Source organism: Mustela erminea, chromosome 18 (assembly GCF_009829155.1).
Source record: "Mustela erminea isolate mMusErm1 chromosome 18, mMusErm1.Pri, whole genome shotgun sequence".
Classification (NCBI taxonomy): Eukaryota; Metazoa; Chordata; class Mammalia; order Carnivora; family Mustelidae; genus Mustela; species Mustela erminea.
In genome coordinates, this window is record NC_045631.1 from 53,186,615 (window position 1) to 53,330,793 (window position 144,179).

Below are 144,179 nucleotides of genomic sequence, written 5' to 3' on the forward strand. Positions count from 1 at the left end.
CCAAAGTAAGGCAAGATGGCCAGCCCTTTCCGCCCTATTGATGTTTTATTTGATGTGGGCTGCCCTTGGGCTATGACCTCAGGCAAGGCAGTTATCTTCTCGTGATGGCAACTTTCTGGGAGAACTCAGCCAGGATCTATCAGCAGTCAGCATCAACTGGGGAAATTAGTTGGCCCTGAAGGTCCCAAAGGTGATACACAGCACAGTATCCACCGCAAAGACTGGCTATTTGATTCCAGCTTTGCTCGCCCTCATTCATGTCTGGTTGCCCCACATTTCAGTAGGAAAACAAATATGCTGGGGCCTGTGATCACCTTTGAGAAACCTAAGGATCTCTAAACACTTTAAAACTGGTGATTTCGCAAAGAGTTTATGCACACTTTCAATGCACAATAAGGGCAGAGTGGGAGAGTCAACATATTTTAGCACTAGGACGTCAGGTTTCATTAGAGTTAGTTGTTCCAGGAAAGCAAAGGGAAATAAAACACAGAGTAACACTAACAAAGACTCACATTACCAGTCTTTTAAATACACTGACCATACATTGGTAGTTTATACTGAAAAAAAGGAAATGTACATTTTACACATTTCAGTGAATCAACATTCTCATCCACTAAGGCCCCTCATCAATCATTTAGTGGTTAGACAACCCCACAAACAAGGAGTGCATCCAAGCTCACTTCTGGAGTTACTATAAATTTCAGGTGTTGTGAGCTAAACCTTCACAGTGAAGACTTTCACAGGGCACTCGGCAGTGTGCAGCATCAATCTACTGCTAAATGGTCTGGTTCTCAAATTTTCAACTGGGGATAATCACACTTAAGTCAAGTGTCAACAAAGGTCTTATTTAACCACAAAAAGTCAGACAGTACAATCTATGCATCAGCACTGCCTATGAGACCCAGTGTTCCCAGGGCTAGGTTTTCTGCTATTCTTACTGAAGTGAAAGGCCATTAGAAATAAACTGGCAGGGACACCCGGGTGGCTCAGTGGGTTAAGCATCTGCCTTCGGCTCAGGTCGTGATCCCCGGGTCCTGGGATTGAGTCCCGTGTCGGGTTCCCTGCTCAGGGGGGTACCTGCTTCTCCCTCTCCGTCTGTGTCTCCTGCTCATGCACACACTCTCTCTCTCCACCAAATTGAAAAACAAAAACAAAAACAACTTAAAAAAAAGTAAACTGGCAGTTGTGGGTAGGAATAGCATAAAGTCTCCAATACTTGCTTGTTCAACTTAAGCACAGGCAACACTATGAACTTTGAACATGAACCAACATTGTTGTAGTAAATGGTAAATGTTTGAAGAGCCAGAAATTCCTAGAACAAAATCTAAGTCAATATGCCCCCAGAGAGCACAAAGGTCACTTAACCTTTTTGCTTATAAGCTCACAGCGATCACAGGTATAACTGTAGGGTCTTAAATTGCCATATTCTCTTTATCCTGTCTGGGAAAGAAGGGAGGGGGATTGTCTCACAACCAGTCTTCTGGTTGGGTTTGCTCCCCAGTAAAAAGTGGTGTTCACATTCCTTTTTCCACCGTGCTAACACATTTGTTCCTAATTACTAGCCTTTTCACTCACTATTCTTTTTTTTTTTTTTTAAAGACGTTATTTATTTATTTGACAGAGAGAGATCACAAGCAGGCAGAGAGGCAGGTGCAGAGGTGGGGGGAAGCAGGCTCCCCACTGAGCAGAGCGCCCGATGTGGGGCTCAATCCCAGGACCTTGAGATCATGATCTAAGCCGAAGGCAGAGGCTTAACCCACTGAGCCACCCAGGTGCCCCTTGACTATTCTTTCTTGATCTGGTATTAGGAAATGATAAAAGAAAAGACTATGCCCCTGCTCACTGCTCTGGAGGTTTCTTCTCTTTATTACTCCTGGAATGACACAAATAACAGGAGGTATGACCAACTCTAATGGCTGCAAAGCACAGGAATTATAATTCTTATAAATAATATTTTACTACTATCTTATAAATAATATTTTTCTATACTCTAAGTGAGATATAACCAAGAAGTCACACATTTTACAGGGATCTATTCATGGGACTGAGCGTTCCTATGGAGGAAAAAAATTATTTCCGAACTCCACAATGGGTCTCTGACCACCTTTTAAAAGGTTCAGCCCCTGTGCATGTGAGTTGGTTTTCTCCCACAGTCTAGCCCCCCCATCCCATACCCTTAAAGCTCTCTGCACCCAAGTTAAAGCTATTAGGCTGGAACAAAAACCAAGAATAGTTTTCATATTCAAAACGGGATTACAGAGAAGGTCAAATACAGAAGGACAAAGATGTGTCGGCCTTTGGATTTTAAGGTCTTGAAAGCAGCTGAGGCATGCAAGGGAACCTGACATTCCAAATCTAGTGTAGGAACCCATAAAGGCATAGGAGCTTCAGGCCAAATCCCTTCAAAATCATCCCATCAGTAACTTGCAGATGCACTTTCTTATTCTTTCCAAGAAATCTGAGCTGAAGTATCCATACACATGAATGAACACATGCCTACAAATACATCTTACAGGCAAGCACATAAGAAAAAAAATATATAGGGGCGCCTGGGTGGCTCAGTAGGTTAAAGCCTCTGCCTTCGGCTCACATCATGATCTCAGGGTCCTGGGATCGAGCCTTGCGTCAGGCTCTCTGCTCAGCGGGGAGCCTGCTTCCTCCTCTCTCTCTGCCTACCTCTCTGCCTACTTGTGACCTCTGTCAAATAAATAAATAAAATATTTTAAAGAAAAATATATATACATATTTTTCTAATTACTTCATAATTTGCAAGGCATTTTCACAATGGACTTTGGACTTCACCTCTTTATGTGCACCTATCAAGCCACAGCTCTATTTCTCTGCTCACTTTCAGAAGAAAACTCACTCAGGTGCTATTTATTTGTGTTATCTCTACCTCTTTGCCTTTTGTTCTTTTCCTCAATCAACTGGAACCAAACTTATATCAATTTCACTCCACTGAAACAGCTCTTACTATGGTCAAGAAACAGTTTCATGCCTCCAAATCCAGTGGCCAAGCCTCTGCCCTCATGTTACTCTACCTCTCAAAACGTTGGTCTCTCGCTTGACTTCCCTGGCACCTGGTTTTCTTTCTATTTCCTTGACATTCTCCTTTATTCATTTCCTCTCCTTTACCTACTCCTCTTACTACTCAAACCAAATTTTCTCCTCAGTTCTTTTATTTCCTCTGTATATTCTCTCACATTAAGTGACTTTATACTGTCTTGGGTCTTAAATACCGCCTATAAGCTATGACTTCCACATTCATGTCCCCAGGATGGAACTGTATGTCCTCTGTGTAGTTAATATCAATAACTTGGATGTGCCATTCACATTCTGTAAGCTTCTTACATTAACCTGGCCCCCAATTATGATATTTGCCTCCAAATCTGCACTTTCCCCAGTCACTCCCATCAGTCATGCATCAGTAATGCACCAGTACTGCACTATCCTTCCAACTTGATTATAGCAAAGATCTGCAGATTAACCGCCATTTCTCTCTTAACTCACATCAAATCCACAAATGGGCCGTGTTTCCTTAAATTCCTCAAATTTCCCCACCACAAAACCCTCCAACCTAACTTCCACTCTCACTCCTACTAACAATCTCTTCTCCACAAAAAGCCAACCTATATTTTAAGAACATGAGTCAGGGGCACTGGGTGCCATAGCTGGTTAAGCACCTGACTCTTGATTTCGGCTCAGGTCGTGATCTCAGAATCATGAGATTGAGCCCCGCGTGGGGTTCTGCACTCAGCGTGGGGACTGCTTAGGTTTCTCTCTCCTTCTGCCCCTCCCCCTGCACTCACTATCTCTATAAAATAAGTAAATTAAAAAAAAAATCATGAACCAGACCAGCTAACTAACTCCCTGTTTGAAGGTCCTCCAAAAGTTTCCATACTACCAAGAATAAAATCCAAATGCACTATGCTGTTTACTAAGGCCATGCATGACCAGTCTTTCTTCTTTTCACTCCCCTCTGACCTTCACCCTGCAGCTGGCTTGGGTGTCTTCTGGCTCTTTCTCAAACTGGCCAATGTGCTTGTCCTGTCTCAGGACTTTGGAACTTTCTGTACATTCTGCCTGGAACATTCTCTCTAGATCTTCACAGTCTGATTCCCTCAGGAAATCAAGTGTGTGCTCAAATGGCACTTTGTCAGAGAGCCTTCCTTCCCTGATCACCTTACCTAAGTGGGCAATAACTACCAACCACCTTACTCCAGTTTATTATCATGGTACTTATTCAAAATCACCTTCTTTGTTTTTTCTAAGTCTCATTCAGGCAAAGTCCCTGTGTGTTAACATTTAATCCCACAACACAGATCGGTGCCTGGCATGGAATAGACACTCAATAAATATTTGTTGAATGAAGGAATTAGTCGCCTTCATTGATTTCTCCCTTTTAAATTGTGTACTTTCACTGGGAACAAGAATTGGGCCTTTATTTAGCCATGTTCCTTTGAAAGTCTCTATTCCAACTTACATAAAGATCTGACTCAACCTTTGAAATTATCCCTTGGTTGGACTTATTATTGGATAAGCCACCTCGTCTAACAAGCAATTGCGAGGGTCATATTGCTTTCTTCTAATCACAGAGCTATGCTATGATTCATTATGGTGGGCAACATATAGGTACCATAATAAACAGTTATGTTATTTAGAGACAAAATAGTCTCAAGAATCACTTTCTCTAGAACCCATCTGTGACTAACTCAACCACATCCTGTCTCCTGAATATGCTCTTTATGTATAATATTTTGCTATTCAACTAAAACAAAATTACTATGAACTTAGCCCCCTCTACAATCTTATATATAATTCTGAAATCCAATTTTATTCCAAAATCTAATTTTATTCCTGAAATAGTGAAGTTATCTTTTAGGTTTGTGACAAACATGCTGGTTGATAAAACATGACCTATGTAGATATAAAATGATTAATAACTTGTGCATTTTACTTAATATGAATATTCATGTTTACCTATAAAATTATTGATGTGTTTGATTATAGTCTCAGAATCCACTGAGCATGTGATGTAATATTCAGGAAATGTACCATATTACCTCTGTAAAATGTAAAATCTTCTATTTCAGCTCTCAGCCTATAGTCCAACCCAGTTTTTTTCCAAGCTGATAGCTTCAGAGTCCTCCTATCTCTCTTCCCCCACCCCTCCCCATCCTATTTTTTTCATGGGCATCTCCCTCTCAGTCCTCTGAGCGCGCCTGTGGTCTGGAAGTCTATTCCTCCAGTACCTTCTTCCTGCCCATGAAGACAAACCCCAGAGGCCCTTAGTTTTAAGAGTCTGCTACTGACTAACTGAGAGTAGCAGGTAACGCTTATACAACTGCCATTATGTGCCAAGCATGGCACTAATAACTTTTCATACACATTAGTTCATTCAATCTTTAGAACAACACTAAGCTAGGTCTTAGTACCATCATCAAGTTGCAAATCAGGAAACTGAGGCCCTGAGATGTTAAGTAAATTGCCCAAAGTTATACAGACAGCAGATCACCTGATTCTGGACCGAGTTATTTTAAAAATTATAATTAGCAAATTGTCAAAGTAAAATATTACACATTTTCATTGCAAAAATAAAGTATGAATAAATAAAAACTTGTATTTCAAGAGGGGAATGTCTTTTGCTTACACTCTCAGTTCTGAAGGGGTAAAGAGAGATCATCTCTCAATTTAATGAGTCCTCCCTGCTGTCAAGGTAAAATCCTCTGGTTTCTCCCAGCCATTCTAACAATCCTTATTTTCAACATACCGCTGTTTTGAACACTACAGAAAAAATGCAGAAAAATGCCTAGGGGCGCCTGGGTGGCTCAACTTTCGACTCAGGTCATGATCCCAGGGTACTGGAATTGAGCCTGCATCAGGCTCCTTTCTCAGCGGGGAGCCTGCTTCTCCCTCTCCCTCTGCCTGCTGCTTCCCCCGCTTGTGTGTGCACTCGCTCTTTCTCTCCCTCTCTGTCAAATAAATAAATAAAAACGTTTAAAACAAAAAAGCCTAGCTTATTATTTTTATTAAGCTTCTACTTAATAACTTAATTATTAACAACCAACAAAGATGGTTGCTCTAAAATATTTCCACTGCTTCAATTTCAAATACTTCCAGAGTCCCTACAAGGCTGATGTATGCTGATTTGTCTACCTAATACATCCCACAAACAACGGTTAGGCTGAAGTATCTTTTCCTCATTTCACAAAGGACTAAAGGAACCGGCAGCCACGCTGTCACGTTTGTGAGACACACAGCTCAGAGAGCATGGAGCCAGGCTCTGACGTGGTTTCAGAACAACGTATGCTGACTCAGGGAACACCAGTGTACCCCTCTTGTTCTTTTACTCAGCTGTGGTATTACTTTCCAAACGAGTAACATTTTCACATGGTCAAAATTCAAATAACCCAATTTCATTCCAAAATCAAATCTTCTGAAATACTAAACTATACTGCAAATTTGTGGCAAACCCATTAGTTGTTAAAACCTAAACTAAAATGGATATTCAGTTATTTACAGCTTCACCTTTTTCACTTAATGTGAATATTCATATGTTCAGTTTCAGAATTACTGAAGGGTTTGATTACAGGTAACCTCAACCTCACTCAACTCCTAGACAGTCCCTAGGCCTCAGTTTCCTTACCCAAAAGTAGTGATTCCCATTTTTTTCGGTTGTTATTCTTTTTTCCACAGGTACGTGGATTTAGAAGCAAATATGATGATGAATTTTTTACACAAATGCAGTACACTAGAAATACTACAAACACATGCATAGCTGTGACCTTTTTCCACCTAATTTATCACAGATATAATTTTATATCGATTAAAAATGGCCTGCCTAACCCAGTAGTATATTATGAATGTGTGATAATTCCTTTAGCTAGTCCCCTATTTATAAAATTTCAATTATTTCCAATATTCTGCTATTGTAAATTATATGCCAGTGTTCAGCTGTCCAGGCATATCTGTCAAATAATTACTTACAAAAGAAAAACAACCTAATAAAATGGGAAAAGGATATTAACAGACAATGTACATAAAGGAAAATAAATAGGTTTTCTTACTGATTTATAAAATATACAGATATTATTGAAAAAAATTAAACCTTTGTCTCTGACATGTTTTACATATCTAATTCCCCCAATTTATTACTTGACCTTTGACATTGTTTATAGTATTTTTATAAGAACTTATTGAAATTTTATGTAACTAGGGACATCTGGCTGGCTCAGTTGGTGGAGCATGTGATTCCTGATTTCCAGGTTTTGAGTTAGAGCCCTATAATTGGCACAGAGTCTATTTAAAAAATAAAAAATAAAAGGCCCAAACTTGTACTGCTAGGGTTGGCAAAGCTTTAAAAAAAAAAAAAAAGTAACCAAATTGTTGATGTTTTTATTTTTTTTAATTTTATGGAATTTATATGATATTTGAAAGGACTTTCCATTCTAAGATGATTGCTCTAAAATACTTCTTATTGATCTATTTACAGTAGGATTTTGACCTCTCTGCATACATATTGGGGTAAGATGCCTGGTGTGATCCATGACCTACCCCATCCCCCAGGGCTACCCCTTATTCCCAATACCATTTATTGAATAATCCTACCCCCAACAGGTTTCCTTTCTATTCTACAGTGTACACTGGAATACAGAATGATAATCAGTTAACAAAATTGCTTTTATTTTCTATTCATACTGACTCACCCAGATTTCTAGTCAGGCTGGCATACTAGTAAATTTCTAGTAAGGTTGGCAACTTTTCTATTCTGCTTTGGGTTTGGGGATTCGTATTAGGTTGCATGATAGTCAAGAGAGGCAAGGGTTTCCATGACCTCTGGTAAGCCCAGGAGAGGCTGTGTCCCTGTTTGTCTGTATTTAGGACAACTTGACATTTGAGCACAGGCCAAGTGGTTTTTCTTTCCTCCACCTTCTTGTACCTATTTTGGAATATTAAGTCTTAGAAAATAGTTAATATAGTAAAAGAAAAATATATTTTGTTAGGAAGTTATTCTTCCTTTCCACTACAGATTATTTTTTAATATTTGACTATCAGGGTCTCTATAATTAGAGTTAATAAACAGCTGTATTATATAAATCTTATTTATAAAACCAGTTGTCTTTAAATCTTTCCCTAGTCATTCTGAATTATCTAATTAAAACTTTCAGTGGACAAATTCTATCAGGAATGTACTCATTAGTTTAATAAAGTTCTTGAGTATTTTCTACGTGCAATTTGTTTTTCTATGGGCTGTGAAAGACACATAAATGAAGAAGAAAAGGTTTTGTTCCACCATTGTTTTTCCTAGCTGAGTTTAGATAGACTTGACAGAAGAGCACTTTCGTTGCAGGGACAGGAGATACCTAAAACACATAGGAGAAAGATGATAAATTTTACTATAAAAACTCAAGAAATCTCTCTGGTATGTAGAAAGGAGAAGGTAATTCCAAGTGGTAGCAGTAAAGTGTCATGGAGACAGTGACAATGGATCCATCCTTAAAACCTATTTGCACGTTTAACACGTCAGGACACATACTTGAGAACATTCCAACAAAAGTGTAACTTTCACTAAAAAAAATCATATGTGATAGTTAATTTTATGGGTCAACTTGGCTGGGATAAGGGATACCCAGATAGCTACTAAAACATTATTTCATGGAGTATCTGGGAGGGTGTTTCTGGAAGAGATCAGCATTTGATGCAGCAGACTGGGTGAAGATGATTCACCCTCAGCAGCGTGGGGTGGGCACCATCCCATTCATGGAGGACCTGAAGAGAAGAAGTAAAGGAAGGGTGAGAGATTTCTTTTTGAGCTCTCAGATATCAGAGTTTCTGACTTTGGGGCCTTCAGATTCTAAGACCAACATGAGCAGCTTTCTGGTTCTTAGTCCTTTCAACTTGAATTGAATTAAACCACTGGCTTCCCTGGTTCTCCAGCTTGCAGAAAGAAGTTTGTGGGACACTGTAGCCTCCATGACCATGTGAAATGGGAGCCAATTCTCTTAAATAATTGGCTAATTGGTAATTAATTCCCCCCACACTAATACAGCATGGAAATAAGATGATTATTCAGGCAGCAATATCAGAAGATTCTAGGCACTGAAACCAGAAAAGAGAGAGAATTCCTCCATATCCCCGACTCCATCAGCCTCAGGACTGTCCGTTTTAATTTCCTGTTTCCTTTCTTTTACCACGCTTCTTCTCCATCCTCAGGTTATTGCCTTAGCTCAGAGCTTGAACCTAAATGTGTCATTCCTAGATGACTGAAATATCTGGCGCTCGTGGTTCTTCTACCCTTGCTCTTCACAACATTCTTGTTTAACACAAATATGATCCTATTAAGACTCTAGAGAAAACCCTACAGGATAAAGTCAGAATGCATTAATATAATGACCATTATTGTGTAACCTGAGTTTCAGCCACTGCACAGTACTTAACATCCTCCAATTTTACAATGTAATACATCTTCATGTTCATACTTCCCTCAACCTGCAAATTTCCTTCTCAACTCTGTGTCTATCTAACACATTTTTATTTATCTTTTAAAATCAATACAACTTTGTTCTCTCTCTGAAATATTTTCCTGCCAAACTAACCAGAATGAATAACCACCTCCAGAATGCCACCATCTTGCCTCATTCATGAATCTATCCATGCCTCTTCTCCACGGTACTATAATATGTATTTATCTTTGTGCCTCATGATCTAGAACTAAGTACATAGTAGGTTATGACTATGACTATATTATTTCAATAATATCTGGACTATCTATCCTCTATGACCCATTTAGCAGGAGAGACACTGCTTTATGATGGGGTGAGACAGAACACATTTTTAGTGACATATATCTGCTATATCATCAGTTGGAATTTGGGGATTTATTAGTAAAAATTCAGTGAATACCAAGAACACAGAGAAAAATTCATCATAAGAATGTGGGGAAAGAGCAGTGATTATGAAAACGGAAGCATCCCCTGAGATGCTGAGATCACTTTTCTTAGTGACATTTGTGGAAGACTGGTTCTATGTACAGACACCCCAGGTATAGTCCTATTTGGCTTTCAGTGATTTGTAAAGAAAAAAAAAAAAGAAACAATGTCACTTTACCACTATTTATAAACACAGAAACATCAAGATGGTTTGCTTGAAATAAGGATATTATGAAAGATGAGACAGATGATAAGACAAGTCCTTTCTCAATGTATTTCCCTTGTGAAAGGCCATAGTATATATAAAGTCTGATAGTTTTTACAAAATTTCTACATATTAAAGGAATTATGTACAATAAAAGGCCTGCGAGTTAAAATCCTACTGTGCAGATTTTTCTTCTTTATCCATGTCACGGCTTCAATGACTTAGTCCTAAGATACCATTTTATCAAGGTAGTGGGATTAACGTCACATAACACATACCATTTTCAGAAATACTCCACAGTGGCTCAAAACTTATTTCAAGTGTCATGTATGGGGACATTTCCTGCCAACTATTCACTGTCTCCTTCTTTCCTGCTAACACATCCTGATTTTGGTCTGGATGGCAAGTACCCAAAGCCAGGCATTTTGGCCTAAGCCAGCTCTTTAATGTTACTCCTAATTTACTACTTCCCATGCAGCTGGGGTGGCCATGTGACCAGGCATGCTCAAGGAAACATAAGGGGGCTATTGGAAGGGGATTTAGGGAAAAGCTATGATGGACTAATAAATGGAGCTGAACAACTTGCCCTCTTTCCCTTCGCCTATAACTTCAGAAGTGATATTACAACCAAGAGGCAAAATGAAGATTCTGAGAATTTTTTAGAATTCATAGAGGAAAAAGACCATGTGTGGGTTTTTAGTGATTTGCTGAATCACTGGATCAGCCCGAGCTTCTTATTAAATGGGAAGAACGAAGGCACTCTTAGTGAGATATGCTGTTATTGGCAGCTGAGCACATTCTCACAGACAGTGTACTGGGTAGTTGAGAAAGAAGTTTTTCACGAGCGCCTTCCCTTTGTGATAACCCTTCAGAATGTCTGCGGGGGATAAATTAAAAATTAAGGTTCACAGATTTTTTAGATAGAGAATATGAAGAAGGAAGACTATCCCCTACCCCGTATGGCAAGACATCATACACCACAGAAATGAGACTGATTACTCATGATAGATTCAGAACAATGACCTAAATAAATAAATAAAATGAAAAAAATCCCTTCAATCATCTCTGTAAGCTCTAAAAATTCTCAGAATCTTAAAACTAAGCAGGCTGATCTTAAGGTTCCTTTTCTTTGCACAGAAACACAAAAATCTATCTATTTAACATAAAAATAGCAATGGGTATGCCTGTTTAATGTACACAGTTTATACAGAAGTAATCTTAAGACGAGAAGGTGTTGTTTCTCATTAGGAAAGTAGAGCTGTTGGCCAGTGAATGTGTTTGGTCAGCCAGCCTTCTAACCCATGATTTGAGGCAATTAGTTTTCAAGCTTCAAACTATTATCTTCCTACAAGCTTTGCCTTCAAGTTATTTTCACCTTAGAGTTTTCAAGCCCTGAACAGATATTTTGATACCTTGATAATTTGTGGTCTTGCTAAAGACTGAATTTTTGCACAGTCCCCTTGACTTGATTTGTTATTTCAAACTTCCAATTATTTCACACCTTCCTTTGAGACTTTTTCTAATTGAGCTGTATATTCCCAACTGAAATCAGAACCGGCCCAACTCCTACCTTACTCAAAATTTAGGCCTCTTTTAAAAGATTAAAATTCTACAGTCTTTTCAAATAGATATTGTTGATTTTTTTATCTTCCTAATTTCATTTTGTGAAACAAACTAGGATCTTAAAATAGCAGGAAAATACTTTCTTAATCTCCAACCCCCATTTTTACTTACATGAATTTCCCATAAATACATACTTTGGACAATATTTATAGCTTTGAAATATTTAGTGGCCATTGTAGTAATTATCTATGAACCAGCAAATGAATTTTATGATTTGTGATTATTTCATCCTTACCCCAGGAAGAAAAAGTCATTTTACTGCCATGCAGCATATGACCAAATAGCCATTCAAAACCAAATTAGTCTAAACCCAGATACCAATTGCTCATTAAAGAGAAAATAAGGAAAAGGTTAGCTGTTCTTACAAGACCAAAGCAACTAAATGTCATTCCAAGAATAAAAGGTCTTGTTTTAGTCTCTTATAGACTGAGAATAAGTGTTTTGAGTTACTGGAACTTGATGGGTGTGATTTGCCATTATTTTCCATTTCCTGAAAAATCTTTAAAAAATAAAATCACAGCTCATATGTTCCACTGCCTTTCCCTAAACGGTTAGGTGTTTAAGCTGCCTTCTAAAAACATACCTTAATTTTCATGTATATCTATATGTCCATTCATGTGGATGTCTGAAAGTGTAACTGTTTCAGTGTATGTCTACTCAATGAATCAAACCCAACGAAGAAATGTTCAGCTAAAGAAAATACAAAACAGGTTCATATCCTAAAAGGAATGGTCTTGTGAGGAATAAAATAATTGTTACATTGTATCTTCTTTAAGAATTTTCCCTCCATTTTTATCACTCCTCTTGTTCTTAAAAGAAAGTTACACCTTCCTGACCAAGAAATATTTTAGGGTTCTTAGCCTACTAGTATACTATCTAAAACACAAAAGCCCAAAGTTTAAGTAAAATAAAAGATCAAATGACCTCTAGTCATCCAAAATAGATACCAAAGTTTCAAGCACTTTTATAGATTTTCAACTTCACTTAATCTCTAGTTGTTCTTATTAAGATACAAAAGCCCAAACACTTCTGCTTTCAGATGTTTTTGTTTTCTGTAACACATAGGAGGTTAATGGTAACATTTAGAAAGGGGATAATTTCAAGAGAAGTTTGCACTCAAAAAGCAAGGGTTAGTACTCTAAAATAGGAAAAGCACAGAAAAATTAAATAGTTAACTGAAAAAAAAAATGTAATGTCACCAAATAAAAGCACTGAAGTCTAAGACCTTTTAGAGTAGTTAAAAAAAAAAGGGGGGGGGGTGCCTGGGTGGCTAACCTGGTTAAGCATCTGACTCTTGACTTCGGCTCAGATTCTGATCTCTGGGTCATGGTATAAAGTTCTGAGTTGGGCTTTAGGCTCAGCAGAGTCTGCTTGTGATTCTCTCTATCCCTCCGCCCCTCCCCCTGCTCTCATGCTCTCTCGCTCTCTAAAAATAAATAAATAAATATTTAAAAATTAAATAAATAAAAGTAGTAAAAACAAACCTATATCCTCAATAGTCATCATTTAAAAAAAAAAAAAGGATTTTATTTATTTTGACAGAGCGAGACAGTGAGAAAGAGAACACAAGCAGGGGGAGTGGGAGAAGCAGGCTTCCCCCTGAGCAGGGAGCTCGATGTGGGGCTCTCATTTCTTTAATAAGAAAGTGGTATCTGGGTTTAGACTAATTTGGTTTTGAATGGCTCTTTGGTCATATGCTGCATGGTAGTAAAATGACCTGAGCCGAAGGCAGACCCTTAATGACTGAGCCACCCAGGCACCCCAATAGACTTCATTTTTAAATACTATTTTGGAAATTTGGACCAACAAGAAATTATTGTACTTTTTCTGTCTGTGATATTACGGAAATACCAAAGGACTTGCCTGGGTGGCTCAGTCAGTTAAGCGTCCGTCTCTTGATTTCGCTCAAGTCATAATCTCAGGGTTATGAGACTAAGCCCTGCATTGGGTTCTGTGCTCAGCGGGGAATCTCCTTAGATTCTCTCTCTCTCTCCTTCCGCCCCTCTCCTGATCTCTCTCTCTTACTCCCTCTCTCAAATAAATAAATAAATCTTGAAAGAAAAAGAGAGAGGGAGGGAGGGAGGGAGGAAGAAGGAAGATAGGGAAAAGATTAAATAAAAAGGATGACTCTTCCCAGGCCAGTGATTATCACAGGTCAGTTGTGTCAAATAGAAATGAATTCCAATCACAAATGTGTGCCACATACATATTTGAAAATTTGTATTCATGTTAAAAGTAGTGGAAAAAAGAACTGTGAAATTAATTTCAATAATACATTTTATTTAACCTAATATAGCCCAAATTTTATAATTTCAACAATATCAAAATAAAAACAATTCACAACTTTTACATTATTTTTGTATATATTAAGTCTCCAAAACCTGGTACGGACTTTATCCTTCTATCTCAAATTTGGACGAGTCATATTTCAAGTGCTCAATAGCCATATGGGACAAGTAGCTACTGTATCGGATAGGACAGTTTTAGATGCTGGGAATAAAGCAGGAAAACAATAAAGACAACATCCCTGTTTTTGCGGAGTTTACCTTCTACTTCAGGGAAGATACAGAAAAGTACAAAAATAACAACCAGGATAAAAAATCACATGAGTCTGAATGCCCTGAAGAAAGTAAAAAGTCTGATGAGAGAGAAAATGCTGAGGAGTGGGAGTGCTCTGCAGATGTGACATTTAACCTGGGATCTGAGTGAGTGGGAAGCAGGCAAGCTTGAGGCAAGGCATGCTGGGCAGAACAGAGAGTTTTTACAACAAAGCTAAGGCACACAAGCTTGCAGGCTTAAGCAACAACAAAGAAAGAATGGTTAGGTGAGCTAAAGGAGCAGAGAGGGAGAACAGTGTAAGACATGATGGAGGGGTAAGCAGAGCCAGATCATGCAGGATTTAGGAGACCAGAATAAAGAGCTCAGGAAGGACCAAGGGAGGAGGAGGAACCCTGGAAGCACTGTAAGTGTTCCTTCGAACCCTGGAGGGCCATGCCCTGTAAGTGAAGGCGCTAAGAAAGAGTCTTTACAAAACCTGAAACCAAGACTTGAATAGTCTCATACCTGACTGGATAAAGGTGATCTTCCTAGATCAAATTTTCCGCTACTAGAAAATCAAATCTACTTGGGGGGAAATTAACCTAGAGTCTCTATATTCTTTAATGTAAAATGTCCAGCATTTAATCCCAAATCACCAAGAATGCCAATTAAAAAAAAAATGACCATTTAAGGAGAGAAAAAAGTATGTGTGTGTGTGTGTGTGTGTGTGTGTTTATTTATTTTTTTTTAACAGGCATTTTGATGATCCGGATTTCTGGGTTGTGAGGATTTCTGCTTTATAATAACTATGATTAATAATGTTCAAAAAATAGTAAGATAAAGAATTCACTGGAGAACTGAAATACATGAAAAATGAACCAAATTTTTCTGTAATTGTAGAGGGGGAAAAGGCAACAATAAATATACAATTTAATAGAAGGATCTAGAGTTGATGAGATAGAGCAGAATTAAAGATTAGTAAAATTGTGGGGGCGCCTTGATGGCTCAGTCAATTAGGCGTCCTATTCTTGATTTCAACTCAGGTCATTCTCAGGGTTGTGGAATCGGCCTGTATCAGGCTCTGCCTTCACCACAAAGTCTCCTTAAGATTTTTTCTCTCCCTACCCACCTCCCTTGCTCATGCTCTCTTTCTCTAAAATAAATAAATTAAATCTTTTAAAAGAATTAGTAAAATTGGGGTGCCTGGGTGGCTCAGTCGTTAAGCATCTGCCTTTGGCTCAGGTCATGATCCCAGAGTCCTGGAATCGAATCCTGCATCGGGCTCCCTGCTCGGCAGGCGCCTGCTTCTCCCTCTCCCCCTCCCTCTGCTGTATTCCCTCTCTTGCTGTGTCTCTCCTTCTGTCAAATAAATAAATAAATAAATCTTAAAAAAAAATTAGTAAAATGGAAAATGATGAGCAAAAAAAAAAAAAAAAAGCCTAGATCAAAGAACAGAGAGAAAAAGAAAATTTTATTCATATGTGTATACATAAAAAAGACATGGGAAGGCACCTGGGTAGCTCAGTTGGTTGGCATCTGACTCTTAGTTCAGCTCAAGTTGTGATCTCAGGGTCATGAAATTGAGCCCCACATTGTGCTCCATGCTTAGCACAGAGTCTCCTAGAGTTTCTCTCCCCCTCTCCTGCTGTCCCTCCCCCTCCATGCACATACTCTCTATCTCTCAAAAGCAAATAAATAAATGTGTTTGTTTGTTTTTTTAAAAGACATGGGGAATAAGGAAAAAGCTAAAAAAGTGCATGTTACTAGAGTCCCAGAAGGGGAGGAGAGAGAAATAGGAATTGGGTGTGGTTTTTAGTTGCTTAACGCTTCTCTCTATAGTCTCACATTTTTATTACTTTGGAGAAAATAAACGTAGATCATTATCTCACATCATATATAAAAATAAATCCCAGATGGATTAATGAATTTAATGTAAAAAATAAAATTACAAACTAACCAGAATAAAAGGAACAGGCAAATATTTACCTTGCTTTTCTAATCACAAATGCAAAATCTGAAACCATTCAGTAAAAACTGTTATATTTGTCTGCCATATAAATTTTTGCTTATGAAAAACACCATAACCAAAGTTCATAGGCCACAGACCATATGAGAAAACAGCTGAACCAGGTGTCTGATGGAAATATATGCAACATTTAAAATCGTATTTCACAAAAATATTTTAACTGGATGGAAAGTGCTCATAATTTGTATTTATATTTAAAATAGTTTATTGACTTTCTCTCGGAGTGAATATAGAGTAATGAGGGCTAGATTTAGTCTTTCACAAAAAAAATAGAAAAGAGAAGAAAATTAGATAAAACACATGAAACAAGGCTTTCAAACACTGGACAACTGGCATCACAGTACTGTAATCCTTGAGAAGTTGGGAATAAGCTCAGTGAATTCAGAAACATCCCAATTTACTGCTTGAAAGTGGTTTCCAAACTGCATCAGGTAGGAGGAACCCAGAAAGAGCCCATGATCTCTCCGACGGAGAGAAGAGAGAACAGAAGTCAAGGTGGCCAAAAAGGGAAAAGAGAGGTGGAAATAAAGAGCACTAGAGTTCTGCAGAGGGGTCCCTCAGAACTTTGACTGATTACTAATCTGCGCAGAGATGAGACAGAACTTCCAGAGACATGGAGAAGAAATATTGGGATGGAAGAGACCAACAATTCCCAGAGTCCACACGCGGTAGAGAAGAGTACATATTTCCTAAGCCAGAGTAGAGAGACCTCTTAATACATGAGATAAAACATCTGTTACAAAGACATTCTATTTGTTCAAAGTACAGGAAAAATCATCATGATCAGAAAAACAATATATGAAACATAAAAAGAACCCAAAGGGTACCCCTAGAGATGAAAAATGCATCTAAATTTAAAATAATTTCAACCATATTTCTTACAGCATTCTTCAATAAAAGGAACTAGGGCGGGACGCCTGGGTGGCTTAGTTGGTTGGACGACTGCCTTCGGCTCAGGTCATGATCCCAGAGTCTCGGGATCCAGTCCCGCATCGGGCTCCCAGCTCCACAGGGAGTCTGCTTCTCTCTCTGACCTTCTCGCTCATGCTTGCTCTCAAATAAATAAATAAAATCTTTAAAAAAAAAAAAAAAAAGGAACTAGGGCTCCTCGCAGAAATGGCTGATTCTATGAGTGGAACAGGAGCTACACAAAATGAGCCTGAACATCCGGTATTGCCAGGAAGTAAGGAAGCAAGAAGAAAAACAACAACACTGATGGGAATACATGAAAGGGACACAGGAGCCAACTGAAGGAATGGCTAAAGCAGGAATAATTTGAGCAACAAAATTAATTAACAGTACTTATTATAATAAATGAATATCCATGAGCCCATACTGATATAAATAAACAACTGAATAAATAAATAAATGGGGTGGGGAGAGCAGACAAATCTTCCACATGCACTAAAAATCCCAAATAATTATATAGATACTCTACCCTCAAGGAGAGGGAGCATAATTCCTCGATGCTTAAGTGTGGGCTGCACACAGCAACATCATCCTTAAAAAATACAGTATGGAAAAGGAATAAAAAAGACCAACTTCACAGTGAAGAAACCTGACAAATACTATCTCTGTAAGGCAATCAAGGTTCAACATCAACAGTGATAAATCATGTTATAGAATGTATTCTTGATATGATGTGATAAATCAACACTTTTTCTCTGTGGGCTTCCTCCCAAACACCCATAACCCCAGTGTAATCAGGAGAATAACATCAGAAAAAATTCCAATAGAGGGGACTCATACAAAATACCTAACTAATACTCCTTAAAGCCATCAAGATCATCAAAAACAAGAAAAATCTGAGAAATTGTCACAACCAAGAGGCGCCTAAGGGTACATGACAAATAAATGTAATGTGGTATCTCAGAGGGTATTATGGAACAGAAAAAAGACACTAGGAAAGAAGAGAAAAAATCCAAGTAAAGTACCGACCTTAGTTAATAAGAATGTATCAGTATTGGTTTATTACTATAACAAATGTACCACATAAATACAAAATGCTAGTTACAGAGGAAAATGGGTGTGGGGTATATGGGAACTTTCTGTATTATCCTCACAAATTTTCTGTATATCTAAAATTATTCTGAAAAAACCTAAGTCTATTTAAAATACTTAAATATTCTAAATCTATTCAAATACTTAAATTTGATTGATTTTCATTAAAAGTTAATGAAAATCAATTAAAAATGTAATGCTGATTTAAATAATTAAATTTAAAAATATTTAAATCTATTTAAACTACATTAGATAATTAGCTTAATCAATAGCTCATTAAACACTGAAGATGAAAAAAGCAAACTTGAAGTCATCCCCTCCCAAAAACAATCAAAATCAGAGAAAAAAGAGAAATAGAATTATACATGTGGAACTGGAACCCCAGGCAATTGAAAGGGTAGCAAAAAGGAGAGAGAAAAAAATATTTGAAGGACTAATGGCCAAATTTTTTCCCAAATTTGATGAAAACTCTAAACACAGAAATCCAAAAAATTTGATGAACCAATAGGACCACATAATGATACTTCATAATCAAACTGCTCAAAACCAATGGTAAGGAGAAAAATCTTTTTAAAACAACCTAGCATAGAAACACATTACATGCAGAGGAACACAGACATCTAAGAATTACCTATCACATATTTCTTCGTCAAAAACTAAGGATGCCAAGACTGCCTGGTTGGCTCAGTCGTTTGAGAGTCTGCTTTCCACTCAGGTCATGATCCCAGGGTCCTGTGATCAAGCCCCACATGAGGCTCTCCTCAAGCAGGGAGCCTGACTCTCCCTCTCCCTGCTTATCTGTCTGTCTCTCTCTTTCTCTCTCTCTCTCTCTCTCTCTCTCTCTGTGTGTGTGTTAAATAAATAAATAAAATCTTCCCAAAAATACACTAAGCATGCCAGAAGACTGTGAGGAAACATCTTTAAAATGCTGAAAGTTAAAAAAGAAAGAAAGAAAGAAAGAAAAGCCAACTTAGAATTCTATATCCGGTGAATATAACTTCCATAAACAAGGGTGGTAAAACAGCAATTACAACAGTAATAAAGAAATGAAATACTTAATCTTACAGATAACAAAATATAACTGATAAGAGAATGAAAAAACATGTAAATAAATAAAGAATTACTTCAAGATGTATAGACTCAGTGCAATCCCAATCAAAATTCTAGTAGCTTCTTTTATGGAATTTGATAAGCCTACTGTAAAATTTACAAGAAAATGCAAAGAAAGTAGAATAGCCAAAGCAGTTTGAAAAAGAAGAAAAGTAAGGGATAATTTGCATTCCTTGATTATATTTACTATAGGGTTACAGTAATCAAGACAATGTGGTACTGGCATAAAGACAGAAATGCAGAGTGATGGAATAAATAGACAATCAAGATATATCCATGAATAAATAGCCAAGTTCTTTTTTTAATATAACAATCATTGAGATATAATTCACATGCCATACAATACACACATTTAAATTGTACAATTCAATGGTATTTACTATATGCACACAATTGTATAATAATCACCACAATCAATTTTAGACATTTTCATCACTGACAAAAAAAACACCATATCCATTACAAATCATTACCCATTCACCCTCAACTTCCCAAGTCCTAGGCAACAACTAATCTACTTCCTATTTATGGATCTGCCTATTCTAGACATTTCATATAAATGGAATCATAATATGTGGCCTTTGTAAATACCTTCTTGCTCTCAGCATAGTATTTTCAAGTTTTATCCATGTTGCAGTAAGTGTGTTAGTCTAGGTTCTCTAGAGAAATAGAACCATTATGAGATATGTGAATCTAGATCTATACCTAGTTTTAGAACTAGACTTATATATAAATGTCTATATATTGTTTTGTTTCTCTCTACATATTAAGAGATTCCCTATAAGGAACTAACTTTCACAATAATGGAGGCAAATATTTGTAGTTTGCAAACTGGAGACCCAAGAAAGTCAATGGTCTGGTTTCAGTCTGAGTCTGAGAGCCTAAGAAACAGAAAAGCCAATATTCTAAGTTCCAGTCCGAGTCCAAGTCTGAGGGCAGGAGAAGACTGATAATCCCAATTCAAAAACAAGCAGAGAGTAATAATTTCTTCTTATTCAACTTTTAATTCTATTCAAGCCTTCAGTGGATTAAATGAAGCCCACGCACATTTGGGAAGGCAATATGCTGTACTCATCTACCAATTCAATGCTAATTTTATCCAGAAACACCTTCATAGCCATACCCAGAAATAGTGTTTAACCAAATATCCGAGCATTTATTTGAAACATAAAATTAACCATCACAAGTGCACTCCTTGTCAACCTAACATCTATACGTATCTCCTAAAAATCATATTTAATCTCCAAATAAAGACAATAACAAGGTCTTAATTCCTCCTAACATGATACAACTATCCTATATACAAAAGAAAGAAAGAAAGAAAGAAAGAAAGAAAGAAAGAAAGAAAGAAAGAAAGAAAGAAAGAAAGACACTAACACCCTCCACATTAAGAGGAAAAGTCTTTGAGTGATACTTACTCTTCTCTCTGAAAACTGTAACTCAAATACAATGATGTATAGTAAAAAATATTTAAATTCTATGATATAAAGTAAGTATATTTTATTATATAATAAGGGAATAAGAGAGGGAAGAAAACAAATATACTTGCTATATACATTTGTAAACATTCATAATAAAATGAGGAATATGGAATACTCATAACAAATAGTTATTTCTGTTACTGGTCACATGGTTACAGCTCATATTTATAGCTAACTTTTTCAACTACCCATTCTGTATTCCCTTTGCTTTTACTGGTTTTGTTTGTTCACTTGTTTCATGATTCTTTACATGGTGAGGGGACCTAAACTTTCAATTCCTGAATGGATTAGACTATTGCATTTTTCCATTGACCTTACTCATAGGGTGTGGTAATACCAGAAACACCCTGAGGGATCTCCTGTATTCCAGACATGCTTTTCCTTAACTCCATTATGAAGTAGTACTCCCAATTTCTCCTTGGTAATCAGGTAATCAGGATCAATCACTGCAACCACCACAGTAACTATCTTTTCGTCTGTTTATTCTTTGGCAGGAGAAACCCAAAGTGACTGAGCAGCAGTCTTAACCTTCCAGTCTAACTGAATCATTGTTGTATCTCCTGGTTGAAGCATTTCTCCCTTTGGAACTAAGACCTCTAGGCCAACAGAGCATAAGGTCATGAGAACAGGAAGCGAAGATTATCCTAGTGAGTAACTAGGGTTAAAAGTAAGGGATGCCACTCCCATTTCCAACCCTTGATTTCTAGACCCATGAATTCTGCTTAGGGAAGAAATATTACCATACACTGGATGCTGACTCAGAGCATACACAGCTTTCTAGATTCTTTCTAGAGAAGCTTATCCTAAACCTGCAAAGTTTTGCCACCTAGTTTGCCCTGTAACTGAGTCTTCAAAAGGCCATTCCACTATCTTACAAAGACAGCTGCTTCAGGATGGTGGAAACATGGTTAAGACCACAGAATACCATAAGTATAAGTTCACTGCCACACTTCTTTTGCTGTTAAGTTAGTTCCTGGATCCAAGCAAGGCTGTGAGAAATAGTATGATGATAGATAAGCCACTCTATAAGTTCACCAATGGTAGTTTTGTGAGAAGCATTGTTTGCAAGGAATTAAATGCATATTCAGAGTGTCTATTCCATTAAGAACAAAATGCTGCCTCTTCCGTGATGGAAAGAGTCCAGTGAAATCTACCCGCCACCAGAATGCTTGCTTATCACCTTTGATGTTGCCTTATCAGGGGCTCAGTACTGGTCTCTGCTACTAGCAGATTGTGCACTGGGTGGGGAGTGGGGGAAAGCAGGTGGCCATAACTAGGTTGGCCTTGATGAGTAGAAGTCCATGTTCTTGAGCCTGTAACCTCCATCCTTGCCACCATGGATGGCACCACTTTGTTCATAAGTCCATTAGGCAATGGACTTACGGCACCTCTGAAGAAAGAGGCTGACTGGTATCCACAGAAGAAGTTACACTATACATTTAATGATTAAAACACTGCTCTGATAAAATTAACCTTTCGTGAGGACTCAAATGGAACACGGGTATCTTCATATTTTTTGCTCATTCAGAGAGATTTATCCACATACCTCCTCCCAAAATTTCATTGTTGCCCGTTTTCCATTCATGTTTCTTCCAAGCCCCTGACCACCCAGCCAACCATTGGCCACAACCCATGAATCAAATTATAATTATATATATATGGCCATTTCTCCTTCTAAGCAAAGTGAATAACCAGGACCACTACCCAAAGTTCTGCCCAAGGGGAAAAATTCCTTTCACCAGGGATGTGCAGAGTCTGCTGCAGCTCTGCACTTCAGGATGGTGCCTGCATATAATGCAGGACTATGTATAAACCAGGCCTGGTTTTTTCTCTTCCTCTGTCAACGGATCATAGCTTTACTCCTTAAGAGGCAAGAAAAAAAGAGCAAACTAAAAGGTTGCAGAAGGAGGAAATAATAAAGAGTAAAGCAGAGATTAATGAAACAAATAACAGAAAATAGAAAGAATCACCAAACTAAAAGCCAGCTCTTTGAAAAGATCAACAAAATTAATTCAGTAAGAAAAAGAGAGAAGACACAAGTAACTAAAATAAAAAATGGAAGTGGAGACATTACTACCAATATCACAAAAATAAAAAGGGTTAAAATAAAAGAATACAAATAACTATGTGCCAACAAATTAGATAACTTATATGAAAGAGAAAAATTTCCAGATACACACCTACTACCAATAATGACTCAAGAACTCATTACCAAAAAACCCCCAAATAATCCAATTTAAAAATGGGCAGAGGACCTAAATAGAAAACCTGGACAGTTTCCCAAAGAAGACATAGAGATGGGTAACAGACACATGAAAAGATTCTCAACATCACTAATCTTCAGGGAAATGCAAATCAAAACCACAATGAGATATCACCTTACATCTGTCAGGTTGGCTAGAATCAAAAAGATAAAAAATAACAAGTGTTGGCAAGGATGTGGAGAAAAAGGAATTCTCATGCACTTTTGGTGGGAACGCAAACTGGTACAGCCACTGTGGAAAACAGTATAGAGGTTCTTCAAAAAATTAAAAATAGAAATACCCTATGATCCAATAATTTTGCCACTGGGTATTTACTCCCCCCAAATTTAAAAAACAAAAAACAAAAAACAAACAAACCAAAAATAAACACTGAAAACACTAATTTGAAGAGATATATGCATCCTTATGTTTACTGCAGCATTAACAATAGCCAAGATACGGAATCAGCCAAAATGTCTATCAATAAATGAATAGATAAAGATGTGCTATGTGTGTATGTTTATATGTTTATAACATATAATGTTTATATGTTTATACACACACACACACAGGAATATTATTCAGCCATTAAAAAGTATGAGATCTTGCCATTTGTGACAACACGGTGGACCTAGGGGGAGAATTAATTCAAAGAAAGAAAAATACCATATTATTTCACTTATATGTAGAATCTAAAAGACAAAACAAATGAACGAACGAAGGTAGAAATAGACCCATGAATACAGAAAACAAACTAATGACTGCCGGAGGGGCGGGTGGTAGGGAATGGGCAAAATAGGTAAAGGGGACTAGGAGACACAGGCTTCCAGTTATGAAAAAAGTAAGTCACAGGAATAAAAGTTAAATCATAGGGAACACAGTCAATGGAATTTGTAATCATGCTGCATAGTGATAGATGTAGCTATACTTTTGGTGAGCAGAGCATAATGCACTGAGTTGCATTATAGACTGTATACCTGAAACTAATGTAACATTTTGTCTCAACTATACTCAAATAAAGTAAGAAGGAGTAAGGCCAAGGGTGAGAAGGAAAAGGAGGAGGAGGAGAAAACAGATCAGTTGTTGCATGGATATAGGGATGGGGGGTTAATTGCAATGGATAAGAGAATTATTCTGGGATGACAAAAATGTTCTATATCATGATTTTGGCAGTAGTTATAAGAGTGTACATTTGACAAAACTCAATGAACCGTACAATTATATATTGATAAATTTTATGTAATTATACATCGAAAAGCCAATAAAAATAGATTTTAAAACAAAATGTGTATTTAGGACCCTCTTTTTAAAATATTTGAAAGCAAGGCACCTGGATGTCTTAGTCCATTAAGTGTCTTCCTTGGGCTCAGGTTGTGATTCCAGGGTCCTGGGTGGGACTGAGTCTCCCATTGGGCTCCCTGCTCAGTGGGGAGTCTGCTTCTCCCTTTACCTCTGCTCCAACCCCCTGCTTGTGTGCGTGCTCTCTCTCTCAAATAAATAAATGAAATCTTTATTAAAAAAATAAAATATTTGAATGCACAGAGAAATGTATGGAATGTTGGACAATGAAGCATAATATCCATGAGGTGGGTGATGAGTGACTTTTACTTTTTTTACATACCTCTTTTTACTTTATATTGTTTACAGTATCTATCCATTAGTTTTATAATCAGGAAAAAAACTATTTTAAAAATATGTAAGAGCATGATGCACTTTATATGTATTTCCATTTAAGAGTTAACATTTTAAAGTACTGGCACTTACCATGTGTAACAGATCAACTTTTGACTATGACAAATAAAGGGAGGTGTTACAATGCGCTGAGCTGACATCGGTACTTAATGCCCATTTTCACATTATATCTCATAGAAGTCTGTGTACTAGAGCTCCATTTTATATGAATACAACTGAAAAGACTCCAGAAACCTAGATCATAAATAAACATTCAAAGGCTATCTTCCAATAAAATTGTCCGGGTATGTTTAAGCAGAAGTTTGGAAACCGTTCGGTTACCACAGGACCATCTAGATTTTAAATCAAATCAAACAGTAACAAGATAGTTTTAATAAACCTAGTAAACAAACTTCGAGTGATGGAAACATGGAGAAGCAAGAGTTGGCTTGGATGTTAGTGATCAAACCCTATGTTGTCCTTCATCTCATAAAGAAAGACCTCCTGGCAGAAAAGGAAAAGACATTCTGAGAGGTATTCTCGGGAACAAACTAAATGTTAAAAATCAACACAGATGACAGTTGAAAGGACAGAGTTACGAAACTAGACTAGCTCATACAGATTTGGCATCAAATTCTGAAATTCTAGCATTTATTGTCTAGTTTTGGCATGGTAATAGGAAGCACATCTAACAGATTAAGCACTGATTACCGCAAGCACAGACACTGGCCAAAGGCCGAACAAAGGTAGAATCAAAAAGCTCATGGATGAATATAGAGTATTGATCCATAATGAATGGTTAAAGTAAATGGGTTCTAATTCCACCATACTGGACAATGATGGTCTTTGGAAAACTTCCCTAATTACTGAGGTAAACCAAACCTAAAATAGCTTCCACGTATAAATGCTCACTATATAACAAGCATTTTGTATACATTATCTTTAATCTAAATTAAATACCCCTGTTTACCTATGAGCGTGTGATGGCTGAAACAACCGGAACTCTTTACAGTAACTAGGTATTACAGCAAGGCTTAAATCTCAGGTGTTTTTAGTAAAATCCCCAGGCTCTTTCCAGTCTGATGTTTCTTCTTGCACTAAGCTGAGAAAACGAAGTCTGACTCTAGGAAGAAGAAAGTAGAAAGCACAGAGTACCGCCTCTAACTCTTGCATGTACCACATAAAACATACAGACTCCCAATTCATTCTTTAGAAAAACTCAGTCTTTTCTTTTCATGTAAAAACACTCATGATTAAGCTGACATTCAACAAAGATCCTCTCTACATAAATTTACAATGTGTGATTTCTCCTACATCCCATGTCAAGTGAAAAGATAAATATGGGTCTTAATTAAGCTAAGCTCATTATCTTTAAATTATACCAACAAATGAGGAAAAGATTATTTCATCCAGCTCATTATTCCTCTATCTATGAAACAGGAATAAGGATATCTTCTCCACAGGGTGGTAAGAATTCAGTTATAGAACTTTTTTAAAGTGCTTAGCATTAGACTGGCATGTAATAAGTACTCAGGTTATGGCAGCTATTATTAATGTCACTTTTAGCCCTGGGAGGGGCCATCAACATGACAGTCCTTTAAATAATCAATATGGGGGCACCTGGGTGGCTCAGTGGGTTAAGCCGCTGCCTTCAGCTCAGGTCATGATCTCAGGGTCCTGGGATCGAGTCCCGCATCGGGCTCTCTGCTTGGCAGGGAGCCTGCTTCCTCCTCTCTCTCTCTGCCTGCCTCTCTGCCTACTTATGATCTCGCTCTGTCAAATAAATAAATAAAATCTTTTTTTAAAAAAGGGAGGGGGCGCCTGGGTGGCTCAGTGGATTAAGGCCTCGTGTCTTCGGCTCAGGTCACGATCCCAGGGTCCTGGGATTGAGCCCTGCATCGGGCTCTCTGCTCCACAGGGAGCCTGCTTCCTCCCTCTCTCTGCTTGCCTCTCTGCCTACTTGTGATCTCTGTCTTTCAAGTAAATAAATAAAATCTTAGAAAAAAAAAAAAGAATCAATATGGAAGAAACCAGCCAAGTAACAGTTCCTGCTAGTCCTACACCTGTGATGTCGTATTTCATCTCACTGACAGCTGATTCTTGGAGTTACATCACTAGGTGTTATCTTCAACACAGTACCTTCTGATTCCAACTTCCAAGTCTTCTTTCCTTTCCCTCTGCCTTTCTTGGCTTGAAATGTACCTCCCCAAATGGGTTATACTTCACTTATGAGAAAGGAAAGTGTCAAATAACTTATGCATGAATTAATCATCTTAATTAATTTTTTCCCTGTGTGTTTGCAAAGGCGAAGATGAGGATGTAAAGTCATCCCTGCCATCACTGACCCTGTTTGCTCAGGACATCAGCAATTTGGGACACTTCTGAAGTGTGTGTGTGTGTGTGTGTGTGTCTGTGTGTGTGCACGCACGCACGTGCACGCTGAGAGAGAAAGAGAGCCAGAATTGCCTTGTTACCCTGAACATAGTTTTTCAAATCCAATGTGTGATACATTAGACCTTTTACTTTGAGTTTTTACTGGCAATGGCACTAGAACAACCTTCTGAATAGCAACTACTGCTGAATTTTAAAATCTTCCTGGCCCTGCCCTGAGCCAAATTTTAAAGGTACATCGAGTTTGGCTCATTCAATATTCAGAAACCTTATCTTTTTTACTATAAATTAATTTTACTACAACCAAACACCATCAGCATATCCAAGAACTACCATAAGGAGGTAAGATTTATGCCACTCTATGTTATTAAAAAAAAGAAAGGACACAGATAAGTCTAAAGTTCTAAAGGAAGACTTAACCAACCTCAGCCAAGTTTGATTTCATTTCCACTCCCTTCTCTCTTGAGAGATGGTTTGTTGCTTAAGAGGAATGAACTAAATAATTTTTGAAGGTTTTTAAACTAATATCCTCAATAAATAAGTTGAATATACTTAAATAATAACTCACAGAAGAAAACTCTTTAGTATTTTAATCAAGTTTTCTACTAGCCTTATCTATCCTGGTCCCACGATCCCTGCAAAGTCACTGAAGATTTCAGTCTCCATAAACACACATCCTCTTGATTTACCACTGAGATTTCAGCATAGGAATGTTTCACATACAAGAATTTCTTCAGTCTCATCAACTGGCACACACGAACTGCACATTCCAAGGGAAGAAGGTGATATTTATTTTTTCAGACCCTATTCCAGCCAACCACCATAAACTCGGTTATTCTGAAGGCTCCTTGTTTCACTTTTATTCGGAGTCTGCCAACAGGTGACTGGATACTAGAGCACATTTGTCTACTCCTTGGGGATCCTTCTAATGGGACTAAAACTTGGAACCAGGATTCCAAGTGGAAAACCGTCAGTCCAGAATCAGCAGCCCCTTCAAGTGCCTCTTCCCACATTCACGCCAGGAGGTGGTGTTCCAAGGTGGTCTTAGCATTGCATTGGCCAGCTTATTACTGGATCAGCAGGAAGCTTATTAAAAGGAAAGAAAACTCAATGAGCATCAGGTATTCTGTACTGGGCAAACTAAATTGTAATGCAGTGTCACCTAAGGTCATTTGATCCTTTGAGATTTAAATGAAATTGGCTTGAGCCCCTATTCCACATCCTGTGGGATATGCCTAGCTTTCTCCAAGATTTCCACAAAATACCAGTCTCATATTCTAATGGTCACCTAGCTTCAAATTCTTTTTTTTGCTGGACTCCTGACCTCAGTTCATTTTATTTTATCTTATCTCCTATAGGCATTTTCTTTCCTCTGCTCCAGACATGGAACTCAGTTGTTCCCCAACCCCCCCCCCACCAAAAAACATGGCATTTCTATGCAAGTTGATTTTCATGAAGGTTCTAGATGTGAGGGAGGTTACCACATATACAATTAAAAATGGTACTGGATATTGATCATCCTTATTTTTTTTAAAACTGAAGTACAGCTGGCATACTATATTTTATTAGTTTCAGGTGTACAGCATAGTGTTTCTACAATTATATACATTAAGAAATGCTCACAATGTTAAGTACAATCACCATCTGTCACTACACAAATTTACTATATTATTACTGACTAAATACCCTATGCTGTACTTTAATCCTAATGTCTTATTTATTTTGTAACTGGAAGTTTCTACCTCTTAATTCCTTTCACCTATTTCGCCCATCCCCTTACCCCTTACTCCCCTCTTGGCTACCACCAGTTTTTCCTCTGTATCTATGAGCCTGTTTCCCTTTTGTTTTCATTATTGTTGCTTGTTCCTGTAAGTCTCTTGGACAGCCTGACCTTCGGAATTTTTCGCTGGTCACATTTCGTCACTTGCTCCTTTCTGATCTTTAGCTCCTCTAGATCACCTCTGTCCTCTTTATATCTGTGTTTATTCTTATGCAAGTTTATTTTGTCTTAGTTCATTCAGGCTGCTGTAATACAAACACCCTTAGGCTGGGTGACTTAAACAACATTTATCTGTCACAATTCTGGAGGCCAGTACAATCAAGGTGTCCGCAGATCTGGTGTCTGATGAGAACCCCCTTCCTGGGTCACAGATGGCCACCTTCTTGCTATGTCCTCACATGGTGGAATGGGAAAGGAAGCTCTCTGGCATCTCTTTTATAAGGGCACTAATCTCTTTCAAGAAGGCTACACGCTCATGACCTTATCACCTCCCAAAGTCCCTACCTGCTAGTAATACCAATTAAGGGCTAGGATTTCAACATATGAATTTGAGAAGGACAAAAACATGTTCTTCTCAGAACACATCATAGTCCTCATGTCCTCACTTTCCACATTATAGTTACTTTCCCAATGAAAAAACTAGTCCTTCACTTCAGTTAAAGCCATTTGTTATAACTATTAAAATACCTTAATTCAATTTTTAAAATTCTACTACATAACAATAAAAAGAACATAAAAACCACCTGCAGTATTCAGTTGTGGGGTCCTTCATACCAAAACTTTCTCTTACAGTTACATCTCCTTCCAGCAATGCCATCCCCCTCAATTTCCTTCAAACTATAAACCAGAAATAATAGTGTCCTACAAGCATGTTTTTGATTGGTTTTGTCTTGACAAGCCCCAGAGTTTATCTGTTTTTCATTTGAACAGTTTTACAAAAAGCACATCCTCCTTTGCCACAGGTCAGGCAATTCCTTACAGAAACACAGCTGGCATGGTTCTACCACTTATCTACCGTGATTTGAGCACCTGATCCAGGATCCCTAATTTTTTTTTCCTTTTTTTTTTTTTAATTTATTTTTTCAACCACAGATCTCTGGATTCTGGATTGTGATAATCTACTCATATCTTTAGATATCTGGATTCAGTTTCATGATAATCTACCTAACAAGAGCAATGAAATTAATGCTTTCTGGGTCTGCCAAGAGCATCTCTTATTCAGCCAAACTGGCCTAATTTTACACGGCTGAGGGGGCTAACTTTGCCCCATGACATCCTGCCTCACTCCATTATCTAGCCCAGGTCTAGACTAGACTCTTATTTGCCAGCCAGCTCCCTTTCATTCGTCTCATTTTACCTTTATCTTCCTCTTCGATAGATGTCACAAATCCCAATGCCTGCATAGGCCAAGGCAGGACATAGAGGAGGGATGCTGGGCAAGTGGAGACATTAACCAGAGGGAAGTATTCCCATCTGAAAGGACTTGCATTGCACTCACCAGGAGGTGTGGGGTCCAGGGATGCCACAGGGTTCATCCCTAGGATGTTTTATTCAGTTTTATTTGAAATCACAATTTTCTTATTTGAAAATGAGCATTTTTAAAAACTGTATTAGCAAAACAAAATATGTTTCTGGGCCTAATGTTGCCCAAAGACAGCCAGCTTGAGGCTGCTGGCTCAGACTCATGAATCATAGTCCCGAGAGCATGTTTCCTGGCAGGACGGATGGTGCCTGCTGCCCCATCTACATAATCTTGTCATCTTCAGCCTCACCTAATAGTGCTACCAGGACTGGATTCTGGTCCTCCCTGCCATGCCCTCTCAAATTGGTCCACATTTGCTCAAAGCAGCTCTTCCAGTCTTTCAAGACTGGTTCCTAATTTGCTTCTTTTATTAAGCCGCTGGTTTGGGCTTTAAGAGGAGCTTTCCATAATATCACGATCTGATTTTTTTTCTCAAGAAGTCATTTGTTTCCTCTCTGAGTTTTGCACCCTGCATCTGTCCCATGTCTTTGTGCCTCAGTTACTGTTGCCCTCTTTCCTAACAGTCACAAATAAAACAGACCTTTCTCCTGGTCCCCGTTTTAAAAGAAGTTACGGGACATGTTTTTGGTTTTGGATATCTCCTTAGCTGTTCTTTTCTGATCTAACCTTTCCACAAAGTAAAATTCATTATTCCCAAATCAATACATTTCTTCGTTTTTCAAAATTCTTTCTTATTAATACTTTTCTTACTGTATGACACAAATCAATTTTTTTTAAATATTTTATTTATTTATTTGACAGGTGGAGATCACAAGCAGGCAGAGAGGCAGGCAGAGAGAGAGGAGGAAGCAGGCTCCCTGCTGAGCAGAGAGCCCGATTCGGGGCTCGAGCCCAGGACTCTGAGATCATGACCTGAGCCGAAGGCAGCAGCTTAACCCACTGAGCCACCCAGGTGCCCCACAAATTAATTTTCTCAAATTTGTTTTATTCCATCTAAAATAATAATAAAATATCTGATTCCTGGAGATAATCCTATAGTTCAATACTTTTTTTCTTTTTTAAAGATTGAATTTATTTATTTGACAGAGAGAGATCACAAGCAGGCAGAGTGAGAGAGGAGAAGCAAGCTCGCCGCTGAGCAGACAGCCTGATGCGGGGCTCCATCCCAAGACTCTGGGATCATGACCTGAGCTGAAGGCAGAGGTTTTAATCCACTGAGCCATGCAGGCGCCCCTAGTTTGATACTTTTTAAAAATTCCCTTTAACTTTAGGGCTTATAGTAATCACAGAGATGTTTCTATACTTCAAACCAAGATGATGCCATAGCCTGTATTATAAGGGTCTCTGGGCCCTCAATCCTTCTTTCACCCTTATGAGGGGCTTCCTACAAATCCACAAACAGGACCAGGCACTCAATTAAATAATCCAAGGAGAATCAGAAACCTACAGTATTTAGAAGAAGTAACTTCAGGAATCTGCAGATGAGACAATGTTATCCTTCAATCATGTTTTCCTTGATGTGAGATGAAGTTAAAAATAAGACGACACAGAGGAACAGAATTAGGAACACCTGATTTATCATTACCAATCGATAAAAGGACAAACATTCATAGAGCAAAATGCCAAACACACCCGCTCTGTATCTCTTCCGGAATTCAGCTGATTTTTGTAGCTCAGATCTAATAGTCTAATTCCATAATCAATGCTTAAAATGCAGTTACGACCATAATATTAGTTCCTGCAACACACGAGTGAAGGATGTCCATAGTGACTTCTCCAGGGTCTGCCTCTCTCAAGATGTACTTCTGCCCTTAAATGTCACTTTGAATTTCTACCCTAGGGAATCTTCCTGGTGCCATGCATAATGTTGGAGGCTTGGACAAATCTAAGACTTCTGTGTTTATCTGACAGAGAAAATAGGTACAATGATGACTAACCCAAGTAAGATTTAAAAATTAGATTTATTCAGGGTTTTCTGAAACAGAATAGATTGAAGTAGCAGGACTGACCTGATTTATACCTCTGCTTTCATTTGCAGTAAGAGAAACTGGAGAACAGGACACTCCATGCCAAGAGAAGCAACTTCCCTAGCCTGCTGACCCATGTTAGAGCAGGCAGGAGAAGAAAAAGAGAGTGGAGTGCTTTCAAAGACAAGGACCATCTCCTGTACCATTTTTTTTAACTACCTGTGGCTCTTACTACAACAGTAAGGATGCCATAGACGCAGAAAAATAATTTTTAAACTAAGTTGAGAAAAGGCAGATTATAATTCTTATAAACTCTACACTGCATCTTCCAGAAGTACAGTTTCCATAACTTTGAATGCACTCTCATAGCAGGGCCATGAGGAAGAGAGGTATTATTTACTTTTTACCCATCATCTCTTCTGGAGACACAGAAAAGACCAAGTTCATTACTAAAGGTCCAAGAACTAAGTGTCTTCAAATTCAATTTGTTCTCTCAAAATCTGCATGGTTAATTGGATTAAAAATGAATTCCCATAGTCTACGCTATTGTCTTGTTTTCCACTTGACTATTATCTCTTTTATGTCATGGATAAATCACATCTCTGATTATGCAAGGAAGAAGTTATAAAGATCACAGGAATTATTTCATACAGAAAACCACCACCATTTAAACTTGGTTATCAACAAAGAACACACACATCTTTACTAGCAATAGCAAGGAAGCATGTTAGGAATCTTCAGAGTGGAAATCCAAATCTGGTATAAAGCTTTAAATAGGTGTGTTCCTCCAACATCCCTTTCTAGCTCACAAAGAGACCTCCTTTCCTCCCAATATCAACTCCTACAGTCCCACAATCAAGCTAGAAATTGCAGGGGCATCAAAGCAAAAAGATGATTTTATGGTGACAAAATTAAGTAGAGAACAGACTTTTTTCTTTGTTCATTTTTTTGAGGGTTGGAGGTACTTCACTCTTGGCTTTAAAAAACTGAAACCTTGATTACATTTAAAATAGTTGTGTGACTTTGAGCAGGGCACTCTTCTTCCACGTGTGTCGCTGGTCTCAATCTCATCTCATCTAAAATGATGGCTTTGGACTAAATAATATCTAAGAGATGCTTCTGATCGACATTCAGGAGATAACAGCTACCAATCAGTTCTATGAGAGCACGAAGGAAAAGTCTTCCAGATAGATTCATCAAAGAAGGCTTCATAGAAGAAAACAGCATTTCTGGGACACCACAGAGAATGAGAAGACTTTAAAGAGTGGAAAAACATGCCAGACACAGGACATGATCAGTTAAAGTTACCAAAAGGACATACACTCTACTTTCCTAGAACTGCAAAGAATCCTGCATGCCTGGTTGCTGCAAAAGAACTTTTCCATAGGTCCATTCTCTTTTACAAAATAAGGAAACATATATATGAAAAATCAAAAGCAAGTAAACATCAACTTATATTTTTGTTGTAACTTTCTTTAGCTGTAATTCCTATACCATTCAATTCCCCCATTTAAAAGTCACCTCAATTTTTTAGTACATTATCAGATAACATTCAACCAATGAATTTTAGAATATATTCAATAATCCACACCCTTTAGCTATCACCCCAAATCCTATCATCCCCTTCCCCATCCCTAAGCAACTCTAATCTACTTTCTGACTTTGTAGATATGCCTATTCTCCACATGTCATATAAATGGAACCATAAACCTGGATTCTAAGTGGCTCCTTTCACTTAGTATAAAATTTTCAAAATTCACCTGGTTATATGGTATATCAATGCTTCATTCCTTCTAAGGCCATATAATATTCCATTGTATGGAAATATCACATTTTGTTTACTCATTCATCAGCTGATGGACATTTCTAAGTTTTTACTCTCTCTCTCAAATAATACATAAAATCTTTAAAAAGGGTTGGGTGATGGAGAGTGTGCCTGGGTGGCTCAGTTGGTTAAGCGGCTGCCTTCAGCTCAGGTCATGATCTTAGGGTCCTGGGGTCTAGCCCCTAATCAGGCTCCCTGCTCAGTGGCGAGCCTGCTTCTCCCTCTACCCCTCCCCTTCCTCATGCATGCTCTCTTTTCTCTCTCTCTCTCTCTTTCTCAAATAAATAAAATCTTTAAAAAAAAATAAATATCACATTTAAGTTTTTATGTGGACGTGTTTCCATTGCTCTTGAGTCTATACCTATGGGTGGAATTTCTGGGTCATGTGGTAATTCTATACTTAACTGTCAGACTATTTTCCAAAGGGGCTGCACCATTTTTCAATCCCACCAGCAGAGAATGAGAGCTCCAATTCCTGTACCTCCACACCCACACTTGTTATTATCTGTCTTGATTATAGCAATCCCAGTGGGTATGAAGTGCTATTAAGAGTTATTCATATATATTAGGTACAAGTACCATTGGATTTGTTTCCAACCAGGGAGGAAAAGTCAGATTATTAATACTGCCACATTTTAAAGAACAGAAACAAAAGTCTTCCAGTATAAGGTCATAAATATTGTACTATTTTCTGCAAAACACATTTGGATTTCTATACAGCAATCATCAAATAGTTTAAACTCTAATTTTTTCTGGATTTTCATTAAAGACATCCCCAATGGGGGCACCTGGGTGGCCCAGTTGGTTGAACATCTGCTTTAGGCTTAGGTCATGATCCCTGGGTCCTGGGATTGAGTCCTGCCGGGCTGCCATAGGGATATGGGGATCTCTGCTCAGCTGGGAGTCTGCTTCTCCCTCTCTCTCTATCCCTCCCCCGGCTGTGCTCTCTCTCTCTCTTTCTGCCAAATGAATAAATAAAATCTTAAAAAAAAAAAAAAAAGACCTCCCCAATATTGGTTGATAAGAACATAAATATGTAAGGACATGAATACAGGTGCTTCTGTCAGAGGAACTTCTGACTACCCCGGCAAGACTACTGCAGCTTTTATAAATCACGTTGTACAAATTCACATACTAGAATTACATTTCAAAATAAGCCTTGGAAGATATTTGGCTACATGCTGTAATCATTAAAATGATGTTCTATGCTATAGAAAATGTCTTAGAGATACCCTCTACATGAAGTACAACTAGATAGTTTAAATCTCATATGATTGACCAATTAGTTGCTTCCAAAGAATGAATACCACAAATCCTGAAGATATGTAAACACTGGCTCATTAGAATAAGCCATTTTCTTGTTAGGCTGTGGTCTTTTATGTGCTCAATGGTAAAATGTAATTCACTGGTCACTTTGCTATGGACACTAAAAGATTTCATTTCTAAAAATACACTCAGGCAAAAAAAAAAAAGTTTTTAGATCATAGAACTCAGAAAACATAACTTTTTCTGCGTTCAAGGTTGAACAAAAGTGCCACATGGCTCCTGCATACTTTATCTTCTGCTCTGACAATTCCAGCTGGATGCCCACTCCCATATTACCTTAAAATTCCCCTTCCTGGAGTAATGGAGGCTGAGTGGATCTGAAATAGTTGAATTCTACTCCACTGAGCTCAGGCCACAGGCCCTGCATGGAAAGACCTGGGAAACATTAGCTGGCTTCTGGTCTGGCCATAATGAAAATAAATGAGGGCTTCAATTTAAAGTCGTTACTAAAAATTTGTTCTTTCCTCCATTCTAATTCTGAGACCCACTTGCAGCTAATTAGAACGGTTCCCAGCATGATCGCCCAGCACACTGCTAGTGTAAACACCAACCATCTGAGTTTCATTACAATAAAGAAATCAAATAAACAGTGGACCAGAAAACAGTAGTTTGGGCATGGCTCATTATAGCACAATGCAGTTAACATTCCTCACTCAGGAAGGGAAAGAAGGCATCGGGCAGTGAGGCTGATGTCCAGCGCTTTCCATTCTTATTAACTGCATTAGTGGGGCTGGGGATCATTTCCTACCATTAAATTTTTCTGGAGGACGAAGAGGGAGTTTTTTGTTTTTTGGAGTTTTTTTGTTATAGTTTTTTGGGTTTTTTTTGTTTGTTTGTTTGTTTTTTGTTTTGTTTTGTTTTGTTTTTTAATGAAAAGGAAAAAGAAGTTGTCTCTGAACCTTGTTATAAACAAAGAGAAAAGGTAATTATTTGCTTTGGACTGCTCACTGCTTTTCCAGTTCCTCATTGGATACATTGTTTACAATTTAAATAAGGAAAAAGAAAAAAGAAAGGGGAATACAGTGTCCATTAATCTGCTTAAGGTTTTTATTATTTACTCTAGGTTTGACCAAATTTCTGCCAACATAGGGTGGGCATGACGGTATGATTCCTAGTATCTCCCTGCAAAGTAATAGTAAGTAAACATATAAATAAGTGAAAGAATCACTCCTGTATTTTGATATTTTACTCACCTCATTCCCACCAACGAATATTTGGAAATATTCACATAAATAAATAATCATTTTCAGGGTTCATTTACATTATTTAGCATGACCCTGGAACTATTAAAGAGAAAGCAAACAAACAAACAATAAATATTTCTTTCTCTAAAATTTAACCCTGCTCCTAAGTAACTGTAAAACACCTAAGCCATTTACTGAATTTGGTTCACAAACTCAACAAAGGTTTGAGAATACTTTGGTTATATCATATTCTGTGAAGAAAGTATGAAACAACTCCAGCACCTCCCACCATACAGTTTGTATGCCTGTGATTACGGTACAGAATTCACATCTGGCCATTGGATCAGGCCACCATTTCACTGCCCATGATAGAAGTTAGTTAGCCCCTAACGATAAGGCAGTGTCAATGAAGCTAGTGTAGAAACACCCTTTATTTCCTCTTTTAGAGAGTCTAGGTTTAGGTGTGCAAGTATCACATGGCTGGTATTTACAATTTTTTTTCATTAAAATTGTTACAGACAGATTATGATACTTGTGGGAACGTATTCACTCAGAAGGTTCCAGATGCTTTGGGCTAAGATTAAAATACCTCTAAAATAGCCTCTTTATGTTCCCACTTGGACTACTCTAAAAAGCTGTTGCATAAAAGGACCCAAACCAAGATCCTAAACCACATGAGTCAATAACTAAAGGAAAGTCACACACACAAAAAAGCAAACAGTATTCAAGCGAATCATGTTAGGAAAAAAAGAGCTAAATCAATGGAACTAAGAGCTAAAATGCATGCTCTAACCTTGAGATTCATTTTAATCTGTGGAAGGAAACAATCACTCATCTCTCAGACAAAAAAAAAAAAAAAAAAAAAGGAAGAATAAAGAAACAGGGAGGCATTTGTCTGCCCCAGCTGCTTAGTAAGGAACGTCAAGGAAAAAAGTCTCCCTTCATACAACAACTTAAAGTATTGTTTTGGAATTAATTGTCTATCTATCTACATGGTGAAAGAAAATTAAAGTTGAGGAAAATAATGTCCAGAGAAACTAAAACTAAGCACAGCAACTTTTAAATCTGAAAGCACTGTCATTTAACATTTTTTGATAATTTTCATAACCTGCTTCACCTCAGAACAATCTACTTAGGTCATCTGTCTGCTAGATGCCAAATCTATTCATTGGGTCTTGAAGTGGAATTTGTACACTCTCATGTCCACGTCTACAAAATGAGATGCTGAGATGGGATCACAGGGAAAGGGTGTCCAGCAATTAATTCTGAGAACAGGCCCTCGCCAACAGGTAATGCACAAGTCACGCTCTGAACATTAGCTGTGGTCCTTTGCTGGTCAAGATATGCTGTGACAGCACCAGCCCTGACCAACGATTTCAGGATATAATGTGCGGTGGAAGTGAGCGGGAAGCCTACCGCTTATTTAGAAGTTCCCTTCGGGGATGCCTGGATGGCTCAGTCGGTTGGGCATTTGCCTTCAGCTCATGTCATGATCCCAGGGTTCTGGGATCAGGTCCAACACTGAGTTCCATGCTCAGCGGGGAGCCTGCTTCTCTCTCTGCCTGCTGCTCCCCCTGCTTGTGCTCTCTCTTACAAATTAATTAATTTAAAAAAAATCTAGACATTCCCTCTGCATACACATCCTCTCAAGCCTGGAATAATGCTGAAAATAGTCTAATAGTTATCATGAATACCAAAAGGATGACAATCATAATACCCTCTAATTTTACTTTGCATTAGACGGTATTTTTTCTTTTAGAGCACTTTTATTATTAATTTTTTCTAACAGGATGACATCGTCCAAAGGTAGCTCACAGAACTGTGACAGAACATTAAACCAAGCAAACGAGAAAGAACTGCTTAGCTTGCTTTGTCACGCCTCTTACCAACTGCCTACAACATGTGAGGTCTTATTTTACATCATCTTTGCAACCAAGCTATGGGATCCACAACTCACACATGATGCTACTGAGAAAACAGCGACATGGGCTGGCTTGTGAGGTTTCTCAAAGCTGGTAACTGGAAGAGGCAGGATTCGAAACCAGGTTTAGCTTTACTCTAAAATCCATGATCTGCCTTCTACCTTGAGTGTATTTACTTTATTTCTGTGTATAAATTATAAACTTGGTCATAAACTAGGTTTCAGAAACAAATACACTTAACACATTTTAGAATATAAATATACTCAAAGCAAACTGTATGAGGTACAGTGACCCTCATTAGAACAGGCATTAAAGCATGCATATTCTAACAAACAAAACAGAAAAGCAGCTACACTTAATCTCAGAAAACTAAACCACTGAACTCTACAGGTAGAAATTCACTTTTTTAGGGGTGCCTGTCTGGCTAAGTTGGTAGAACATGCGATTCTTGATCTTGAGGTTGTGAGTTTGAGGCCCAGGTTAGGTATAGGGATTACTTAAAAGTAAAATCTTTAAAAAAAAAAAAAAGAAAGAAAGAAATTAATTTTTTAAATATCAGATTGTTTTTCTTCTTCCACATGGTATGTTCATGGGATGTGGATCCCACCAATGACAGGTTACACAGAAACTGAAATAATCTAAAGAAAGCATAACTCACATAAAACTTTTTTAGGGAAAACAAAGGGAATGAAGAACTGATTCCCAGATTATTCTTACTAGGAATTATTCATATGTCTTTCAGGAAGTCACTCGGAAAAACTGAAACGAAGATAACACATTATAATAAAATGTGCCTGGAAATAAGGAATTTCTTTTTTAAATCTTTGTTCTGCCACAAAGCAGTTGCCTGAGCTTTGGTATGATAAAGCACTTACACCTTCTGCCATTTTACATCTGTAATGTTAAGGGTTTGAGCTCAGATTTCCCTTCTATCTCTGATGTTCTATTAGACGATAAACCATAAAAAGAACTTCAATGTTGTCCATCGTGGTTTTAATGTAGAAGCTATTTTTCCTCTAGCAGCAGGTAAATTCTTCTGTCTCTTCACATCACAAAAGTCCCCGAAACTCAATATAATTGTCCAAAGCCCACTCAAGGAAGAAAAGTTAACAGATGCTATCAGAAGCTTACAATACCAAGTTTAGAAGAGTATGTGTGTAGGCACACATGTGTTTGGGTGTGTGCATGTGCGGAGGGGGTGAGCTGTGCACGCGTGCACATGTGTGTCCAGGAAAGGTCATAAATTTGACCTCCGGGAAGCAGCAAAGGTTCCATCCACAGAGCCTGCTGTGACAGCATCTGGAAATTCCTGGCCTGGGTCAGTGGGGAAACACTCTCTGTTTACTTTGCTTTCGTTTTATACCCATGTGGTGTTCAGCATATCAATAATATATTTCAATCTCATCATGAACCCCTTTAATGATTTACTTTTCAAACCTCCCTCTAGCCACAGGAAAACCCAATGCTTTTGTTACAAGCTGAAAGGATGACAGTCAAAACACAGACAGAAGAAAAAGCACTGAAAGGAATCTTACAACGTTCCTCCTGCTTGCCCACAGTAGCCATAGCTGAGCTTTCAGAGCCTGGGGAGAACAAGGGGAAGGCTGCTAACTTCCTGCAGTAACTTTTTCTATAAGTGACATGTGTAGAAACACATGGAGTTTTTACATGATTGGCAGTATTCACAGAAAAAATTTCTGCAAAACTGAATATGGCAATAATTAATTCTGGAACTCCTTAGAGCATTACTGACTAAAAAATTATAGACATTTTCATATATTTCATATTCTCCTGTGTAGATCATGCCAAAAGTTCATTTGATTCCATACCATTGTGAGAAATCCTCTGAACTAATAAATGGAGTATGTTACTGACGTCCTGTCCTGCTTACTGCAGCTTTGCAGGGAAAGCAGTCATTCAACTGATAAGTCACCCAGACAATTCTCAGTGACTGTCACTACTCATCCCTCCAAGTGTCCGAGTCAAAACTTACAGCATCATCTGTGTTTCATTCTCTCCATTCACCCTCTGGGTCTAGTCACTTTCCATGTCTGTCCACACTTTCACCTAGAATTTCCCATATGAGCTCGAGTCCCTCTCCCACACAGTCATCGTGGTCCCCAGGACACTATCTGTAGCCTAGATATTTCCTATGCTCCTATTTGCTCTCTTATATAGCTTTTTTCTCCACAACTGAAACAGGTTAATCACATCTGAATGCAATCTGACTGTGTCATGTACATGCTTGAGCCCTTCTTTGATCACATAGCTGCTCAATAAATATCAGATGATTTTAATGGAATAGCTAGCATTCCTGCAAAGCTGTTTGCACACAAACCAAAACATTAATAATTATCTTCATCTATATTTGAAATTAAACAAAGAAAGCAAAATGAAGCAAAGAAAGGAAGGAAAGAAACATTTATTAGCACTTATTATGTACCTTGTATCTCATATACATGATTTTATTTACCATGAAAACCTTTTGGTGTCAGCTTAAATATTCTCATCTTGCATATGAGAAAACTGAGGTACAGAGAGACTAAATTTCTTGCTTTCAAGAGTTACACAAGTAACAAATGTCAGGGCCAGAATGGCTGCCTAGTTTCAATATTTTTTTACTCTGTGCTCACCCCATATAGTAAAGGAGTTAATGCCCTCATCCTTTCTCATATCCTTTCTTAACTATCTCCCCACTCCTCTGGTACTTTCCTGCTCTCTAAATGTCTCCCCCACATTCAAAAAAGAAAAGGTGTTTGAAGCAGTCATCTCCTGCCTCCCCGTGTCCATCTCCACCAAACCACCACCTGTTCATTCCTCAAACATACACAATACAACTACACCCCATCTGTCACACAAGTGATTCCTACTCAAGTCACCAATGACTCCTGTGTCACAGAATCAGAGGATCCTTTTCAGTGGTCCTCTGTCATTAAGTCTCAAGAGCAAAGTATACCTTCACTGCTTTCTTTATATAAAACACTGTCTTAGCCCAGAATCTCCTGATTTTCTCCTTCTTCCACTCCATTTCTTAATTTCCTTATGGGCTCATCCTCTTCACCATAGCTTTTAATTCCTGGGAATTTCAGTCTGTTGTGTCCTCCCTTTGCACTCTTCCTACAAGAGATTTACTATACGATAGCACAATCCTAAGAACTTAAGAATCATTCTTAACACATCTCTTTCCCTCGTGTTGCCCCATACACATTTCATTACATGGTTCTGACAGGGATTTGAACTCCTAAACATCTTCATAATCCACTGACTTAGTTCAATGTCTATCAACTGCAAGGTATCTTATTATTGGGAAGGATGAGAGCATTAAGAAGAATAGTAGTTATATATATATATATTTTTGGCCCCTACAGAGGAGAAAAGATAGACCTGAACCAGATGCATGGTGATCCTCAACCAGTGGCTTTACAACACTTCTCAACAGATTCCTCTTAATGAAGTTCCTCCTCCAACACATTACTGAACAACTATCATACACAGTTCCCTGAATGATCTCTTTAATCACCAAGCATGGCCAAGAAATAAAGTAACATAGGGGCTCTATGGACAGAAACCTGGAGAAAGTCAGTGAGGCTATTTTTAGAAAGATCCTGTACTAGAACCTAGTTACAGGGATTCTGATGAAATTATGTTCCCCTGGGTGGTGGTAAATAAATATTTCCTGCTTAGGTTTTACCAAAGCTTGTGGAGAGTAAACTCACCTCACCCAACCTTCAAGTAAGGAGGCCCTCAGAACAACAGCCTAATGTCCAGTGCTGTGACTGCCTTCAGCATTCTTATTCTCTCATCACATGCTCCAGTGTTCCCAAAGGCAAAGAGAAGTGAAACAAGCAACGAGAAATTTGTGGCCAAATTTGTAGCCAAAATGGAAATTTTGTTGCTATAAGGCAAAGACTGGAACACGGGCTACTGCCCTTTTCCCCAACTCCAGAGCAGGCAAAGGTTCTGCCAGAGAGGTTCAGAGGGATAGCCAGTCCATAAAAACAGAGAACACTATGACTTCTCCTAAGGGAAATGATGTTACATGGCACAAACTATGGGGAAGTCCATGCCTGGGGATTCCGTAAAGCAACGGAGATGCTAGCAGTGAGCCATAAGGAGGACAGAAACAGATTTGTATTAACTGCAAGTTAAACAAAAGACCACTGGAAGTTTAACAGAGAGGAAAAGACAGTTTAGAATATTCCTCCTAGAGCTGGAGCATGCCTCAAATAGTGGCAATGTGGAAAAGATGCTTGAATGTAATTGGATCAGACTATGGAGCAATTTAAGCTTGTTGTTGAAAACAATAGAACAATCAACTAGCAATTAGTGGAAGCTAACAGCTGGGTGTGATATCAATAGAAGCAAACCAGCCAGAAACTTAATGGGGAAGTCAGGGAAAAGAACAAAGAGAGCCTGGGTAAAACCATAATCAACCCTGTTGGTCAGGAGATTATGCACATGGCCAGAGCTGCACTCCCTGAGAAGTGATATGAGAGGTTGCTCACTGTGAAGGAAACAGGCTTTCCTGAATGAGCCTAGTAATAATTATAACCATTTATAGTTGGATTTGTAATATGTACACAAGCATACTGTGTGTGATGAACAAGAGCACAAAAAAGGAGAAGAGGTTGTAGAGAACAAAGCTATAGAAGAGTAAAGTTTCTATATCTCACTGGAATTTAACGATTATAAATTTGAAGTAAATTCAGTTAAGTTGAGAATATGTGTAAGCCTTAGAGCAACCACACAGAAAATACATTTTTTAAATACTTTAGAAGTTATTACAAGAAAAAAATTATTAAAGGAATTTAAAAATTTAGTGTGAAAATATCCACTTATTGCAAAAGAAGGCAGTAAAGAAGGAACAGATGAACAAAAGCTTCTTGCTGCATACAAAAAACAAAAAGCAAAATAATAAAAGCTAATCCATCATATCTTTGATATCATTAAATGTAAATGGATTAAATAATCTAATCAAAGCAAAGATGATCATATTGGGGGAAAAAACACAATTCAACTTTATGCAGTTTATGGAAGATACACTTTAGATTCAGAGAGATAAGTAAAAGAATGAAGGGGTAAAGGTACACCATGCATCCACAACCATCAACCATAAGTGAGCAGGAGTGATATACTAATATATATTAGTGTACAAGTATCAGGCACAATTTAATTAATTTGAAAGTAAAAATATTTTTAATATAGGAAGGGACATTTTAAAATGAGAGGAAGGTCAATCTATCAGAAAGATATAACAATCATAAACATATATGTGCCTAACAAGAGAGCCTCAAAATGCATGAAACAAAAAAATGATAGAATTGAAGAGATGTAACAATTGGATAATAGCTGGAGACTTCAATACTTTTTCAAATAATGGGTAACACAACTAGGCCTAAGATCAACAACATTGTAGAAGACCTGACCAACAACATAAAGCAAATAGACCTAACAGACTTAACAGAACAGGTCACTCATTAGTAGAACGCCCATTATTTTCAAGTGTATATGGAATACTCTCCAGGATATACCGTATGTTAGGTTACCATATGTTATAAACATATGTTAAGTCGTAAGTCAAACCTCAATGAATTTAAAAGAACTGAAATCATATAAAATGTTTCCTAACTGCACAGAACTAAGTTAGAAATTAATAATAGAAGAAAATTTGGGAAATTCACACATATGTAGAAATTAAACAACAAACTAACAAATAACCGATGGGTCAAAGAAGTTACAAAAGAAATTATAAAATATACCCTGATATGAATGAGAAAAAATAAATGCAACATAATTTACAGGATGAATTTAAAGCAGTGCTGGGGAGGAAATTTACATTTGTAATATATGCTTCTGTTAAAAAAGAACAATCTCAAATCAATAACTGCATCTTTCAATTTAAGTAAAAGAAAAAAGAAGAACAATCTAAACCCAAAGTATGCAAAACAAAAGATATAATAAAGAATAGAACAGGGATAAATGTAATAAAATTAGAAAAAAATTAAGAAAATCAATAGTCCTTTAAAAAGATCAACAAGGTTGATAAAACTTTAGCTACATAAACTGAGTAAAAAGGAGAGAAGACTCAAAATACCAAAATTATAAAACATGAACAGAACACAGAGGCTATGGATGTGAGAGCAGATAATGTTCAAAGATGCAGGCAGAGAGGGAAATCTAAACAGATTGAGGATTTCATACATGAAGGTGGGGTCCAGGAAAGAGCACTGACAGTCTGAAAAACAACTTCTGGCAATTCTATAGGCTCTAGGGCAAAAAACTAAGGCAAGGATTCAAACACAGAAACTGAAGACAGAAATTCCTGTTCCAGACCCAGCACCTAAAAAAGGGCAAGGGCAGAACCAAATAAATAATCAAAAACAATTCACAAATTCTGAACCAGACAGGCCACAAATGGGACATGATGCTAATATTTCAAATATTAAGCTGGAGCTTCTTTAATCCCTAATGCAAAGGTCAGGACGCATCCTAAAAAACCTGCACAACTGACACTGGGTTAAGTTGCTTCTGCCCTTAGGATAAATCAACTTTGAATCCTGGGAAGTATATAATGCTGGACTTCTGGCCACTGTTTCTCTCTCATTCATCTTTCTTTTTAAGGAAGTCACTTCTGTGCAATGACATAAAGGACAGAACTACACACATGGATAAGTAATTTCTGCAAACAGAAATTTATATATATCCCCAACTACATATGTAATTTAATTTTTGCAGGACTAAAGATCTCTCATTCCCTCAATTTCAAACACCTAAGTTTTCTTTATATTTGAGTAAAGAATTTAAGAGGTTATAGTTTGAGATGTAAAATTTTTATCCAGAATACCATACACCACATTCTGTCTGTAGGTCAATGGTTCTCAAACAAGGCTGACTCCCAGATTTGTCAGGAAGTTTGTTTTGGTTTTAATACAGACTCCTACCCTCCTAATGAAAGCAAGCATTTTTTGAGTTCTTTCTATGTACCAGGCAAGTGTAAGTGTTATTTCTATCCTACAGATGGGAAAATTTAGGCAGGGAAACTAAATAACTCCACAGTTACCCAGCTAGTAATGGAAGAGCTGGAACCCACACCAAGGCAGTCTGGCTCCAGACACGGGCACCACACTGGCATATCCATCAATATTTTGGGGAAGGAGCCCAGAACATTGTATGTTTTTAAAAGTCCTAGATGATACTCATGCTCATCTGGACTTGGGAACCACTGTTCTGGCACATTTCTGTTTGAAATTGCACTTACAAACAGATTGTGGTTCTTCTAACATCTGTGCTAAATGTATTAAGTGTTAGGCATTTAGGGAAAACGCTGCTGTTTTAGAAGTTTTCTACATAGAGTAATAAGCATATTACTCTAATAATATAAAAGATATCAATGTGCTGGAACTATACTTCACTTCAGTGATAAAGAATACTAATAGTACTAAAAGTGATTGCTAAAACTTACTGTAAAACATTAGGCTGAGTGCTTTATATTTACTATCTCCAATTCTTGCAATATTGTCACCATTATGAAGATAACAAAATTGAGGCTGTGGAAAGGTTGAAGGTACGAAGCCCAGATTAGAAATGCCCTACATTGATTACAAAGTTGTTTTGTTTTGTTTTTTCCCCATTTAGCTTGCAGACATCCTCTTTATACATTGAGTATGACGCAGCATCTTAGAATTCTGCACCTGTAACCATTTTAACTTAGTTCCTCCTTTGGGGAAGAACTTTGCTATGGTTTTTTCTATGGCTAAAGCCAGTTCAAGGTCTATCAGGGGACTATAATTTTTTTCTGAGTCCTTTAGTTTCTTGAAAAGATAAGTGAAAATAATTCTGTTCCTTATAAGGTTGCTGGGATAGTAAAAAAGAGGATTAACACAACTGGACTCTGGAAGAAAACCAAGAAGAGATTAGTAGGATGTCCAAGCAAGGAACTAAAAAGAATGGTGGCAATGTGGTATGATAAAGTACTGATACAGCTTCTTAGGTTTTAAACTACCAGCATGTATTACTCTAGCAAACAAAAACAAAGGAAGAAACTTCCCTGAGTTAACAACTATGTGACCCTCTGGGTCATATACTTGAGGAGACTCAAGTAAAAAGAAATATATGCACTTTTAAACATAAAAAATGTTTTTACCAGCTGGTTACACTCAAGATTTCTAGTCTCAGCTCAGTCACCGACAGGTTAGCTTACCTTAGGCAACTTATTTAACCTCTCTGTGTCTCAGCCTTCCTAGCTACAGATCATTAACGCACCAAAATAGTCTCTATCCCTTCTTTCCAGGTCCAAATAAAAATGAATCATCTATATTTAAATTAGAAGTCGCAAAGGAGAAGAAAAAGGATATCACCATATACCATGTTTCTAAGAACCTTAAATCCCAGGAAATTAGGTAAATCAAGTGAAGTGAGGGAGTTATCTAAGTTTGCAGAAGCCCAGAAAGACCACCTTGACTCACACTCAAGAAACCATATATGGCACCCCCTCCATTTAGAGTGAAAGAAAAAAATAAATAAATATAAATATATATATATATATATATTATATAAGTATTTTCTATATTTTATATTTATATAAACATTATAAATTTATAAATATAAATATTTATATTTTTTATATTTATTTATCTATATCAGAATAGAAATGTTAAACTGAGATCCTCTTTAGTAGACTAATTATAGGTCTCAAAAAGATTTTTAGATATCATCAAGAAAAGAATAAAATACTTATGAGATTCCTCTGCTGAATGCCGCCTAGCTAGAAACTCAAACTTTTTAGAACTTGAAGTGGGAGTATAAATTGGTACAACCTCTTCGGAATACTGTTTACTTTTATCCACTGATGCTAAACATATGCAGAGCATATGGCCCATATATGTGTCCTGGCAACGTTCTATTCCTTGATCTGGGTGGTATTTACATGGTTGTGCTCAGTTTGAAAATCTATTAAAGTTATAACTTAAACGTTGAGCATGTTTCTATATATTTGTATAAAACTCTTTTTTAAAATCATCACCAGTCCCCCAACAATTTCCCCACAATAACTATACTTCTGCATTGTGTTTGCTGATAGATGTTTGTTGCCTACATTAATTCTGAACTATTTGGGAAGCAACTACTGGTCATTTAAAACATTAATGGTGCCTAAGGCCACTTATAAGGCAAGCAATCTTGTTTTTTCCACTCATAATATTCCACTCTATCTTGTAGCAAATCCCCCCAAGTAATTCTGATAAAGTCAATTCTGCTCCTTGCTTCTGAAACATTTGACAAAGGTAATCCTATACATTGATTTCATGTCCCCAAACACAGTGAAGAATTTTTAAATAGGCACATGCCCCAAGTTAGGTCAGTCAAAGCCAGCAAAATTTCCAAAGCCTTTGTTTGATCTCTCAGAAACTTCCTTTCTCACTACACTTACATGAGGAAAAATAAAGCTTCAGAGTGAGAAAGAACTGTCAAAAATAGGAAGTGAAGATTTCAGTCAACACCACATACAGTTAAGTGTTGAATTTGATCACAGGAGAAGTTGGACCCTTGGTAGACCTTTCTAATTATGAAAGACGACAAACTACCTTTTGTCTCAAGACCATTTGTCATAGATAGTCTCTTAAAACCAAGAGAGTCTTCCCTTTAACAATCTCCATAAACACTGTGTTTATTTTAGAAGGTGTCTCTTTCTGACAACTACTTCCACCTACTGTACAGAAAAAAGCGTAAAGATGTTGAGAATTAAGATGAAATTCCAGGAGCTTTGTTTCTGATATTCTCTTCCAAGCTGAAGAAGGGCCATAAACATCCAGGTGACCATACAATCCTCTTGGCACATGTCCCACTGCCCTGAGAGGACCCTTTTCTAAAGCCCTAGCATTCCTTCCCATTCCTTCCCCTGGCCATTACCGGAGACTAATACAGAAACGCAGCAATGCAAGACTGCCCTTACCTGCCAGATGGCAGGCCCCAAGTTTCCTGATCCAGAGGGTAAGGAGTGGTGGTAGGGGACAGAATCCATCTGGCCGCTGACGGCATGTAAAGCAGGCTAGTGGAGCACGGACCCCGCACTGGAGGAAAAGGACCCTTCACAAACCTCAGATTCAGAAATGTATCCTAAGCATCTCTTCCTTAGAGCTTAGAAACCAGCCTGCGCCTCCTTAAGTTTTCCCTAAGTTTGGAAACTTTATCATTGGCAGAGGCAGTAAATAAATTCTCCTAGATGCCGCCATGAGGGAGTTAAGAAACACCCTGGCTTTTTTTTTTTTTTTCTTTCTCTTTGGTATTAAGATAATAAAAGGCACACATTTTAAAAACTAATTTACCCTCTAAAAAATTAAAGCATTTTTACCACTGTTTGCTTTTCTAGTTTCTTTAATTTGGGTAATTGCTTAGTCAACTTTCAAAAATATATATTCTGTCTTAAAAAAACAGCCAAATATGACGGATCACCTTCATTTTCATTTCAGATTTGGCATGCTGGACCTAGATTGTGTATTCTTTCCATGGCGCCACACCAGCGTCGGATACTTAATTAATTTCCTTTCGTTTGTGCAGGCTTGCACTTAAAGGGACAGTGTCCCATTTTGATGGCTTGCTTTTGGCTGAAGTTCAAAAGTATCACTTCTTAAATCTTTTTTTTTTTCCTTCAAAACTTCCCAGAGTGCTATATAGAAAAAAAAATAAAATAAAATAAAAACACCCTAGTGTTTTTCTCCACCCTCACCCTTCTCTTTACTACCATCTCTTTTACTCATATTTATTCTTTATTTAAAGAATCTTTCCTTAAAAAGAGCAAATAAAGAAGAAAGAGAGGGGCAGAGACAGAGAAGGAAGCAATGAAAGAAAGCACAAGATGTGTGCTCCCTTATTACCCCGTCCTACCGCCTTCCACGGCCCCCCACGTCTGTCTTTGCTTTCAGAGCTGGCGCTGGGACTGCACTTCATGATGACGTCAACTGGTCAGAATCACTGGGAATGATCAAAGACTTTGTGAACATTAAGAGAATATCTTTTCACCACAAAAGAGGACCTGGCAACCTTCAGATCATATATTTCACACCATCCTTACGGTAAAACAAAATGTTCTGAAAGACAGGTGATAGCTAGGTGCATTTGGGAGTCAGTATGCGGTAGGACATTTGAGAGAAAGTAAGGAGTTGAGGGTAACTGAGTCCGGTAACACCAGAAAACATATATGCATTATGCAAGGGTTGTTTTTTGTTTTGTTTTGTTTTGTTTTCCTGTTAGAAGCTTCTTATCATTCAGCATACCAAGTTACTCTAGAATAGAATTTCCTCGTTCATATGTACCATACACCATGGCATTTAGTAGACCATATCCAGCAATTTGATAGGCTGTGTCCTGAACCAGAAGAACACTTGGGGTCCTGGGGTGGCTCAGTAGGTTAAGTGCCTGTCTTCAGCTCAGGCCATGACCCCAGAGTCCTGGGATCCCCAGCCCTTCTCCCTCTGCCCCTCACCCCCCTGCTCATGCACGCATGCTCTCTCTCGCTCTCAAATAAATAAGTAAATAACCTTTAAAAAAAGACCCAAACACACATTTTTAACAACAGATTGTTTCACAATGATTTCTTTTTCCCTGCCTAAACTCAGCTCTCTGCCCAAAAAAGAGAGGTGGGGATGAAATATTTAATCCCCAGCTTGCAGACACTAAATACATAGCATTTCCTCTGGAGAATTTAACTTTAGCCTAGTTCTGAACTTCATGTTTCTGTTCCATTGTCCCTATGGCCCAACACTGGTTGATTTGGAACATTTCTCTCTCATTCTCTCTCTCATTTATTTCCACTGTGGTAAAATACACAAGGCACAAAATTTACCAATTTACTCATTTTTAAGTGTACATTTCATTGGTATTAAGTACATTCACATTACTGTGCAACCATCACCATCATCTATCTCCAGACTTTTCATCTTCCCAAACCGAAACCATGTCTCCATCAAACATGAACTCCCCATTCCCTTCTCTCCCAGCCCCTGGCAACCACCAATCTAATTTCTGTCTCCATGAATGTGACTACTTACTCTTGGTACCTCATAAAAGAAGAGTTATAAAGCAGCTGTCCTTTTATTCCTGTCTTATTTGACTTAGCATAATGTTTTCAAGGTTTATCCATGTTGCAGTATGTGTCAGAATTTCCTTCTTTTTTAATACTAAATAATAATCTATTATCTATATAGACCACATTTTGTTTATCTATTTATCCACAGAGGCACACTTGGGTTTCTTTCACCTTTCAGCTATTGTGAATACCACTAGAAACATGGGTGTTCAAACATCTGTGCAAGTCCCTGCTATCAACTCTTCTGGAGCCACGGCCATAAGTAGACCTGCTGGATCACATGGTCCTTCTTGCTTTGATTTTTCGGAGGAGCCGCCATACTCTTCTCAGTAGCAGCCGCACCACCTTACCGTCGCACCAGCAGTGTGCAAGAGTTTGTATTTCCCCACATCCTCACCAACATGTATTATTTTTTGGACCATGACTCCGTTGCCCAGTAGTTTGCTAACTCCTGAGCAACTTCACCTTTTTCGACCCCTGAGAGCCTTTCCCCATCATTAACGAGATGGGATGTCTCAGCTGATTCTTCCTTTCCAAGCTGAACTGGAAGGTAGATACAGAAAGCAGGGAGACTTGTGACTATAACCTCCTGGGTACTAAGACTGAAACAACCTTCCATGGTCTGAAAGTAGAGGTTCAGCTTTTATAGACTTGGTGAAAATAATTCTTAACTATAATCCAGCTGTCTGTGGGCAGGAATCTAGTGAAAAGAAGTGATCAAACTTGGAAGGAATGTTAAAGTAAAGCAATTCCTTGTTGGTGGCCATAAAACAGCAGTCTCTAGTACCACCTCCTCACTCATCTTTATGGCCCCAGGCCCCTGGACAGTGGGAAACCCACACACTTAATATTTTATGTTATCCCTTGGTAGTGGCTTTACTGTCTATACTATGTAATATGTATTTTATAATATATGTACATTTAATGCCACAAATACAATGTATTTGGGGGGTTTTGCTGCATGTTTATTATATTGCTAACAAAAACCAAGTTATATACATTAGATATTATATCTATAGAACAGATAGAACCACAGCTGTTACAGCAGTACCCCAACTTGCAAAAGTGGATGATAAAAATCCAACTCCAATTTGCCTCTTCTTGTGCAGATGTCACTGTGCCTTTGAGATCTCCAGACCTTCCTATTCCTTGCTCTACCTGTAGGGTCCTCTATGAGTTGTATTTTCCAAAAAATGTTCTCACCACCCTGCTGTGATATTGACTTGTATCCCTCATGTATTTTTTCATTTTTTTGCCTCTAATCCAGGATAAAGTTGTCCAGGGTGAATTTTTCCTACCCATCTAAAAATGTATCGAAGTGACCTAACATACATATTCCGGGAAGAGAAAAAGTGTCAGGGAATAAAAAGGCCTTCAAACTGTGCCCTTTACAATTTAACGATGACCAACAGCAACCAGTATTTCAGAATGCCTTGTGACTGGTAAAAGGGAACTCAGAGGGTCCTCTATTAAAGGGAAATTGACTGTCTGATATATTGGCTAATAAAATTAGGAGGTCTCCCCATGTAGCTATGTAGCTGCACCTTAATCAAGCATGGCAAGTTAACACATCTACCAACAGAAAAGGCCGACTGACACTGCCAGCTTGATGCCCTAGTCACAAATGGACAGCAAAGTCATGAGGGGCAAACCTCTGTAGCTTAAAAGCAACCACACAGGAAAAAAAGACAACCCACAATAGCAAGAGGGACTACGGTCTTGACTACTAGTCATCCTCTAATTTATTGGCCACATATGTGCCTGTGTGTATGTAGGTTTAATCCAACAGCAAGAGATTTTTCCAATGAGAGAGAAAATGAGATGTTACCCTTTCTTATGTGCCTACTGTCATACACTGAATGTTACTTTTCAGAGTGAGTACTATGAACAGAACTGTGCTGCTTTCACTACAAACACCATATAATTTAAGCTGCCTATCACCTCCTTGAGGCGAGTATCATCCTCCCCATTTTGCAAGTAAAGAAACTGAATCAGAAAGGTTACATAACTGGTCTAAAAGTACAGAGGAAATGTAAGAACTTTCATCCATTAATTATACAGATGTAAAAACAATGCTCCACTAAACAAAAATCATGTAAACCTGGGTAAAATGATGTGTGAGCAATACCCCAAATAACATGAAGTTCCAGCTCAGGAGTTGGCAAATTATAACCCATGGACCAAATCCAGTTCACCATCTGTTTTTGTAGGCCCCACAAACTAAGAATATTTTTTATATTGTTAAATGGTTGAAAGAAAAACCAAAAGAATATTTCACAACACATAAAAATTACATGAAATTCAAATTTTTGTATCCATAAATAAAGTTTTATTGGAACATAGCCATGCTTACTCATTTGCATGGTGTCTATGGCTACATTTGCACTCCAGTGGAAGAGCTGAGTAGTTGCAACAGAGAGACCTTGTAGCTTGCAAATCCTAAAATATTTGCTGTTTGTTTTTTTACAGAAGAATTTTGCTGACCCCTGTTCTAGCTAAAAGACTCCTGTTCAAGGAAACATCTCATGTAATAAAGCCTCGACTATCATAATGACGGGTACATAACTCGGTGTTCCCAAAATTTTCACTAAAGGTACAACACTAACGGACATACCCCTAATACATGAATCTGTGACTGTGCTAAGATAAATTTGATGTCAATTATTCACTTCCCAACAGGTTTCACCAAAAGGTGTCATTTCTCAGTGATTTTCATCAGAGTATCTCAGATGAGATTTGACTTACCAAACCTGATTTCATTCACTCTTTCATAAATATACACTTGGGTAAAACGAGGTACACCTGTTTTGACAAACTCAGTGCAATACAAATCTGTCTTGAATGCCATCCAAAGGAGGTTAATTTTCAAAGGACCAGAGGGACCTCATTATAACCACTGCCCCTTCTGTCGTAGACGCCCCACAGCACAGGCTCACACAAGCAGCTTTCCAGCGAGATCCCAGCATATTCAGGCACAGTGAAGCTAGCAAATCAGGATTTGGCTTCCGTCAGCTCTCAGCCAGGAAAACAACTAGGTTCTGGGCGAAAATTATCGGCAGAGGAAATAAAATTGTCAGTAGGCCTTTTTACAGAAATAAAAGTGTACAAAGAAGGTAAGACAATGTAGACAATAAAATTTAAGATACTCAAAATACTCCACATCAAAGCCAGAAGAGACCAAAGACTATTTTAGGGACACTTCAGTGTTCCATTTGTTTAACACATAGAGTTTGATGCAAGGTATTCACATTCTAGAACAATGAGCAAAAAAAGTTTCAGTCATTAACTAATACAAGTATAAAATAAGCTCATGGACTCATGCGCCAGTACTGGGATATAAAATCAGTTCCTGGAGGGTTCCTGGAGGGTTAAGTGAGAATAAGTTTCCTTGGGAAAGAAAAATGCGTTAGATTTTCATGTGGGTTCCTGGATGAGTTTGGTTATTGTGACTCAGTAAATTAGTGTATGTTAGAATTTCCTGGGCCACCTTATTTAAAATTACAGTTTCTCCCAGCCATTCTTCCTCCCTCTCCTGCCTTATTTTTCTCCCAGACGCTCATCACCATCTAACAACCTGAATGTTATAGTTACTCATTTGCTTATAGTCTATCTCCTGCTTCTAGAATGTGAACTCCACAAGGGCAAAGATTTTCTCTGTTTTGTGTACTGAATTCTCAGTCTTATGTCTGACCCAAAGTATGTGCTCAAGAAGTATTCCCTGTAGAAATAAGTAACTTAAAGGGGGTTTCTTATCAAAACGCCAGAAGGAATCCCCTTGATCTTTCGGAACTGCCTCCGAAGATGACCACTCCTCCCTCTGTCACCCTCACCTTCCCTCAAATGGTAGGAATGCTAAGACGATCTCTAGATCTTTAAATCGTTAAGACTAATTTTGTTCTCTCCCTGGCTGCAACGTTCATTTGCTTTATGCTACCAACCAGAACCAAACCAACAACCAATGATCAAAAAGTCCAGCACCTGACGCTTCACAGGGACTTGATATATGCATGTGACTATGAATTACTAATGAATAAATAAATGAATGAAACAGATGATATGCAAATGAACCGACATGCATTGGTAACTGATCATCAACAAGAAGGTTCATTCTGCAAATTTAAATATTTAGTTTCCTTGATATTACTCTTCCCAGGTTCTCAACCCTTTCTGATCTTTAGTTTCCTCCTAAAGATTATTTTCCTTTACCTTTCCCTTAAATGAGGATATATTCTGTGGTTGCAAAATATGCTAGCATTTCACTTGTTTTTCCACATAAAGTAACACATAAAAGATGATAACATTCTTACAGCATATGGACAGGGGAATGAAAAAGCCACTTGTGGTTGTAGGTTGTTAGTCCTGGGATTCTGACACCCGAGCTCTGCTCTGTGGTCCCAAAACACCAAGTAGCAACCTCAAAGTTAAAGGAGTCAACATGTCTGTATACTTGCAACCAATCTAAGGCACACCAGGATACTGTACCACAGCAACCGGGAAAGTCTTCTACTCTAAAGTCTACTTTACTCATCTGCTTCTATACTCCCCTAGTGAATCCTACTCACTCACATTTTTAATCATCACCCAGAGACCAGTAACCCCTATTTGTATCCTCCTTCTCCAAATACCCACCTCTTTCTTAGTTCCCAGAATCCATCCAGAATCACATGTGCCAACACTGATGGGATATGTTCTAGGATTTTTCATTCTTGACTGCCTCCTCTATTTAAAGCATACTTCCTACCAGATTTCTCCCTTCTACTTGGCAAGTAAGCTAGTGATCCAAATTAGAAACCTGGGAGTCATTTTATTCACTTACCATCCTCCCTATGAGAACAATTCCCAGGCCAGCCAAGCTATTCCTCTCTCTTCAGCTGCCTTTCCTCTAGTTTAAGCCTGTTTCACCTGAACTATGCAAGCCTCCTAATGTGTCTTAGCTCCTCCAAACTACTACTGATGGGATGGAGTGGGCTGTCCTGGCTCCTGAGAGCTGTGCTCCTCTCTTCCTAACTCCGGGTTCAGTGGCTTCAAGCTAGTAGCTTAAAATCTGTCATGGTGGGAGTATTTACATCTTGGAAATTGGCAAATCTAGCGTCAAGAATTTGTTTTCAAACAGGAGGCTGTTAAACACTCACTAGCATATCATTCATTGCTTAAATCTATCTTCTACAGAGAATAATGTATTGAAAACAAAAATTGAGCCATGTCACACATTTGCTTAATCAATTCTGTGATTCCTAATTTCCCATAAGCTTTTAGATAGTCACAGGAAGGACCTCAGAGGTCTACTGTCTTCTCCTATAGTCTTATCTGTTAATACCCCCCTCCTTGACAGATGCTTTTGATAACATGGAACTGCTTGTAATCTCCCATATATGAGGCTATTCCTAACTCCATGATTTCTGTATAAACTATCCTGGAAGCTTGAATTTCTTTCCTTAGATTACCCCTTTTTTATGACTATCTCTTTACTCATACTGTACTGTATAGTTAAGATAGTAGTTTCTGCATCAAATTCTTTTCTGATCACTTCTAAGTTATGATAACTACTTATTCTCTTCTAGGCACTGAGAGCTCCCTCTTCAAATTTCTATCACTGCATTTACTGCACTCTATTGCGAGTTGGTATCTCCCTTCCTCTATCCCCAGGGAAACACCCAACAATAGGGAGTATGTATATTCATCTTTGCATCCCCAGTTCCCAAAAAGTAACTTACAGATATTTTAAGGTCAATCTATATTTACTATAAATAGGATAAATGAATGAATGAATGAATGAATACTAGATATGACTATGGTAATTTAATCCTGAATTATATTGAAGAGGAAATTCATGCATTCTAGTTTACTAATTGAGATTCCTTAATTATGTGGTGATATAAGGATCTTAGATTTTAGCCACACTCCTACTGAAGGTCCTTGCTGGAGGCTATAGTAAATATGCTCTTCTGAAGATCGTTCTTTCTTCTATATTGATCTATTTTCTATGCATCTGGCTTGACTACAGCAGATCTCCAAACAAACTGACCACTCATTTACAATTACAAAATGTGTGTGAGATTGTGTGTGTCTGGGGAGTGGAGAAAGTCAAGGAGGAGGCTTAAATAGACAGAAAGATGTTGGTAAACTTCTGGTTACCAAGGTCAACAGTATTGTTTTTCTCCTTCCTGAGAGAGAGCCAATCACTACGAGAACTCTGTTTTATTTTATTTTTTTTAAGGACTATTTTAAAATGCATTATATAATGTCTTGAACAGGTTTTCAGAATTGGTTTTCTCTTGTTATTTTTACATTAAAATACAGTGAGAATCCTGTACATTAAGTACTACTATGAGTTTTGAAAAGCAGTACTGTGGTCAGCAAAGGAGACAAAACATTTATTACTAAGAGACAACATTTCTTGAATAACTTTGTCAAAGAGGAAAGAGGAGAGCTTCCTAAGCTGTAGCTCAACCAGCAGTAGCTAAGACATTTAACAGTATTCTTTTCCTTCCTGAAAAAAAAGGCTTTTAGGAGATTATGCAGTAACAAAAAAGGCTTTCTTTTAGATACCTTTCTTTTCTATACTTTCAAAGAAAGTAGTGAACATAGTAATCCCGTGAGTATGTATTAGATATAGTTTTTTTTATTAATACGGTATTTAAATATTTGAGAGGATACTAGGACATGATTATGCAACTAAGCTCAACACAACACCATAATGAGAGGCCACTAATTAAATTTAGAATCAATAGGAGTTTGCTAATGTCAGGGAACAGTTATTGAAAGTATTCTGAGAAAGTCTGAAGAATGATCTTCTCTATACCACCCCCACAACCTCATCACCACCATCAACAGTACCAGTAACCATCTGTCTACCCACAGATATACCAAAAAGGTGACATTTTATTGCAAGCTTAACATTTTCTGAATCTGTCTTAAACCACAAAAATTATGCTGAACTCCCCAAAAGAAATGAAGTTGTTTTTACTTTTTCTTCATCTCTCTTTTTTTGCCTGACTAGTAACAGGAAGTTCTTGGAAACTTCCCAGAGAATGGCTGGTCTTGTAAGAGTCCCAAACCAATCTTGTAGGCGCCAGCGTCTTGGCACTTTTGAGGTATGGGTTTTAGAAGCACCTGCATTGCCCCTTTCAACCAAACTTCCCATCACTAAGCTCAAGAAATTCCCCTTGTTGTTATGAGCCTGATTTGGTGGAAGAGGTCATGGAAGAAGGTACAAGGCTTGCTTGCCCCAGCCAATCTTGTATATTGATCACACAAGATGTAGAAAATACCTATGAAGTATCTTCAAGTTTGCAGTCAAATTGGACCCTTACTTGAACCCTGAGGTCAAGCTATAATCTATTTCCTATTTGAAATTTATCCTCTTGACAAATAAAATGTACAGAAGGAGGAAAATTCATGGCATGGCACTTCATTATTTGTGATGAACAGATCCTTTTTTTCACCTTGGAGCTCCTCAAGAATGATTTGTAAGGCAGCTCACTTCCATTCCTGCTTCAGTCTACACCAAACAATCTTAAACCCTTGAGTCTATTCCTTCTCTTTCTCCATTCTGTGGTTAGAATTCTGAAGGAGTTGGAGACAACGCAAGAACAACAGTGATTGTTTGCAGGAATACCTCCCCTACCGCCTGGAACAAAACAAGCTCTACTTGGTATTGTTCTGGACCCGCAGTTTTTATACTGGGAAAATCACAGGATAGTGAGAGGGCACCGGGAGAAAGGAGACCCTCTGAAGTCTTTGGCGGGGGCCTCAAGAACCATAAAGATCAGCTAACTCACTGCACTAAAGGAAAGAAAGGGGTTTGGGCCAACTTGTGGTTGAGAGATTTTGTTTTGCTCTTCTTTTTCTTCTTTTTGTTAGTTTCCCTAACTGCCCAGTCCCAAAAGCAGCTAAAATCCTAAGGATGTAACTCCCCTCATTAAAAAAATGTATGAATTTCCATGAAAGTACCCAAGCACACAAAATGTATTCCTAATTCAGCTCATCAAAGTATGCAAACTCACCTTTCAATATTTTTCTGATTTAAAGCCTCCTAGCTCTTTGGAACAAAATGTTCCTAGAGAAACATATCAAATAATAGCTATAATTTTACATCAGTTTAAATTAGTAAATCAGTCAAAGGCTAATAATAGAGATTAATTACTGACAGTTTATTTTGTGCCTGAGATTGTCTGAAGTACTTTAGATGAAGTAGCTCATTGAATACCTAACAAAATCCTTTGTGTGGCAGTCATGGTGGTTGCTTTCTAAGTGATTATCCTAAGATACTCATTGTAATGCCATTCCTCTTTTCAGCATTGATTTAGGAATGGGCATATGACCAAAGCCTATCAAATAAGATATGAAAAGAAGTCTCCTGAGGTGCTTTCAGAAATGATTTTCTTATTCCTAAAAAGTATGTGCAAGAAAGAGATAATCTTTCCTTCCATATCACATCAGTACCCCAGAATGTGACATTTGGAGTTAATGCAACCCACACTGCTACCATAAGATGGACCAGTGGAGACAGAAAAAGAAAAAAGAAAAAAGAAAAAAAGAAGAAAGAAAATGGGTCCTGAGTGGCATTACTGAGCCATTGATCATACTTCCCCGGAACCAAACGCTCTTCCTAATGTCCACTTGTGTGAGATAATAGATTTCATTACTGAGTAGGCCAACATGAACTGGGGTCTCCTATCAACTTTCAGCAGAAGGCATCCCAACTAATATACAATGTGTTCGATAACATTGTCTTCTCCGTTCTACAGATGAAGAAACTGAGGCTCATAAAGGTAAAATAAGTTTCTATGTCTCCCAAGCTAGTAAATTTTGAAGAAGTGAGTTCAACTAAGCAGTCAGACTTCCAAACTCATTCTCAAGCCACCATCCCATGTTTTAAAAATATTAGAGAACAATAATGTAAAAGAAAAGCGCAGGCAGAGATTGATTCCACAGGTAAATTGGAGCAGTATCAGGAGATGATAGGGCACTCTGATCCCCTGGGGCTCTGAGGTAATTAGACTGTTTGGTGCTCTCTTCAGAGTCCTACACAACTGTTTCAACAATTCAACTCAGAAGTCAGTCACTGAACCCATCAGACACTGTTTTCCAGAGGCTTACAGCTCCCTCCTTCATAGTGAAGCAGACAGACATGCAGAGAACTGACTATTTAAAAAGGCATTATAAGATAATGGCTACAAAATTACTTTCCTTTTAGGGCACAGCAAAGAGTAATTAATTCCAACAAAAAATCAATCTCTTCAGCCATTTTCCTCTTACATAGCTCAGTCTAGTGAACAACCTCTCTCTGTGCCATTTCTCTGTCACCTAATTGAAAGGAAAATTAAGCTTTCTGACCTTTTATTTCTTCCTCATAAGCCTTGTTCCAGCCAGTCATCTCCAAGGATGAGAAAACATGGCATCCTATCAAGGCTCCTGGAGAAGGAATGGAGTGCCTTCCCTAATCAACGGATGGCTTGTCCGGTATCTCTGGCTGTGAAACTGTAAGCAGACTAGTGCTGAAAGCAATATTTATACTCCCTCATTAATCAACCATTTATTTAAACCCTTTATCCTGTACTCAAGGTCTTCCTCTATACATAGGCATATATCTTTCATAGTCATGAACATAATATTGAATTTTTATCCACGAATGTCATAGATTTGCCACTGATTGTTTACTCATAGTGCATCTGTCCCGAAAGCAGTCAGGCTGCTCACAGCTACCAGATGGTACAGACAGGGCAGAGCCCTGGCGGCAGCAGTGCGGTTGTACCCCTGACGGAGTTATGTAAGAATGACCCCTACTATAACATCATCAAACATGATAGGGCATTGTATTTTTGTGGGACAAAGTGAGGCCACGGTTAAATGACAAACTCTTGCCCACACTTTCTGTTGTATTATTTTTTATTTCTGGTTTTTTTTTTTCTGTTTTATTATTTTCTGTTAATTCTCAGTGTGCTAATGCCTTAATTGGACTCAGAAGGGGAAAATAGAGTTTTGCAGATGTTTGTTCCAAAGAAAGGTTCACATCAAATTGCTACTACAAACACCACTTACTGTCACTTTAGAAGCAACCTGCCTGAAAGAAAAGATGAGCTGGCCACATTTTAGCCCTAGACCTGAGTTTACAAGCAACTTTTCCCCAAAAATGATCATTGAGAAGAATTTCTTCCCACATTATACGTCAAAGAGCTTTTTAAAGAACTGCTCCAAGTGAGAACATTTAGAAATGCACATGCCCGCATCGTAGGAAAGCCATCAACACTCCTGCAGAGCCATATGCTTGCCCTCGAGGGACCCGAAACTATTCCATTATACCAGAAAGTCTGTGGAATGTAAATCCAGGGGCCTGAAATGCTGTATATTTTTCAAGAAGTACAAAGTGGAAGCCACTGAGTCCATGGATTCACCAAATGAATGGATTGTTTCATCTGCACAAATGAACTGTCAGAAACAATGGCCACATAACACATTTGCTCCTGTTCCCCAAAGAGGAAAAAAACCATATCCCAAATAAAGCTACGTCTTTTTATAAAACTTAAGCAAAAAAGCATGAGAAAAAGAAAGCTTGATTTATACTCTAGAATCTGGATGACTGAATTCAGAGAGCATGGGCTAGAACTATGCAGCTCATTTTTTTTTCTTAATACACATAAAGGTATCAGCTCTCTGCCTTCAGAATGCAAATGGGTTCTACATCCATGGTTATTTGAGCAAATTTACAAAAACACTGCTTGCATTATAACTAGTTTTATTTTCTTATCACTCGTTAGCTCCTTTCTCTATTTTATTTTACCCCTAATACTTTGAGACAACTTCTCCTTCTACCCTCTCTCATTAGATATGATTTTTCATTTTGAAATATTCAAGATATACAGAAAGTTATAATGAGTAATCTAAGAAACAACATTTTTGTCTTTGTTTACCATTTGAATTTTTGAATTGGTCCAAATTTCTTTTAAGAAATTATTCTAAAGTTGAATGCTTCTTGTCCAACAGTCTCCAAAATTATTACACTTCTTCCTTTTATTAATGATCTCTTCTTCCTGAGGTCACTAATGCCTAAAATTTGGAATTTATTGTTATTCCTTCATGTATATAGTACACAGTATAATATAATACTTTTAAATAGTATGGTACAGTACATACTTTTTGCAAATTGTTTCATTGGTTGTTTATGTAAAAACATTCTTGGGGGCACAGAGACAGAGAGAGATTGGGAGAGTATCTTAAGCAGGCTCCACAACCAGCTTGGAGCCCAGTGTGGGACTCAATCTCACAAACCTGAGATTATGACACTGAGATCATGATCTGAGCCAAAATCAAGAATCCAATGCTTGGGGCGCCTGAGTGGCTCAGTGGGTTAAAGCCTCTGCCTTCCGCTCAGGTCATGATCTCTGCTCAGCAGGGAGCCTGCTTCCTCCTCTCTCTCTGCCTGCCTCTCTGCCTACTTGTGATCTCTCTCTCTCTCTCTCTGTCAAATAAATAAAATCTTAAAAAAAAAAAAAAGAATCCAATGCTTAATCGAATAAGCCACCCAGGTGCCCCTTTGCAAAATATTCTTTTGAGCCTCATCAGTTTGTTACATGTAGCCCTGAGTTTTTCATTATAACTGTATAGTGCTCCTTGTTATGAATATATGACAGTTTGTCAAATTTCTGAGAGTCATTGCATTCCTTTTCCATCATTGTTTTTCTTTCTTTCGTCTACGATAACTTAGGACTTTCATGGACTGGTTGTAGTGCTTCTTCTTTGAAAGGACAGCCCTTCCATCCCAGGCAACAAGAGAATATTATCTGTACCTGTCTGCTTTGGCTAATTATTCATGTTATTGTTTCCTTTTATTTTCATACTGTATTATGAACAAGTCTTGGGCTGTTATCTTTCTTTCTAAGCACTATATATTTAGACATATAGCTTTAGGACTAACAGGAACCTTAGAAGTCATATAGTCCAACCTTCTTTTCATAAACCATGACACCAACAAGAGGAATTGAATGACTTGTCACTGGTCATATAGCTACTTAATGAACAGCCAAGGTGAGGACCCAGGTCTCCTGGATCACTCTCTCTTCTTTTTTCCTGTATACTAAACTGCAGCTCACCCACTCAACTGAACATTATTTGTGGTATATGAGTGGTTTCTCAACAGCAGATCTTACGTCCTGTTCATCAGAGCACTACAGGAATACTGAAAAAGGGCTCATGTCCTTAGGGCCATTAAACTGCAGATAAAGAGACTAAAGAGAAATGAAAACATTCCAGGCAATTAAATGAATCTAGATATAACTAAAATCCAATAGCAAAAGCAGGAATTTCTCTCTATATGTCTATGTATATATTTTTAAGATTTTATTTATTTATTTGACAGAGAGAGAGAGATCACAAGTAGACAAAGAGGCCAGCAGAGAGAGGGAGAAGCAAGCTCCCCACTGAGCAGGGAGCCTGATGCGGGGCTCGATCCCAGGACCCTGAGATCATGACCTGAGCCAAAGGCAGCGGCTTAACCCACTGAGCCACCTAGGCTCCCATGTATGTCTATGTATTCTTAACGAACCTCTGAGAATAAGTTGGAGTCATCACACCAATTTATTATAGAGTGTATCTTTGTGTATTTCTTGGGCACAAGGACATTGTCTTCCATAGCTACAAAATTATCAAAACGCATTTAAGCATTGATACAATACTAATATCTAATCCACAGTCTTTATTAAAATGTTATCTCAGGGCACCTATGTGGCTCCAACAGTTAAGCATCTGCCTTCGGCCCAGGATGTGATCCCAGGGTTCTGGGACAGAGCCCCAGGTCACATCAGGCTCCCCCTCTCAGCAGAGAGCCTGCTTCTCCCTCTGCCCCTCCTCCTGCTCCCCATGCTCTCACACTCATGCTCTCTCTCTCTCCCTCAAATAAATACAATCTTTTTAAAAATGTTATCAATGATCCCAATAATGTTCTTTATAGCTTTCTTTTCCTCTACTCCACTGTAAGATCCAACTCAGGATCATACATAAACTGTATAAAATTTTAAGAAAAATGTTTTTCTTTGAAATGTGTTTGATTTGTCCATTTACAATACAGGCTCAAAAGATGTGCAGAGAGAGATCTCTGCTCTCCACACACTTAAGCCACATGGTGGAGGACAGATGAGGTAACATCCAATTTTTAATAGATTATGACCAGGCTTGAGACAGAGATAATCACCAGATACTACACTGTGAGGTACCTTCCAGGAAGAGGTTACACTGAAGCTTAGATTTCAAGGAGTGGAAAAGAGTGCTAACAGCTTGCCTGGCCAAAGCAGCATGTGCTATAACAAGATGAATCACAGTCTATTTAGAGAACAGCAAGTAGCTCAGTGGTCTAACAGGGTCCACACAGTGTGCATGTGTGGGTATACGTGCATGGAAACACATGTATATGTGTGTGGATTTGGCAAGGTGTGGTGCTCAATGGAAATGGAACTATGTATGGGCTACATCAAAACAGACCTTGTATGTCATAATGTGAAACATGATCCTGAAAACAATGGAAAACGTTTGGGGAAATTCAAGCAGGGAGCCAATAAGATGTACTGTGATTTCCCCTAAGAGAATAGTCTGACTGCAGCCGTCGATGTGAGTATTGCATCAACAGCAGTGATAAATAAGAGTCTGAACTAGACTAATAATACTATTGAGTGAATTTAAAACATTTTAAAGAAGGAAAGTGGGTAGAACTTATAAACTGCTGGATGGGGGGGCAGAGGATGATGAATAGTGGTAAGAGGGAAGAGACTGTCCAGAAAGAGTTCTGTGAGTCTCAGGATGGGTCTGGACCCATTCTACAAAGGAAAACAGACCAAGTCTATGATTTCAGGCCACTGGAGCTTATTCTCCTAATATTCTCTCTAAACTCTTTGGAAACATGGAAAAAGTACATATTCCTGAGTCCTGCCCACACAGTTCCTTGACTCTTGCACACAAGCTTCCTTGTCTCCTGGAGGAGACTTGGTCTGGTCTTGGTCCATGCTCCCTGGGTGATCTGGCCACTTTCCTTCTTGCAACTATTTCCCCATTTCTCTTTAAGTAAGCAGCACGCCATCTTCCTTTCGTTGCTGTTTGGGTCTCATGCATCATTCTGCCACCTACTGCTGCTCAACTTTATATACCCATAAATGTTTCATATTTGGTGTTCAATATTGCTCAGGTGTTTATCCTTCCTCTTCTGCAAACCAATATGCCCTTTTTCATAAATTTGAATATACTTCTCAGCCAACAGCTTATTTAAAGATCTGTAAGTCCTTATTGAGGTTAGCAGTGAGCTCATCTATTCAAGAGGGAAGGTGCATCACTAAAGCCTTGAGGGCACAGGGCACAGGGCACAGAGATGTTCTTGACTAGATGACCTCAGCTGGTTTTGCTTCTCAATCTTCAAGTCTTCCCCAATAACATCAGCTTAGGTAAACTTATTCTCTCCTCTATATTATTGAGAAGAATATATATTCTGTCTCTAATTTCAAAACATGAGTTTACAAGTTTAAACTATGTTATAGGAGTGGAAAGGGAAAGACAAGAAGTCCAAAGAAGGGGCGCCTGGGTGGCTCAGTGGGTTAAGCCGCTGCCTTCGGCTCAGGTCATGATCTCAGGGTCCTGGGATCGAGTCCCGTATCGGGCTCTCTGCCCAGCAGGGAGCCTGCTTCCCCCTCTCTCTCTCTCTACCTGCCTCTCCATCTACTTGTGATCTCTCTCTGTCAAATAAATAAATAAAATCTTAAAAAAAAAAAAAAAAAAAAAAAAAAAAAAAAAAAAGAAGTCCAAAGAAGATGAAGTGGAGTTAAGAATACATCTTCAATCTTTTCTGCTAATATATATGCGTATTTCTTTAAATGCTGGCAGATTTCCTGCTTTCTTTCCACTTTTACTTTCCTGTAGGCTATCTTTAGATTCCTTTCTTTCTTATTCTCAACATCTCTAACACCTAGCACATCCAACTTTGATTGGTTTCTCAAAACCACTTATTTTATTTCCTACTAAATGCCTAGTTCTACTGATTATTTCAAATCATCTTGACTGTTTTCCTCAAATTCCATGCATGTATTTCTGATTTATTTGGTGTCTACTAATTTCTTCCCCTTCTGAGAAAGATAATAAAGAGAAACTGAAGTGATAGAGATGATTATCTTAAAGATCATTTTGAGAAAATGGAGGTGGTATCTTTCTCCCTGCCTTCTGTTATGAATCTGTCTTCTGAGGGGCTATCTTCCAATGCACCATTTTTAGCCTGAGAAGACGCTTAGCATCACTGAAATGCGTTTGCCGTGCCCCTTCTTTCTTCTACACCCCACTCTACTTCCACATTCCATAGCTCCTCTTAGCTTCCACTGCCCCCTCTACTACAAAATACTTTCCTCACAGTGTTCCTTGAGATCTCCCTAGATGCCTTCCTTGAGGGCAAAGCATGGTTGGTAAACCTTCATTGTGTTTGCCACTTCCTTCTCATATCTTTCCCATTTCAGTATAATAGTAGAGATAAGAATGAATAGGTCTCTACACCATTAACTAATGATTTATTGTTCTTGCCTCCTTAGTATTTCATCCCTGTTGACTGGTATGTCCTAATGTGTGTCTTAGGACGAAAACTGACTATGACTGTGACCATAATGGAGCAGCCTAAGATGCCTGGCCAGTATCCAGGATGGCGACTGATTCCTCAAGATCAAAGACAGGCTCAAATAATGAGCATGACTTTTGGCCCTGTGATTCAAGAGTTTGAGATTTATATAAAGACATATAGAAATATTCATCAAGGGTTTGTTTGTTATAATAAAGATTTAGAATAAAAGTCCAACATTAAAAGATGAATTGATTCAATAAACTGTGAAAACAAGTTCAGACTTTAGCGTGAGGAATTTGGGAAGTCATGAAATGCTAAAGCAGAGAGTATTCTGATTGAATTTCCACTTTAGAAAGAGAACCCTTTGCTAATGAAGAGAATAATCTGGAGAGAGGCAAGAATTGGAGAGTAAGTGATACTGGTAGCCTGGATTATAGTAACAGAAGAGAATATGAAGAGACATAGGTGGGAAACTAAAAAAGAAAGAACTGGAAGTACTTCATGATTGATTGAATGTGGAAGCTGGGAGAGAGCTCGCACTAGTCAGACATTAATCATACCACTTTAAGGTCTTTCTACACCTTTTTCTCTTCAGGGCCCCTCATGTGTGAACCTATGTCACTCACAATATAGCCTTAGTAAATATTATCAAACAGGAAAGTCTGTCTCCAGTGTCACCAGTCTCTTCACTGTGCCCTAGCTTCCCTCCTCCTTCATCTTCTCTGCTTTCTTCAAATTTAGACACCAGTGCTCTCTGGAGTTGGTAGAGTTTGAGAAATCAAGATCTGGAGTCAGTCAGGCTCAATTTTTAATTCACTTCTGCCATTTGCAAACCATGATACCGGGCATGCTATTTAACTCTTTAAGCCTGGTTTTCTTTTTTTTTTTTTTTTTTGTAAACTAGGATAATAGTGCCTATCCCATAGGATACAGTAAGTAAAACACATCATATATCACCTACAAGCGTGTATGGCATAGAATAAATTCTCAAAAAATAACTGTTATGAATGTAACCCCATCCAATGAAAAACAGTAACTTTAATGTCTATCTTTACACTATTTAAAGTCATACATTTTTTTCTTTCTCACTCTTGCTTCTAATGATGAAGTGATACAATCTGCCTCTGACAATTAGAAATTTGTGCCTAAGCCTAAGAGGAATTTTTTGGAAACTAGACCCATTCAATACTTTATCATTCCCTCTCCAGCAACTACCTCCTCACCTTTGCAGACACAATCTATAAGCACAGTCCTATAAGCAAGAGAACTATCTATCTATCCCTGCTCTTTAGGTTTCTGGTTTATGTTCTAACAAAGCTGTTGCCTCAGAGTGTGAGACTTAAAACAATCAATTTCCTCCTGACTATGGAACCATGGGCAAGAAAGCTAAATTTTCTAAGCCTCAGGGGTTTTTGTTCTGTTTTTTGTTTGTTTGTTTGTTTGTTTGTTTGCTTGTCCTGCATTCTCAGAACAACAGTACCAAAACAGGTTAAATAATGGATAATTGGGTAAGTCAAGGACTCAGCATGGGGTATGGAATGTAACAAACACTCAATAGAATAATAATAGTAAAGCAGGTAATACTTTACTGAATTCAAACTTCGAACTCTGAAATACACTCTTATGATTACCAAAGACTCCTCTGGCTTTCCAAACTAATATGACAAAGATTTTGTATCTGAGTTTCAGCTCTTTCACATAATGCAGACAGATTGGGGCCTGCCCTCAGGTAAAAGCTCTGAACAATGGGAAACTCTACCAGGCTGTTAACATCTTTCCAAAATCAACTTCCTTTCACTATCTGCCTGCCTTTGCTTACTCTTTAGTGCCTTCATATATTTGCATTTTGTATTTTTCCAGAATTCATTATTTTTACCTATGAGAGTATTGGTCTGGCACGAGCTATGCAGCCTTGCTGGAAGTAGAATTCCCCAGTATTATTTAAATCTCTCAAACAGAATAAAAATCTATAATGAAGTTTTTAAAGAGAAGTAAAAATAATCCAAATATTACCACTCTAAATATTCATGTTTTTCCTTCCTGTGGTTCTTTCCACTTCTTGTCCATGAATGTACTTCTAATTAGTTCATAAAATTCATATATAAATTCCTGTAGTGTTGGCCTGAGTCTGTCTTTTGGATTTCTGTGTCCTATTCTCTATAGCTCCGATCAGGATGGGTGTATTTGCTCCTACTTTACAAATAAAGAAATATAGGTACATGTAGTATCAGTAACTTCTCCAAGAGTGCACAGCAAATATGGAATTAGAATGCAGATATTCTTATCTACACGGGCTATTGTAACAATAAAGCTCAAACATACACACACACACACACACACACACAAACGTGCCGTGCGCACACACATACACACACATAGCCCACACAATTCTTCTTTTCTGACATTCACAGGGAATGTTAGAATCCTGTGCTTATTCCATTCTAAAATGCATACACATGTCTATGGGTTTCTTGAGACATGAAGATAAGAGAAATCAAACAGGACAAGCTTTACTCTCATTTTAAATACTTGAAATTCATTTTCAAAAATCCCCTTAGCTTTCCCAAACACTCACAAAGTAACTTCTTTATAAAGTTAACTTGACTGGTGTTTCTTTACCTGTCCATGTCTGGTATCAAATTTCCAAAAACTAATATACTTCATGCTTCCTACACACAAGCAAATTCCAGACAGAGTAGTCAGCGCCCACACATGGGGGATGGATTCCCAGCAGGGTGTATGTGTCTTGGATTTGTGGGGTTTTTTGTTGTTTCTTTTTTTTTTTTTTATGTGTGGGATTTGGAAAAAGAATGTTGAAAATGTCTTTTTCCCCCTAACAGTTTAGGATTCTAAGTCATGTAGAACTGAGACAGCTATTTGCCATGCAATATAAACACCAGTACCATGGCAGCCCATTCCCTTCGCCAATCTTACTATGCCTTGAAAATCTCATTCGTTTGGAGATGTTGGTTCAAGACTTTATTATCCTCTGAGACTTTCTTGTAAAGAAACACACCCTTGGCTTTCCTAGGCAGTTTGGTAAACTACCTCCATCATCAGGGGGAGTTAGGCTGTTGAAGAATTAGTTACCAAGGAGATGAGAGGTTCTTTCTAGGTCTTTCTTGTTATATTTAACCTACTCTCCTCTGATATCACTTACAGGAAATTCTATACACATTATCAGGCTGTGAGATTCAGGAATAGTGATCCTATATTATTCTAATATCCCTTGGATTTTACAATGTTCTGTATACAGCAGATATTCCATAACTTGCTAGATTTGATTGAACTATAAAATCTAGAAAAATCTGAAGATACTCTAATATTGTTGTAGATATTAAGACCATTCAAAGTCCTCTATTTTACAAATCTGATAAAAATGCTTATAAAACAAGAATACTTTTTGGGTAAGAGCTTATACTAAACTTTATTTCTGTAAAAATTCTTATCAATGCTCCTTAGTTTTTTTGTTGGTTTTTTTTTTTTTTTTTTTTTTTTTTTTTTGGCACCTTAGGTTTCTTTAGGCCAATCATAGCACCAAGAATACTGTCTTAAAAGAAATACCTGGTGGTTTGATACCTCAGCAATTTTCCAAGGGGGGAAAAAAATAAAAAAGACTTCACCAAATACATAGCCTTATGCAGAAATTTAAAGTTTCTTGACAACTTACATGTCACAAACAGTCTTAAAGGAAAGGAGACCATAAAAACCAGATACAAATACTATATTTTAATTCCAAGATAGTATTGATGCCCAAGAATAGCATTTCCTAATAACAGGATTCCTGAAATATGTTCCTAGAGACAAAACACTAGCAGTCAAGTATTTCCAGGAAGTAATATTTACTGTAAGTTCCTACTGGAGAGTCAGAGTGCACATTGTCATATTTCAGGTTTTAAGAAGTTTCACTTATTTAATCTGGGATTGCTAATAAATTTCATTTTGTGGGCAGTATGAGAAGAGAAGATAGATCCGGGCACTGTAGGCTCTAATCCTAGTTCAGTTACTTATTTGTGTCAACTTAAGCAACTGATTTTATTACCTTAGAGCATCTCAGTTTCATCATCTGTAAAATGGGAAACAATCTTTAACGCATGTGATGTTATGCTAAAAATTAAAATACGGTATTATTTAGAAAATTCCTTATAAAATGCTTGCCACACATTTGGCACTTGGTAGCTGACAGCTTCCATTTTTCCGGTTCTTTTTTTCTTCCTCTTCTTTCTCTTCCTCCTCTTCTTCTGCTCTTCTCCTCTCTCTTCGTCTTTGTTTTCCCTCTTCATTTATTACTATTATTCCTCTCAAATGAACAGTGGCATACTTACCTTGGTTTAATGAGTTGTTAGTGATTACTGTAATCAAATTTTGTTTACCACAGGTAACGGTGAATCCCAACTCTTACATGTATTTTAAAAAAATTCAACAAGAGACAAACAGACAAGCCCACCCTCATCCCTTCCTGACTGGTAAGCTAACAACGAATGAGAACTAACATGAAAGGAAAATCTATTCTGCAATTACTCTGGCTCACCAGCACACATTCTCTCTTGATTAAATGCCTCCCTTTGATAGAGGTCATTACCTCTTAATGCTTGTATATAGTCTTTCCTGAAGAATCACAAACTCCTTAGAGGCAGAGGCCATTCATTCATTTTATGAATGTACTGGATTGTAAGGTGATATGGATGCACTTATTTGGTGTACCAAAGTATAACAGGGTAGGGAGTTCAACAAATGTTTGTGAACATAATAAATATTCATAATAATCCTATTTACTGAATTTGCCATCTACAAAGTCATGTGCTAACAGTTTCATTTGTGGTGAAAATCAGCAAGCTTAGTCCATTCTTGTCACGTACTGATCTCAAGAATTTCCACCACACCCACAGAAAAGGTAACCATGTGAGATGATAGATATGCAAATTAGATGGATTATGGTAATCATTTCTAAGTATATATATTTATATATTTATAAACAGAATACTGTACACCTTAAATATATACATTTTTATTTGTCAATCATACTTCAATAAAACTGGAAAAAACTGAAAAAAGAAGTTACACAGAAAATCCTATAAATGGAAGCATTTAAATGGAAGAAACAACGTGTACTAATGAGATGAGAAAAAGGGGAACAAAGGTATTAATAGCTAAAACAAAAAAATGAGACATGAGATGGAAGAAATTTCATTTTTTCTTTACAGTTATGATTGCTTATGAATGTATTAGGAAGGTTGTTACAGCTTGAATTTGTCCCCCAAAATTCATATGTTTTGGTCTCAAACCCCAGTACTTCAGAATACAACCATGTTTACATTTAAGATCTTTAAGGAGGTAAATGAGTTTAAATGTTGCCTTTAGGGTGGGGCCCTAATCCAACAGGATGAATGAAACACAGAGGACAGACCATGTGAGGACACTGAGAGAAGGCAGCCATCTTCAAGCCAAGGAGAGAGGTCTCACCAGAAACCAAATCTGTTAGCATATAGATCTTCCAGCCTCCAGAACTGAGAAAATAAATTTCTGTTGTTTAAGCCACCCAGTCCGTGGTATGTTGTTATTGCAGTCCTAGCAAACTAATACAAAGGGTCTATCATATGAGTGATAATCATGACGAAAAACAGACAGGACAGAAACCCGAGGGAATTTACAAACAAACAAAAATAAATAAATAAATAAAATAAAAAACAGAAACTCTCAGTGGCAGAAATATATTCATATTCACCTGGAATATTAAGAATATAGCAAGAGATTGGCTAAACTAATACAGCTTGGGTCTAAATGACAAAAGGATATAAATTCAAGAATGAGAGATATGGACTTTATCCAGTAGACAACAGGGAACCACTGAAAGCTTTTGAGGAATACAGTAACATGATCAGACCTAAGATTTAAGGAATTAATTTAGCAGCAGAGCATAGGATGATTTGTAATGGAGAAGACAAGATGAGAAAGCAAGTTAGAAAGCTAGAGCAAAAACACAGAAAAGGGAATCTGAGGGACAACAAGAATCTACATGAGGAGACAGAGACAAAGAAATATTATGGAAACAGCAATAAAAGAACTTGATATTAAAAAAATGCTCAAAACTATCCAATTGGCTGAGCTTAATTTTAAAGCATATTGTTTTGTTTGTTCTTTTTGAATTACACAAATCCTTAGAACATGGGATTGGTTTCCACCTGCTGTAGTTAAGTCCTCTTGCAGGATCATTACGTGGTGTAATTTTCCCTCCTCGATTTGTTTTTTGAGAGGGAACAAAAGGGAAAGGGTGTCTGGGTCCTCAATTCCATAGATCTGAATGCCTTCTCACTGCAAAGTTAAACATCTGCTTCCCATCAAGCACAGATGTGGCTGGGCTCTGCAGCATGGCCGGAGAATGAAATGCAGGAGATGAAGTCTAGCATCTCATTCATCAGGAGCTTCCCGACAATCTTCCAACCGTGGACAAGGTACCTCGAATGATACCTTCCATCCTCCCTCCTCCCAATGTGGGCCTGACAGTGACTGGGTTCTGAGATTTGGGAGTATTATTCTTGTCCACCTTCCAACTGGTTCCTTGGAGATCTCTTCAACTTTCAGACTCTCTCTTCAAAATAGAGAAGTAAATCTTAAGGGTAGAAAAGGAGAAGAATTCTATTTGCAATGCATTCTAAGAGCATCTCTAACTAGCAACTTATTCCAAGAGTGATTAGTATAAACTTGCTGTGCAAATAAAAGGGTAACTAACAAGGGAGAGAAAAAAATAAACTCTTAACAGGAAATGCAGAATTATGAAGTGAATTTTATTTACTTTCTCAGCAGCAATGAGCAGCCACAAAGTTGAAAGTTCATTTAATCTCTACCGTTCACATAAAAATATTTCAGGTTGGAGAGAAATATTGACCTATTAACAATGAACCACTGGAACAGACAACTACTTCTATCCATCACAAGCCTAAAGAATCACTCCCATATTCCACTCTTTGTTCAATAGGCAATTTGGAAGAAAAACACATTTCCCTGAAACTCTTGGCTGAGCAAGTGATTATTTCACCAATTAAATCTGCAAATATTTATTGAGTGCCTAATATGAGGTATCCTAGGTGGTAAAGACGCAGTAGGGAATAAAACAGATAAAAATCCCAGCCATCTATCTTGGCACTTATATTTCAGAGTGGGACAGAACAAATAAACATAGAATATATAATATGCTCAATGGTGACAAATGACATATTTAAAAAAATAATAATAAAGCAGACCAGGATTAGGGAATGTCAAGGGAAGAGGCTGTTTTTATACAGGGTATTCAGAGTACTTCTCATTGAGAAGAGAAAGGTGTAAATGAGCAAAAGCAAGTATTTTGGATTAAGAAGATGGAAGAGCTAAGGTAAACACCAAGAGCGTGCCCGGCAGACTCATGGAACAGTGGAGAAAAGTGCAGCTGGAGTCAAGTGAAACAGGCTGAAAAGTGGGTGATAAGGTACGGAGAGACCAGACTACAAGGATCTGGTTGGACTTTTACAGTAAAGGAGATGGAGAGCCTTCAAAGCATGCAAGCACACCAGTGCATAATATCACTGATGTTTTAACAGGATTGGCTGCCTGCTGTGCTGACGATAGACTGAGGATGAATTAATATGGGCAAAAATCCCCTAAAATTCATGACCGTTACATAAGGCAGATGCACCAAAAGCAATGCAAAAGAGAAAGGACTTGGAGCAAGTACAAAACTCATTTTGAGTCAAAATGTGACTTGTAAGGCAATCTGTGCAGAATTTCGTCAAAGTGTATCTCAAAGTCTGAAAATGAGACCGATCTTTGTACTTCAGCATTTCTTTTTTTTTTTTTTTTTAAGATTTTATTTATTTATTTGACAGACTGGGATCACAAGTAGGCAGAGAGGCAGGAAGAAGCAGACTCCCTGCTGAGCAGAGAGTCCCATGCGGGGCTTGATCCCAGGACCCTGAGAGCATGACCTGAGCCAAAGGCAGAGGCTTAACCCACTAAGCCACCCAGGCACCCCTGTACTTCAGCATTTCTTATACTCCATATCCTAAGTTCCATGAGCCACATTCTGCTCTTCTCTCCTTCAACCAGTAAATTGTTCTCTCCCCTTTTCATTTTGCTTAGCTTGAGAAAAGGGGTTTGCATTTTTTGAAAGCCAATAGCCCTATTTTTTCCCCCATGGTAAATGCTGAATAACAGATTTCAGAGTATTTGGGCAACCCTGATCATACTACATTTCATATCCCAAGGCCTGTTGTGATTAGGAAAGGCAGAGGGAAACTGGTGCGTCCCAAGTACATGGGCCATACCTAATTTTGAAGAAAAAATATCCTATCATTACATAGAACATCTGGTAGAATTCAAGCTTAAGTTACAAATGGTTTTGAAAGTCGATTATTAGACAAATGATGTCCACTGAAACTAGGCTGTAGTTTCACCACCAGGTAAAATTTTACTGATTGCTCTAAAACTTACTTATCACAGGATCCTTAGTATGTATTACATTACACTGAACTAGAAGAGTGAACTGTGGTTTCTTGTTTAGAGTGAAATGGAAGTATAAAGTGTAGGAGAAATGACAGAAGAGGGATAATTACTTCCTATATCTATGCTGATCTCCTATTAAGGAAATGTAATGTGTCATATCTGAAACCCAAGTACCTGGCTAATATTAATAACAACAACAGTAACAGTAATAGCTATTATTTATTGTGCCATTTTACAAGCATTATCTCATTTATTCCTTAGGTACTATTATCATCCCCATTTATCCAGTCAGTAAACTAAGGCTGCGAAGTTTAGGAAATTTGCTGGGATTCAAACAAACTAAACTGTGGAATCAAAATTCAAATCAAGATGTGCCAACCCCTAGCTGCCACTTTTAAACACTAGGTTGTGCTGGACTAGTTCGCATTTCGCTATAATGTGCGCATCTCTACATGTACCTCTGTAATCCCAACATGATGGAAAATTTGTAATCTCATCAATTTACTCCTCTTAGTCTTCCCATTACATTTCTTGCTTTCCTGAGCTACAGCTCAGTACCAACCACGCTCCCACTGCCTAACACCTAGGTGAGAACTGGATCCAGGCTGTGTGCTCCAGGGACTCCTGACTCAAAGTTATCTTCCCACTACTAAACTGCCCTCATGAAAAAATGTTTTGTTTTTTTTTTTACCTGAAACAAGATTTAAAGAATAGTAATTCATCTCTGCCCAGCCACTTATATTTTGTGAGTGTGGAGCACATATCCAAAATGAACAGAAAACATGGAAGTAGAGATATTTACTTCACAATCCTTTTTAATAATGACTATTATATTGAAGAAGCCATGAATCCATGACAGGACAAGGGACAACAACAATTATTCTTGTATTTCTTGGTACTTGTAGATATGAATTCAGCGGTACAATTTACTGAGTATTAGTGACTTCTAAAATATGTTAGATTCTATTGTTTCTTAGGTCGTCAGACAGAAATCAGAGCAAAAGGTCAAAATACTTTTTTCTTGGTATCTGGGACCCTTTAAGAGGTAATACAACTTTTTTTTTTTTTAATGAAGTAGTCTCATTTCTCAGAAAGCATGGCAAATCAGCTCTCATTTGAAGCCATTTAAGAGATCTTGTTATTTCAAGAAACTCTACAACATAATTGTCTTTTTAAAGACAGAGAGCGAGCTTGGGATGCCTGGGTTGTGCCATCAGTTGAGTGTCCGACTCTTGGTTTTGGCTTATTATCTCAGGACCTGTGACTGAGCCTCCTGGCGGGTCCGCCCTCAGAACGATGCCTGCTTGGGACTCTCCCTCTCCCCCATCCTCTGGCTTATGCGCGCTCTCTCTCTAAAGTAAACAAACATCTTAAAAAAAAAAAAATAGAGCGCTCTTGCAAGGAACATAACCACTTCTGAGGGGAAAGTGGACATATTTTGCAATTTGCATGTTTAGTCCAAACGCTAAGTTTAAGTTCTACTCTTTACATTTACTGCTTGTCTGGGGGTAATGTCACAATCCTACCCATTTAACATGGCTATCTGGAGGCTGACAGGAAGAAATGGATAGGAAAGACTTTTTCTAAAGCTCATTTCAAGTGTTAGTTACTACAGTAACTTAAGATTTCAACCTCCATTGTCTCTTAGAAATACATATTTTAAAGGAAGTTTTCTTAAAGTGAGGCACAGCTCAACATAAAATCTTCAAGTAGAAAAAGTTTAGCTAAAACCTGAATCACACTCATTTCTGGTGATATTCACTTTCAACACAATAAAGTTCTCATTTCTTATCACTATCATTTTGTGATATTGTGGTTTATAAGAAATACATATATGATATTTGTCCTTAATTCCAGCACAAAGCTCCTAAAACCCCTTGGAGTTTTCTAAGGTAAAAGCAATGAAGGTATTATGTTATTTCTAACAAGCCCCTTCCAACCACACCTGAATTCATGGTAATGAGGTGATTCTTGTTTGGAAACCTCCTGAGGATGAGGCAGAAGCCAAACATGATTAGACAGTTGGGACTTTCAGTCCTATACATTGACCTCCAGGAGGAGAGAAGGGCTAATTGAACCAATCACCAATGGCCAATGATTTAATCAATTATGACTATATAACAAAGCCTCCATAAAAGCCAAAAAGACAGTGTCTGGGTGGCACAGTCAGTCAGTAAAGCATTGGACTCTTGATCTCAGCTCAGGTCATGATATCAGGGTTGTGAGACTGAGCCCAACACCAGGCTCTGTGCTCAGCAAAGTCTGCTGAGGTTTCTTTCTTCCTGTCCTTCTGCCCTCTCACTCTTACCCTCCCTCCCTAAAAAATAAATAAATCTTAAAAAAAAAAAAAAAAGGACAAAGCTGTGAGCTTTGGGGTTAGTGAACACATTCACATGCTAAGAGGGTGGTGGACTTCAGCCTGTGCGTACAGAACTCCTACGCTCAGGACCCTGCTGGCCCCCACCCAAGGTACCTCTCCATCTGACTGTTCATCTGTAACATGCATAATATTTTTTATAAAAAAAGGTAAATATTTCTCTAACTGTTGTGAGCTACTCTAGCAAATTAATCAAACATGAGAAAGGGATTATGGGAAACTTCTAACCAGAAACACAGGTTATATACAACTTAAACTTGAAACTGGTGATTAATTGGGGGCAGTCTTATGGGACTGAGCCCTTACCTGTGGGATCTGATGCTCATCCAGGTAGTGGCAGGAGTGAGCTAAACTGTAGGACACCCAGTCAGTATCCTCTGAGAATCGAAGATGAGCTTGATGGTGTTGGAAAATACACATCGTACATGGCATTATCATAGTCAGAATTCTTTTTAAGTAATTACGTATGTTCAGTGTTATTTAATTTGGTCCTTTCCATTAGAAGCATGCAATTTTTTTAAAAAGGAAAACAAATTAGAAGCACCAATACATAAGACATTTAACAACCCAGAAAACGAAGAGTATGAGTTAAATAAAAACTGAAATAACTCATTTACATAATATAATTTATACATCCTCCTGACGTTCTATATTGCTAGCATAAAGCTGTCCTAGAATCTTTCTTTAATGCAATTTAGTTATCAAAAACTCTCAAAATAGCCTTAAAGAAAAACAGAAATTTCTTTCCAAGCTAATATTTGCAGTTCCTACAATGACACACAACTCGTCATTGATTAACTCTCACATAATTTTAGTTTGTACCCATTCACCTAATGTCTTAATGAGTTCTGATACTATAGATTTGAAGAAAAGACAGTCCTTGCAACAAATGCTCACAGTCTTCCAGGGTAGACAAATTGTGACACAACTTAACAATCTTTAAATATCATATAGGATGAACTGAGCATGTGCAAAAGGAATCTGCCTAAAAGAGCTAATGTAATTTATACCTTAGTATGTTTAATGTATCCATGTCTTTAATAATACTGGGATGTTTTCAGCATTTTGTACCTTTTGGAAAGACAGTGGTAGTTGCACAGTGGCTGGAAACATCCATAATTATAACTCTATCTAGGGTCTGAGTTATGCTTAGTCATTATTATATTCACATGTGGTTATCATTTCCCTTATGAGGTTGTTGGCATCATTGATTTTGCATGTTATTAGTATGGTTCACAGCCCCTGCTGTCCCTCTAAAAAGTCATTTGCCCAAAGTCTACAAAGAAAGAAGGGACACAGATTAATGATTATTAGAGTTTGAGTCATGGTTTCCCTATGTGTGGGTCTATTGCAGTCAGGTGTCTCTTGGTAAAAGTCACCTCTCCTTGAGCCCCAGTTCCATCTAATCACCAGAAAGACAGCATTTCACAGGGTGGCTTTCATGGTTACCGTGACAGAACTTGATTAATGCTGTTTGAACAGGGCTACGGTAAGACACTGGAGTTTGTGACACTTAATTTAGAAATAATTTAATGATTCACACATTCACTAATGTCTTTTACCTTTCAAGGTTGCCTAGACCTCCTAGGTAAAGTATACAGGTGTGAGGACATTTCAAGGGCAGCCTAAAAGCAATGGAAAGTAAATCCAAACTGGGTTTTGGTCTTCTCGAAGATACTAAAATTGTTCTGTTTTTAGTCAGATGAGCATCACTGAGTAGCAACCATTTTCTTTGCCTACAGAGAAGCTGGAATCTCAGAACAACTCTGGAGAGCAGGCCATTAACTCTGGCAAGTGATACTCACTGTTTCTACTCTAAATGTAGAAAATATATACAAAAATTCTTCAGTTCCATTAGGAGCTTTGTGAGCCACCACAGTGAACTCAAAGCGACAATGTGTCACAAAATTCATTCACATAATACTTGGTCTTAAAACACAAGATCATTACTCTGCAAAACTCCCAAGAAGAAATCGCTACAAATATCACAAAATCAAACAGAGCAAAACATACTAATACTTTTCCATATGCACCGTGCAAACAGACATGTTAAGACTTAGCTTGGGGCTTCCTATTTTTCTTGGACAGCAGGAGAAATTTAGTTTTCTGTAAGAGTGTTAGAATGGAGAAGAGCTGCTGCTCTTTCTAGTCTTGTTCCTGGATTCCTATTGGTTATAAAATCCCAGTTGTATTGTACATAAAAAGCATCATTACTTTTCTTAACACGTGTGGCAACAGCAACATAAACTAATTAGGGAGAAGAGACTGACCATCACACAGGAGTCCATATTTTAATTTCCAAATGACCAACTTTTTGTGAACAAAATAATTATAAGTTCTTCTTTTATAATCTGGAAACACACACATATTGGTTAACAACTAAGTTTTGTTCTTCCAATCAGTTAGAATGTTTCAAATTCCATAAAACAAAAATCAAACTAAACTAGTTAAACAATAAGCTGATAAACATTATTTTATGTGTCAAGAAGTCCTCAGCTAAGATAGATCCAGGACTGAACAATTCCATGAATCAAAGATGCCATCAAAGACCAGTCACCTTCCATCTTGCTGTCCTACCATCTTCAGCACGCTGGCTTTGGTCTCAGCTTGTAGTATTTAGTGTTACAGTGTGGCTGCGAAGATTACAGCCATCACAAACAGCCAGCAGTGACAAAAAGTGGAAGATGAGGCTTCTCTTCCTTACGGCTTCTCTCTCTCTCTCTCTTTTTTTTTTTTTAATGTCCTCTCTTAATTAGCTATAAAACCCTTCCTTCAAGCACCTTAGCACACTTCCTTTCATTTCATATTGGCCACAATTATATCAGATGCCCTTTCCTAAACAGTTCACAACAAGAGGGAAGTGGAAATGTTTATTGCACTTAATCAACAAGATCTGCTACATTCTTTTAGATTCTTATATAGCTGGGCCTGTTTATATAAATAACAATGAAAGGGTTGGAGGGGCGTGGTAATTAGAACAATATTCAGGCTTTGAACTTCATAAAAATGGTGATAGAGGAAAGAGAGATATTTAGATATATACAGATATCTGTATATATAGATATATACAGTTAGTATGTATCTCTGCATACACAAATATTTACATATGTGCAGTTGCCTATTAAAGATAGTATTTTTAAAGCACAAATAAAACATGTTAAATATTTAACTAGTAACTAAATATTTAACTAGTAACTGGAATAACTAATTTAAAAAAAAAAAAAAAAAAAAGTATTTTCCAGGGGATACAATGACAGGAAAGTTGGTTTCTGGTTTTTATTGTGTTATGTTTGTTTGTTGGTTTGTTTTTGATGTTTTGTTTTGTATTTGGGCCATTTTTTTGTAAGATTTTTTTGAGATCTTCACTACCTAGAACTTTGAAAGACCCAGGAACATGAAAAGTATCTTGATAACCAAGTGCATTATTTTATCTCTCCATTATGTTTTCTTCACTGATCTTTATCACACCAATTCAGAACATGAGAGGGCACTGGGAGCTGCCCTCAAAATCACAGGCACCAAAGGCTGGCAAATAAAGAAAGAAAGGAACTGGCTTCTCAAAACAAGAAGAGAAGATTTATAGCCACTATCTAGCCAGACTGACTCAGGGCTGAGTTCGTTCAGCATCTAGCCCCAGTTGTTTGTGGTCAAGAAGAATGAACTGAAGACCACTTTCCTCAGCAGGCCATCCACAAAATGCTAAAAGACCTTGACAATCCTGACAAGGATTCTGAGAGGCACCCTCCTTTTCCCAAGAAGCACATCCCCAAGCATATCAGAACAATTTCACGGGCTGCAGATGAGCTGCTCTCATCTGCTAATGAGCTGCCTCACTACTGATTTCAAGGCACTGATTTTTCCTGTAGCAGTGAGGGATCTCTGCAGGCCATCCCTCAACTTATGCGAAGAATGTGATTAACTCCTCAAATTCCTCTTAAAAAAAGTTGACACTTAGTGCTCTACATCTGGTTTTAGCAATTAATCCCAGTTTGACTAGCCTTCAGAAGGGTTTTTTTATCAATCATTACCAATATCACCAGTATCACAATCTCTTCCTACAACACTAAGAAGTTCACATAAACACAGAACAATCAAGTTTTATGCTACTAATCCAGCCTAAATCTTTTCTCCCTCTAAAAAATGGGCAAGTATAGTGATTTAAATGGACTTTAAGGGATGTTTAGTCAGGAAAAGCAAAACATACACACACACATATAAAATTATCTGTTCCAGTTAGTAACATAGACTATCTTTTCATAGATCACTGTAGTTTTGCTTTGAAGTAAGTGTGGTAGAGAATGTAAAGTCATTATTTGTTAAACTACTAGGAGCTCTATCGGTATTAATGAAATCTTTATATTTGGATATTAGTCTAAGGCCTGGTTCAGACATTGGTTAGGCTGAGATAATGAGGCCTGTAATCCTATGGATAAATCCCCCATGATTCCTAAAGATACTAGGGCCTTTCCCAGGAGCACCTGCCCAAAAGCCGAGGCTTCATTATAGGCTGCTGAGGCCCTTGAACCACCAGAAAATTGGCACAGGTAGTCTGCGGTAGGTGGAGTGGGAAGCTTGGAGCCTTGGACAGCCTCCAGGGTGGTGAGGATAAGTCCCCCTACATTAGGTTCCACAGGGACTACCCCATAAACCACAGGCCTTATCTCCATCAGACCCTGGACAGACCTGAAACCAAGCCCTGGGAAGGGCTGGGAGTTGGGAGATGGAGCAGTCGCCTGGGAGAGAGAGTCCAGGTTTTTAGAGAGATATACATAGATATAAATAGGGTACTTGGGTTAGAGCTGTTCCAGCAAATGGATTTGATGACCTCTAGAACATCCACCCACTACAAATTCTAATGATTCCAACATGTGACTCTCAAACTAGAAAATCTAGTTTATTTTATGGATTCCGGGCAGGGAGTTTTCTCTTCATCATCAGGGAACAGAACCAAAAGCATTACACACACCTTATGTGTTTGCAAACACTAGACGGGAATGGATTCTCTCCATTTAACGTTAGGAAAGAATAAAATGGAAAACTACCAAATGGGACCTAAGGCTAGGAAAATTCTAGAATAAGAGAAAATAAAAACTCATGAAAACCTGGGACAAGAATATACTTCTGAAAAAAAATACAGTTCAGAAAACAGAAGATAATCCTTCATTGCATCCAGGAAGTGTCTTGTATCAAGCAAAGGTTGAAATACATAAGTAGCAAACTGGCTAGTATCAAAAGATTGGATGAAACAGAAAGACAAAAAGCTACAAAGGCAATAAGGTGAAACAAAACAAACACAAAAGGAGATACAGGGAAGGACTGCATGACAATTAAAATTACAATGGCAAAATCTTCATGGTAGATTTTTAAAAGCAGTAATGGCATGCAAAAAGTTTCACTAACTTCAAAATAAACTTGGTAAGCTCTTCCACAATAAAACTGGTGAGAAGATAGATGATAGTTGCAGAATATCAAAGTTATTTTCAAGGGTGGAAAAAAATGCAAAATTTCAATACTATAAAGAAAAGCAATAATCAGGGTGCCTGGGTAACTCAGTGGGTTAAGCCTCTGCCTTCAGCTCAGGTCATGGTCTCATGGTACTGAGATCGAGCCCCGCATCGGGCTCTCTGCTCAGTGGGTAGCCTGTTTCCCTCTCACTCCGCCTGCCTCTCTACCTACTTGTGATCTCTGTCAAATAATAGTCTTAAAAAAGAAAAGAAAAGCAATAATCAAATCCGTAATTACGGAAAACTTTCTGGAACACAAAGCTAAACACCTTAAAATAGAGATTAAACAGATTCAATCTGTTTTGAATAATATTAATGGAAATAAATCCACAGATGGATAAATTCCAATAAAATTTCTAAACTATGAAGAAAAATGCAATTTCACAAAAGATCCTGCCGATAGCAACCGAAACCTCAGATAAGATGCCTGAAAAGAAATAAAAATCCTCAAGAAGATGAATATTGCCAAACCATTCTTATTAGGAGTTGTCAAGTATCACAAAGAACCAACATTTCCACTTGTTCTTGGATTATACAGATTAGTTTTCACATTTCAGCAAACAGCCAATTCTCTATTTCCTTTCAACACTACAGACTTGACATTGGGTCCATGACAAATCTCTCTCCAACAATTCTGAGCTGATAACCAGTTAGATTAGCTGATGGCTAACCTCCAAATAATAGCTCTTCACTTCAGTTTTATTTTATTTGGATTTGGTTTTCATACATCAAAACATCATGGATCCATAGTTTCCCTTGTGGGTCACAGGTCACAAGATCCAGGATGCAATGGTGGGAATTTCCTCAGACTGTTACGAATTAGCTATAGACCACATATTTAAGAGAAATAAAAACCAGAAAGTGCAGGAATTTCTATTGAGCTTCAGGCAGGGAGGCAGTGAATACTTTATGTACTATCCTCTGTAAGAGCTATAGTTTGAAATGTAGCCCTGTTTGAATAATGACTCTGTAATGTTTCATTCTATCTGAAAGAAACAGAGTTCAGAATCTTTTGCATTGCTTTAGTAGAAGAAAGGACCAAGACAATTAAATCATCCAAAAATCTGTAAGTAGAATTCATCACTAAAATAGGAGATATGTATGTACACATTGTATGACAAGAGCTAAAGAAAGAGAAAATTATAATAAAAAATATTAAACTTTGCTGAAGATTGAATTATACCAAGAATGATGAAACACCACTGGATCTGGTAATTAGCAGGCCATTCATAACTACCTAAATCTGTAGATTTCTAACAAGGGAAGTATCAGCACTTGGAGGTAAAGCTATCTTGCAAAAGTACCAGCTACAGACTTCTCGATTATGCAGTTTGACGCTAATAAACTGGTAAGAGATGGGACAGTACCTTAAGGCGATATTGTAGTAAAAAGTTTAGGAAAAAAAAAATATCAGAACTAAGAAAACATTTAGCATGTGTACAGCTAGAGAAGGCTTTGGAAAGAAAAAGTTTAAATAATGGTAAGTCTGAATGTGAATGAAACAAGGCATCTTGTGATTACTAAAGACATGGACTTGATCAAAACAAATGAAGGGAAAAAAATGAAGGGATGTGTTTTAGCAAAGGAAGAATATTTATTTTAAGATAGGGACAAAGTAAGAGAAGATGAACAAAGATACAGAAAATTCCGAGAATAGAGAAGTTGAAGACTATTCCATCAAACTGGCCACAGATCTTCTGCCTTTCGTTAACACTGAGGATTAATCCATATGCCGAAATTGAAGCTATGGATTTGACAGCAACTTAAAGATATGAAAATTGCTTAAATCATCACAGAATAGGGACACCTAACTGGCTCAGTCAGTTAAGCATCTGACTCTTGATTTCAGCTCGGGGCTGAACTTGGGATTGTGAGATCGAGCCCCCTGTCAGGCTCTGGCGCTCAGCTCCGAGTCTGCTTATCCCTCTGCTCCTTCCCCTCCACTCGTGCTTTCTCTCCATCCTCCTCTATCTCTTAAGTAAGTAGAATCTTTTTTAAGAATCATCGCAGAATAACTTGTCAACTAGAGATGAATAATGAGCACTTTATGACCTACCTGAAATTGTACAGAATTAATCTCCCTTGTACTGATTTAACATGATTTTATGAAATTACCCATGTCAAACCACAAAGCAGGAAGAAGGGGTGTGCAGCAGAAGCCTCCCATAGATATGGGATATGGGATCAGTAAGGCAATAACAGAGAAATTCAAGAAGAAAGTTCTCAGGGACTCTGAAGAGGGTCAGAATTTTCATGACATGATGGGCCTCAGGATTCCAAATGATAAAGGAGGTTCATGGAGCTACAAGGAAGGAGACATTCAGGGAAGACCTCAAGAGACTAGGTAGCAGACTGGACGCAGCAGGGACAGTGAGTGCCCACTGAATACCCCCAGGGTTCCGCGCATCTCTCAGCTTCCACCACACAGCCCTTCCAGGGCCAGGTGATAAGCTCAATTCAATAGACTCTAAGCAGAAATGAAGTGCATCTCTTACAGGACAAGTCAGTGAAAAAGTGACTGTGCCTCCTCCATCCTATTCTACCACTATTAGACCTTCAAAGCCATGCATTGAGCAGGAGGACAATGTCACAAGTTAAAGGAGCCTGGACCCCAGATGGAGGCCCTGCTAATTCACACTGGATTTGTCTGAATGAGAAACTCCACTGAGATCTGTAGTGTTATGCCATTGAGATTTAATTACTCTGAGGACAAACAGAATGTCCAGCATGAGAGAAAGCACAGAAAATATGAATGGAAAGGAGCTCATGTTCTGAGAGATTTTCACATTCTGAGACCTTTCACATGGCCACACTTGAGGATGGTTCATGGAGAGAAAAAAACAGCCATCACTGGACCTATGGAAATAAAGGAAGAGTGACCTCAGAATGCCATAAAGGCAAGAAAGGATTTTTTTTTTTTTAAGATGGGTTTATGTTAGAGAGAGAGGGAGTGCACACAAGCAGGAGAAGCAGAGGGAGAGGGAGAGAGACTCTGAAGCCAACTTCATGCTCAACGTGGAGCCCAACATGGGGCTCGATCCCAGGACCCCAAGATCATAACCTGAGCTGAAACCAACAGTTGGATGCCTAACTGACTGCACCACCCAGGTGCCCAAGGATGATTTTAATGGTTATAATTAAGGGCAAGATGGACCTGCTCTGAAGTTACAAAGGAAGATACAGTCCTCAAGGTTGGAAGAATGCAGTATCAATATGGCAGAATTCTAAAAAAAAAAAAAAAAAAAGACAAAGAAAGATAGGACAATTGTTTGGTAGTTTCCTTGGAGCCTAAATCCACTAATCCCTAGTCCTGCCCAGTGAATTCAAAGCGGGAGAGGAAGGAACAGTAATGGACAGTAATGGAAGAAATAGAAGCATTAGTCATCCTGGAAACTTTTTAGCATTCTGATGCACACCAAAGACCCATGTCCCCAGTCTGTACACATCATGACCCCGATGGGTCAAGGGTGACTCAGGAAGATAAGTGAATTAATCCTAATGTCTAGGAAAGACTTACAGGGCTCTGAAAATTCACTACACTAACTGGCTTCCCTCCAGTGACCCATCTTCGCTTTTCTAGACTTAACTACTTACGATACTAAATTTTATTCTCATCTCTATTTCTAGAAAAGGCCTTTTTAATTACCTTATTGCAGCCCTAATTGTCTGAACTACCTGGACATGTTTTGTGAATGTTTTAACGTTCTGTCACAAGTTAGCAGCAATCCAAGACGACGACGACGGAGAAGGAGGGAGGAAGAGGATGAGCAGCAGCAGGAGGCGGCGGAAGAAAGAAGAGAAAAGAAAAGGGGGGGGGAGTACATCCCCAGACAGCACACGTAGCAGTGTATTCCTACATTCTCCCCTCAGTCAGAAACCTATTCCTACATTGGGAAGGTCCCAGTCACCCTAGAGAAATTTAGTTAGCCAATATACAAAGAAGAGAGCAGGCAAGATTAAATGTTTAAAACAGGAATTCTTACCCTGAAGTCTGTGAATCATTGAAAATCAGCTCAAGGCTCTGGGAACTGGTACTCCCCAGTCCACCTCCAGTAAGAACTCCTATAGCTCTCATCTGAGAGTTGAAGGATCCTGTGGTCTACAAACAGTTAAAAATAACTTGTTCCCAAAAACAGCACGGGCAATAATCACTCAAAAAACAATTGTTGCATAAAAATATCTAAGATGTAGCTGATGATCAATCTTTCTATTTCCCAAAGTACACAAAATTAATTCATTAATAATAAAGAAAGAAGCCACAAAAAAATCGAGCTGGGATTTCTCCTTAGAGATAGAGCCAACCCACTGCCATACCTCAGTCTCCCCACATAAACTCTTTGATGCCTAGGGACCCGTTCTTTTGTTCTGAATATTCTTCTCCATCCTGGTCATCTCTCTGGTTGTTCCCCTGACCGAGGGAATTTTGGTAGCATAAAGGATAAATGTTATAAACCCTGACAAAGTAAAAATACTACAGACCAGAAAAATGGGGAGGCAGCAAAACAGTAGTAGAAAGTGTAAGAATGTTAATTTCTTCATATTACATAACTTAATCAATTGATTAAATCCAAAATTTTTTTTTATTAACATATAATATTATTTGCCCCAGGAGTACAGGTCTATGAATCGTCAGGGTTACACATTTCACGGCACTCACCACAGCACACAGCCTCCCCAGTATCCATAACCCAGCCACCCTGTCCCTCCACTAAAAGACATGCAGATTTTAACTCTGGAATATTTTCATCATCATTTTTCTTTTTTTTTCTTTTTCATCATCATTTTTCTTAATCTTTCTTACACCAATGATTCACCATCTTGTGTGCCCACTAGAACCACCCGAGAGCTTTAAGAAACACTAATACTTGAATCCCATCCCTTGAGATTTTGATTTAATTGCTCTTGGGTCCTTTAGATTTTTAAAAGCTTTTCAGCTGATCCCAGTGTGTAGTCAAGGTTGAAAACTTCTGCCGTAGACGAGTGCTCTAAGAACTCATCTCACTGGTCTTTATGAAACATTTATCTGTAGCCTGGAAATTCATTCCACTTGACTTCAGTTTTCCCATTAAATTCAAGGAAAATTAAAGGTGATTCATGAAGTTGCCTTCTACATTGTAAGATTCCTGCTTTGTTTGTATCTCTCTGTTATCCTTCCACCCATGTGTGTCAGTAGAGAGAACCGTCAGGAGCGTATGTGAACATTAATACTGGATTTGAGTAAATTGGTTTTTATCTGTTTTGACTACTCTTTTTGTTTGGAATTTGTATCAGAAGCACGAGTCACATTTTTTTAAAACAATAAAATAACTACTCATAGGAATAAATTGTTTAAATAAAGCTTAATAAAATTAAAAGCAGTTAGGCAAATAAAAATGTCAAATTAAAACTGGAGATTCCATGCATATTTCTAGTTCATAGGACAGCTGATTTAATTCTTGAAAGTGGAAATGGAAATCCGGGCTTGTCAGGACTTATTTTATGGCTATGGGCAAGTCTGTCTCTGTTAACCTTTCACTGGAGGGTGAGGGTGACAGGAAAAATAGTAAGTTTAATCTGCCAGAGAATGAATAATGTTGATTTTCACATAAGTGGACAGAATAATTCAGAGTACGAACTACACAACAAAAACAGGGTTTCATAATTTCTATAAGACAGTCTGGAGAAGATGTGTCATTTGACTAGAGAAATAAGGCTGTCGTTGTCTAGTTAATGTTTAAGTTTGTTCTCGAAATAACTGATTGTCCCTATTCCCCTTTCCTCGAGTTTAAATTTGGTGTACCCTTCTGGAAAGAAAAATAAATCCATCTCCCAGCACTGACCTATATAAATCAAAGTCAAATATACATACATACATATACACAGATATATTTACATATCCATGTATATTTACATATCCATATATATTTATTTACATTATGCCCAAGCAAATATATGGAATTGTGAATAAAGAGAATATCCAGAGATGTATAAGGGATACTGGTTCAAAGAGGACATACAGTGGAGAGATTATTTAACAAGCTAAAAATCAGGAGTTTTAATTTCAGTTCTACTGACATTTTGAGCCAAATAATTCTTCACCATGGAGACTGTCCTGTACATTGTAGGATATTGAGCAGCATTCCTGGCTTTAACCCACTAGATGCCAACAGCAACCTCTCCCACCCCCCAAACACACAGTTGTGACAACCAAAAAAATGTCCCAGACATCTTCAGATGTTCCCTGGGGAGCAAAACTGCTAAATTTTAATTTAGCTAAATTCTAATTCTAAATTCTAAATTTTAATTTAACTGAATATTAACATGAAAAATCTTAAAAGATACAAGGTGGTTGCCAGGGAGGCAGAAGAATGGGAAAACTTAAAACAGACTTTCCAGAATCAAAGTACAGCTTGTGATGGGGAGCCTGGCTGCTTGCCTCAGTTGCCTGGGGCCTCAGTTGATGGAGCAACTCTTGATCTTGGGGTTGTGAGTTCAAGCCACAATGGGTGTAGAGATTACTTTAAAATTTTTTTTTAATTAAAAACACACACACACGAAGTACAGTTTATGAGAAACTAAGAAATTTTATTTCACTTTTTGTTTCTTACCTTTCATGTTTTGTCTCTTGTGATAAAGCTCTCAATACCCTATGACTAGTCATGTAGTATACGGTGACTAAGTATATATATTCATACATATATGATTACACACACACACAGAGACTAGGTAGACAAAAAAAATCGGTCAAAGGTCACACCCAGCAAACTTTCTGAGAAACCATATTGTACAGACTTCCAAGAGATGATACTCTCAAGATTTTATTCTCTCTCTATTCCCCGTCAGAGAAAAGAATCCGCTATAACTTTGATTCTGTGGAATTAATTGAGCCTGGACATCTAGCTACCTAGTCACTGTTGTAATTCTCTCTAAGGGCCCTCCTCTTCCTCTCACAGATTATGTAGAAGTGCTGCCTGAACCTCTCAACTGTCCACTTGAGACTGGCCCATTTAGCTTACGTTCTCTTCTCTGCATCCTAATATTTTCTGCACTGAAGGGATTCAAGTTTGAACTTAGCAAGATTAAAGACAGCCCAGAGATCACATTCTGCAATCCAATTTAGCAGAGTATCATAAGCTGGAATTCAGAAGTGAGCAAGGCAAACAGTGACATAGTACTTTTCCAGTCACTAGTGTCCTTCACACACATCCACAGATTAGAAAGCTTGTGGTGGATAATGGCTGTGGTTTAGCAAGCAGTTCTGGTATACCTAAGACCCTTGACAAAAAGCCATGTAAATACTATTGTTAAGAACCCCAAAGCTTGAGGTGCCTGGGTGGCTCAGTGGGTTAAGCCTCTGCCTTCGGCTCAGGTCATGATCTCAGGGTCCTGGGATTGAGCCCCGCATCAGGCTCTCTGTTTGGCGGTGAGCCTGCTTCCCCCTCTCTGCCTGCATTTCTGCCTACTTGTGATCTCTCCCTCTCTCTCTCTGTCAAATAAATAAATAAAATCTTTAAAAAAAAACAAAACAAAAAACCCCAAAGCTTTTGTCTAACCCCTAACACATGGCAAGCATGAGTTATTGTTTTTACAACAATAGGTTAGGACTATATTGACATATTTACTTAAAAAAAAAAAAACATGAATGTGTCATTGTTGAATGTGGTAATATGTGCAAACCTTGAATATACTACTATACTATGTTCTTTCTACAAGAAATCACGTAGTCAATTTTCAAGGGAAGAAAGAGGTCAAGAAGCTCAATTTGGCATCATGTCACACATCCCTCTTAGTGGAATCCATTCTTGGTGCCAAAGAGCTCCCCCTGGGGTCAGGGTTGATGCACCTTGACTTTGGTGATATAGATAAAGCAAGCCAGATTCAAGACTAAACATGCAGACAGTGTAACAATTTTCAACAATAATTTGGGCAACGAAGGGACCAAGCATCTCCTCACAGACACAGACATTCAGCGTTACTCATACCAGTAAGAAGAGAAAGGGTAAGCATGCCTGTGGGTCGTGAAGGACGTCCTCCAACTGTCTGCTGGCAGGAAACAGACACAAAGTAGGTTGACAGGGAGTCTGATCTTTCTCCCAGTTCCCTCTCAACCTTTACTCCCACTCTGGTTTCTTTTGCTTCTTTTCCACAAAGACTAAGATCAAGTTCTGGTTTATCAGGACCTCTTCTAACCTTTATTCTCTCAATTCCTTAAGGCATGTAGGCTGAGACCACAAATACTGTAAGTGTCAAAGGAAACTACAAAGATGTACGAATGCTAACCCCTGGTAAAGCTGAAACATGTAATTATCCTGTTGTCAGACTTCAAAAATGATTTCTAGTTTATTACATTTTCTTTACTCCTAATTTATTGCTATCAGTTTCAGGATGTGATTTTTTTTTTTTTTTTTTTTTTTTTTTTGCTTCTTCCTTTTGTTCTGTTGACTCCCAGTCAGAGGGTGCAATGCAACTCTAAGAGACTGCACAGTGTTCTGTCTAATTAAACAATAGGATTCACACATTTCCTCCTTGCATGACAAATTAAAGAGAATACAATGCTTTTAATTGCCCATGTGGGTTTTTTTAAGTTCTTTTATTAATTAAAACATGCAAATGGTGATGTAATCAAGAAGGAGAGACCTGATCTTGCCAAGAAGTATTTGTAAGACTTGACTCTGAGAATTTAAAGATTCTCTTCAAAGCCAAGACTGAGGTTAGAAGAACAGAACCAAAAAGAACGCTTAAGTGAGGCCAAACCAGCAACTAGATATCTGAACAAGGAAAGCTGCAAAGTTGCAAATTCACTTCTTGGGTCGTCTTTCTTTCCATCATTTGCCCACACTAAGACTTGCATGATTTCCCAATTTTAGTCTAGTTAAATATAAGTTGATTATGTGATTATGTGATCCCTCACATCTTGATTATGTGAGGGAGAAAAACAAAAAACAAAAATAAAAAAAAAGTAGTATGTTCTGGTCGCATCATCTAGGTTTTTCCTTAATTCCTGAAAAGAAAGTATTTTTCTGGAAAAAGTTTAGGTGAATAAATCATGTCATCAACAGAAAAATCTCTAAGAAAGAAGGTTCAGTAAGAGAGACAAATGACATATAGACCTGTAGGATAACTGAAGTTCCCTAGGCTTGTAACTCTTCACACAGAAACGGGGTACTTTCTGATTCCTCTGGAATTTAAGGTAGCTTTATGGGTTTCATGTTCCTCTCTTTGTATATCTTTTCTTTTTCTGGTGTTATTGTGTGGACTTGGTCCAGACATTAGGAGACACTTAAAATATGATGTGAAAGGACTATTGCAAATAAAAGTCAGCAGTTGGGAGGAGAATGAAGGGTTAATGGATAACATATACCATTGCTCTCAAAGGAAAGGAAAGGAAAGGATTGGAGATCTCTGCATCAGAAGCAGCATCTCAGGGGCTATCCTGCAGAGAGCTAAATAGCCATAGAGTACACATGCTTAAAAGCAGAGTCGCCTTTTAATATGCTGAAGGCCTCTAGTGTTAAAGTATCCATTTCTCTCAACACCATTCACATACTTTATGCCTGAACATATAAATGCCATAAGGCTTATATATACCACACCCAGGATTCAGTGCCCCACATGAATGAGATGATCTGATATGACACAGGGCCCACCTGTTGCTGTGTTAAATAAAGAAATCACCTTGAGGACTAAACATCAATTTCTATGAGAGACCAAGGTATGGGAGATTATGTGTTTGTCTCCTAGTCTCTTATTTTGTATCTGTATGGTTCCTTTGTAATAAACATGGTAATAAGAAAATGACCTACTCATTTATTTGAAGAAAATTTTAAGAGAAGACAGACTTGACACAGTTGACTTGCAAATGCATGTGAGTCTACAATAGGAGGTAGAGCTCTGATAAGCTCAGGCTGCCGCTGTTGTCCCCTTTTCCCTAACAGAATTTTCCATACCTTCAGAGAGATACATGATACCTCGGGGTAACAGTCCTCATCTTGCAATTTAGTTTAACTGCTAATGAAAAATAGACATTGAGGCTGGTTATGTGAAACAGAAACAGGCAATGGCCAAGAATACTTAGCAAACTCCTTGACCAGGACTTCTTTCTGAAATTCAGAGAGGAATCGTTGATTTCCTTCACCCAACTGTCAAAGCTGGTGAAGCATTTTTCTGCAAGATTTTTGCCTCTGGGTCTGGTGCTGGAGCTTAAAATTGAGTGGGTAATTGGGCCAGGACAATGGGTGTAAACTGGGGAAGATCGAGGTCAGATGAGAAACCACTAGCATGGACTGGGATCTCATGAGGACAGACTGCAAACCAGGTCAGTTCTGCTACCTCTGACCTTGGTGCTGAGGTTATCCTGTAAAAGTCAGGGCCTTTCATTACAAAGCTAAATACATAATCCAGGTCGAGAAGTTGGAGAAGCTGAAAGAGGATCCAGGGAAAGGTCGAGTACGTTCAGGTCCTTCTGATGCTTCACACCGATAAGGTAAGTCAGCAAGTCAGCAACAACATATACGAACTACAAAATGCTGCTGCTTCCTTTCCATCCTCCAAATCTTCCAAGAATCTCCCTTGTGGTCCACCCTAACCGGAAACATACAAAAACATAGGGCTGCCAGATAAAATAAAGAATACAGACACCAAGTTAAATTCAGATAAACAGACTTTTTTTTTTTTTTGTATAAGTATGTCTCAAATATTGCATGGGACATGTTCCCATTAGATAGACAGAGAGAGAGAGAGACATTGTTTATACAACATTCAAATGTAACTGAGTGCCCTATATTTTTATTTGCTTAATCCGGTTTTCCTAAAAGAAAGGGAATTCTGGGAACTGTAGTTCAACCCAACCAAGCAGATACATTACAAACCTATTATGTCATGTATTAGGAGATTTATAAACTGCGATTATATTGGCCACAGGTGCTCTCAACTCTGCATCATTTAGCTCTGCCAGGAATATAAGGTAAAATATAACAAAACATGTCTGGCCATGTCTCTTTTCAAAGGAGATGTGGATATATAGTCACAGTAAACATAAGTCACATGCCCAGTAAATGTTCTCGTCTTTCAGAAAGCTTTCCCCTTGAAAGACTGATTTTCACTCAGGGAAAACAAAATTACCAGCGGAGCTTGTTCAAGAGCATAGATGTCTGGGCCTGACCCCTAAGACCCAAAGAATACGAATCTTTAGGGTTGAGAACAAAGCCTGTGTTGTTGTTGCTATTGTTTTTCCAAGACTATAATAGGTTGTCTAAGTGTGCACTCTTAATTAAGAATCCCTGCCGTAGTAAGTACATGTAAGAAGATTCATGGTGGAATCTCAGTTCATACTAGGTTGCTACATTACATTATTTTTCCCAACCCCCACAGAAAGCTCCTGATAACACTGACATTAAATACATTTAAAATGCCCTACCTGTGCAGTGTGCCTCTGACTGCTGGTAAGTCTGGGTGTTGTGGCTGATTTGTCTAATCATTTACCACTTACACTCTGGCACACTGGGCATTATCTCTGCCATCACCTTTATTACTGCACGGCACCCTGAAGCTGGACGCCATGCAGGACTCTTTTCTGCCTCTTCGACAGCACACAGAAGTCATATGAAACATCAAAAGTACTCATCATACGTTGAATGAATCAAAAATGTATCCCCATTCTTCTGTTGCTCCTTATTTTGGCCTTTTGTTAGTCTTTATTCAGAAATCAGAAAATAATACTGTGTGCCCATTATAAATCAGGCTCTTCTCTAAATTCTTTACACTACTAAACTAAATCTCCAAAACATTTTTATGAGATATATGGCTGACAAAACAGATGCAGACAAAGACTAACGTGCTGGCTCTCCATCACATGTCTAATAGTGAAGGATCAGGACCAAGTCCAGATTCCTCCTCTGAACTTCTCTGGAGAGCTATAGACAGGACAGCACTGCATTAGGTCACATTCTTATGACTTCAGTAAGAGTGAACCTAGACTAAGACCTGAAACTATTATTACACTCAACTTTCTCCCGCCTGCATGAACGCCATTCTCCCAGGGAAGTATGCCCCCTGTGGTACAATAGGGGAAAAGGTCTAAAATTCACATCTCATGGAGTAAGTCATAAATCATATATTTGGCTCCTGTAGTCTAATTACATCAATGTACAGAAAGATAACATGATTCCTCTGAAATCACATGGTTAGAGGGAGGCAGATCTGGAATTAGGACCCACCGGTTCTATTTTGTAGTCAGGTGCTTGTCACTATACTTCACTGAGGGGTTGTGATGCTTTGGTCATGGTTTAGCTTAAGAACCACGCAAGGCAGAGTGTCACACCACCTCCACACAAGCACCCTCCCTCAAAGTGCCTTTCCCTTCTTCCCTGAAATGACTCTCTTTTAGCTCAACAGTTTAGAACCTACAGTCTCAGAGGGTAAGGATACAAGTATCCCAAACATCAGATTGAAGAAGACTGACAGAGAGAGGAAACTTCAAGGAATAGGACGCAGGAGGTCCCCCACACCGCGCTCCTCCTTTGGGTAAACCAGAGGAGCAGCTGCTGTAATCTTCCCTAGGAACACGAACATGGTGCCCCTGGCCTAACACATATAATCAGGGAACTTCACAAGATAGGGACTTCAGGCCATCCCAGACCCCAGGAATCAAGACATATTCGGAGATTGTGCCTTTGACTTTCCTTACTAACTACTGCCCCCTCCTTTTATTCAAAAAAGCAAAAACTGCACAAAGACAAGTTCAGAGTGGGAACTGCAAAACAGAAAACATAGACATAAAAACCAAACAGTGAGACAGGGTAGGGAAAAAGGTTATTTAAGGAGATAAGCAAAAGGATTCAAGATTCCCTGCAATAAATAAATTAAAGAGCATTAAACATATACATGCCCTTTAAAGAACCAAAATGATCAGAGTACATTTATTTTCTCAGTGTTATTTAGCCAGGTTGGAAAACAAAGCTCTGAAATTAATGCCAAGATAACAGAGATGGGAGTAGAACTTGCCCCTCTAATAATTATCTTACTATCTGTCCATCTTAGGTCAACAAACATTCTATGATTGACAGGTTAAAATGTTTAGGTTAGTCTGAGCTCACATAAACCATTTTAAGTTTTCTAGGATGGGAGAATGTTATAAAACAAACATGTAATATACCCTCCATCTTCCTACTTTACAATCGTCTTCCTACCTGCCCTCCTGTCTTTTGGGGGAGTATGTCCATCCACAAAGCATTTCAGTCATTCCCAGGGTTATCACCAGGCTGGTGAGCACAAGTCACAGTAAGACCTAACAAAATACTGCCTTCTCCTAAATAAAAGGAGACGAAGTACCCAGGAAAACCTAATTGGCTTTCATGTATATGACAGAAGAAAAAAAGTAACTGAATTCAAAAAACTATCACTGTTACTCTTCCAAACCCTTTTACAAATTCTGGGTCTCCCAGATGTCTTGAGCCTTTCTGTAGAGAATCAGGGTAATGGATGAGGAGATCATTGAGAGGAACCCAGACCTGCTGCTTAATTCACAGTGAGAAGAGAAAAGAATCACTTGTAAAAAAGAACACTCCATCTGGAAGGTCACAGGAAGACAGACAGGGGAAAAAAGGAGCTTTAGGGAGATTTCTTTTGGAAATGTGAGAGGGAATTCGGTTGGTGCGCAGGGAGTATCTGTGAGGTGAAGAGTGGGACATTTTAGAAAATCCTGGTGTGCGTAGTAAGTGGAATAAAAATATACCTATTTTTTATGGATATCAGTGAAGTCAAAAATGTCTTTCCAGTGAACATCAGTTTTGGACTGGTGTTTATTTGCATGGGGCACTGTGTGAAACAGAACAGGAGGCACCCAGATTTTATGGATTACAGGTATTTTATGGTCTGCTTCAAATATTTCCTTAGCTTATCATGTGTGCACCCCTTGCCCTCAATGACACCCTTCTGTGAGGGAAAATAAAAATTCATTGTGAGGATGATTACAAGTAGACAGCACGAAGACTCCAATAGCAAATTATTTAAAATCCCAAAGGCCATGTCGTAGAAAAATGCTGGTAGAGCAAGTGAAAACGCAGGTCCTAGAATATACAGCTACTGGAAAAGGTGAAGTAACATCCATTTATCCATTAAGTAAATAGACTTTATGTGCCCTCTATTCATCTGGCCCTACACTATGAAATGTGATTACAGCAATGAATAAAAAAGACAAAACTTCTTTGTTTGTGGCACTTTCGAGTAGGGAGAGAGACAGACCCTCCATACACAAGTAAGTATATTGTACAGAATATTGCTATAGGTTAAGTGATATAAAAAATATAATAAGACAACAAAGGGGTTTAAGAACTGTCAAGGGTAAGGATAGTGTTCATAATTTAAATAGGACAGTCAGGACCTCATTAATTTGAAGGAACTTAAGAGTATGAAGCACTTGAGTATCTGGGTGGAAAACATTCTAGGCTAGGAAGTAAGTGCAAAGACCCTGGGGTGAGCCTGACAGATATTCCTGAGGAACCTAAAGTTTATAGAATATTTTATAATATTCAGAGTTTTGTTTCTTCATGTAGTCCCAAATGGGATAAGAAAGTCAACCTCATAGAACTTTTGTGAAAAAATTACAAATCATCTATAAAAAGCGTTTGGCTTTTTAGTAACTAATTAGTATAAATAATTAAATCACATTCTTCTTGCCATAGTGCTGCCTTCTTGAGTCAGATCACAGGAGAACAGGCTATAGTTAGTCTGTTTGTAGTCTAGCCTAGTGGCAAAAAGTAATAGATACAAATTCAAATCCCAATTCCATTATTTATTAAGATGCATAAACTTGGATAAATTACTCAACACCTCTAGATCTCTGCTCCATAATTTGTAAAACTGGCATACTACCTGTCCTTCAGTAGTGATGTGAAAACAATGAAAAATGACAATAATAGCTAACATGTATACAGTACTCATCATCTGCCAGGCACAATGTAAAGTTGTTTTCCTGTACTGATTCATTCCATCTTCTTAAGACTGGGAAGTTATACCATTAAACTCATTTTACAGTGAAAGAGACTAAGGTCTAGATTAAGTGCCCATGGGTCCCTAAGTAGCAAAACGTGCAGTTGGGATGTGAATCCAGCAATATGAAGACAGTCTGAGTTGCTGGTTACCATACTCATTTTTTTTTGTTTTTTTTTTAAAAGGTTTATTTATTTATTTTGAGATCACGTGCGCGCACGAGCACATGCACCTATGGGTGCATGCGAGACGGGGGAAGGGTAAAGGGAGAGTATCTTCAAGCCAATTCCCTGCTGAAGGTAGAGTCTTAACAATGCTCTGGACTCAATCCTGGGACCCATGAGATCATGACCCCAGAACAAACCAAGAGTGAGACTGAGCCATTCAGGCACCCCTGTGCTACCGTATTCTAAATCCTCTCGTGCTATTCCTGGCACCTAACTAATGCTCAGTAAGTGGCTGATGTTGTTATTATCATCCTCCTAACCATCATCATCACCATCATGCCACTTAGAAGAAGCAACTTCTTCGAAGGGGACAAAGCACAAATTTAAAATAATACTGCTGCCAGGGGTAGAGATAAATATGCCCATCACCAGCAATAAACAGGAAAAAGATGGCCATCCAGACTTGCAACAGTTAAGGGAATGAATCACATACATGTCATGGGCTAAAAACCGGGGAAGACACACAGCTTTAGTCTACTCCCAGATATTCTAAAACTAGGAACCTGTCGTCTTAGAAAGATGCAGTGTGAGTTTTCTTTCAATGTGGCTTAAGACTTGCTTTTCTCAACACCCCCAAGAGATATGTATGCCGAGTATTGTTAGATGGCCCAGGCTTCCTCTCTGGAATGCAGAATAAAAGTAACCACGCCCCCAACACACACACACATGCACATATCATGTGCTTGCTGCCTGTCTTCCTTTCCATTGTTCAAGTAAATCTGTACAGATGGTTTTCTTTTTCTTTTTTTTTTTTTTTTAAGACTTTTATTGATTTATTTGGGAGAGAGAGCACTCATGGAGTGAGAGGGAGAAGCAGACTCCCCACTGAGCAGGGAGCCCAACTCGGGGCTCGATTCCAGGGCCCTGAGATCACAACCTGAGAGGAAGGCAGACGCTTCACCGACTGAGCCACCCAGGCGCCCGGTGTACAGATGGTTTTCTGAAATGACTTCTTTTTAAGTAACTCACACTACAAAGTTGGTTCTTCTCTTCTCCTGCCAACACTAACTAGGATTGCTTCTGTGTGCTTCCTCAGTAACTATTATCCCAAGTAATCTTCCTATGTAACACACACACACACACACACACACACACGCACACACATGCTTTTATAAGTTTCTTCTGGTAAACTGCTACTCCTCCAGGGGGATTGAGAACCCTTATATCGAGCTTTCTATGAAAGTGTCATCCTAGAATTCACAAAATCTCTGATTTCCCCAAATGGAAGAGAATAAGAGACTCTCTCTGTGGGCAAAGTTTATTTTATGGCAATGTCTTATAAGTAAATCTTGTGCCATAGAGTGAATTTCCTAAGAAAAATCTTTGTGGGGAGTAGTATTAGAAGCGAGGGTTTTGCAACTGGATGGAACAAAATATTATAAATGGATACTCATGGCTCTTGGGATGTTTTTCTACTGCCCGAAAAGATCCCCAGAAATGCTCAGCCCATCTTATAATGGGTTTCCCAGCCTCACTGCACCAATAAAGACTCAGCCAGTACTTATCAGCATATTTACTGACAGAGGCATGCTCCCCGCCCCAGGCAGTTATCTGCGATGACATCCACCTTCCAATCAGGATCCAGATCAGAGTTATCTCCCATTCCCTAATGCCATCCACACCCCATCCCCTGCTTACCATCAATCCAGGTTATCCTTGTTTAAAACAAAGAGGAGCGCCTGGGTGGCTCAGTGGGTTAAAGCCTCTGCCTTAGCCTGGGTTGTGATCCCAGGGTCCTACAATCAATTGAACCCCACCCGCATCCGGCTCTCTGCTCAGCAGAAAGCCTGCTTCCTCCTCCTCTCTCTCTCTGCCTGCTTCTCTGCCTACTTGTGATCTCCGTCTGTCAAATAAATAAATAAAATCTTAAAACAAAAACAAAAACAGGAGTCCAGATCAGAGTTTCTCCCATTCTCTAATGCCACCCCCACCCCATCCCCAGTTTATGGTCAATCCAGGTTATCCTTGTTTAAACAAATGGGGGCGCTTGGGTGGCTCAGCTGGTTAAGTGTCTGACTCTTGATCTCAGCTCAGGTCCTGATCTCAGGATCTCAGGATCTCAGGATCTCAGGTGTCAGGCTGTGCACTCAGCTCCAGGTCCACTTATGATTCTCTCTCTCTCTGGTCCTACACACACACACACACACACACACACACACACACACACACTCTCTCTCTCTCTAAATAAATAAATAAATAAGCTCTTTAAAACAAACAAGTCCCTTCTTACAACCAGAAAGCGAGTCTTTTATTTTCAACCTAGCTTCAAGTTATCCCTGTGTCCCATGTTCTTAATCAGGAGGAGAACCAAGCAAGATAAAGGCTTCCAAGTCTAGCGCAAACCCAAAACATTTTACGGCTGAACAGACCTTAGGAGAGAACAATACAGATGTCTCGCTGGACTTAGGCTCAGTATGCTGGTTTAAGATGCTGCTCATAAACACTGAACACCCAGTCCTGAGGACTGGATCTCTGGGGCTCCCTTCTTCATAGGCAGACACTGACATTTATTTCATTTCAGTCTCCCTGATCCCTCCTTCCACCCAACATTTGCAAGTTTTTGTGAGCAAGTTAATAAAGAGTTGACCAGTTATCAGTGTAAATGCAGTGCGGGCTCTTCAATGTAGGATCTCAAGTAAGCTTTTTCTTTCTCCACAGTGGAGTTTCTGCCAAACTTCCCTTTTCCCCTCGTTTCCATCCTACTTTAGGAAGGTGAGAAATGGAAAGAAAAGTAGCAACGCAGTATTTAGCAGTGTTGGGAGTCAAGACACATTATCCATTGTCCCAAGGCTTTCTAAATGGAATCCGTGCTGCTGCCGGGAATGTGTGCTCTCACCCATCTCTGTGAGTCGTCTTGCTGAGTGCGCTGAGCAAAGCAGCGAGCTGTGGTTTTCTTAGCCAGGCCAAGGCAAGCAAGCTGGATGGCACTGGGAGTGCTGAAAGGCCCTTGGGTCACTTCATGGTATGCAATGAATCAGGAACCCATGAAGGTACTGATTCACATTCGGGACATATTAAAATGAACGAGCAATCGCTGTTGTGATTTTCATTTCCAATCTTAACATATCTATGTCTGTAACTTATGTGAGAACAGGGTATGTGGGTGAATGTTAACCCATGACAAATAATTTTGATAAAATCATATGTTTGGAGTCAATCCTACTTGTAAGCTCCTTTCTCGTTTAGAAGAATATTCTTCCAGAATAATATCTGTTTATCTCTTCTATGTTTTTGTCTTGTTCTACTGTAATATTGAATTGTGTGTGTGTGTGTGTGTGTGTGTGTGTGTGTGTGTGTTAAAGGGAAGCATAGTCAAATATATATGGTACAAGGCACAGAGCTAGACACTTGTATGATAGTCAATTTTATGTGTCGACTTGAGAGGTCCAATAGGAACACAGATGTTTGGTCAAACCCCATTCAGGGTATGTCTCTGAAGTTGTTTTTGGATGAGATCAACATTTAAAATGGTAGACTGTGTAACACAGATTATTCTATTGGTGGGCTCATCTAGTCAGAGAAAGGGCCTGAACAGAACAAAGCTAGACCTTCCACAAGTAAGGGGGAACTTTTGCCTGACTAGTTGAGCTGAGATATGATTTCATTCTGGCCTTTAGACTCAGTTGAGCTGAGATATGATTTCATTCTGGCCTTTAGACTCAACTAAAATTCTGACTCATCTTGGATCTCTAGCCTGTGAGCATTCATTCAGACTAGAACACCATTGGCTCTCCCTGACCTCCAGCTTACTGGAGGCAGATCTTGGGACTCACGGGCCTCCATAATCTCATGAACTAATTCCAAACAATTCTAGTACATACACATATTGGTTCGCGTTCCTCTGGAGAACCCTGACTAGTACACTCAGGTTCTAGTCAAGTAACTGCAGGATCATGGGTGATTCAGTAAACTCTCACAAGCTCCTTTCCCCTTCTGTTTCATGAGGGGAAGAATTATCAAATGCCTATCAATGTTAATGAAATGATTAAAAAAAATGTGGCAAGGAGATCCTAAGAGTATACACTGCACATACACCCATCACTAAGAAAATCATTCTTGCAGCTTCATCTAGCAGAACCTACCAATCTTTCAGCTGACTGAAAAACAGAAGACTTACCTCTCCATCATTAACAATATATATCTGTTTGTAGGCTTTAGCCATTGAAATTTTTCTTATTCCTTCTAAAAACTAGTCCTTATGATGGAAGAGATGGGAAGGGCATTTATAAACATATTCTGACAGCAAGTAAAACACAGGTGCCTAGCATAAAATAATTGAATGTAGAGCTGTCTCCATTCAAAGAAAAATGGGACCTAAGATATTTCTGGAGGACAGACTCTCTTTTTAATGTTGCACTCCCAACTCTCAAATGATTACAACAAGGGGCAAAATTTTCCACTGTAAGTAAAGTTTCCATTGACGCGTTCAAATTTCTGGTGGAGATAAAATTAAGCTCAACATTCTGCATATCATTTACATTAGATTTGACTTCTACAACTACATATCTATGCCATGTCCTACCCTAATGCAATACTTGGTACAGTTTATAATTTCCCATTTAATAAGTATTTGTGTAAGTGAGTGACTGGCTGGAGAGCAATATTGTGTGTTTGTGGAGAGAGAGAATTTGAGTCAAATGCACTGGGGTCTTGCCCTAAGACTTTGAGAAAATTACTCAAACTCTTCAAGACTGAGTCTTATTAGTTACCAAACGGTCAGTAATAGTAAGTGAGCCTTAAAGAATCGATGTAGCACCTGCTGTGCACTTAACAATATTCTTAGCAACGTATAACAAGGCTTAAATAAATATTAGCACTGATTACTAGGATGACAATCTATAAATTGATCAGAGGTAACACTGTTCTAGATTCTACCTACTTCTACTGAAAGAGAAGACTAATCCCCTTCTCGAATTGCTGTTCTTTCTTTTCCAAGCAAAAGAATGAGAAGGGAAGCAAAGAGAAAAAATGAGGGAAAAGCTAGAAGCTGAATCTTTAGGTAGAAATATCAGCACCTCGCTTGCTTGTTTTTTTTTTTTTTTTAACTAAACATTACTATTCAACAAAAATGTAGAAGTTTCCATTATGAGAATATGCCTTATTTTCTGAGTGCTAATCTTTCCCATGATTGCTCTTTTCTGACTCAGAGTTTACTGCCATTTCCCAAATAGGTTCCAGGAAGAGCACTCTAAAAATGACATTGTATCATGTCCCTCATCTGCTCAAAAGCCCTCACAACCAATTTAGAGTAAACCCCAAAATCCTTGGCTTCTTCACTGTGTCCCCAGCATGCCTTTGCGCTGGCTGTTCCCTTTGTGAAATGTTCTTCCCCAGAAGATCATAGGCCTCTCTCTCTCCTCCCTTCCAGGTCTCTGCTCTACGTTCCTTCATCAGAAACATCTTCCCCAGCCTGATCCCCGCCCATATCAACCTCTATTCTATTCTCCAGTATCATATTTCATCATTGCTCTTATTGCCTCTCTATATATACAACATGCTTATTTGGTTCTGTATGTCATTATTTCTTGTCCCTCCCCCCTACCTGATGCCCCTTGAATGTCTGCTCTATGAGAGCACAGACAGCACAGAGTTTACTGCACTTACATATGAAGTCTCAACGAATGACTGCTGCATAATAAGCACTGAAACATGCTGTTGAATATATAAATGAATGGGATTAAGGAAGAAAAAGATGGAGGGATGTAGACACGGTAGGAAGGAAAGTGAGAGAGAGGGAAAGTCTTTCATGACTAGAGGATCAGCTTATGGAAAAGGATTTCACCTGGCAAAATATATTGGCCATTTTGTCTTAAAATGAAGAAAAAAATAATCACAATAAACATACGGAGAATAGTCAGGATATCTAATGAAATGGTTAGAAGAAAAAAAGAGAAGGAATGATAATGAATATACGTTCTGTCTTATCTCCTTTGTTTTGATTTCGAGATGGAAGGTAACAATGTACTAGGAGTCCAAAACTTACCATAATATCATGAAATAATGTTCCAGAGAGCAACTCAGGTTTTCTTATCCTAGACATAATAAGAGAAGTGGAAGAGATGAACAAGGAAGGTTGGGTTTTGCATTTCCTTGCAGATTTAAATAACTAACTCTTCTAGAACATATTCTACGGTAGGTACAATGCTAAGTAATTGCACATACATTCTTTCATTCAGTTTTCACAAGAACACTCTGAAAAACATATTATAATGACTATTAACTACTGAAGAAACCAAAGCTCAGAGGAGTAAGTGATTTATCTCAAGGTCACACTGCTGTTTAAGTGACAGAACGTTTGGGCCAGGCCCATAGCTTTTCCTGCTACTTCCTGCGGCCTCAAATGGATATAGCACATGTTAATTCTTAGACAACACATTCAGGAGTCCTAGACATTGGCAAACAAATTGCAAGGTTGCCAATCCCCTGGAAGCTTACAAGAGACAAAATACAAAGACAACTTCTTCTACATTATAGCATCCTCTAAAGAAACAAGCAGCCAACAAACAAACCAAAGGGTCTATTGGCTACTTAGAGGGTCTTCTCAGCCTTTACGTCAGATAAGAATTCTTCTAATTGGCCACTTCCCCTCAATTCTCTCAAGAGTTCCAAATTGGATTAATATCTTATCTGATCTGTAAGTGCTTTTCCGTCTTTGCGAGCAAACTTACCCCGGTTTGCGTTGGCGTAAAGGCTGCCAATCTCTTGGTGAAGTCAAAGTAGTAATTTTCTTATTCTGTTACTAGCTCCACTGGGTTAATTCAGATTAGGAAAAATTATCACCTTGTTTTTAAATAACTCCGATTTCACAGGGGCCACTGTTATGCTAGTTTCAGGAGTTCTGTCCTCTGAGGTCATGAAATACAGTAGCTACAGAGGTGGAAGCAATGGATTAGAATAGAAAAATGAGATCTCCCTCCTCTTCCTCCTCATTAATATCTCCAAAGATCTTGGAGCCCTTGCCAAAAATGTGAGTGAGCCTTCACATGGGTTTTCAAATCAGGTTCAATGTTTGCTTAAGCTATATGGCAATCTTATCAGTTTGACTTCATATAGCCATTGGAGTTCAGCTTGATTTTAGGTTTCTAAAGCTGAATTGGTAATTTCTAATAGATGTCAAATATTACAAAGGTTCAGATGTGGAGCCAAACATATTTGGGCTGCAAGTTTTTGGAAAGCTGGAACTGACTCTCTTGAGAGCTTTCCAGTAGGGATGGGCTAGTGCTTCTTTGCCAAGTTTAGAACCAAATCCAAATCTAAGAGGTTTAGAACTCAGGCTTGGCTGGAATCTTCTGGAAGTTGAGGGGGAGTTGTTTTATTTTCCTCTAATTTAGCAAAAGTCTTCTTAGCTTTCAGAATTATGTCCCAAGGGAACTGTGTCTAGATATTCAGTGGCTCTGAGAAAACCTCCCGTAAGTGACTTAATGTGATTTTTAATGTTTTTTATGTTTTTGACCCAATGCAGCCAAATGCATCTGCATGTCCTATTTTTCATTGTCTTAATGTGATTGACAGAGTTCTATTCATTGAAGAAAACTCATCTCTATACATGCCGTAGGAAATAATTTCTTCCCCCTGCCAAAGTTAAAGGCAAACCACTCCCCCAGGACAAATGCTTTGTGCCCAAAGTTAATACATCCAAGAAAGCAAAGTTGTTCCTTGGCTCCAGGGGAATTATACAAATATCATTTTGTCTAGGCCCCACTCTCCCCCTGTTTATGGAGAAGATGTCATAGCCGGGGCTGAGCATATTAATGGAATGAATGAGTGGTAGAAAGCAAGGAGTGGCCCCTATGGACTGGCCAAGGCCTGTGTAGAAAAGAAAGAGGGCCTGGAATCCGGGGACCCAGATTAAAGTCCAGTTCTGCCACTCAGTGATTCTGATCTGCCATTTGCAAGTTATTTAATTGCTGATCTCAGTTGTAAAAGAGGAAAAACAGTATCTGGTGTATTTACCTTTAGGGAAAATGATATATATGAAAGTACTACATAACATAAACACAAACAGACAAAATTCTGGGAACTGTAAAAAAGGGCTTACCCTGAATTTTGTAATCTGCATCCATTTTAGAGAATATGAAATAGGATCTGCTCAGACAACCCAATGTCATTATAGTCCTTTCACATGATGCAATTTTTAACAAACAGAATTACGGACAACTATGGAAAGCTTTAAAAAAGCTCCTTCCCAAATGGAACGCTCTGAGTTTCCCCCACTAAAAAGATCTCCTCTAAAACAAAGAGTCTGGAAAAGATCACTGATGATGACTGCCCCAGACTGGCAATGAGCAAGGCCTCACTCTTCTTAGTCGGGACCAATTAATATTCATGTAGTCCCAACCTTGACGGGACTTAGCCCCAGCATTTCATAAAACTGAAGCAATCCATCATCCAAAAGGGCAAAGAGGCAAAATTTCTGAGCAGTTTTCCTCAAACTCCATCAGAAAATATAAGCTCACGTTACTTCCCCTCCCCAATCCTTTCCTTCTTTATGAAGTGAGACTATTGTGGGTAACCATGGTCTTATAATGCATTTTTGGCGGGCCAAGGCAATACCATGGCTTCAGATACTCTCTTTAGTAGTAAAGTTGGCCAGTGTTCTATTGTTTGCATCTGGGACATGGCCAGTAGAGTTCGGACATCTGCCCACTGTGTTAGCTCCTTGGGCGCCAGTGGGCTGAAGCTCATTATTCCGCTGGGAATTATGCCTCTATTCCTTGAAAAAGGGAGTGACTCACCAACAGTCCTCTATCACATCTGACATTTGGAGGACGAAAATCCCTTTTGAGTTCCAAGTTCAGATGTGAGTGAGTTTCTTATTCTGACCAAACTGATCCATGAAGGCAATGCCTGACCAAGCTTATGCTTGGTCATCTCACTGGAGTTGCTACTTAGTAGGAAATTTGAGAATTCCATTTCCAGACATGTTTAGGATTGTGCCAATCCAAATGGTCAGCCCCCTCTGGCTGCAAAACCAGAAGATAAAAACCGTTCCCTCAAACAGTTGATACAAGAGTCAGTGGGGTAATGTTGGCGTGGTAAAGGAAGTTGGCATATTTTTCAGTCCTCTCAATAATTTTGCTCTTTTCTTGTCCCTTTCTTTTGGTCTTATTGCAACCAATTTCTAGACCTTTGAGAATCTCAGTAAACATTCCTATTGTAGAGGTCCCTATTTTCATCATTAGCTAATTATGGTACACTGGAGAAGTGAACCTAAGGCTCAATATCTATGCCTCAAAAACAAGGGACTTATCAGCATTTACCTTACAGGATGGCAAAGCTTAAAGTGCTTAGTACATGAACCTGGTACCTCATAAGTGCTCAGTAAATGTTACACCTAAAAATGATGATGAGGGTGCATGTAATAATGACTGGGTAAGTAATGAGAAGTATTAAAAATTATTACATTATCATTTATTCTAAGTAAAGGGTGAGAAGAATCCAGTTAGCTTTTTTGTTCAGGTCCATTTACGGACTATTCCCCACAGAGGTCAACACATGGCTTTAGCCAGACCTGAAACTGAGGCTTGATCTTGAAATGCCATCATCTCTGCTATTCTGAGACCCTGCTCCCTAGTACCTACTCACAAACATTTCAGTTCTTTAAGGGTTCCAACCTGGCCTTCATGGCTAACAACAGCCAATAACTTCCAGGAAAACAAAGAGCAGGATATTGAGGTCTTTTGGCCTTTGCAACAAAGAACAGCTGGATCCAATTCAAAGCCTTAACTGAAGAAAGAAAGAATAATGGACAGCCTTCTACTGGTCATGTGTCAGCCACTACAGGCTGTCTCTCTACCACCTGCAGGAACAGATTCAAATGGAGTATTTTTATTAAGGAAAATCTTCCGCCAGATTATAAGCAATGACCCAGTGAGAAACCAACTTGGTAGGGAACTGGTGGACAATATTCTAGGATGCTGCAGCAAGGAGTGGCCTTTGGAGTGAAGAGTCCTAGGTTCAAAGGTTGACTGCCCCTTTGAGCTTCAGTTATTAATTTATAATAATTTTATTTATTAATCCTTTTTGAGCTTCAGTTTCCTCATTTTACATAAACAGAGGGGATTAAAATAACCACATTAACACTTATGCAAGAGGGCTGCTCCAAGATGTGAATAAGATCCTGCATGCTGGGCACCTGGGTGGCTCAGTGGGTTGAGGCCTCTGCCTTCGGCTCAGGTCATGATCTCAGGGTCCTGGGATCAAGCCCCGCATCGGGCTCTTTGCTCAGCAGGGAGCCTCCTCCTCCTCTCTCTCTCTGCCTGCCTCTCTGCCTACTTGTGATCTCTGTCAGTCAAATAAATAAATAAAATCTTAAGAAAAAAAAAAAAAAAAAGATCCTGCATGCTGTAGTGCATGGCACAGCCTTCAGAAAGCAGTTAAGTGTCCAATATGTATCAACATGGTTTAGGTCCCTTCCTCTTTCTCAAAGCTTTCCTGAACATGTCCTGAACACAATGGCAGTGAGGATATGGTAGACGCTCAGTTATGAGCGCTTCCTAAAAAGCAGTGAGGAACCCTGAGACATGTGCTCCTGGGAGTGACACTCTGGTGCTGAGTGCCAGTGGGTAGCTGGAAACCAGTAAGACAGCACCAGGCCTGAACTTCTTGAAGCCCCTTGTTCCTCCAGTTCAGTCTGCAAATCATTGCCATGGGGCGCTTATTATCACTCCAACTCCTCCTTCCTCCTCCACATTTCAATAGCTTGCCTGCCTGGCCTTGGGCGTCTCAGGGAAGCCCTTCCCACACTCTCTAGGGAGTCTGCAATACAGCCCAGATGCTCTCAAAGATTAGAAAAACTTTTAAGTCTAGTCTAAAAAAAATAGTCCTATCCTTTGTCTCAGGCCATTATTTCTACTCTTACCGATTTTGGAGGATGCAATTTCCCCTCCTTCATTTATAATATTTTGCTCAGGGTATTTGTAGATTGTCAGCCTATATGTCAAGTCCCTGCTTGATTACACCATATAAATTCAGTTCTACTTCTAAGCTAAAGCATGAGTATAAGAATAGGAATTAAATACATTTCTAGTTTTGGAGGAAAACAAAACTCATTTTCTAACTCACTATCTCTCTGGATGAAACATTAGCTTCAATCTATAAATTAGAATTTTAATGCTGCAGAAAGCACATCATTTTGGAAGGAAGAAAGGTAAAGAACTTGCTTCAAGTGATAACTTGCTTGCTAATGGCAGAATTAGGACTTGCACACAGGTGGCCTAGTTCTCAGGTCAGGCGTCTGGTAGGGTCACTCAAAGTTTAAACTCCTCTGCATCCTATGTAAGTCCTTTGGTATACAGGCTCCTGCTGAGATCTCCTACTTTCCCTGCACTCTGCTCAGTTTATTGTCCATGGACTACTTCCCATTCTTTCCAACATGTCCAGGGGGCTTTTTTTTTCCCCTACTCTCAGTAGTGACCTGCCTCATCTGCCTACCTGGGAAATCAACTCATCCTTAAACTTTTCTTCTGCAACCCTTTCCAACATCCTCAGAAAAATCCGTTCCTCCACCTGTGTGCCAAGAGAATTTTGCATATGTCTCATTTACAGGAGAGATACTTCAAGGAATTACAGTTCTTTGTTTCTCTTTGCCTCCCCACTTTGTGATTTGTTACCTTTGTGAATTGTTGAAGCTTAGGAATTATACTTTATTCATCCACATATCCACAGCTTTCCAAAGAGTTTCTGACACATAAGAAGCCGTAATAACTGCCATCTTTTTGTTTGTTTTCATTTTTATTTTGTTTTGTTTGCAGACAATTTTCATGTTAGTTGCTTTAGGTGAACAATAATGCACTTACATAGAGTATAACTATTTTATTCTGACTTACATCTAAGTATGTCTAAACTTCTGTGGATATTTTGGATTTCTAGGAACCACAAGTACTAAAAATAGTATTAATAATTGGAAAACTTTGCCTGGAGACTTGACTACAAAGAAACTGAGAGAAGGTTCATAAAATCAGAGCACCAAATAAAATATCCAAGGGCTTCCACTTTGTTTTAAGGTAGCTTAATTTGCTAATCTTAAAAAAGTCCAGAACTTTCTACCTTTGACAAAAGGCAAAACAAACAAGTAAAAACCACTTAAGATGATCTATACACCAAAGTTTTTATATCAAAAGAGATTAAATTGTAGCAAAATAAAAACTTGGTATTTTGGAAAGTAGGTAAAACTATAGTATACACACCTCCAGTAACTTAAAATCAAGTCTTTTATCCCAAAATGGCAATGAAGTCTCCAACTATAATTAAATTACCTCAGTAACACTTATAATAGAATTCTTGGAAAGTAATCTGAACTCTAAAGTATGTTCCCATCCTTGGGGGAATATCATGGAATTTCTCAACTCGGTAATTATTTAATATTTTCTACTCCATTCAGTTCTTCAGCAGAAATACATGAGTATTCACACTTTGCAAGCTGCTTAGAAGCTGTGAAACACTAATGTTGAATGAGCAAGACTGTCCCCTGAATACTACCTCTATTGGCAAATTCTTACTTAAGAGACCCTGTGGGGAGTCAGTCCACCACCACCCTCCATAACTCTCTCCACTTGCCTGGGTCTAATAGAGCTGTGATTTTGGTGTATTCGGTTTCCAATGTAGCTTGCCCTGGGACTATACCAGACTGATATTCTGAGCCATGTTTGGTTATTCTTGGCACCAGATAAGCACAGTCTCTACCAATCAGGTTATGACATGCTATAATGGGAAGTCATAATATATGTAACAAAGCTGAAAATGGGAAAAAAAAAAGTTCTAATGCATGAAATACATATTCTACAGTAATAAAGGAAGTAGGACAGGCTCAGGTATGTATTTTGTCTTAAGAACAGAGCACAAACATCATTCAGTACAAACTAGAAAGATAAAGCAGAACAGAATCCCTATATGTTGAAAGCACCTAGAGTTAGAAGCTACGAAAGGCAAGTTATTTGACATAAATGCTGCTGTTTAGATCTCTTCAAGTTCTGTGTGAACTTTTCTTACCTTAGAGACTGAGGAGAAGGAAGAGAAATACCAGCTCATGTAGAGAATGTCCCACAGATCACAGTAATGACTCTCTCAGCTGGAAAAAGAAATAAAAGTCGGGTCGATGGTGTTAGTGTTAGATGATGCATGAGTGTTTGTCCAAACTCTATGAGAAGAATTTCAAATGGCTTGATTCTGATCACCAACTCCTGGCCAGAAACACACTTTCAGACATAACTAGTCTATTTTTTTCCCAGCATCTCCCCTAAACTTACCAAAAAGAAGTATTTTATTTTGGTTTTGTTCTCACCTCTTGCCATTAGGAATAACTGTAAGTCACATAAATAATGACCCGTATTGGCTACTGGGCACAAGGGAAAGTTGAAAGGATAAAACGAAGGGAATGTGTTAACATGACTCTTGGAAATAGCGCAGCTGAAATGTATGGTTTGGCATCTGACTAGAAACTGAATCTTAGCTCTTCACTTGACTTCTTTATGTCTCAGTATAAGATGAGAATGATAAAAATCAGTATTTCAGTCTATGGTAGCTAGCTCATTGCCTAACAGACAGTTGGCACAGACACATCATTTTGTATTCTATCACACACTTGCTAAGAAATACATTATTTTTCTATTTTGTAGGTACATACTTTTATATATTTATATATGTATTTGCTGTTACATACAACAGTTATTATATTTGATCTCCAATTATGCATTAAGCAATGAGATAGTGCAAATTAGGAAACAGGCAGAAAACATTCAAATGAGGTTCTTCTTTTTTCTGTAAGTTGTAATTAGGGAGCGGGGTGGTGGTGGGGACAGGGGAATAATCAAATTCCAAATTCCAAAGTAGTTGACAAGGCAGACCAGAATGCCCTGGGCAGCCCTGATAAATGTGTGTTGTCTCAGCATACTTCTTAATAGCTCCCTCTTTCTAAAGACTATCCTGACTTGATCAATTAAATACTCACAAACCAAAGGCCATATGTTGTAGGATAAACCTGTTGAGAAGAAAAACATAAGGACACCTGATCCAGGGATAAGCTTCCCAGGGTTAGGTAGGATCTAGGGTGATGAGGGAACATAGCTGTGTAAAGAATGAGAAGCACAGTATGGACCACCAACTTCAGAAGGACAGAACAGTGACTGCAGAGAAAAAAACACAGGCATCTATGTAGAACTGGAGAAAAATGAAAATACAGAAGGATCATGTAGTTCAAAGGACAAAATTGCAAAGGACCCCACTACACAGATCAGTAGTTATCAGCTCATAAGGGCTCGGACAGTTTGGACCTAACTATTTTAAGAGCAACAAAAGGAAGAACAGTATTCTGTTTACTTGAATAAGAGGATGTGCCATGAACGTGGGGAGTTGTGGGCACAGAAAATAAAGAGACTGTTTTATTTGGAAGCCCCTGGGGAACTGTTTATTTTACAACAAAGTAGTATCACTTTGTGGCCTCCTTCTTCCCGACGGCCAGAGGGCTCTGGCTAAGAACCCCAAAGCATGCAGCGTCCATTTTGCTGCTGAGTTTACATTTCAGCAGAACAATTCCAGAATGAATCATTGCATGCACAGGTTGTTGGTTCTGCCCGGTTTGAAGCCCATTTTCAAAGCTCTTTCCTACTTTGTGTTCAAGGCTAAGTTCGCAGAGATTTATGTGGAGATTTCTTATTCTTCTTGAAAAATATAAAATCTTTCACCAGAGTATTTTTCTCACTCAGTGAGGCAGTCCTGGGCCTCTTGTTATTATTCTCCGTAAGACATTTTCAACTTCTACTCAAATCTCCAACATTTCTACTTAGGAGAGAAAGGGAGCAGTTGAGAACAGAGAATTTAGCCTCGGACATGATTTGAAATGGGATGGGAAGTGAATGCACCCCTTTAAAATCAGCAGAATGTGAGAGAGAAACCAGGGGGACAAAAGTCTGTGCTGTCAAATAGGAAACTGATTTTAGGAGGATTCACTTTCTCCAAATCCCCTACTCCTAAGACCTAGCCTAATGTGCGGCAGGGTCTAGGGAATGCGTGGTTGCCTGCGAGGATGACGGTAGCTCAATACTGGAAAATAAACCTGAGTAAAGAATGATTTTGTTCGAGCATACATTATATACCCAAGGAGGATATGGCACCAGCTTACAAAGAGTGGGTTTTATGAGGAAAGGAATCTGAGGAATGAGTAAGTAGTAAACTCAAACCAAGCTCTCCCACTTAGATGCTGTGTGGCCTTGGAAAGTGTCTTAAGTTCTCAGGTTCTTAAGTCTCAGGTTCTTCATCTGTAAAATGGGGATAATAATAGTACCTACCTCAGAGAATTATTAAGATGAAATGTGTGTAAAGTACATAGAGCAATCCCTGACACAGAGTAAGTGCTTCTTAACAGCAACAGTAATAACAAAAACCTACCAATAATTACTACTCTACTCTGAAATCTCTATAAATTTAAAAAGTTTCTGTTTCTATGAAATGATTTAGTCTCTGTGTTCCTTCCACCTATTTCAAATCTTCTAAAACCAAGAAGAATTTTTAACACTTAAATCAAAAACTACCAATTCAAAATTTATAAACAAAAGAATTCACACTATGCTTTTGAAATTGCAAAAGATACATCTACACATACACCATGTCCCTTAGTGATGAAGAGGAAGATGCGAAGGCCAAGACATTATGGGGAGCTACACAGGGTCAGAGTTTATCTTTATATCTCTTTGTCTCAGTTTATAGAAAAAGAAAGGTCCCAGTTTCCAGACAGCCATGAAAACAAAATAAACAGGCATGTAAATGAGATGTGTTTTGGATGTGGGTTTGTATATATTGGCAGGAAGAGCAGTGAAACTTTGACTCTACTTTCTTATTCTTTTTTTTTTTTTCTGTCCCTCTCAGTGCCAAAGGAGCTATTTTTAAAAGCACGGGTTTGTGTTTTTGATCATAATGTTATGGCAAAAGGGGAGATGACCTTTACATTTAGTCAGTAGCTGTTATGCAATCAGCAAGTTCCACATGGCAGCACTTCACGTCTGGTCACCAATAATTTGGGTATTCTACGGCTCTTTCGTCTACCCTCATAATTAAACAGAACTTACTAAGACTACACATGGTTAGGTAGTAATTCATTCCTTAATTCGTTAAAAGAATACATATTCCCTCCCAAGTTCTACCCGAACATCCTGTGAGGCCCAGTCTGGTATGGAATAATAGGTAGAGATGAGTGAGTGTGCTAAATCTTTAATGACACACGCAGGTGTAAATCCAGCTCTGTGCGCAGAGCTGAAACAGAATGTAACAGCTGGGAGCACTTCCATGTAAAACCTACAGGATAAAGAGATAACCCACAGAAGCAGGAACGTGAGAGACTTCCACAGAACGCCCGGGCTTCAACTCCACAGGTTCACATCAACAAGAACAGACTGGAATGTCATTATTGACATAGTGTCCTAATTCCCCAGCATTTCAATTCTTGTATTAACCACTTTCTGGGGGTCAAATTCTGGGACAATTTTCCTAGACAGAAGAATGGTAATTTCTGGCAAACAACAACAACAAATGGTGACTTTGTATGTTTTATGCACTGATGTTTTTTCCTGGGTAAAGACTCTGGGGAAAAGATTCCTAAATTACTTCCTTGGCCTAATATTTTTTTCAGACCTTACCTGAAAAACCAATGAAACCAATGAAAGCACTGTCTCTATTATTCCAAAATTTTGACAGAAAACTGAAAAATTCAGTAAATGTTCCAAATAGTTTTCTTCATACAGAATTGAACAACATGGAAAAACCTCACTGTGCCACTAACTGAATTTCTCTATTTTCTTTGGATATTTGGTGATGGATGGTCTAAGGCTGCCGATTAAAATACACTCACATAAAATATGTAGCAGGGAAAAAGAGTACATAATCACGAAGTTTTACCTAATCTTCGCTGCTAACTTTGTGTTGTAAAACAAATTTTAACTTTTCAATTCCCAAACCTCTCCTCCTACCATGGTATCCTGCAGGGAGAATTGTATCTAACAAAACTCGTATCAAATTAGAGTTGATCCATCCGAAGAACCAAATAGCATCTCTCAAGGAGAGGGTGGGGGCGATGGGATCTCATCGCTATACTCCCGACACTAAGAGTACAATTCAAATTGTGAAAATGAGTAATGTTTAAAATGTCTATTTCTTTATTTTAGCATGAACAAAAAGATCCCGTTCTCAGACTCGTGTTAGAATAGTTAAGACGAGCCTCAACGTCTGCATAGTAGTGGCTGAGCGCAGAGAAGATTTATCTGTGAAACACGCAGAGTCCACTGTGGGTAGCCCCGGGCCCCTCTCCCCCAAAACGGCTTATGGGTCTGGATGCCTCCTGTCCTATGGCCTCGGCATCTTGGAGCTTTTTGCTTCTGGCCGTTCAGACGGCAGAGAGAACGGGAGATCATGTGGAAAAGTCTTGAAATAAGTAAATAAATAGATAAATAAATAAATAAATGAATGAATGAATAAATAAATGAATGAATGAATGAATGAATGAATAAATAACAGACATCGGGATTGATTTAAATGACACCTGACTGTCTAGGGGTTACGACCTCAGAGCCTCGCTGGCTTCCGCATTTTATCTACCAACAACCTGTTACACAATTCCTGGATCTTCGTCAATCACACGCACGCCTCTCAAAGGGTGAAGGAGGAGACACGGGAGCAGGCCGACACACAGCGGCCCCAGCCTGATTGACCGGGGAAGGGCAGCGTAAATCCCCCGCAGACAACGCCACCGTCGTCGCACTGCTCCCCAGCGGCCCGGCAATCGTTCCTGCCCTGTCCTCTCCCCACTCTTCAAAGCACCCAAGATCCATGAATACGCGTGCCTTCTGCACGGCCCTTCCTATCTCCTAAGAGCCGGGGTCTGCTAAATAAAAACGAGACAACAGGCTCCCCAAACGCAGTTGGTTTTGCTCGCCCGGACCAGGACTCGCGAACCGGTGCGGCGGGAACCAACCGCGGGAAAGGCCGAGCCGCTCCTGCCATCCCGATCGCCGAGGCGCCGCTGGGACCGCCCACCCGCCCTCCGCCGAGCCCCACAGCCCTGCGGCCTCTCCCCTTCCGCCTCCGAAGCTCTGGGCCTCCACACAGCGCCTCCCCGCAGCCGCCCGCACGCTGCCCGAAGCCGACCGATTCTCGCTCGGATCCACACTCCGTTTACACGCCTCAGGTTATCTGTCAACGGTTCTGGTGTCCGAAGAGCGGCTGAAAGAGACCCCCCACCCCCCACAGGCACACACACCCCGGGGACCGCACAGCGAGGCCTACTCGGTACCTGCCCGACTGTGGACCCCGAGGCTCGAGGCTCTGTCGCCGCCTGTCGAGGCGCTGAGTCCCTCTCAGGATCCCGGCGGCGCGGTGTTTGCGTTCACGAGCTTTTCTCGCTTCGCGGGAGCGCGTCTCTCCCTCGGTCCGGACCGGGTCTAGACAGCGCCGGCACCGGACTGGGCCCGGTCTCGTGAGGCCTGCGTCAGACCGGATCCCACGGCGGACCGCGTCGACGTCAACCGGGTCCCACCGCAAACCGGTTCCCAGGCCAGACGGAGTCCCACGCCAGACTGGGTCCTCCGTCGCACGGGGTCCCCCTTCAAACGGGTTCCCACGTCGGGCAGGTTCCCACATCGCACTGAGTGGACGTCAGACGGGGTCCTACCCCACACGGCGCCCCCCCCCCGCCCCACCCCTGCAAACCTGTTCCCACTGCGAACTGTGTCTCCCGTCAGACTGGGCCCCGCCTCAGATGGGTTCCCATCTCCGACTGGGGCCCACGTCCACTGGTCCGCCATCACTCTGGGTGCCATAAACGGGACTCGAACCGGGTTCACACCGTGTCCAACATAAAAAGCGGACTAGAGTCCAGGTGAACTGGATCCAGGGCGTCTGGGGGGCTCAGCCGGGGAAGCGTCTGCCTTCGGCTCAGGTCATGACCCCGGGGTCCTGGGATCGAGCCCCACACAGGCTCCCAGCTAGGTGGGAAGCCTGTTTCTCCCCCTCCCACTCCCCCTGCTTGTGTTCCTTCTCTCCCCATGTCTCTCTCTACCTAATGAATAAATAAAATCTTTAAAAAAAAAAAAAATGGACTAGATCCAGGTCAGACTGGGTCCAACTTAAGCTGGATCAGGTCCAGTGGGAGGCCTCAGGTGAATAAAATTGTGTTTCCAGACGGCACAACTAAGTTAACCTAAACGAAGTTAATCTTGAATTACTGGGGCCACCGTGGAGAACTCTGAACCTCGTATATAAGCTTATCCATTTATGACGTGCCCTAGAGAAAAGAGGGTCTCAGCCAGGCACTAACTAGAAAGGGTGAAAGGGAAATTGTCTTCCCGCCTCTGCAGTTTCTGGTGGCCTGGATGACATCTGCTGGGACATTCCACGGAGTCCCGAGTCTGCAGCCTGGGGATCCTGGGAAAACTGGCTGAAGTCGGTAGAGGGTGACATCCTTCCCTTGCCTGGTCTAGAGAAGAAGGTAAAATTTCGCCTTGTCTCTTCCAAGTGCAGAATGGCCGGAAAAAAAAAAAAAAAAAAATCTGTAGAAATTAGATCTTGGAATGTGACTTGTGAATTTGCTTTTATGGAACCCATCTGTTGTGGCACTTGCCTTCCTGTTTGTCTCACCTTTGTGTCCTGAGAACTTGGATTGGCAACTGTCAAGTCGGGGAGTCCCCAGGATGTGGTCAGACAGAAATGCGGGTTGTACTCCAGGTACAGATACCATCCTGTTGCTAGGTCTCAGGAGAATTGTCTTTCTTCTGGTTACTTTTGGGCGTGACTCTGGGCGGTGGGAGGGTTGTATCTTCTGGACCCTCTTTGGGGATGGCTCTTGTGTTTACGTGGTTGTTTAATAGTATCAGAAATATTTACTGCTTGTCCTGCTGAAACCTGACAAAATATTTGAAAAAAATTTTTTTTCTAGTTGCTCTATAGCCAAAAGTTGGCCAACCTGGAAGCTGATATTCAGAGCCTGATAGTGATTTTTTTTTTTTTTTTAAGGCCTCCTTCTGTAAGCTAGAATGAAACTGTGTAAAGGGGGTAAACATAGGGATGAGGGATAATAACAAACTCTGAAGCCTTTTTTACCAAACAAGTCCAGAGACACACAGTTCTAAGTATAGAATGTAGGAATCTTTTGATTTCCATCTTCTCCCTGCTATAAAGAAGCAAACTGAAAATAATGTTGTTTCGGGGCGCCTGGGTGGCTCAGTCCATCAAGCGTCTGACTCTTGGTATCAGCTCAGGACATGATCTCAGGGTCAGGGCCTTGAGCCTCCAGCACTGGACTCCATGCTCAGGAGGGGGTCGGCCTGAGATACTGTCTCTCCCTCTCCTTCTGCCTTGCGCAGACACCAAGATGCCGCGAGAACAGCAGGAGGTTTATTGAATGCAGGCAAAGGAGAGATGAAGCAGGGAACGGCATGGTCCTGTGGCTCTGACACCTAGAAACCTAGCCTCAGGCTGCCCTACAGATCTCAGACATCTTAGCCAGCCAAGCCGATGGCGATTCAGAGCAAAGAACTTTGGGCAGAAAAGGTCCGAGCCCCCTGCTGTGCTCTGTCATTGGTTGGATGCAGACCGGGAGGCAGGGCTTCCTGGTAGGATAGATCCCAATCACCTACATACACATGTGACACTTAACCCGATTTTGGTGAACAAAATTTACTTACTATACATTTTTAAAGTATCGAATTTGGCTTTTGTACCATTTACACACATATACAGACATAAGTAATGTGCTGCTACCCCTCGGAACAATTTGTTATTTAAACTGTAGCCCCTGGAGGATTTTCCTAGTTACCAAGCACATTTAGATATGGCCTTGAGAAGTACATATACTGGCCACAGGTCTTTGGGGAGAAGGACGATGTACGACCGTGAAGCTGGGCAGCCGGGAACGCCCGGCCCGCCGAGGGCGAACGCCGCCTGCTTCGGGGAAGCCGAGCACCCGGGAATGCCCGGTCAGCTCAGCGAGGAACGAAAACCGCCTGCTTCCCTTACCCGTTATCGCTCCTTTCTCATCCCAGAAGCGCCCGTTGTTAGTTAGATGAGTCCTTTGAATGTGCTTGTTTAACTATACACTTGATCCTCCTCCTTGGTCTTCTGCAAGACGAGATTAACGTTTGACCTATTGGCTGTTGTTTTCTATCCAATAAAAGTGAGACTGTGGAGTTGCTCGCGGCCGCAGTCCTTTTCGACTGTGGTCCTCTGCTCCCAATCTCTTGCAGCTGACTTGTTTGTGCCTAATTCTTCTCTCCTCGCCGACTGGAAGCGGCAGTAATGTGTATGCATATTTACAGAGCTTCTACTCCCTTCTTTAGACTATGTGGTTTTTTCCATCAATTTCACTTACCTCCAGTATCCCTAGAGTAAATCTAAGTGATTTTATCAAAAGTATATACAAGTTGTTCATATTTTCTTTATTTTCACATCTGAGAAAGTCTTTCTGTTGCTTTTGACGATGTGGCATATTATGGGATCTTTGAATCTTGTCTTTTACTGCTCTAAACTGTAGAATTCAAAATTATATCTTAAAGATTCCTTTAAATTTATTTATTTGACAGAGAGAGAGAGAGATCACAAGTAGGCAGGGCAGCAGGCAGAGAGAGAGGGGGAAGCAGGCTCCCCGCTGAGCAGAGGGCCAGATGCAGGGCTCCATCCCAGGACCCTGAAATCATGACCTGAGCTGAAGGCCGAAGCTTAACCCACTGGGCCACCCCGGTGCCCCCCAAAATTACATGTTAACGTTAAGTGATACTAAGGAGGAAGGGCTTACATTTGTTCCTTTGTACATAACCTAAGTTTTCTGCTTGAATATGTTGAGAAACTTTTTAAGTCCTTGAAATGCAAACATTTTGTCAGTATACACTTGTGTGTGAGCCCTATTCTTTTTTTCAGTAGTTTATTTAATTAATTTATTTATTATTAATTATTTTTATTAACATATAATGTATTATTTGCCCCAGGGGTACAAGTTTGTGAATCATCAGGCTTACACACTTCACAGCACTCACCATTCCCATGCCCTCCCCAGTGTCCATAACCCAACCACCCTCTCCACACTCCCCTCCCCCCAACAATCCACAGTCAGTTTTGTAAGATTAAGAGTTTCTTACAGTTTGTCTCCCTCCTGATCCCATCTTGTTTCATTTTTTCCTTCCCTACCCCCTAATAACTCCCTACTCTGCCTCTCAAATTCCTCATATCAGAGAGACCATATGATAATTGTCTTTCTCTGATTGACTTATTATACTCCACATAATACCCTCTAGTTCCATCCACGTCACTGCAAATGGCAAGATTTCATTTCTTTTGATGGCTGCATAGTATTCCATTATATATCTATATATATAGATACACCACATCTTCTTTATCCATTCATCTGTTGATGGACATCTACGTTATTTCCATGGTTTGGCTATTCTGGACATTGCTGCTATAAACATTCAGGTTCACATGCCTCTTCAGATCACTACATTTGTATCTTTAGGGTAAATACCCAGTAGTGCGATTGCTGGGTTGTAGGGTAGCTCTATTTTCAACTTTTTGAGGAAACTCCATGCTGTTTTCCAGAGTGGCTACCCCAGCCTGCGTTCCCACCAACAGTGTAGGAGGGTAACCCTTTCTCTGCATTGTCACCAACATCTGTTGTTTCCTGACTTGTAAATTTTAAACATTCTGGCTGGTGTGAAAGTGGTATCGCATTGTGGTTTTGATTTGTATTTTCCTGATGCGGAGTTTTCATGTGTCTGTTGGCCATCTGGTTGTCTTCTTTGCAGAAATGTCTGTTCATGTCCTCTGCCAATTTCTTGATTGGATTATTTGTTCTTTGGGTATTGAGTTTTCTAAGTTCTTTATAGATTTTGGATACTACCCCTTTATCTGATATGTCATTTATGAATATCTTCTCCCATTCTGTCAGCTGTCTTTTGGTTTTGTTGACTGCTTTGCTGTGTAAAATCTTTTGATCTTGATGAAGTCCCAATGGTTCATTTTTGCCCTTGCTTCCTTGCCTTTGACAATGTTTCTAGGAAGAAGTTGCTGCGGCTGAGGTCATAGATGTTGCTGCCTGTGTTCTCCTCAAGGATTTTGATGGATTCCTATTTCACATTGAGATGTTTCACCCATTTTGAGTCTATTTTCGTGTGTGCTGTAAGGAAATTGTCCGGTTTCATTCTTCTGCATGTGGCTGTCCAATTTTCCAACACCATTTGTTGAAGAGACTGTCTTTTTTCCATTGGACATTCTTTCTTGCTTTGTCAAAGATTAGTTGACCACATAGTTGAGGGTCTATTTATGGGCTCTCCATTCTGTTGCATTGATCTATGTATCTGCTTTTGTGCCAGTACTGTCTTGATGATTACAGCTTTGTAGTAGATCTTGACATCTGGAATTGTGATGCCACCAACTTTGGCTTTCTTTTTCAACATTCCTCTAACTATTCGGGGTCGTTTCTGGTTACATATACATTTTAGGATTATTTGTTCCATTTCTTTGAAAAAATGGATGGTATTTTGATAAGGATCACATCAAATGTGTAGATTGCTTTAAGTAGCATAGACATTTTCACAATATTTGTTCTTCGAATCCATGGACATGGAACGTTTCCATTTCTTTGTGTCTTCCTCAATTTCTTTCATGAGTTTTATTCCTAGGTATTTTATGGTTTGGGGAGCAATTTTAAGTGGGATTAACTCCTTAATTTCTGTTTCTTCTGTCTTTCTGTTGGTGTATAGAAATCAACTAATTCCTATGCATTGATTTTATATTCTGATAGCTTACTGAATTCCTGTATGAGTTCTAGCAGTTTTTGAGTGGAGTTTTTTGGGGTTTTTCCATATAAAGTATCACATCATCTGCAAAGAGTGAGAGTTTGACTTCTTCTTTGCCAATTTGGATGCCTTTTATTTCTTTTTATTGTCTGAATGCTGAGGCTAGGACTTCTAGTACTATGTTGAATAGCAGTGGTGATAGTGGACATCCCTGTTGTGCTCCTGACCTTAGGGGAAAAGCTCTCAGTTTTTCCCCATTGAGAATGATATTCACTGTGGGTTTTTCGTAGATGGCTTTGATGATATTGAGGTACGTACCCTTGATCCCTACACTCCAAAGAGTTTTGATCAAGAAAGAATGCTGTACTTTGTCAAATGCTTTTCCAACATCTATTAAGATTATCATATGGTTCTTGTTCTTTTATTAATGTACTGTATCACATTGATTGACTTGCAGATGTTGAACCAACCTTGCAGCCCAGGAATCAATCCCACTTGGTTGTGGTGAATAATCCTTTTAATGTACTGTTGAATCCCATTGGCTAGTATTTTGGTGAGAATTTTCACATCTGTGTTCATCAAGGATATTCGTCTGTGATTGTCCTTTTTGGTGGGGACTTTGTCCGGTTTTGAGATCAAGGTAATGCTAGCCTCATAAAATGAGTTTGGAAAATTTCCTTTCATTTCTATTTTTTGGAACAGTTTCAGGAGAATAGGAATTAATTCTTCTTTAAATGGTAGAGTTCCGGGCGCCTGGGTGGCTCAGTGGGTTAAGCCGCTGCCTTCGGCTCAGGTCATGATCTCAGGGTCCTGGGATCAAGGCCCGCATCGGGCTCTCTGCTCAGCAGGGAGCCTGCTTCCCTCTCTCTCTCTCTGCCTGCCTCTCCATCTACTTGTGATTTCTCTCTGTCAAATAAATAAATAAATAAAATCTTAAAAAAAAAAAAATAAAAAATAAAATAAATAAATAAATGGTAGAGTTCCGCAGGGAAGCTGTCTGGCCCTGGGCCATTGTTTGTTGTGAGATTTTTGATGACTGCTTCAGTCTCCTTACTGGTTATAGGTCTGTTCATGTTTCTATTTCTTCCTGGTTCAGTTTTGGTAGTTCATACTTCTCTAGGAATGCATCCATTTCTTCCAGATTGTCAAATTTGCTGGCATATAGTTGCTTGTAATATGTTCTTAAAATTGTTTGTATTTCTTTGGTGTTGGTTGTGATCTCTCCTCTTTCATTTTGATTTTATTTATTTGGGTCCTTTCTCTTTTCTTTTTGATAAGTCTGGCCAGGGGTTTATCAATCTTATTAATTCTTTCATAGAAAGCGCTCCTAGTTTTGTTGATCTGTTCTACTATTCTTTTGGTTTCTATTTCATTGATTTCTGCTCTGATCTTTACGCTTTCTCTTCTCCTGCTGGATTTAGGCTTTCTTTGCTGTTCTTTCTCCAGCTCCTTTAGGTGGAGGGTTAGGTTGTGTACTTGAGACCTTTCTTGTTTCTTGAGAAAGGCCTGTATTGCAGTGCACTTCCTCTCAGGACTGCCTTTGCTGTGTCCCACAGATTTTGAACAGTTGTGTTTTCATTTTCTTTTGTTTCCATGAATTTTTTCAGTTCTTCTTTAATTTCCTGATTGGCCCATTCATTCTTTAGTAGGATGCTCTTTAGCCTCTATGTATTTGAGTTCTTTCCAACTTTCCTCTTGTGATTGAGTTGTAGCTTCAGAGTGTTGTGGTCTGAAAATATGCAGGGACTGATCCCAATCTTTTGATACTGGTTGAGGCCTGATTTGTGACACAGGATGTGATGTATTCTGGAGAATGTTCCAAGTGCACTAGAGAAGAATGTGTATTCTGTTGCTTTGGGTTGGAATGTTCTGAATATATCTGTGATGTCCATCTGGTCCAGTGTGTCATTTAAGGCCTTTATTTCCTTGTTGATTTTTTGCTTGGATGATCTATCCATTTCAGTGAGGGGGATGTTAAAGTTCCCTACTATATTTCTATTATTCTTCATGTGTTTCTTTGATTTTGTTATTAATTGGTTTATATAGTTGTCTGTTCCCATGTTAGGGGCATAGGTATTTCAAATTGTTAGATCTTCTTATTGGGCAGACACTTTAAGTATGATATAGTTTCCTTCCTCATCTCTTATTATCTTCTGGCTTAAAATCTAGTTTATCTGATATAAGGATTGCCACCCCAGCTTTCTTTTGATGTCCATTAGCATGGTAAATTGTTTTCCATCCCCTCACTTTAAATCTGGAGGTGTCTTTGGGTCTAAAATGAGTTTTTTGTAGACAGCATATCAATAGGTTTTGGTTTTTTATCCATTCTGATACCCTGTGTCTTTTGATTGAGGTATTGAAAGATATGAATTTATTGCCTTTTTATTGCCTGTGAGGTGATTGTTACTGTGTATTGTCTCTGTTCCTTTCTAGTCTACTACTTTTAGGCTCTCTCTTTGCTTAGAGGACCCCTTTCAGTATTTCCTGTAGGGCTGGTTTGGTGTTTGCAAATTCTTTTCATTTTTGTTTGTCCTGGAAGCTTCTTATCTCTCCTAATATTTTCAATGATAGCTTACCTGGATATAGTATTCTTGGCTACATATTTTTCTCATGTAGTCCTCTGAATATATCATGCCAGTTCTTTCTGGCCTGCCAGGTCTTTGTGGATAAATCTGCTGTCAACCTAATATTTCTACCATTGTATGTTACAGACTTCTTGTCCTGAGCTGCTTTCAGGATTTTCTCTTTGTCACTAAGTCTTGTAAGTTTTACTATTAGATGATGGGGTGTGGACCTATTTTTACTGATTTTGAGGAGGGTTTTCTGTGCCTCCTGGATTTTGATGCTTGTTGCCTTTGCCATATTAGGGAAATTCTCTACTGTAATTAGTTCCAATATACCTTCTGCCCCTCTCTCTCTTTTTCTTCTGGAACCCCAATTATTCTAATATTGTTTTGTCTTATGGTATCATTTATCTCTCTTAAATTCTCCCTTTATGGCCCAGTAGTTGTTTGTTTCTCTTTTGCTCAGCTTCTTTATTCTCTGTCATTTGGACTTCTATATCACTAATTCTTTCTTCTGCCTCATTTATCCTAGCAATGAGAGCCTTCATTTTTTATTGCACCTCTTTAATAGCTTTTTTGAGTTCAACTTGGTTAGATTTTAGTTCTTTTATTTCTCCAGAAAGGGATTTTATTTATCCATAAATGTTTCTCTAATATCTCCCATGCCTTTTTTGAGCCCAGCTAGCACCTTGAGAATCATCATTCTGAACTCTAGCTCTGACATATTACCAATGTCCATATCAGTTCGGTTCCTAGCCTTCAGTACTGCCTCTTGTTCCTTTTTTGTGGTAAGTTTTTCCACCTTGTCCTTTTATCCAGTTAAGAATATATGAACAAGAGAATAATATACTAAGAGGGTGGGAAAGACCCCAGAAAAATGTACACTAACCAAATCAGAAGAGATCCCAAACTGGGGGGACACGATGGAGGAAAAAAGAAATAAAAATTAAAAATTGAAAATTAAAAATAATATATATTTTATATTTTATATCTATATAATATATATTATATATATTTATTTATATTTATTATATATTATATATAATTTATATAATTATATATTTATTTATATATTTATTTTATATATATATTGAATATAACAGAGCCACCACTTGATTTGGGGTGTATTTTGGTCTCTTAGAAGAAACTACCTCCCAAAATTTTAAAGAAATAAAAACTTATATATATACAAAAATAAGGGTAAACATGATGAAGAGATGGAACATGACTATAAAGATGAAAATTTTTTTAAAAATTTTAAAAAAGGAATTGAGAAGATAAATTGGTTGGAAAAAGGAGAAAAAAAAAAAAGAGGAAGGAATGTGCTCAGGCTGGAAACAAGAACAAAGCTATGTGCTAGATTGATCTATTAGAAGAAATTGTATCCCAATTTTTTTAGGAAAAGAAAGAAAAAACCTATATGGATACCAAAAATAAGGTTAAATACAATGAAGGGATAAAATATGACTATAACAATGAATGTTTAAAGAGGTTTATTTTATTTTATTTTATTTTTAGAAAGGTCTTGTTAAGATAAACTAGTTAAAAAAAACATTAAAAGAGGAAAAGTTAAAAAAATAAAATAAGAAAAAAATTTTTGTTTTAAATTTAACTTTGCAAGACTAAATGATCATGGGGGAAAAACCATGAATTCTATGCATCGCTTTCCCCTAGCTCTGGAGTTCCGCTGTTCTCTTTGATCTGTGAGCTTCTTCATTGGCTGGATGTTCTTGCTGATCTTCTGTGGGAGGAACCTTGCTGTGACTCTCAAATGCCTTTGCCAGAAGCAGAACTGCACCGCCCTTGCCAGGGCCTGGGCTAAGCAATCTGCTTGGATTTGCTCTTGGAGCTTTTCTTCCCTGCTTTCCATAGAGCTCTGGAAGGCGGGAATGAAAATAGCAGCCTCCCAATCTCTGGTCCATAGGAACCTCAGTGCGCCCTCAGAGAAAAGGTGTCAATCACTCCCATCTCCCTGGTCTCAGGCCTCACTCCAAGCACACCCAGCCTGGCTCTGGCGCACGGCCCCATTTGGAGTCTCCAAACCCAGAAGATTCCTGATGCGCTGCTCCTCCTATAGAAGGAAGTTGAGTCTCCCTGGATCTGCCACTTGAGGCATCCCTGCTCGAAGAGCAGTGGTCCAACTGTGCCTTGGATCACAGTTTAAGGTAACCCCGCCATGAAAGCTCACTCTTCAGCTCTGTCTCTGTAGTCAGCTTCCCTGCTCTGATACCTGGCAGCTCTGCTGCACTCTGACACCCCCGATCTTTCTGTGACCCCACAGGACCTGAAATCACACTGTCTCTGCAAGGGATCCACTGCTGCTTAGCCTCTGGAGCAATGTCCCTCAGTGGAGCAGATTTCTAAAAAGTTCTGATTTTGTGCTCCGCTGCTCTGCTGCTTGCTGGGGGCTAGCTCCTTCCCCCGCAGTCTATCTTCCCATCACTTTGGATTCACTTCTCCGCAGGCCCTACCTTTCAGAAAGTGACCAATTTTCTGTTACTAGAATTGCTGCTCTTCTTCTCTTCTATCTCCTCTTGAGTTTGTAGGTGTTCAGAATGGTTTGATAAACTATCTAGCTGAATTCCTGGGATCTGATATCGTTTCAGTCTGCTACTCCTCTGCCATCTTGCCTCTCTCTCAGCCCTATTCTTTTTAGTATGTTTTTCAGCTTAATCTTAACTGGAAATATGAGTCATTATTTATAAATTTGGACCTCATTTTGAAGCAGGAAATATTTCTTTTATATCTCCAATAATCCAATAATCACTTCTATACTCATTATTTAGTTTTTTTACCCAGAGGCAAAAGCACTGGGGCTATTACATTTTTATCTGAAAATAGACTGGACATAATACCTTTATGCTTCTTGGTATCAGTTTAAAAGTTCTAAAAGCTGTTCTGCTAGTCATCGTAGTAAGACTCACTTTTATAGCATCATCTTGAAATTTGTCACCCCATTCCTTTACTTCTGTTTCTTACCAAGTCTCAAGTACTCCTCTGGGAAGCAAAAAGAGGTCTCTTAATCATCTGTATTTTATTAAGTGTCTAATAGACTATAGGAGAAAGCCAATGTTCTGCTTTCCCAGCATTTCAGCTGAGTACCAGAATTTGGGGCCAAATTACAGCAAATCCTTTTTTAATAGAAAAAAAAGAAAAAGAAGAAAAGAAAAGAAACCTCAGGAATTCTATCATATCCTAAACAAAGCAAACAAACTTGGGTGTTTAGAGTCTTATCCAAAAGATTCTGTCACTATAAACCAAGTGCAACTCAATGTATCTCAAAGAAGATGAAGGGCTAAGTCAATGCAGCTGTAATTTGAGCCTTAACAGTTCTAGGGAGTCTCCCCTTTTCTAACCTGAGATTTAGACCACTGAACTATCTCCCATTATGGATTTATTTGCTTCTTTTATTTCTTTGGTTAAAAAACGAGTCACTATAACTCAAAACACTGAAAGAATCTACTTTTAAAAGAACATTAAAACTGCTTGATTGATTCGGTGGGATCTTGGAAACTCTGTTTTGTCCTCTGAAAATTGTGAAGGCTTTTATTCAATTCTGGACAATCAATGAAGGATGTTACAAAGGCAATCTCAGCTTCAACTTTTCATTCTGAAAACCCTCACCCTTGCTCCTCATCCCTTCCTAACTAGCCCCCTCCAAATGCTCCTAAAAGACACCTAAGAAGACTGAACAACCAAGGCTTCATATGCAACATACCTAATCAGAGCAGAACGCAATGAGAACAGGACTTTCTGTATTGAGGATAGTACACACTCACTTATTCACCTACACCGAGCATTTATTGAGTGCCTAGTATGTTTATTCGCTACTCCAAATGCTCACAATACAAGGACGAACAAGACCGAGGCCCTGGAGGACAATTAAATATTCTATGATCACAATTACGATAAAGAGGAGGAAGAAGGAAGCAGAAGGAGAAGGGAGGTAGCGTGATCCCCATTTTACAGATGACAGAACTGAGGCATGGAGAGCTAAAGGAGCATATCCAAGCAAACAACATTTGAAATTAGCAGGACCAAAATTCTAAGTCTTGAGTTGGGCTTTACCGTACACAGTCATAACCTCTGTGCTCTACTATCTCAATAGGATACTGAACGAACAAATTAGAAAAGGAATTCATCATAACCACATTTGCCCCTTTATTTAGCTGGAGTCACCATCTTCATATCAGTCATGTAGTACAAGCCCAGTGTGCTAAGTAGGTGACTGGACATTCTCGACCACCAGGAGAGTAGTGGTCCATCTCTGCGGTGTAATTACAGTAATGCCAACTTTCACTCTCCAAAATATACCCATTTGGGTAGTAGATTATATAGTCATCCTAGCATTAAGAGAGCCACATTCAAAATATGGTGGAAAGACAATGAGAGAACAACTAATTTTCCATGGGGGGAAGGGTCTGGTGCTCCAAATGACTTTATTTTATGGTTTATAAGAAATCACTGTTTTGTATGTCACCTGCTAACCAAATCATCCTGCATTCATGTACTGGCAGGCCAAGAAATATCAAAAAAAGATGTCAGACAACTTGTCTAATGCATGAATCGGGCCCTTCTTATTAAATTGAACAATTCCAGGGGTGCTTGGGTGGCTCCTTCAACAACCTCTGGTCATGATCACAGAGTTCTGGGATGGAGCCCCTGCATCAGGGTCCCTTTTCAGCAGAGAACGTTTCTCCCTCTCCCACTCTCCCTGCTTGTTCTCTCTCTCTCTCTTTCAAATAAATAAATAAAATTTAGGAAAAAATTAAAAAGTAAATAAAATGAACAATTCCAAAAATACATTTTTGAATACTTATGTATGTATTAAGTATGTATGTATTATTATGTATGTACTGTATGTATGTATTATTATGTAAGTATGTATGTGTTAAGTGTGTATTATGTATGTATTAAGTATTTTTGAATACTGATAGTATGGTCCAGACACCATACTAATGGCACATGGATGAGGAGGTCATTGTCTTTCTCTCTCTTTTTTTAAAATATTTTATTTATTTATTTGACAGACAGAGATCACAAGTAGGCAGAGAGGCAGGCAGAGAGAGAGGAGAAAGCAGGCTCCCTGCTGAGTAGGGAGCCCAATGCGGAACTCAATCCCAGGACCCTGGGATCATGACCTGAGCTGAAGGCAGAGGCTTTAACCCACTGAGCCACCCAGGCGCCCCAGTCATTGTCTCTTAAACTAGACTGTAAACACCTTACATGCAGAGACCAAAACATACAAAAATATGACACAGTAAGTAGAAAGATAAAGTACGTACAGAAAGTTAAGTGAGAAGAGGTACTTGTTCCAAGCTGGGCATTCAGAGATGTCTCCTGGAGGAAACAATTGAAGGAATTCTTAAGGATCAATAAGAATGAAGGCAAATAAATAATAGATTATTTCAGATAGTTTAATTAATTAAGTTTAAAAAGTGAAAAGGTCAACAATTGGAATGGGCTTAAGGCAGAGAGAATAGTCACCCAGACACCATCAGACACAAATTTTGCTCCCCTTTGCAAAACAACAGGATTCCATTCAGAAGAACTAGATGCTAAATCTAGTGAGATGATAAATGTTTAAGCTTAAAGTGAGCGAGGTCCTAGGCGCACCCAGATGATTACAGTGTGGAACCTGCTCTTAAGGAAAACCGTGTTATAGTGGGAGTCACTCAGTAATTAAAAGGAAGTATTTGATGACTTAAACTATCTTCCCCTAACTTGGGAGAATGGCTCTCTTTATTTCATGCTGTGGTTTCAACTCAAAGTGTTTAAATAGTATGTGAAAATATGCCTGATTCCTTGCTTCCTGTGGTCTACCTGACAATCAACAGAAGACGTGATCCCATTGCTCAGCTGGACATTGTAAGTCCATCTACCAGGTATCTTTCCATATTAGTTTCAACATCTTTTAAGGGCAAGTAACAAGTCGCTGATGTTTTCCTGAATTTTCAAGTTACCCTACTTTCCTCATTTACCAACATTAAGTATCACTAATTGCATAAGTGGCTTAGTTTGGGAATGATTAGTTCTGAATAAGGCTATATTGATCACAGCCTTGTTTCAAGATGTTACACATCTCCTCGTGGGTAGCAAGAGGACCAACCCTCCACCCCGTTTATTTTCTGACTCACAGTTTTACGTCACCGCAGTGTCTTTCCAACTGTTTTACAACAAGTCCAACGTTCTTTGGGAAGCACATTATTGGAGTTGGGTAATGAGAAGAGCATGACGGGATGGTGGAGAAATTGGGTCTCTGTTGACCTCTGCTTCTGTGAGAACAGCTTCCTTTTATCTGCTTCCTAACACTGGGGTTCTACACAACTTTTTACTTTTTAAAATTCTGAAGACCAAAACACAAATTCAAAACTGTGGTCCTAGTCGAGTTGAGCCTAGTTCTCCCCTGTCAACACACCTGCTTTCTATAATAGAGCTACCCTTTCGTTGGCTTCTTCCTAGTGGTGAAATCACTTTAGGGTGTTATTTTAAGTATTTCTGTTCTATTTACATTGGTATGTCTGGGTCTTCAGTTTATCTCTGCTGGACATGACTTTTTTCATTCTAATACATTTTATGTCTGGTTCTTTATGTTTAATGGTTGCAGAAAAATCCTCAACTGCATAAAAACAAAGGAATTAATTTAAGAAGGAAAATGTTAAGGTAAAAGGGGGGGATGTGGGGGGGGTCAGGCTGAGCTCTCTTTTACCCCGGACGACTTCTTTTTTTTTTTTTTTTGACAGAGATCACAAGTTGGCAGAGAGGCAGGCAGAGAGGAAGCAAGCTCCCTGCTGAGCAGAGAGCCCAATGCGGGGCTCGATCCTAGGACCCTGGGATCATGACCTGAGCTGAAGGCAGAGGCTTTAACCTACTGAGCCATCCAGGTGCCCCTACCCAGGACTTCTTAATGTGTTGGTTAAATTATATACCATTTTTATTTTTTTTATTTTAAAGTTTTTCATTTATTTGACAGAGAGACACAGTGAGAGAGGGAACACAAGCAGGGGGAAGGGAAGAGGAAGATGTAGACTCCCCACTGAGTAGGGACCCCAATGTGGGGCATGATCCTAGGATTCTGGGATCATGATCTGAGCCAAAGGCAGATGCTTAACACTTAACAATTGAGCCACATGGGTGCCTCTATATGCCATTATTAAATATGCAGTGATCCATTATATTGATCATTATTTTACTCTGGGTAGTTTGCTAACCATTTTGCTATTTTATTTAAAAGTAGGCCCTGAACTTGGTACAAAGTAGGATTTATCTTACTCGACCATGACCATGGCAAGTCTTGCAGGCTGAATGATAAGGCGTGACACATACTGGATAGAAGTGTATCCTGTAGTGGCCTGAATGCTCAGAAGGGAATAAAAGGCTCCCTGACACAGACCTTGCCACTTGAATGCTCTAGAACAACAGTAACTGGCAAAAACACATTACAGTCTCTGATCTTTTAAAAACTTCATCTGACCACTGAAATTGTGCTAACAAGAAAGCATTCCCAAGAAAATGGTCTGTTTCCAGACTTCAGAGGCTCCGTGTGATTTTACTCAAGAGTGAGGAATAGTGGAGGGAAATTGGAAGGAGGATTCAGGAACCTGCACTTGAGAAGCCACAAGGAAGATCAGTTCGAAACCTGAATCAGGCCCTCAGAGCCTTACTGACTCTTCCCACAGTTAATGTCCCGATCCAACCCGCCTCACTGGCCCCAGGGCATATGGGAATGTTTCTCCTGGCCTTGTGGCCTCCTAAATCACAGCCTGCCACAGAATTTTGAGATTATAAAGACCCCCAGTTGGGGCACCTAGGCAGCTCAGTCTGTTAAGCATCTGCCTTTGGCTCGGCTCTTGATCCAGGAGTCCCAGGATTGGTGGATCATGCTCCCTGCTCAGCGGGGAGTCTGCTTCTCCCTCTGCCGCTCACCCCACTGGTGCTCTCACTCTCACTCTCTCTCAAATCAATAAAATCTTCAAAATAAATAAGGCCCACGAATGCCAGCATTTTTACAACTTCTGAACTCAGTTTTGTCTGATTCATCATTTCTCCAATGACATTAAGGAAAAAACTCTCAACCATAAAAAAATCAAGCCGGTCTCCAATGGCTCTGGTTTTAGGAAGGGTTAAAGGTGGGATGTCTCAGGGTTAAAAGGGGTGCCTACTGTTGACTTCCCACTCAGCCTCTTGGTGAAAAGGTTACAAAGACAGACCTAATTCCAAATCTGATGGGAGGAGAAAAGAAAACAAAACAGGATCTTTTATGTTGCCGAGTATCAAGAGCAGAAGAAACTATTCAAATGAAATAAAGACAGTGCTAAGAATAAAGTTGCGTTCTTGGCCAGAGTTCTAAAATGCATGGGAAGACCTTCATCAGGATACACGGCGACTGGATCCCAGGAGCAGAGTAAGGAAGTAACAGGCACTGATATTTGTTTCTTTCCGGAAAAGAGGACACCAGTGATCCCGAGATAGGAGACCTTCTGATATTTTATTTTCAGAACAAGACAGAACCCAACTGCAGCTCCCTAAGGAGAGCCCTACTTCCCAGCACTGGGTCTGCATCAGGAGCCCTGGCATTTCCTCTTTCGCAGAGACGGCAGTCAGCACAACAATCAAGCTGTGATCGGGAGCTGAGCGCGGTAGTTAATTAAGGCTACATCTTTTATTCTCCCGGGCAATTCAGCACAGCTTGAATGCGCCCCAGAGCCAGTCTGTGGTGGGAATGTCTCCCTAGGCAGTGGGAGAATCCAGTCTCATCAGCATGACAATAGCCCCCAGGATGCACTTGGACTGATGTAATGGCCCGAGTTAGGGAGGGGGGTTGAAAGCCTTGTAGCAGAAGCCCGGAGCGTTTGCAGCTGACTGGGGCTATTTCAGTGCATGAAATTCCTTCCCTCTTTCTTTCTTCCTTTTATAAGAGATGTTTGCTAATTGGTAGAGCTCAGAAAACAATATACCATTAAGAATCCCTTTCCTTCCTCCCCCTCCCCCACTCCCATTTTTTTTTTAAAAAGTCCCCGAGTGAGTTCTTGCTTCACTGGAAATCTCAACTTTTGTTCTGTGGTTTGCATAAAATCTTCATTTTTCTTCCTCTCAAACATGGAACTTATAAACAACGATTTACCAAGAGACCCTGCAGCCAATTCTTCCGTATCAGGGTTTCCCTAATGCGCTCCCCGCCTGGTAGAATCTTGGCTGTGGTCCTGCTACAGCTCATAGGTTTTCCTTGTACCTGATACATTGATACAAAACATTTTGGAAAAGTGAGTCATGGAAAGTTAGTCTGATTTTGTATTTTTTTTTTCTTTTACTTTTTTTTTTTTTTTTTTAATCACAAGATCCTATTTAAAGCCAGAGCGATTGAATCATTTAACGTTGACAGGGTCATGGTCAAAATGGAGGCAGTGTGAGGAAGTGCCCGTTGAGTCTGGCTACGGATGTTGTTTGGCCTTGCCACCAACTCAGAAGTGACCCAGGAAGGACACTGCCCTCCTCTCCGGCTTGTATCTCGATCTGCTCATCTGTCCAAAGGAAGGGAGGAACTCACTGTTTTCTAAGGCCCCTCCTGAGCTGGACACTTAATGACATGCCTTCATCGACATGGGCCGTAAGTTCTGATGTGTCAGGAAATTTGCAGTGTGTTAATTCTCTAGGAGAACAAGGTGTTCATAAAAGCTCTACCCAGAGCTTTTATATTAATGCTCTTCATCATTCTGCACAGTATTTCCAAAAGAAGCAGACCGCAAAAGATAGTTTGCGTGGAATCTGGCTCACTCGAGAGGCTGGCCACTGATGAACAGACGTAAGAGTATCATTTGCTCTAGGAGAATGTTCTTTACTTTCCAGAGCATACAGAATCCTGACCATGGGTCAGCTCTGCAGCCTGGTCTCCATTTTCTATTCTGTTCCCCTTATCTGGCATTTGTGATCTGAACATGTCTCTTAGGCATTTCCCAAACACACATAATTTTTTTTAAAGTGGTCCGGTGGTCTGGATTTATCATTGGAATCACAGCCTGTCACTCCAGCTTCCCTCCTCACGCTCTCATCAAATCATGTGAATTGATGAGTGTTTGAAAAATGGCACCATCTTTCCCCCAGGGTGGATTTCATTTTTATAGAGCCTCTGGTCATCAGGAGGCCTGGAGGACTAGCGATTGGCTCTTCAAAGAGTCTGCGATCTCCCTAAAATTGAATATACTTTGAATATGTATATGTGTGCATATTACTGGGGAGCTTGTCTAGGACTTTGATTCAACTAACAAAGATGGTAACAGTCATGGTCTTAAGGTAATTCATCTGAAGATTGGTACTTGGAGGAGTGGCATGTATTGTGAAGTAGAGAGACTTCAAGTCTATCTTAATGATTATCTCTTCTGTTGGCTCTTAAACACTGTGACAGCGCTCAAGATATTCCTATAGAATTCCTGCTGATAATCCGTGGAACTGACTTCAGTTCCTCATCTTATTACTTTCTGAGATTTAGCAAAAGAAAAGCAATAATAAATTCTCAGAAGCTATGAAAATGTACAGTCCCTTAAAGAAAACCTAACACCCAAGCTGCAAAAAAGCTTGCGTACTGTCACTAAATAATTTCAGTTACGGGGTTATTTCAGGTGAACCAAGACTTTGTCTTTACTATTCCCATCTTCTCCCAAACCAGCAAAATTCCAGTGGATCCCTTCTCTCCCTTAGCCAGAATCCTGGTCACTTGTTCAAAAAGTATATGGTTGAAAAGCCTCTTTGAACTTGGTATGGGGCCATTTTATTATCACTATTATAAAACTTTAGAGAAGAATGTGGCTTGCTTGATATTTTTCTCAGGCCCACGTCTGAAGTTAAGTAAAGGGATACAATACCAGTGTCTTTTTAAAGATGCCAGATTTATCATCAGCATTTGTCTTGGCAAGGAAATACACACACACACACACACATACACACACGCAGTTACACACACATACATCCAGACAGCCAGAGTGGTCTTCTCAAAAGGGAAAGAGCCTGTCCCTGTAGTTTAGACTGTTTGCAGCTGGGAGCATAATATGGTAAAATGAAGAGCATGTCCCCCCTCGCCCTCTCATGTAGCCAAAGAAATCTTTGTCCAGCCCAGGTGTTGGCTGTGTCCTCTTCACTGACATCCTGTCTTGAATTATTCAGGCTCATTCATTATGTATCCCACACAGACACAATTAAATCGTTAACTTTCCCCTCAAGAGAGCAGCAGAGCCCCCAGGGACTGGGGGACAGTAGTTCCTCCCCACAGAGAGCCGCCTGGTGGAGCTGATGGGAAGGGTTTGCCAAGAGGCTCTGGGCTAAGGGCCTCTCTGCTCTAAAAGTCACAACCCCACTGCCCTGCCACATAATTTGACCGCCAAAGCAGCTCCCATGGAGATTTCCAGGGAAGGGGAGCTGAGGAAATACTGACCAATTCGAATTTAGTTTAAGGGTCTGCATAAATTCCTGAAAGCACTTCAAACCCACAGACATTTTATTTTTGGGACAAGCGTGCATTTGGTTCCAATAGGTAGGAAGCTGTGAATGAACTCCAGATCTCCACCAAAGATCCTTGGCTTGGGGAGGGGCAGGGTGGCATGGAGAGTTGGCAGTCTCAGCCTTGTATCTTCTGGAGACCAACAGTGGGGTAATTACTAAAGACTCAAAAACGTGTGCTTTTATGCTACTGTTCTTCACAGGATCTCAGACAGTGACAAGTGGCTTATACAAAAAGAACTGTTGCCAAGATGGTTCCAAGCATCTCTAGGAAATAAAATGATGAAATTATAGCCAAGCTAGGTGTGCGTTAGGGATGAGAAGGTGAGAGAGGGAATCTTTTTTCCCTTTGTGAATCCTCTTGTCCTGATTCCTTATCACTGGAGATCTAGAGTTTGCTGAAGATTCTTTTTTAAAGCTTTTGTTTATTTATTTGACAGACAGAGATCACAAGTAAGCAGAGAGGCAGGCAGAGAGGAGGAAGCAGGCTCCCCGCCAGGCAGAGAGCCCGATGTGGGGCTCGATCCCAGGACCCTGGGATCATGATCTGAGCCGAAGGCAGAGGCTTTAACTCACTGAGCCACCCAGGCGCCCCAGTTTGCTGAAGATTTTGACCAGCTCTGCGTACCAAACAAATCAGTTATATGTCACTGTCCACTCCTGCTGGGAACTGACAAAAAGCAATTTGGTGGCAGTTTATAGCTTTGTGATAGGTAATGGTAGGCACCAAGAATTTCAAGGTGGGAGAGTTTTAATTATTTTCCTCCTACACTCACTAATAAATCATAATGAAACTAGCTGCCAAACCAAATCTGCCACACACACACACACAGAGATATTAATGTATACAATTATTAGCAAGTGCACAAAAAAGCTCAAAAACAAAAAACAAGCTGTTCTTTGAGCTAAGAACATTTCAGTGTTCTATCCCTTAAAAGGATCTGGATCCACCTTCTAAAAAAGGTTTATTCAAGATAGACATGGCAACAGTCCATGGTCAGAACTCAGTTACCCTTATGGCTGGTCCCATGTCCCTATATACCCTAAATTAGTCTTTCTCAACGGAGGCATTTTGCCCCAACCCCAAGAGAACTTTATCAATGTCCAGAGGTATTTGGGGGTTGACAAAACAGAAGGGGAGGAAGGAGGATTTCTACTGGCATGTAGAGAGAAAAAAACAGGGATGTTGTTAGACATCTTACAACACACAGGACAGACCTCAAAACAAGAAATTACCTGGGCCAGAATGTCAGTAATGCTGAGGTTGAGAACCCATGCCCAAAGCCAATGACTGGATGTAAGTCCTTTCAACCATTTACCTTTGGTTGTTAACCCTGATGTAAAGCTACTGCCTTTGCTGGATTCCTATGCCATCTAACCACAAAGGTGCAGAAGTCTTTAAGATATTTGAGCCAAGTCACATCTCTCAAATGCTCTAAGTCCATATTCCTTCCAAATATCCGTTATGCTGGCTAATCGGCTACCAATTTACAGACAGATCGGTAGTTAGCTCAAGTCTGGCGTTGAGCAGAGATTGGGTGACAAACATGCTTGTAATACTCACATCCAGAGTTTGTTTCTCTGATGTACTCCCAGCAGTCACACCGAAAGTGTGGATCTCTGATTACAATTAGAGTGACATATAGATGCAAATGTATCCGGCACATACACACACAATGTCAAAACCTATGCTAAATATTCTGAGTATGATACAGACCTCTCATAGTTGTCTCTCGGTATGTATGGGCTAAATGACCAGATAAGGAATCAGGGCTCAAGCTCCGATAATTTTTTAAGTGTCTTGTTTATAGTTGCACTGCTTGTTAGAGGCTAAGCAGAGACAAATTCAGGCCAACCTACCTCCCCTAAGGAGAGTCCTGAAGGCATCTCCTTGGATGAAGATAAAACACAGTAAATCCCTACAAGTAATTTATTGTTAGAATATAAATTTAGATTCACTTTTTGTTTATACTTCAATGATCTTAAAAGTCCTTTCCCTGAAAATTATGAGTACCTATCCACTGTTAGATTCACATGTACGAATGAAATCTCCAGCTAAAACAAAAGACTCATTTTATATAATAATTTCGATAACATTTCCCTTCAAACTTCTACAAAATTCTAAGTGACTACTATACATAGAGTGTATGTTCCATGGCCCTCATTCTTTTTTTTTTTAAATCCTTAATAGAGATGCCAACAAATGGTGGCATTTTCAGCAAAGAAACAAAGGAAGGATGTAAGTGAAGAACTTTTGAAAATACACAAGCTTTATTATATAAGCAGAGGCATGAAGAAAAGGAGGAGAAAATGTTCTGTTATTTGGGTGAGAAAATGGTGAATCAGAATGAACAAAGGGACATTTTTTTCAGATGCCTTTCAGGATTCATAGGTCCAGGCTTGGGCACATCCAAGAGTGGGCTGTAGTATTGCAAGGATGCTGATGGTATTACCTAGGGTTATGACAGCATTTGACCTTATCAGAATGGAATACCTGTAAGAGGGAAAGGATGCTATTTATAACTATGCTGAGACAACAGTAAAACAGGCAAACGGGGACTCTTGGTCACTCTGTAACCCCAATTCTGGATCCACAGTTCTTGAAGGTATGTGAGTGATAGCTCCTTGACAGTAGAGGTAAACCCCCCAAACAAAGGACAGAGGCTAAGTCAGAGACCTGCAGGGAGTCCTCTGGAGAAGCGGGAACAGGACCTGGGACATTGTCAGACAGACTGCTCGTGTCCCAAGTTTGTCTTGGACTGGCTTAAATGCATCCGGGTAAAAGGACAGCACATCAGGGAAGTGGATGTGCTTTCACTCTCCATCCCATCCTTAGCTACATTCATTTTTAGTAGTTTGCTTTCATTCTTTGCCTCTGATGACTTACAGTAATTCACCAAGAAAGGCCATGCTAGTTGTGAAGACAGAGGGAGATGGGTCCATTGATAGAAAACCTTTTGCAACTGAGGCTTACAGAAGTCACAGTAAATTAGATGTCATCGAAGCAGGACTTCACCGACATTGAGAGGGAGCTGTGTTGGACTCAGGCATGGAGTCATGCAGGGAAGATGTAAATTAATATTGAGTGGCATCTTGCCATGGTTGTACCTGCCTGGTTCTAATCCTGGCTCTGCCATGTCACCAGCTATATGGCATTAGATAGGAGAATACATGCTCCATGCGGTCAAGGGGTTGTGCATATTTTGTTTATGAAGGTATCCCATGTGCCTAGAACAGTACCTGGTAGAACACAGGTACACAATTTAAAAAGCTGTTAGAGGAACAATCTCCATGCTTCAGTGTCTGCATCTATATAATGAATTATTCAGAGGAGTAAATGGGTTAGTAGATGAAAAGGTCTTAGAATGGTGCTCGAAATATGCACAAAAATGCTAAGCTGTCCTTATTTATTATCAGTGCAATGTAGGAGAGGAGGAAAGTTGGAGAAATTCATGTCACTCTCTTTAAGTGGTGTTCTGAGTTCAGAATATAACAATTTCTTCTTCATTAAAAGTAGTCAAATCATAGATATGTCCAGATAAGTGATTTTACTGGAAAGCAGAAGCTAGAATAAGGAATTCTTAAGATTTCAAGCACTTGTTAGAGACATGAGAGTTTATTTGCAAGAGTTAGGTGAATCTCGGTCCCAAGACGGGATTTAGGGGAAGACTGTCTAAATGTCTAAGCTGGTGACGTTCTTGGAGGCCAAGCTTGGGGCCCTGTAGAACCTGCCTGATTTAAAACAGTATCTTGACCTCATATTCTTGGCAAAACTCCTTTTCAAAGGAAAAATTTCAGTATACACAGAAACACCCCTAACGAGCTCAGGACACCTGTTAGCTATGAGTGGAGGCACTTAAAGTAACTGGCGTAGATTCTCCGACTCGGTCCACATTCTGGTCAGGCAAAATCAAACATTTAGCTTTCACTTCTGCATGACGTATCCTCCTCCACACACCTCTCAACACATGTCCATTAGCCGTAAATGGTCCCAAATGTGGGCCTTTCTGAAGTGATAACAGCAGAGCTATTAAAACAGTGACAGATCCTAAAAATATCTGCTACTCCATCCGCTCCTTCCACTGCTCCCTCCCACCCCGTTTCCTACCATCTTGAATAACTTAGCTTCTCTCATTTGCTGGTAAATTAAAACTAATTATCTTGGCTTATTTACCTTGCTTATCAAACAAAGAGTAAACATGCTGGTAAACCAAATAGCAACTAGAAAAAAGGGAAATGATCAGAAGGATGTTAATCAAATGTTATGACTCTTCTTTTCCCAAGTGGTACGCATGGATCAGAACCTAAATTGAAAAAAAAAAAAAAAAAAAAAGGAAGAAAAAAATGTCCATATCTAGTGACTTCCCATGTGCTTTTAGAGTTATAAAATGTTTAAATTGCAGTGGTCGTTGGAATGCAAAATAGCTCAGCCACCTCTCACCCATGTATTCATTCATGTGTTAGTTCATCCTCTGTTGTTCAAGGACCTGCTATAAGCCAAGCATGTTCCAAGCTTCGGGAGCATAAAGCTGAGCACAACACAAACTTGACCTCAAGAAATGGACTATCTAGAGTGGAAGTCTGCAAACTTCTATAAAGGCCAGAAAGTAAACATTTTTGGCTCTACAGACCCTATGGTCTCTGTCATAGCTACTCAGACTTCCATTTTAGTGCAAAAGCAGCCATAGACAATGTAAACAAACAGGTATGACTGCTTCCAATAAAATTTTATTTATGAACCCTGACATTTGAATTTTATATAATTTTCCCATGTCAAAAATAATCATTCTTTTGATTTTTTTTTCCAATTATTTCAACATGTAAACACCAACTCACAAATTGTGCAGAACCGGGCAATAGAAATGTTTGGCCTGCAGACCATAATTCATCAATTGCTGGTCTAGAAGGGAAAAAATTTAAGAAATCACAACTTGCTAATTGGTAACCTCAGTAAGTTAAAAAAAAGTATTGTGCTTAGATGTCCATGTGGGTCGTAATTTCTACCCGAAGTGAAAAAGTAAAGGAAAGTGAAACTTCACTTAGCACTGTTGCCTTCCTAAAATCGTATCTTTGATACCTCAGGTGCTACTGTACCCCTCTCCACCTCCATCCCCAAGTGAGGTCCTTGTATATCAGCCAGTGGGTTTGAGATCATCCACGTGGTTAGGGACACTTGCCTCAAGACAAAGAAATCTTGAAGACTTTGGTTAATATCTGATACCATAATGAATTGGGAATATGGAGAATTTAATATGGAGAAAAATTTAATTGGCCTGGGACTTTCAGAATTTTCTTCTTGACCAAGGAATCAAAGACCTTGGGGGAAGATCTCCAGGATAATAGGAAATGTATTCAAATCATGATTATAAAGAAGTAGAATGTCCTTCTCAGGAGGGGGTGCAGGGATTTGGGAATAGAGAATAAGATTTGAAGTAGGTTCCAGCAGAAAATGTTTAAGGTATGTCTATCTGGAGGATAAATAAAAACTAGCCTTGGTATTTTCAGGAGCGCCTGGGTGACTCAGTGGGTTAAGCCTCTGCCTTCGGTTCAGGTCATGGTCTCAGGGTCCTGGGATTGAGCCCCGCATAGGGCTCTCTGCTCAGCAGGGAGCCTGCTTCCCTTCCTCTCTCTCTCTCTCTCTTCCTGCCTCTCTGCCTACTTGTGATCTCTGTCAAATAAATAAATAAAATATTAAAAAAAAAAACTACCCTTGGTATTTTCAGCAGTGATAATAGCCTAGTGATTTGTGATAATTCAGATAGTTCAGCCTTTCTGGAGTGAAGTACCTGTGATGGAAAGTGAGAGAGAGAATGGACTAGAGGCAAAGCTTGAACGGTCTTCAGTAACAAACCATCCGGACCAGAGGAGAGAGCCAGGAGGGTTTCTAGCGGGAGAAAGGCATGATCAGATCAGATCTGTGTTAAAATTAATTCTGGTCACAAGGTAGAGAATAGCATCAAAGGAGAATCAGAGACATGACAACTTGCCTGAGGTCACAGAATTAATTAGAAGAAAAGAGACACACATACACACCCATGAAAGATTAAAAACAGAAGTTACTGATACCTTTTCTACAACATTCCATTGATAATTGATAGAATTGTACTCTGTTCTCCAGCCATGATCATAAGGAAAGACCTTCAAGTAAAAGATGATAGTGTTGATTTACTGTCTATAAAACACCCACTTTGAGTAATTTCTCTAAATAGCTAAATATATTTGCCAAGAGCCCTGTCCTCTGGTACCCTCCTCCTACTTAATAACAGCATTTGATTAGGGGGAAAAAAAAAGGACAGTATTCTGCCCTCAGGTCAGACCTACTCCTGATGCCTTACACATACCAGGAAAGGTTACTGTGAAAAGTTAGGGCACACTAGGAAAAGTTTTTTTAATGTTAGTCATTCTTTAGTTATTGTCTGCTCCCCTCATAAATGTGCTTCTTTGTCTGCCATCTGAATTGAGGACACAGGGTTTGAAAGCTAAAGACAGAACACTGAGTATGCATCTGCCCTATGCCTTTATGCATCTTTGTTACATAAGTTCTTCTTGATTTTCTGTCATGTAACCTTGAAGATATTGGTAAAGCTGATGACTGAATTCATTCGACTCCATCCCCTGCATTTTGCCAGGTCAGACTGGCTTGGCGGGTATGGAGGACAGGGAGCTAGCTGAGACCTAGTGGAGGGTTCCTCTCCAAGGGATGACGGGAGACAGGAGCTACATCAGAGCAGCAGGCATGTCAGGACAACCTTATGGAAACAGAAATCTAAAGTCTGCAGCAAGAGGAGAAAGAATTTAAACCTCGGGCGTTCATCCTCAGCCCGCTATCTGCTCCATATAAAAAGAATAAAGGAAGGAAATGTTGCCTTAAGCACAAGATAGGAAAACTTTTTTTTTCTTTTTTGTAATTTTTTATTTAAATTCAATTTAACTAACATGTGTAGTGTCTTATTAGTTTCAGAGGTAGACTTTAGTGATTCATCAGTTATATAACACCCAGCACTCGCATCAAGTGCCTTCCTTAATGCCCATCCCCCAGTTACCCCATCCCCCCCCACCTTCCTCCCCTCCAACAACCCTGTGTGTTTCTTATAGTTAAGACTGTAACGGTTTGCCTCCCTTCCCTTATGTGCATCTATTTTGTTTCTTAAATTCCACATATGAGTGCAATCATGTGGTATTTCTCTTTCTCTGACTGATTTCACTAGGCCTAATGCCCTCTGGTTGCATCCATGGTGTTGCAAATGGCACGACTTCATTCTTTTTGATGGCTAAGTAATATTACACACACACACACACACACACACACACACACACACACTTGGCACATCTTGTTTATCCATTCATCTGTTGGTGGACATCTGGGCTCTTTCCATATCTTGACTATTATGTACACTGCTGCTAAAAACATTGGGGTGCATGTGCTGCTTCGAATCACTATGTTTGTATCCTTTGGATAAATACCCAATACTACAGTTGTTGGGTTGTAGGGTAGCTCTATTTTTAACTTTTTGAGGAACTTCCATACTGTTTTCCAGAGTGGCTGACCAACTTGCATTCTCACTGGCAGTATAAAAAGTTTTCCCTTTCTCTGCATCCTCACCAACATCTGTTGCTTCCTACATTAATTTTAGCCATGCTGACCAGTGTGAAGTGGTATCTCATTGTGGTTTTGATTTGTATTTCCCTGATGCCAAGAGATACTGAGCATTTTTTCATGTGTCTATTGGCCATTTATATGTCTTCTTCGGAGAAATGCCTGTTCCTGTCTTCTGCTCACTTCTTGCCTGGCTTTCTGTTTTTTGGGTATTGAGTTTGATAAGTTCTTTATAGATTTTGATACTAGCCATTAGGAAACTTTCTTATATTTTTATAAGAAATATTGATCTGTAACATAACATGTAAGAGAATGTTCTCATGAATTTTATGGCCCCTAGCATTCCACCCCACTAAGTTCTTGCCTATAAACTCTCCAAAAGCTGCCACCACATTTTTTTATAAGAAGCCAAAAGGAGAATCAAAAGGTGAGATGCATCCTAAGGTCTCCAACTGCTTAGTCAGGAAAGAAAGATTTATGGAAATTCAGCATATCTTCCAGCATCTCAGCCTTATTGGAGTCCCAGTACTAGAACTTTGTGCATACAAAGACTACCTTGGCTTGAATAACCAGGAGCATCACTGATGGTGGATATTTTTATTCCCACTTTACAGAATGCCAGAATCACCTGGCTACTAAGTGGCAGAGTTAACATCCATCCCAGGTCTGGTTCGTTCCAAATTCTGTCTTCCAAATACTTCCAAATTCCAAATACCATCTTCAGTTGGTCACGTTGCTTCCAACTCAACCGAAGTAAGAAGTGACAACTAATTGTATAAGAAACAGACTTGGGAACCACACAGGCAATATACTGAAGACTATCATTATTTTATGTACATAACA

The 144,179-nt window shown here is 39.1% G+C and overlaps 1 long non-coding RNA gene across 4 annotated transcripts; it reads right to left on the bottom strand.

The window, feature by feature from the left end:
* Positions 1-8,668: 8,668 nt before the first annotated feature.
* Positions 8,669-116,427, bottom strand: LOC116578416. 4 transcript variants are annotated; one of them, XR_004280866.1, is made up of 5 exons: positions 116,195-116,427; positions 110,908-110,986; positions 109,351-109,425; positions 103,901-103,949; positions 8,669-8,769 (listed from the first exon to the last, which is right to left on the bottom strand). It is a non-coding gene; the product is annotated as an uncharacterized LOC116578416 (long non-coding RNA). The 4 variants fall into 4 exon arrangements; XR_004280869.1 differs by lacking the exon at positions 8,669-8,769 and adding an exon at positions 28,072-28,304; XR_004280868.1 differs by lacking the exon at positions 8,669-8,769 and adding an exon at positions 92,425-93,283.
* Positions 116,428-144,179: the final 27,752 nt, after the last annotated feature.